The sequence below is a fragment of the Colossoma macropomum genome, unplaced genomic scaffold, assembly GCF_904425465.1.
Source record: "Colossoma macropomum unplaced genomic scaffold, Colossoma_macropomum, whole genome shotgun sequence".
Lineage (NCBI taxonomy): Eukaryota > Metazoa > Chordata > Actinopteri > Characiformes > Serrasalmidae > Colossoma > Colossoma macropomum.
In genome coordinates, this window is record NW_023494789.1 from 25,477,626 (window position 1) to 25,590,135 (window position 112,510).

At 38.6% G+C, this 112,510-nt stretch overlaps 5 protein-coding genes across 7 annotated transcripts; 2 read left to right on the top strand and 3 right to left on the bottom strand.

The window, feature by feature from the left end:
• The first annotated feature begins 43,255 nt into the window (after positions 1 to 43,255).
• LOC118807542 (tetraspanin-1) lies at positions 43,256 to 59,711 on the top strand. The gene is made up of 8 exons (XM_036569566.1): positions 43,256 to 43,289; positions 44,086 to 44,148; positions 49,505 to 49,711; positions 49,972 to 50,046; positions 56,344 to 56,442; positions 56,872 to 57,015; positions 58,521 to 58,604; positions 59,286 to 59,711. Exons 2-8 carry the CDS (start codon positions 44,092 to 44,094, stop codon positions 59,343 to 59,345), a joined length of 726 nt encoding a protein of 241 aa, XP_036425459.1. The 5' UTR covers positions 43,256 to 43,289; positions 44,086 to 44,091; the 3' UTR covers positions 59,346 to 59,711.
• A 2,980-nt stretch (positions 59,712 to 62,691) lies between these two features.
• pomgnt1 (protein O-linked mannose N-acetylglucosaminyltransferase 1 (beta 1,2-)) lies at positions 62,692 to 72,579 on the bottom strand. The gene is made up of 22 exons (XM_036570649.1): positions 72,452 to 72,579; positions 71,239 to 71,380; positions 70,809 to 70,911; positions 70,406 to 70,521; positions 70,077 to 70,142; positions 69,771 to 69,884; positions 69,527 to 69,644; positions 69,037 to 69,135; positions 68,696 to 68,823; positions 68,351 to 68,421; positions 68,196 to 68,271; positions 67,957 to 68,040; positions 67,792 to 67,833; positions 66,660 to 66,718; positions 66,342 to 66,414; positions 65,809 to 65,937; positions 65,485 to 65,610; positions 64,973 to 65,037; positions 64,823 to 64,867; positions 64,405 to 64,540; positions 64,188 to 64,297; positions 62,692 to 63,821 (listed from the first exon to the last, which is right to left on the bottom strand). The coding sequence occupies exons 2-22, from the start codon at positions 71,356 to 71,358 to the stop codon at positions 63,740 to 63,742; spliced, it is 1,962 nt and encodes a 653-aa protein (XP_036426542.1). The 5' UTR covers positions 71,359 to 71,380; positions 72,452 to 72,579; the 3' UTR covers positions 62,692 to 63,739.
• Positions 72,580 to 73,615: 1,036 nt separating this feature from the next.
• On the bottom strand, positions 73,616 to 78,545 carry prpf38a (pre-mRNA processing factor 38A). The gene is made up of 10 exons (XM_036570654.1): positions 78,105 to 78,545; positions 77,508 to 77,667; positions 76,819 to 76,940; positions 76,645 to 76,730; positions 76,420 to 76,530; positions 75,545 to 75,651; positions 74,249 to 74,275; positions 73,985 to 74,088; positions 73,794 to 73,842; positions 73,616 to 73,673 (listed from the first exon to the last, which is right to left on the bottom strand). Exons 1-10 carry the CDS (start codon positions 78,232 to 78,234, stop codon positions 73,628 to 73,630), a joined length of 942 nt encoding a protein of 313 aa, XP_036426547.1. The 5' UTR covers positions 78,235 to 78,545; the 3' UTR covers positions 73,616 to 73,627.
• Positions 78,546 to 80,236: 1,691 nt separating this feature from the next.
• Positions 80,237 to 90,567, top strand: orc1 (origin recognition complex, subunit 1). 3 transcript variants are annotated; one of them, XM_036570651.1, is made up of 20 exons: positions 80,237 to 80,394; positions 81,008 to 81,129; positions 81,262 to 81,335; positions 81,473 to 81,579; positions 81,725 to 81,852; positions 81,976 to 82,148; positions 82,431 to 82,809; positions 83,137 to 83,380; positions 84,699 to 84,755; positions 85,055 to 85,156; positions 85,269 to 85,512; positions 86,706 to 86,812; positions 87,218 to 87,319; positions 87,439 to 87,610; positions 87,723 to 87,830; positions 88,415 to 88,564; positions 88,683 to 88,802; positions 88,972 to 89,138; positions 89,242 to 89,329; positions 89,777 to 90,567. In XM_036570651.1, the coding sequence occupies exons 4-20, from the start codon at positions 81,482 to 81,484 to the stop codon at positions 89,969 to 89,971; spliced, it is 2,634 nt and encodes an 877-aa protein (XP_036426544.1). In that variant the 5' UTR covers positions 80,237 to 80,394; positions 81,008 to 81,129; positions 81,262 to 81,335; positions 81,473 to 81,481; the 3' UTR covers positions 89,972 to 90,567. The 3 variants fall into 3 exon arrangements, with proteins under 3 accessions (XP_036426544.1, XP_036426543.1, XP_036426545.1); XM_036570650.1 differs by having other exon boundaries at positions 80,245 to 80,447; XM_036570652.1 differs by having other exon boundaries at positions 80,245 to 80,447; positions 81,008 to 81,086.
• A 289-nt stretch (positions 90,568 to 90,856) lies between these two features.
• Positions 90,857 to 104,733, bottom strand: mpl (MPL proto-oncogene, thrombopoietin receptor). The gene is given in 13 exon segments (XM_036570655.1): positions 90,857 to 92,082; positions 92,084 to 92,212; positions 93,113 to 93,200; positions 93,305 to 93,386; positions 93,483 to 93,642; positions 95,647 to 95,789; positions 96,129 to 96,292; positions 96,386 to 96,497; positions 99,526 to 99,679; positions 99,774 to 99,922; positions 101,054 to 101,226; positions 103,122 to 103,242; positions 104,583 to 104,733. Coding segments are annotated over 13 exon segments (1,902 nt in total). The 5' UTR covers positions 104,713 to 104,733; the 3' UTR covers positions 90,857 to 91,785.
• Positions 104,734 to 112,510: the final 7,777 nt, after the last annotated feature.

Below are 112,510 nucleotides of genomic sequence, written 5' to 3' on the forward strand. Positions count from 1 at the left end.
AGTCTACATTTCTGGCATGACCAATAATACTCATAACTCATTTCAATAGAGCTGCACAGATTTTAATTAGGCTCAGCCTCTCTTGCTCTCTTTCTCTCTCTCTCTCTCTCTCTCTCTCTCTCTCTCTCTCTCTCTCTCTCTCTCTCTCTCTCTCTCTCTCTCTCTCTCTTCTATCTCTCCTTCTGCCTTGCCTGGCCAAGCACACTGTTGATTTCCCACGGGTGTGTCCAGTGTTCCTGCTTTTATTGTTATGGCCTATTAAATTCCATGATGGACGGGCCAAGTTGGGGATGGCATCTGTTCAGTGGGCCGTCCCAGGTGGATACTTGCGCCAACTGAGGAGGGCGCTTTCTGCGAAGCTGAATACATTTGCTGAAAAGGTCAGATCAATTTAGGAATCGTTTATAGTCTCCTTTTACTGTCCTGTTCAGGATGGCTGGCCTTTCCCCCCCCAATATTTTATCAGCCTTTGCTGGGACAGGGTGCGCTCTGTAGATCTGGGGTGAGATGTCTTGGTGTGGAGGTGTAGGGGTTGTCAAATGCGGATTGGATTTCCGTCATCGCCCCAGCGCAGCTAGGTTTGCAGGGTGCTCTCTGACAGTGTGCCCTAGAGTAGACTATGGGGACAGTTACTACACTGGATCCATTGTTTCATTTGTCTTTTGCATGAAAAGACGGCGTTCTACAGCATCCCTGCTCACTCACCCTCCTCTGGTTTCTCTCTGCCACTCTTTTCCCTCTCTAATGCAAGGATTAATTCATGAGTTGATGTGAGGTGAGCTGCACTAATGAATCTTCCAGCAAAATGGGCTCATCAGCTCTAATGCAATTAACCCAGAGGAGGGACGGAATGTTCTCTTTCTGACTTATAGTACAGTTTGTACACTGCACAGCATGGCCTTTATGCTCCACCTACAGCAAAAACAATGCTCACATCTCTAGCTTTTTTTTAAATCCTTTGTATGATTAATTTCCATCTTAGCCAGAGACAATGACAGCATGAATGGCTTCAGAAAGACAATTATGTGAATAGAATATCTGAAAATGAAGGATCAGTCCAATAATTAACGTCACCAAATGCCAGCCACCAACACTATTCAATACGGAAAATAAAGCCAGGTTAATCCGAGGCCTATTTAAGAAAAAAAAGCACAGTTGCAGGCAGCTGGCTCAGTAGATAAAGGAGTCGTATGGCAGCACCCTGGATTTTAATGCAGCTCCTTGTTAACCTCCCCACTGCTAGCTCCTGCTCTCATGAATTTCACATGATTAAACCTGGAGCGTGAAGGCAGCAAGATAGCGTTGGGGTGTTGAGAGTAGGGAGGGTTTGTGGGGTTTCGGAGGTGATGAATCAGACAGGACAGCGGGGCTCTGCACAGGTACAACGGCTTGCACTGTGCACAGGTGGAGATTTGTATCTCCACTGAGTTAAAGCACGGCAGGTGCCCCATTTTGTTGCTTAATTCCCTGCCTAATTTCCCGAGGATGCCCCCCCTTCTGTTTCAAGCGTTGTCTTATCTGCAGACAGCTGTAGAGCAAGTACAGCAACAACAACGATCCGCCTGCTTCTGTCTTAGTGTCCATGGGAAAATGAAGCCTTGCTTGAGGAATTATCCCGTAAGCCAGCCAAACTCAAGAGACAAAGGGATCTCAGCTATAACAGCTTTGATGTATGTCTTTTTCTACAGTATGATGTCACCCCCATCCATACCTGAGAGACACACACAATGGATACAATTGATCTGTTTATCATCTCAGCATAGTGCTCCCGTATTGATGCGCAGGCATTAGCGGGAAGCTAATTGCTTGTACTTTGCAGGCTCGATCCAATATCAAGCCCGTCGTCTAGACAGTTGCTGTGCAAAACAAACAGGAGAATTACTCGTCTCCAAGGCCAGCTGACCGTAATGTAATATACACAGCGAGGACGTGAGCGAGCAGGCCAAATCCATCTGGCTGCGCTGGGAGCTAGCCTAATGGGCCCATCCAATGTCAAAAGGAGCACATTAGCATGGCTGGTGTTACATAAACACCCTTAATGGATTATTAAGTCTCCAGTTGAGGGAGAGGCTGGTGAAACCCTGAACCATGAGGCACAGTCATCCTCAAGGGAAATGGGTCTTTCTCTGGATCTCTGGGTAGATATTTACTTCTACAGCTCTAGTGCCTGTACTACACCTGGGACTGTCATGGTACTTGAGCCAATAGACCTATGAGGACATGTGAAATTTTATAGTCATTATGAGCTCAAATAAGGACTCCAGGTCCAGGTTGCTTATGGGAAAAATTAATGTAAATTGTGAAAACTGCCCCTATTGCACCCTGTGGCAAACAAAATTGTTCCAAAAGTAATATGTTTTGTTCTTTGTGTTTCATTTTTATTTTGTACCCATATTTCACTGGTTCCTCTGAAATACAAGGTCACTGAAGCTGCACTACATAAGATAAAGAAAACCTGCTAAAATGTTGTGTGTGTGCGCTGCTTCACTTCACCCTGTAAAGCCTGATATAACAATTTGAGAGTCAGAGGCATTGGGATGGAGTTTTTCGAATGACTGCAAATGACTTTATGTATTGAGGTTACAAGCTCAGGCTAAAAAAGAAGGTTCGGCTTGACGTTAAGGTCTCAAATGCAAAATCAGCATGGCATGAAGATGATGATAGTGTAGCTTTAAGTAGTCAAAATACAAATGTCTCTACAAACATGCTGCAAGCTAACGTTTCAGCCCATTTATTTGATGTCACTAAGTTACATGACACTATTAAAACCAACACAAATGTATAACATCAGCTACTCAACAATCTGGCCAATTCCCACCAAACTACTTGAATACGACACTTGACAAAGCTTTTGTATTTTGGTGAGGTTGCCATTCTTATGATGTCAGTTAAATGCACAGTAGTGTTAGCTTGCATTTAGTATGTATGTAGCAAAAATTTTATTTTAACTATTTAGCAACCTCATATTTCAAATGATGCAGTGATAATCAAGGAAAATGTACACAGGACAAAAGGTTTAGGATTTGAAACTTGTCAGTCAACCACACAGCATTGTAGGAGTAATTTGTCAAAGCACCATTCATTTTTCACATAGAAAAAAACAGCTTATGGGGTTGTTAATGGCAAACTACATAATGATGACACAACCTCAGAGGTCTATAGTAGCAGATGGGCTGTCAGATAAGCACACTGAATATTAATGTTTAAAAAGACTTTCAGAGGTGCCACTGAGAAAGTGGTGAATAAGTATCATATGGCTCTCACATGGGGACTGCAATTTTCCTCATTCTCTCAAAATGATGTGGTGTTTTCCCCGATAAGTGGAAACCACTGATTCTCATTTGGGTTACAAGACGAGAACGAGCTCAGTAGCTGAGAGGCAGCAAAAGCTATAGAGCTGGGAGAAGTGGAGAATGTGAGAAGGAGGAGCGGTCTGACACTTTTCTGTGCTTTTACTGTGGTAGAACATTTAGGTGTGCCCTTGAGAAACTATGTGCTTTTGAATCCAGATATTTAATACAGGGCTCAAGAGTGTAGAACAGAACGGCTTGTAATTGTGTTCTAACAAAGAAAAACCATAAGGAGGCACATGAGTCACAAGTGTAGAATGCTAATTAGGGTTTAGTGAGCACCATTTAAAGCCCCAAAGAGGAATTGCTGAGCTTGAGGGGAGGCTGCATTTTTTTTGATACTACATGCTCAGCACTAAAATGTCTTGAGAGCAGTATACATTGTAGAGAATATATCTGATAGATAATTAATGTCCTGCAATGTCCTCTCTGCTGCCAGCTCAGTGTATTTGTAGAGCAGTAGCTGGTCAGATTCTGTTTGGGACCCCTACAGTTTTAAAAATTAAGGTTCCTAAATGCTTCTTGGCTTGGACGTGTGGTTCTACAAAAAAAACTTTAATTAGTAAATAACAATAGGGAACCGTCAGGGATTTTTAGGCCTTCACAGAAGGTCTGTTGGCTTCTATGGAAAAAAATATGTAATTATGTAATTTTATTTCATCATGCTTGTAAGTTCTGACTGGAGACAAATGGATTAATTCCTGAAATGCCCACTGGAAAATTATCCAATCAAGATTGTCTGTCTCTGTGGTATCTAGGTAGATACAATCAAGTGAGCTCTCCCATTGGTTAGGACTTCATGAGCTAAACTAAAGTCTCAGATTACCAACAAAGTTAGGAAGTGACAGTGGAATCAATAAATCATGTTTTGATTGTCAATGAATGCAACCACTTTTCTGGGAAAAAACTTTAAAAATCACCCTTCTGGATGTCCTGGATACATCTCTGACTGTGGGTCATAGCCTGACCAGTGTATTTAAGACATCTGTTAGAAGCAGTAGCTCTTTACTGAAAGAGTCGTTGTAAAAGTGTTTCAAGGTAAAATATATATTTTAATATGTCTGTTAAAAGCTTCAAATAAAATACTGAATGCCTTTTATAAGCTTCAGAAGTCAGTGTTTAATCTAGGCCAAAAAATGTTTATGTGAATTGCCGCATAGCAGAAATTAGCAGAAATGAGCTAGCAGAAATTAGCATTATCATTTAGGTGTTTTTTTCCTTGCTTTTGACCATGTTTTGACATTTAGTTCTTGACCTAAAGACTTAACTCTAATATTCAAGGTCTGCCACTGATATATCGTTGCTGTCGGAAGAAAACCTTGTATTCAGTTTTTGACATAATTTGAAAATGCCTGTTGCCCTTTACATTGTATGTAAATTTCATGATGAATGGACCAAAAGAAACGGCCCAAAATGACTTGGAAAAAAGTCTGGTTCCATTGACTTACATTAAAAGTAAAGTAGGTTTTTCCTTTTCCTGTAAAGTTATCATTTTGGAGATATGAGGTTTTGTTCCGACAACAGCAATATAACCTTTATAATGTGAAGTTTTTTAAAACATTCATTTGAAAGTTAGGTACCAAAGGTGGTTCTTCTGTGGAATTACTCCAACGAACTCATTTTGGCACCTTTATTTTTTAAAAATGATTAATGTCAAGCTTTTTTAGGAAAATGAAGCAATTGTTCAGAGTAATGTAACAATTTAGCGATTATTTATCAAACATCACAACCATTGCATTCAGAACATAACAAAATTAACCTCAAGTGTCTCTCCAGAATGCACAAACATCATAGTTTCCAACAGTAATGCAATTTTCAAATAGCTAAAGTAACAGAACTACTGATAGTATCTCCTGCATGTGGGATGGAATTCAGCATTTTCCTTAATGATCTGTGTCTACTCACATGAAGTCTCCATCCTCGCGAGGTTACACAAACATAGCTTTGTTTCCCAGGCACTGTCTGAACTGATCAGACCCCTCAGCCTGGCTTTGCCTCCTAGTCGCCCACCCAACCAGGCCCCCAAAACAAACCCCTTAACTTACACTGGCATCTCTGCCTCTGGGCCTGGGAAAACACAGCGGGCCCTCACATCAAACGGCCTGGCATACAAACACAGCGTGAGCAGCCCAGCATAGTAGACACACTCACACCGGAGGATTACAATCAAAACAGGCTATGGACTGTGAAAGAGCTGGAGCTGTGTAAGGGGCTTTGTGTGCTTTGGATGAAACCTTAAGTCCATTCTGTGGAGAGAATCTGAATCTCAATTCAACCGGATCTCTTATGTAAAGGATGCTCTACAGCTCATCTCCTGTGGATAATATTACAGGCCGGGAGAGGAAGAGGCAAGAAGTGAGATGGATATGACGGGAGTATTTTCATAACAAACAGAGAGAGAACTCATATAAGGCAATACAAGAGAGAAATAAAATGGCATAGGAAAGAGAGGACACACAAAGGAACCAATTTCAGGAAATGTTCGGAGGATATAGATGGCATAAGAGAGACTAGTCTATAAACAGCTCCAAGCACAGATTCATAATATGGTTTGCATAGTTATGTAACGTAGACTTGTTAGTATTTATTAGCACCTGAATACTAATCATGCGTACAGTGAACATATTGCACAGAGCAGTGCTCTATTCCACAGAGCAAGGGCTTGAGCTCAAAAAGGTCCAATAAAACATAAAACATGTCACAGGCATAAAAAGTGCATATTTCTGGAATGTTTACACAAGGAGGAAAAAATATACTTAACAGTATTGTTTTTACAGCACTGTGAAAAAGTCAGAGACCACCCTTCATCTATTTTTTCCACTCAAAATGGACATAAAGTACCAATTATTCATTTTTCTAGGGATATTTTTGAGGAAAATAATTTACTTGCATAAAGAAAATCAAGTTTCACTTTTACTTCAGATTTGAAAAAAAAACAGCTGTTTCTGTCCAGCCTTTCACTGTGTGAAGATAACTCAACACTATGGATCTGTAAGGATGCTGCCAAGAAGCTGCTACTGAGAAAAAGAAATAGACTAAAAGGAGGAAAAATGCTCTAGAACAGTGTTTCTCAGTCCTGGTCCTGGGGGCCCACTGCCCTGAACTTTTTAGTGTTTTCCCTGCTCCCAACACACCTGATCCAACTAATCAGCTCATTAACAGCCCATTGTTGAGTTAACCACTTAAATTCCCAGGCTTATGAAATACTAAGGCTTATTATTCAGTAACTACACAGATCACAGTGCAAACTAGCTGAGTTATTCTTAGGTTATAGAAGTGTATAATAAAACCTTGGGCATGCCAGCGGACCCTGGACATTTAAAGTGGTTACATTAAAGCAGAAAAACTCTAAAATGTGCAGGGCAGTAGGCCTCCAAGGCCAGTGTTAAGAAACATTGATCTAGAACACTGACACTAGACATCTAAGAACTTAGAACTGAGTCTAAATTTGTAATTGGGATCATTTGGCTTGTAAGAGGACGGCACAATGGCGCGGTGGGTAGTGCTGTCGCCTCACAGCAAGAAGGGCCTGGGTTCGATTCCCAGCTGGGCAACCTTTCTGTGTGGAGCATGTTCTCCCTGTGTCTGCATGGGTTTCCTCCCACAGTCCAAAGACATGCAGTCAGGCTAACTGGACTTGCTAAATTGCCCCTAGGTGTGAATGTGTATGTCTGTCTGTCTGCCTGCCCTGTGATGGACTGGCGACCTGTCCAGGGTGTATCCTGCCTTCCGCCCAATGACAGCTGGGATAGGCTCAAGCACTCCACTGTGACCCAGAAGGATAAGCGGTTTAGATGATATGAGTGTGTGTGTGTGGATTGTAAGAGGCAGAAAATGCCACCAACCTCTAAGACTGAATTGTGGAGGTGTGTACAAGAAGCATAATTTATGTCCCTGCATAATTTTAGAAAAACTGAAAGAATAGAAGCTGTTAAACAGGCAAACAGTGGACACACTAAATACTGAAGAATGTGATATTATATTAGTCGTTGAGGCTTCTGTGGAATTTCTGTTAAATGGAGCCTATTCCAGTGGTCATTAGGCAGAAGGCAGAATACAATCTGGACAGGTCACCAGCCCATCGCAGTGCAGACACACAGATCTATATATCCACACACGCAGTCACACCTAGGGGCAATTTAGCACATCTTTGGACTGTGAGAGGAAACCCAGGCACAGGGAGAACATGCAAACTCCACAGACAAAGGACCCTGGACACCCAGCCAGGGAACCGAACCCAGGCCCACCTTGCTGTGAAGCGACAGTGCTAACCACTGTGCCATTGTGCCACTGCAGGTGTTTCAAATGGTATAAAAGTAATAAAATAAAGAAAAAACATTTTTAACATTTTAACATATAAGCAATGATATATTGCAATAGCAAATGGCTACCAGGCCTGCATTTACAGGTTCTGATAATGGCCATCAAGACCTGGATATATTGTAGATGTCAACTATAGTACGATATGTAGCTGCTGAAACCACAGCTGTGTCATTTCGTGTCAATATGAGGCCTACAAGAACAATAGATACGGTCCAAGAACAATGTCAGGAGTCTTCTGTGGCTTGCCCAGGGTGCAGTGGAGAAACAAGCCCATTTATCTTTCCTGTAATCAAATTAAAGAAGGGGAGAGTGAAGCGAAGCCATGTGTGTGTCAGTCCTGCTTCATGTTGTGGTTGTCAGTTGCGGCAAGCATTTGTTGGAAAAAAAGGTTAATTGAACTATAATTCACTGCCAGGGATGGAGGCAGTGCAGAGGTGAGGGAGTGGAGGAAGAAAGGAAGAGATATGGAGGGGGAGGAATCTCGGTGGCATGACAAATGTGTGCTTGCAGGCTAACTGACAGGTAAAGTGTGAGTGAGAGATTGGCTGACACAGACGTTTGCAGGACAGCCTGAGGCGGAATCTAGCCGAGGTGGGAAAGATCCACATCCAACACTACACAATGGATGTCTCCCCCTGCATGAAACTTGCAGGTTCTCCTTTGTTTAGTTACGCACGTGTGATTCTTCTCTACTGACACAAAACGACATGTAAATCTCTCACACTGGGCATACGTCTGACCTCCAACAGGTTACCACATGCAGACTACATTATACGCTAGCCATGCATAAAGGCAAGCACACAAATCACACACAGGCTTGCTATGCAGCTATTTTGAAAAATGCAGACGCTGGAAGCCCTTAGCCACACATACGTTGTCAGGAACTATCAAGAATAGCTATTCTTGGCTGTGTGGAATCTACCACTGCATCATAAGTCATTGCTAGCTTGTACCAGGGACTGGCAGCTCATGCTAATATAAAGACTTATTGTGCTTCCTACTGAGTTTTGAGCAATTGAGTTCAGATGGGCATATTTCACCTGTAACACACATACACACACACATCCCTTTATGAGCATGACCACCTCCATCTGCTCAGTGAAACTCTTGTGGCAATCCGTCCACAGAATATCAGAATCCATCTTGCTAATTTCCTATCATACATATCAGTCATGAGCTTTTACAGCATGTAATTCATCATCCAACACAAAAAGGCATGTTTGTGGATCTCAAGGTTGTGTTAATGAGGATTTTAGGAAATAGTGATGGATGATATCTTGGCAGGTGAAATCATCTCAAATGTAGACAATGTATCTAATATTTCTTTCTATGAGATGTAAGAATATTATAAGACTATTCAACTCATTTTTGGGCATTTTGCTTACTTTAAAGAACTCATATTTCGCATATTTATTTGTTTCATCAGGTCCGTTTATAAAATTTGTATAGTGTATATACCAGAAACAGTCATAATTCAGTTTTACATAGACGATTTTCTAATCTCTTTTTATCCCTTACAACTCAGGTTGTTTTTGTAATTATGATTTGAAGACTGATATATTTAAATGACCTCTGTTTTGATTGGCTACCCTGCATTGTGCCTCTTTAAAAAAGTGGTCCATGCTGAAAAATCCCTTTTAACTTCAACATGAGTGGGCAGGTCTTGAGCCTTTTGATAAAAGTATCATCAATCACTGACAGGTGTCATCTGTCATGATTACCAATCAAGTTGGATGATTTAAATGTCAGAAAATGAGTGTTTTCCTTTTCTTCAGAGTGTCTTCTATTAATGCGTAGTCCATGTTCTTATCAGTATGCTGTATGGCTTCAGAATATTCTGTAACAACAAAAGGCTGTACTTTTTTTTTTCCTGTGGTCTTGCCTGTTTTAAACAGATAAAGCTGTGCTGCGGCCTTGCACGCACAACAGGCATCTCCTTTCAAAACACGAACGAGGGCTTAACCCCCTAAATGGCTAGGGCCCACCAATGGGCCCAAAGTTTTATTACACAATTCTATAACCTAAGAACAGCTTAGCCAGTTCGCAGGTCCCTGTAGTTACTGAATACTAAGCCTTAGTGCGTAATAAGCCTGAGATTTTAAGGGGTTAAATGATTTTGATCTTGTTGTGGTTACATCAAAGTTAATAAGCACAAAAAAAAGCAGCCCATTATTTCTATTAATGGCCTACTAATAATACGCAACAATAACAGACAGGAAACAATAACAGAAGCCTAGAAGCTAACGTCATATAGTAAGCTTTACCTAACAAAAATCAGTTTATCAGTGCTAAACATGCAATGTATTAAGTCCATAGTGAAAACTACAAATTTTCCAAGAATTATCAAACCATAGTAAAAACAAAGGTGGGTTACAACTCAACTCAGGCATGTCAATTATCTCTGGTTACTGCATATCCTGGCATGCTGAAACAGGTTGTTGAAGAAAAGGCTGCAGATATTGATTAAGAGCATCTGCACTTTTCTGAAAATTTGCTCACACGGTGGGCTGGCGGCACACAAAAGCTCTTCTTTTTTTTAGATTGGTAAAATGACTTTCACTTGCTCGCCACTGCGACCCCCATGATGCTATCATCAGCCGCCAGCGGTTACAGGGCGATGATAGTTTATTGCATATGATCTCACAACCCTAGAATGGTCAGAGCTAAACTGCTGTGGGCCGAATAGACAGATATATGTGAATGGGTTGGTGTTTGTGACATCACAAAAACAATGCATACAAAACGGGGTGTTCTTGCAGCTTCATTTCCATACATGCACCATGTGGACTAGAGAGTTAATATAAATTGAAACTTTAACAATGTTTATATACCACATCAAACTCAGTTATTCATAATATGGGCTTCTTAAGTTATTTTATCAAGCATGTTATCTTACTGTTTTAACGGTCATTTCACTTGATAAAAAAACAACTTTTATAAGTAAATTAAAAGAAATAGGCCGTTTTAAAATCTTACAACACTCTGTAATGAGAAGTATTAGATGTATTGACTAGATTTACAGTGCTTTTGCACAGGAATATTTTTGTGGTGTATTAGAAAAAACACACAGCAAACATTTGCATGATGGTGTTTTTGATACTCCATGTTGTTTGCCAGTGCTGGTCTTGTACTCTTGTGCACTGACTACAGGGTCACCCCCTCTTGTTCCCTTTGGTAAGGTCAAGGCTGTATACTTTTCTAAGGGACTCTCACCTTTCACCTAGACTTTTTTTCCCCAGGTAGCCCTACCACTGCACTCTTACACTCGGGGCTACCATTATGCAATTGCACGATGGCCTCTTTTGTTCCTTTGTCCTTAAGCTGAGATTGGGTTTTTGTCTCACTTTTAACCTTTTCTGTCCCCCCAGATTCAATTACTCTTCTCCCCCATAGAATCGCCCAGTAAATGGTAATGCTAAGTAAGCGTGTAGGGGGCACAGAATGTCACTGATGGTGAAAAGAAGAAAAGCTTGACACTGTTGTAAGTAATGACACAGAAACAGACAAATGGAAGACAATGACAAGGAAGAGCAATGACAAAGTGTTTGATTGGTGATTTTTTCCGGCTCATTCTACTGTATCCTGAGCTGGCGTGAGGGCTGCTTGTCCGTCTTTCTGTCAATCGTCTCCGAGAAAAGCTCATTCAGGCCCCCTCCACCAGCCAGCCATCTGTCAATCACCCACTTAAAGGGCACTCCGATCACTTCATAGTTTGCATAGAGCATTTGCATTACACTGCAATATCTGAATTTCAAATTGACCAAGAGATGAGCACAGCTGATAGAGTAAAGCTAGGCTGCTGTAAATGCTGTAGATCTATCGCCCTGGAATTATCCCAGGCCTTAGCCTTTCGCTTGACTGACAGCTTCATGATTGTTGTTTAAGCCCTTTTTCTTGGCAGTAGAGCCTCTAACATTTGGCGAGATTGGTTTTGCTGACTTAAGGATTTTAGTTTGGACTTGCGTTTTCCGGGAAAGTGAACCCACTAGTCTTACTGTGAGGTGTTTAAGTGCCAGAAATGTCTTTCCTGAGGTGTGCACATACACGCAAGAAGGTGCTTATGCTTGCTAGCACATGTGCACATATAGTATAAGTGCAGAACACCATCATAGATCATGAACGTGGCAAATTACCTTTGCTAATCAATCTAATCTTCATGCAGACTCTACTGTATAAGAAGGGTTGGGTGTGGGTTCAAGTGACTAGAAGGGACAGAGCTTGTAGGCTTTACTTTTTACAGCACCAGAAAAAAGGACTTTTCCAATATCTTTTGTTTTATAGTGTGATTAGATTTCAATTTTTAACACTGAAGTATTAGAAAAAAATGTTATGAGCAGCATCCAACTTTACTGAAACATTGAAATTACACTGTGCTTTTTTGTTTGTTTCTTTGTTTTTCTTGGACAAATTTGGTGGAGGGGTTTTTGCATTTTGTTGCCATATGGCAACTGTATTTGGCAATGTATAAATTGGGAGTACATTAAGAGCATGAAAATATATAAATAAAACATAACATCTGTTAAGGCATAATTTTTTATAAAATGCTTAAAGGTGTAGGGAAATAATTATACAATGTTTTGCAAATTGCATTGTGAAAAGTGAAAATAAGCACACATCCTCTACAGAGAACACACTTCTATACATTTGTGTTGGTTTATGTGCTTTATTTGCTGAATTTACCATATTATGAAAAAATAAATAAATAAAACATGGCCTGTGCAAAAGTTATGCCATACTTTATATTATATAATTTTTTCCCATTATGTTAAACTCAGCAAATAAATAGAAATTGTGCACCAAGATTTGCAGAAAATGCCATATTTAAGTTTGCTTATGTTAACAATAAAACATGCAATTTAATTATAACATCAACTTGAAATGTTAGATTTTCTGTGTAAAAGACAGTGTTCAGTCACATTGCTTTCATTTATTCTCACTGTATACATTTTAGACTACAGTTCCATTGTTGCATACTGTTGCCAAATGGCAACAATTACATTTTACTAAGCCATAACTTGTAAACTGCTTTCAATTGCGATAAAGAAATTGTAGTATCTCACAGATTGTGTACCACATTTTTCTTGAAGTTGTTGTGTGTAAATATTGAATGATACACACACTTTGACTGAATTGTTGGACACATTTGAGGCATGCCTCACCATGTGATTTGTGTAGGTGAAAAAAAAAGTACAGATTGCAACTGAAAAAAATGTAATAAGTAAATGTACACCCAAATATACATTAGGCATTCAGCTTCTCAAAGGAAATGAAATAAATGGGCTTTTATATTGTAGTCTGCTGAAAAAACAAAAAAGTAACTGTTGCCAAATGGTATATAGTAAAGGGTTAAAAATAAAAGTGCCAAAAACAGTTCTTTTGAGTGATGTCGTTTAATAACTACTTTTTGGTTCCCTGAAAAACTCTCCAAGTGATGGTTCTTTAAAGAGCCATCTTTGCAAATGAGATATGTAAGTTTAAAAAACATTTTGAAAATTTAGAGAACCCCCATATGATGTAAAGGTTATATTTTTAGAGTTGTTAATCTAAGCCAAGAACCATTTAGGAATCTTTTAAGAGTGTTGGTGTGTAAATGTCAAATGTGAATGGAATTAAAATATTGATAACAATATCATAAAACGACTTTAATCCTATTGGGATGGAAAAGGGGAAAAAGCAGTTTAAAAGGAGAATGATTGCAGCCTTTTTCTTGACCAGGATTATGTTTATCGCCTTGCATTCTCCCTCAAAACGAGCCCTATCTAGGTCTGTTCTTTTTCTTTGCAAATTCGGAGGCATGCTGCAGGATGAATTTCATGCTCAAAGCGATATTTACATTCATTTTAGTCATAGTCAAGGTGTTCGGTGGATCCTGTCCTTGGGGAAGGATACAATTTTCACTGAGGTTCAGACCTGTTAACCTTTGTATGTGCCGCAGTTCCTCCTGCAGGCCATTTAGACACAGCCGAGAGAAAATTGAGTAGTAACTCATCTGGGACCATCCACCCTTCAGTGTGTGAGGGAACAGGTTTGTCAAACAAAGTTGTACACATGCATTAGACTGCTCACAGAGTTCTCTGCTTAGGCTAGCTTAGTGGTTTGGATTGCTTGCAACACATTTGCCATTTGACCTTTGCGTGACACTTGTGAGGTCAAGAGAAATTCTATTTGCACGCTGGGGCGAATAAGGGGTAGTAAACAGGAATCCTGCAGGTACTACACCCTAAAACAGAGCAGATTGTGATGAAAATGGATGTGACGTGAAGGTTCACACTTTAGGCTGGTGTTTAGGGAGCCTTTTAGTGGCAGGTGAAACTGCAGTCTACAATAAAAAAAAGATTGCCCTAAAGAGGATATCTAAGAACACCCAAAATGGTCTTAACTAGAACTTTTTCTTTTAGCACTGCATCAAGTAACTAGTTATAGAGAGATACAGATGTTAACAGTTGGACAGTTACCCTTTAAAGGCAAACTATAAGTAATACTAGCAATAATGTGTTTAAACACAGTGAAATATATTGCTTAAATCTTAGAAATCTTTGAGTGCCTTTACATGCACATAATAATCTGATAACTGCATAAAATCCGAAAACTCAGAGTTTACAATATTCTGGCATTAATTTAATTTCTGCTTTGCAACCGGCCAATAAACTCACAGGAAAAGACGTGACATAAATGTAATATAAAACTCAAACATCATGCCGCATTTACTTTTTTAAAAAACCATTGCGCTACTTTACCTGAAACTAGTCGTTGGTTTTAGCATCACTCCAAAAGTGTTTTGCTGCCATCTTCTGGCAACACTGCTTGCTTATTTCTGGTACAGCAGTCTGTTTCACACATGCACAGACTGAGAAATCCGAAAGAAATCAGAGTAAGAGTACGCATGCACTGAGAAATCTGATTACTGAGCTAAAATCCAGCTCTCTTTGTTGGATTTCTTAATCGGATTTCTAGACCATACTCCAATCTAAGAAATCGGACTATGCTGTTTGCATGACCATTTGAAAAATCAGATAACTGCAGAAATCTGACTTTAGGATTATTGAGTGCATGTAAACTCACTCACTGTTATCATTGGTGATACCAAGGCATGAAGTAATTTGATGTTATTTTGCACTTGTAGCTTATTGACACTAGAAATTCTGTTAAAAAGTTTATATTCTTTCAAGCAATACTACATTTGTGTTTGGAAAGAAACCCATTCTTTACATTTGTTTCCATTAATTAAAACAAATAAAGTCAGAAGCAGGGCAATTTGTAATTATGTGAATAACAATATAATTAAACATGCAATTATATTTAAAAAGTATAGCAAAACAACAGTATAAGTGCAATAACTCTTGACTTCTAAGAATTAAATGACTATAAATATAAATGCCTGTCCCAGTATATAAAGACCTCAAACACATCCCACACTGAGACCTAGTTTGGTACCTTTAGTGAGGGGCACTCAAACTGTGCATGTGGTGACTAAATAGGCTGAAGAAAGGAGGACAGTGATTCAGAGGGAAAGCAGGGCTGAAGGCCTACCGTGGGGCAACACTGAGCGTTAGACAAATCTCATAAGAGCTGGTGATATGGAGCTGAGGCAATGTGCAATCAATTCCAGAGCGCTGGCCTGCGGCAGGCCGTTAAGGAGACGGATGGATTGATTTGGCTGTCAGTGGAGCCGCTGCTTCGGGGAGGCCCAGAGGTGCCCTGTGTCATCTGTTTACGTGGCCTCACCAGCCTTCAGAGTCAAGTTCACATTTAAATGCTCCCCAAATTAAACAGCATCTCCTCTCAACCCTTGTTGCATACAGCACGGATCTGGCTTTGTGTACGCTCCTAATCCCTCAGGCTTGCTTCATTGGGCTCCAAAACACGCGTTAGAGCCCATTTAGCATTGCCCAAGTTCAGCGGCATATTGACCTATCCATGCTCTGCCCACAAATGCATTTTTTCATAGGAAAAATCCCATTGTTGTTGTACCAGGCTTTTTGCCACATGGGACACTAACATTAGCTTGAGCTTGATTACACAACACAATATATATATCGCTGTTGTCAGAACAAAACCTTGTATCTCCAAAATGGTAACTTTACAGGAGATGGAAAAACATACCCTACTTTTAATGTAAGTCAGTGGAACCAGACTTTTTTTCTAAATAATTTTCGGTAATTTCTTTTGGTCCATTTGTCATAAAATTTACACACAATGTAAAGGACAGTGGGTACTTTCAAATAATGAAAACTGAAAAATGAACAATACAAGGTTTTGTTCCGACAGCAGCGATATATATAAAAACTATAAAATAAAGATCCTTTGAATAATTAGAATTCTCTAAATGTCTAAATGTACTGTGGTGTCTGCCGTGGTCCACACTGCTGTGGGGGGCTTAGGGGGTGTGGCCATGCAAAGTGGTTGTCAGAGTGCACCACATCCACAGTTAAAAAGGGCACTTATTTTTGCTGTTGTTGCTGATGTGCTGTTGTTGCTGGAGTAGTTGTGTTTATTAGAGTCATTGGGTGGGCTTTGTAATGTAACTATTTATTAGAAGTGTCTACCTTCTTCGTGTGTTGTATCCTCCCAAGCCAAACCCCTTCCTGTGTCTCGTCTTGGGATAGCTCTGGGCTGGACATTTCTTTCTGCTGGAAAAGTACCTGTACAATAAATAAGACAGCGTTTGCCAGTATGCACAATATTTACCACATCTTCTACAGTTATTAGTATAGATACTTGTAACACAAATTTCTACTACAGTCGTACAACAATTCTTCATTATGTTGAATAGAAATTTTGCTATGAATCAGTCAAACGGGCACGTTTTTGAGCAGGAACACTACATAAATCTTATTGATACACCAACACGGTACAGCGGATCAGAAACAGCACTGATACTGACCTTCTAAAATGGCTTGGGTATTGGCCAAATCGGACTGATCCACTATCCACTGTTTCTTAGATCAGAAACAGACTTCATGCAAAAATGTGAATGAATACACTTTATACATGCCGACATGTGGCCATGCAAAGTGCCAAACTCCCAGGTTAAAAAATTTCATCCATGCACATTTCATAATGCAAGCACAAGCTGTATTCTGAGAGTTGCAGTATTATGACAGTCAAGCCTGTCTTGTACCACCAGCATGTTTTCTACTGGTCAACTGTCATAGCAGACAAGCAGTTGGACACAGATGATTTGCTCACATCATCAATTCTGCATTCTGGTAGAAGAGGTAAAGCAACTCACACTCCTCTACTGTCCATTGGGCCTTAGACAAAGTCATTCTAAAATGGAAGAGTGTCACTCCATAACAAGATGCACGTGTTTTTAATAATGTAAATAAATGCTACACATACAAGCAATAATTATTAATGATCATATCACAGGCAAGTAAGAGACGGGTCAAAGTCATTGTAAGAAAGTCTGTCCACTCAACAGCCATCTTGGCAGTTATTTCCACTCAAACAGGCCAGACTCATTTTCTCTTTGAATTGTGAGAGACCTATAAACCCCAAACAAAAAGCTAAATTAATGTTTCAAAAACATTTTTGAAATAACAAAATCTAACAAAACCAGCAAAAAAACAGTTTGTACCAATTGGCTCAAATAATACACAAAAACTATTTTTTTCACTTGCTTATTTCCATGAGGAGAATTTTTCCTGCTTGCAGCGAGCTGACTGGCTCATCTTATTGAAGGGAGCACTTTCTCTATAAACCAACAACATATTGAGCATTGTAAGTTTTGCCAGTCATTTTCCAACCAGTGAACTGTCTCCTCCAGCTTTGTAATATTGTACCATCACTGAAGATGTGGATAACATTGCTCTTACAGGCAAATGCTCTTTAATTTAGACAAGCAGTAAGGGAAGCTGCCCAGCGCTGTGCTTTCCCAACATGGAACAAAGAAAAAGGGTAGCACAGGAGGACATGATACACAGGAGCGTAGACACTTTTACCACACTGTAAACCCACCCTTCTCGGTCACAATTGCACTATTAACTGCAAACCAAACCACACAGACGTAACATCAAAAACAATAGTTGTCTTTTTCACACTGGGAGTGTGGCGAATCCCCAGAGCCACTTTGCATGGCCACAGCCCCTAAGCTCCCCACAGCAGTGTGGCCCATGATAGGCACCACAGTATCTCTGGATACCTGGTGTAACAGGTGTTTATTTGCAAATGTGAAATGTGTGTACGTCATTGCACTATTCTATGTTGCTCTTGAAATGTAAAACGTCAAATTTATCAAAGATATATTGAATATATGTCACATGAGGTACACAGATTTTAAATATAATATCAGATCGGTACTTAGTATTGGCTGATATCCTGAACTCAGAATGGGTATCGGGAAAGAAAACATCGGATTGATGCATCCCTAATAACTACTCAACATACTACACTGTGGTGCTTTTACTATCTGTGAACACAGAGGACACTGGGAAAAAGTGATCTACAGTCTCTCTATGAGAGTGCTGCAAATCAATGCTATGTATTCTATTAGCTCAGGCTTTCTTTGAATGAAGCTCGTTACAAGGCTGTTTATTTTGGCAGTGAGCTAATTGAACAGTTAATGGACAGTCATGTCTGTTGAAGGTATGAGAATGTATTTGAGTGCAGATGTCAATGAGCATATCAAATGCTCAATAAGACCTTTTGATTCATGCATAATTCCCTCAGGTCAGAGTGCCAGCATTCATCTTTAAAATACTCCATCCCTACAAAGATTGGCAACAAATAGAGTGATCACTTATTCAGCTTGCAGGCACCTCAGTAGTAAGTGTTAAAGACTCTTTCAGGCTTCACCAGGCAGAACCACATACTCAAGGTCAAGTCTAATTTGATACAGAGGTCATTTTAAATATTCATAGTTGACCTCGGGAGTTTTATTATTTACTGCCATTCTCTCTAGGCCATTGGTCCTTGTTAGCCCCCCTCACTCAGTTGAAGGGAATGACAGCCGATACCAGTTTAGCCCCGGGCAGAAACGAGGATGCCTGGAAGATGTTTAAAATGTGCTGAATGAATTAAGATCATTTAGAGATTTGTCAAGTAAAAAAGGGTTTACCTTTTCTTCCACAGACTAATTTTCCTCTCAGCATCATTTGCATTTAAATTCACGGGTATTTCAATAGCAATTAAGATGTGGCCTAAAGAGCTTTTGATTTTACTGGTGCGTGTAACAGTGGGCAGTGCCTTTTACAGGACGTTTAACCACCTGGAGACATGTTCCTGGGCTTGGAGCGAGACGTGTAGCGCTCATTAGAAAGTTCCGGGGTTAGCAAATGTCTCTTTAAATGGCAGTAAATGGCACTAAATGACAGTAAACCCCAGCAGACCCTAACACAGCGCACATAAAGACTGTGAGATTCCTCAGGGAGAGTCTTGATGCACTGTATATACTGAACAGGCAACGGCACAGATCACACAAAGGTAAAGCTGCCGCTGCTCTGTCCACATAATGCTGCACATCATGAAGCAGAAACATGTAAATACATTATTCAGTACTTTCAATTCTACACATGCAAAATAGAGCCACATACAAGCATGCTCCAATCCTTCAAAAAAATCTCGAAGGGGATGAATTACTCATCTGCAGGCTGCTCTCACGGTTTTGGAGTAGTCATTATTTGAGATCTTACATCTACTATTAAGAAAAAGCTAAATATCAAATAGTAAGATAGATCTTGGTAAGACTAAATTTCAAGAATTACTACGTAACACTCTCTTTCAACCATGTGTGATTTTAAAGGGGTGGCCGAGATGGCTCAGTGGCCAGGGCTACCCCATAATTCTGATTGGTCACCCAAATACCATCCCAAAATTTCTGCCACGTCATTGGCTTCCATCTTGCTGTGGGGCGGAACAGCTGTCCAACACCCCACCCTCACTCACACTGCCACCCTGCTGAAACTCCCTGCCACCCCTTTGCCACCCCTGGCAAAATTTTCTAGCTCCGCTACTGCTTTCAACTCAAAAGAAGGATAAAACAATAGCAAAACATACTACATTACTGGTGAGAAGGCATTTTTGGAAATACAGACAGTGAAAGAAATGCTCCAATGTTTATTAACCTAATCTCTATCTGCAGCATCTGTAGCATATGGTCGATTACCTCAGACAATAACTCTGGTGCATTTCCCTGTACTTAGTAAAACAGCGCCTGCCCTTTGGCTTCTATTATAAGTCAACAGGTTTTCTGATATTTTCTAAGTACAGGGAAATGTGCCAAAATTACTGTTTGTGGTAATCAAACATATGTTGCAGATGCAGCACAGCTAGATTATGTTTAAAAACCCTGGTGAATTCTACATCTCCATACAATATAAATTACCTTTCCCTCTACTTAGTAAAACAACACCTGCCCATTGGCTTTAATTAAAACTGATCAGTTTTTCTATTCTTTTCTAAGTATAAGCTGATGTGCTAAAATCATTGTTTGTGGTAACTGCAGATGTGGAACATAGGGATTAGATTTAAAATCACTTACTGTACACTCTTGAAACAGATGTGTTAAAATATCTAGTGTCCTTACTAAGACACATCAATATGTTTACTTATTTTGTGTTAAAAATAACTTTTTGTGTTAAATGTAATTTAACTTTTCAACTCTTTGTGTTAAAAGTTAAGTTACTTTTAACACTAAATTTGTTAAAATATTTTTTTGCCCAGTTACAGGCAACATATAACACACAGCAGGTAACACAGTTAGGTGTGTTAAAAGTTCAGTTACTTTTAACACACCTAACTGTGTTACCTGCTGTGTAAACCAATTTTTATAGCAATCTGCTTAAGAAATACAGTAAATTACCATAAATTTACACTCTTAAAAGTATTGAGTGTAAAGAATTGATTTTTGAATTTATAGTAATCTACTGTACCCCGGGTGCATTCTGGGAAAAACAGGTACAGCTTCTTGTCAAAGTAGTTAAAAGTTTGGATTTTACAGTAATTAGGTGTTATTTACAATGCATGCTGAGAAAGTGTCCAGTACTGTGTGCAGTCTGGGGCAGGTTGTCTCTGAATATTGCAGTGATGGAGGTGGAGCTTCCCAGCATTCCATGCAGTTTTGCTAGTATTTGTTAATTTCTTCTTAGATTTTTTTTCCATGGTTCATTTCACAAGAGATTTTATTTTAACATGTTGTTCCTACCACAGATATACATTTGAATGTATTTGAAATGTTTTGGCATTTCCACCATGACAGTGTTTTGCGTTTCAGTTAATTAGTTCATATTTATGTGATAATTAGTAGATATTTGGTAACTGTCATCTTTGTAGGCCTAATGATTTGTATAAGTGCAGTAATTGCTGTAATGTACAGTTCAGTTCATAGTGTGATTGATAAACTTTTCTTTTTCACAGTTGCACCATGATCAACCTCTTAATCATGTAACAGTATGCATGACAGATAGATTTGCCCTGTTTCCTCAGTACTACATAATAGATAGTCCTCAGAGATCACATTAGAATTATATAGTGTGCAGGAGGAAAACTATACAAATACAGTAATTAACTGTCATTAGAAATATAGTTAACAAGTACTATAATTGTATAATACAGTATAAGTACTGTAAATACACAGGGAAAAATTGCTGTCAGTAATTTAGTGTAATTTTACACTCCTTTTTTTTACAGTGCTACAGTGCTTTTCTTTAACTCTGCACTTAAATATTGTACATGTCCTTTTACATTGAAAGTACAGAACCAAAGTTCTGATACAGTCTATGTCCTTTACATCTAAAGGGACTAGTCAAAAGCACTCAGAATGCACCCCTGTGTGAAGTCCTACAGGTTACACAATCCTGCAATGCAAACACTCTAATACATTTTACAAAATGATTCAAGAGCCTCTGTCTCTCATAAAACGCATACAAAATTATGAAAACGACAGGAGCTCACTGAGTCGTAATCTGACAAATTATGCAACCATTCACAGTGGCAGTGCATGCTGTGGGGGCAGATGAGTTACACAACACTCCATGCCATAACAAACAACATGGCAAAGGATACAGCCAAACTGTTCATCTCATCGGTGTGCGGCGCTTGCTGGATGTGACTCGCAGCTTACTGCCTGCTAAAGAGGTCACTGCACAAATCAAGGCTGCGCCCAATGCAGCGCATGCATTGTCAGGATACATCTTAATCTGGTTAGGAGCAGGCTTTAATGTGTGTGTGGTTGTGAGCTGACCTTCTACTCCCACCTCATGCCTCCGCACTGGCCTGCCATGTCCGTTTATAACCACACACACACACACATCTCAAATGATGTGTAGATGTATGTATGTGTGTGTATATGTGCCATTCCTTAGGGCCTCCACATCATTGCTCTGCATCAATGAATAGAAGAGTAAATTAGTATTCATTTTCTTATTGGTTGTCACTGGTCAGAAAACCAGTTAACACTGGTGAACCATGAGCTCGGCCTTTAGTTTGGGCCATAAATGTCAAAACTCTTAAAAAAAAAAAACACCTCTACTATAATGTTAATTTCAGCTAGCACTTTGTTAGTGCTAATCTAATAGCAATTAACATTAATCTTTTTTGACCATTAGATTAACCCCTTACATGACCAGGGCCCACCAAAGTTTTATTTCATCCTTCTATAACCTAAGTATAGCTCAACTAGTTTGCACTGAAGTCCCTGCAGTTAGTGAATAATAAGCCTTATGCGTAATAAGGATTTTAAGGGTTAAATGCAGACATTTGAATCCTGTAAAAGGTTTTCCATGTTTTATTTGAAGCTTTTAATGGCAGTTTTACAGTGACTCCTTCAGTATGTAGCCCTGGCACAGAGCTACTAAGGGTTAGTTGTGCAGCATAAGTTGCTGTGGTGATAAGTAAAAAGTGAACCCACAGTTGTGATGCAGAAAGCCAAGGGTGAAATCGAAGTTAGCTGGCTAAACAAAAATCCAAAAGTCTTTTTAAAATAAAAAACAAATGTTTGTATTTGTGTGTGTGTGTGTGTGTGTGTGTGTGTGTGAGAGAGAGAGAGAGAGGAGAGAGAGAGAAAGAAAGAGAAAGAGAGGCAGTGATGTCACAGTATCTCTCCAACCGTTGTTTACACGGTGGCTAATTGTCTTATCTATCTTCATAAGGTTTGCTGACACCTGTTGTTACTTTCATTCCAGCAGCTCTCTCTCTCTCTCTCTCTCTCTCTCTCTCTCTCTCCCTCTCTCTCATACACACTCTCTCCATCTCTCTCTCCCTCTGTGCCTCTATCACATGATCTTTGTCTCTCTCACTCCACCCCCTCTTTCTCTCTTTCTCACTCACTCACTCTCTCTCATGTTCTCTATCCCTCTCTCTCCCTCTGTGCCTCTCTTGCATGTTCTTTCTGTTTCTCTCCCCCTCTCCTTCACTCACTCTCCTTCTCCTTCTCACTGTTTCTCACTCTCTCCAAACCCTCTGTCTTTCTTTGTGCCTCTTTTGTCTATTCAATCAGCTTTCCTCACTCACTGTCTCTTTCGGTTTCTCCCCCTTCCCTCTAAACGTCACCCCTGTCCAACATTTTTCTCCCTCTCTCTCTCTCTCTCTCTCTCCTTTTTTTTTCTCTCTCACTTTAACCCACAATCCCCTCTTTCTTTTTTCTCCCTCTCTTTCTCTCTCCTCTCACTCACTCTCAATCACTCACTGTCCGCACTCTCTCTCTCTTTCTCTCTCTCTCATATCTCTTTCTCTCTCTCTCCCATATTCTCTCTCTCTCTCTCTCTCTCTCTCTCTCTCTCTCTCTCTCTCTCTCTCTCTCTCTCTCTTTCTTTCTCTCTGGCAGACAGTTCTCTCTCCCTGGCTCATTGTGCTGGTTCAGTGAGCATGTCTCTGACCCACATTTAGTGCCATCACGTTTGCTCCTCTCTTCCGTCACGCGCACACACACACATTGCGTAACGCTGCAGCGTCGCATTCATTCCACTGCTCCAATTTTACCCAGGCCTCAGAGGAAATGAACACATAAGTGCAGAATCACGCACGCAAGCGCATGTTTTGGTGTCTGTGCACATGTGCATGAACACATGACACTGGAAAGAACATGGAGACACATCTCTCTTACTTTTGGGAAAAAGAGGTTGCCTCTCGGAAGGTAATAAAGGCCTTAAGAGTGTGTGACCACACAGAACATAAATAGGCTGCAAATGGAAGTTGTATGTACTGTGCAAGTTTCAGACTCCACCTGCAGTCAACTGCAGTGCCACTTCGATGATGCGGTGAAAATCAGTGGAGCCTTATTACAACAGAAAAGTGGCGAGTGAAATGATCCTACACTGGCAGCTACATTTTCTCATAGAAGAAATTGCCTAATGCTTGAATAATGTAAAATGGATGTAAGAAGATAATTTTATTTTAAGATCTCTTTACAACATCGCTGAACTTGTTTGGGATTACTTGGATTGTGAGTAGCAGAAAATGCATCCGAATTCTAAGACAGAACTTTGGAGGTATGGAAAAATATCCCTGCAGATTTCTTTGAAAAACTGAAAGCAAGTCTGCTGAAAGGAATAGAAGTTGTAATGAAGGCAAAGCATCGGCACACTAAACACTGAAAACATTGATATTATGTTTAGTTGTTGAGTCTTCTGTGTAAATTTCTGTTAAATATTAGTTTTATGCATTTTTCTGATGCTTATTATTTATGATCTAATGCTTATTACTTATGATTATTACTTACTTATGAGCCGTTTTTTTCTGAAAATGAAATACGTGAGGTATCTGAGTTTTGCACAGTACTGTATATAAGTAAATATGTCTATTCTGAAGTGTATGTAAATATTCTTAGAACAATCTAACATGATAAATATTAAATATATTGCCTACACTGAAGATGCTTTCACTTGGCATGACATCATTAGTTGCCGTGTGAAAGCCTTTACAGTGATTTATTATGCATAAGTTGTAGGTACTGTCACTTTTCCAAACTCTACTTTTTGCATGGACCTCAGTGTCACTTTGAGAATGCAGTGGAAATCAGCTGAGCCCTAATGACAGCATTAAATCACTGCTCTTTTCAGATATGCCATACATGTGAGGTACCCAGCTATGTCCCATTGTGTGAGAGCTGCACTGCAAACCCATTGTGTGAAAAACTGCACTGACTGCAGTGGCTAGAGCCACTCTTTCCTCACTGTGATATGCAGCGCCCCTCTGTGGTCATGTGTGAAAAGAACAACAATAACAAACAGGTGTGCCATTGCTGCAGTCCTTTTGTTCTCATAGCTGTTCTGGTCAGCACATATAGTTTACGTGTGTTCTCTGTGACACATAAGACATCACATACGAGCTAACATTTTATTTTGTGCATGCATTTCTCAGATTTTAACAATAGCTGAATTTCATGTAGAACTTTTTTTCCAACAATGAACAATGAACAATGTTTTGTTGTCATAGCGGCAAAGTAGGTCTACAATGCTCTGATAAACTCTTATCACTATCAAAGTTGTCTAGCAGGCTAAACCAAAGGATGCTCCACAGTTCCTCATGTTGGCCCTGGGTCAGAGTTTGGGTGGCCCTGGTTTATACCCTCTCCATCCATCCATGCCTTATTATCAACACAATCAGATTCAGGGGGTGAAAGAGAACAACATGAATCTTATCCCAATGAAAGCCCATTAGGCTTGCTTGATTAAGAGTTGATTCTGGGGGAGCTCTCAATTTTACAGTCAGTGCACATGCAAATTTCCCTATGGTGAAGCGGTGGGTCTGCTTCAGCCGTGTGGTCCACCGCATTCATTAGAGAGAGAGAGAGAGAGAGAGAGAGAGAGGAGGGGGAGAGAGAGAGAGAGAGAGAGAGAGAGAGCAGGTGTAATGAGTCATTCATCCAGAGGAACTCTAGGGATGACACTGGGCATACAGTCTCCCTGCACTGTGTATTTATTTATCCAGTTTCTAAAGGTTAATGGCCATTTCCTTTCAAAAATCTGCAGTCTAGTGCTAAAATTTGCTATTCATAGGCAAGGGATTTGCTATTCATGGGCAAATAGGGATCCTAAAGGTAATTTTACTATATACAACATACACTGATAGATTTGACCCAGGTTCCCTGACCTGGGAGATTTATGGGCCTGAAAACACACAGATCACCAGTGCAGACTCTAAGCAGAACAGTTTTAGATTTTTGTTCAATATTTTCTGGGAAACTTTTTGGTAGGGGCGTTGTAGAGTCATAATGGTGAAAGCAGGCTCTCGAAAGTGGGAAATGTGAGAATCAGGTTTTCAGCGAACGTGAGGACATGTCGGTGACATAATGCAGTGCAAGCATGAAGGTGTTCTGACCTGAACGTCCCTGACATTTAGTTGGATTTCTTCTTATGAAATGTACCATGAAGGGAGCTGGACCTGCAAAGATCTAATTCCTCTTCTGTGATAAATCGTCATAAGTCATCTTTCTGCATACACACAGTTACACCATTTTCACCTCCCCAAAAAAAATCAGGACCTTTGAGATGTATTGTATGTCAGTGGTGTGCCAGTAAGAAAGCTACACTGCTGCTTTAAAGTGATAGTTTGGCCAAAAAACTAATTTAAACAATTCGCTCAGTATTCCACATGTACTCAATTACACTCTTGAGAAAGCTGGTTCTTTAAGGGTTCTTTAGTAAAGAAAGTGATAGTACAATGAACACTCAAAGAACCCTCTGCATGATCAAAGGGTTCTTTGCTTCATGAAAGGGTTCTTCAGATTGATGGAAATTGATGGATAGATTGGTGCATGAATGTGCTATAGACAGTTCTATATAGAACTTTTGTTTTATAGAGGAGTTCTATATAGCACCCATTGACACTGTAACAATTGAAGAACGCTTTTGACTGCTATATAGAACCATTTTCAAGAAGATTCCATATAGAACCATCTATAGCACATTCTCTATCAGTCTGAAGAACCCTTTCTTAATGTAAAGAACCCTTTCATGCAAATGGTTCTATTAGTGTTTACAGTTCTACGTAGAACCATTTTCTTCACTAAAGAACCCATTTTCTTTTTTAGCATGTTTAATATACACTCTAAAAAGACAGTTCTTCTTTGGTAAAGAGAGTGGTTCTACATAGAACCATGAACACTCAAAAAATCCTTTCATGATGCGAAGAACCATTTAATCAAGAAAGGGTTCTTTTGAGTGTTCTTCAGTATGATGGAGAATGTGTTGTAGATGGTGCTATATAGAACTTTGCTGAAAAGGGTTCTATATAACACTCAAAAGAAGTTCTACTATTATTACAATGTCAAGCTTGTTACAATAGAAGAACGCTTTTGGGTGGTATACAGAACTGCTTTCAAAAGGGTTCTATATAGAACCATCTACACATATCATACTAAAGAACACTCAAAAGAACCCTTTCATTATGCATTTTTGAGTGTTCATGGTTCTATATAGAACCATTTTCTTTTACTAAAGAACCCATAAGAGCTATCTTTTGAAGGTTTGCTTTTTTAGTTATTCACTGATGCTGTAAAGCTAATATACAGTACAGTTTATTTCATTTCCAGTCAAAACAGTCATTAAATACAAGTTATGAAGCAGAAAACATATAGTTAACAGACAATCACACAGAAGCCTCAACACAAAATATAGTAACATAGTTTTCAGTATTTAGTGTCCACACTTCGCCTGTATTGCAGCTTTCATTCATTTCAATAGACTTGCTGTCAGTTTTTTAAAGAAATCTGCAGGGATGTTTTTCCATACCTTTAAAGTTCAGTCTTAAAAGTTGGTTGTATTTTCACCTTTGCAAATGTTCTTTTTTGGCTACTTCCATTGCTCAGTAACAGCTACATATTCTCACAGTCAAATGACACATCACTATATATCAATCTCCTCTTACACAATAGTGAGAAATAAATAACTGTAAGATTTGATGGTTTATTTTCAGGTATGCCCTCTGGGCTGAGGAATGATATTTGGGCTGCCTGTCTTTCTGCATCCTCCCTGCATGCCGTGTTTGCATGAGTCACACACACCACAAATAAACCATTCATCTTTCTAATGAAGCGTGTGTTGTGCTAGCCTCTGATCCTCCGTCTCCCCCTCAGCACCTGCTCTGAGAGATGGCAGGACGTGTGAGGCGCTGAGTCAGCAAACAGGCCCATGAGTCCGAGCGGCCAGACCACAACAAAGCCAGAACAGCGAGGAACACTCATCTTTTGCAGTTACAGCTCGGCTGGACACGCTGAGACACCGTGCTGATTTCAGTCTGGCGACATAATTGTACTGATATTTGTCACACCAGTAAAAGCCTGCTGAAACTGAGTGTTCAAACACCAAATGTACACCTCTAAAATTAGTCATTTCTAACTCAAAGTGTAAATGAGTCAACAGAGAATTTCTTTTAAAACAACAACAATAACAAATTTTATTGATGTAGCACCTTTTCTGAAAGCTCAAAGCACTTACCAAACATTAGGTAAAACACAAAAAAGAGTACTATACATTTGAATAACCTCACAAGTAAACACACATAAAATAACATTAAAAATGACAGTAAATGGAAGTGAAATAATGCAATACAACAGAATAAAGCACCTTTACCCTAAATGTAACTAATTAATGTCTGTTGTTTGAAGTTTTTTAGTTTTGCAACAGAGCTAAAAGCAGCTAACAAGTATGAAAACAGGGCTGTTTATAAACAATTGGGGTCCCTAAATGACATCCTACTTGACATCCCAATCATATTCTTTAGAATGCAAGAATAGAACAAATGTGAATATATAATTAACGTTGATAAAGAAACAATGTACAAAAACCTCAGAACTCACTGTGCATTTAACAATGACATTAAATACATTTTTAAAAACATAAATACCCTGGACCCCCTTGTGGTTTTTAAGTGACTGCTTATCCCACTTATAGCTATGTTTATGCCGTACCAATTAGCACTGTGCAAACTGCTTAACTAAATTCATTCAAGTAATTTCAAACTGACTTGCTATAACTGTGTATTCAGAATATTTATTCAGAATATAGAATATAGAAGTATATGAAGTATCTGTGTTCAGTCCAAGTTACATTTTGTAAAGGCAGTGTTCAATAATGAGTTACCTTAGGAAAATACTTTTAGAATACTTACTCACTAAATTAAAAAATATAAACCATCTTTAAAAGAAACACCTTCAGTGCTTGTTTATTCACTATTGTAAAATCAGCTCATGGTGTGTAAAGATGTAGTCTAAAGAACTGAAAAAAACTCCTGCTAAAGCCTGAGTAGACTGATAAATTAATGTGAAAATCAATTAATAATCTCAGTGTTAATAAGCTCCTTGGAGGCATGATGGAACCGAACAGTCTCCTAAGTAGTGGACATGTTCACAAATGATAAGCTTGGCATTGGTGCTGTTAAAAAAAGAACAAAAGTACGACAAAATTCAGGAATCAAGATCACTTATATTTCTTTTTATTCCTAGTTGTAGCCACGCTGTGTGCTTTTGTGCATTTTTATAGATAGAGCATGTTTTTGAGCATTTCTTACTTTATCTTTTACTTTTAGATGTTTTGTTGTTTTAATTGGGATAACTACTTGAAGTGGTTTGAGGAAGCTGTGATGTTTTAGGTATGCAGTTTGAACAGTGCATTGCCCTCAGGGTCTGTGAAATATATCTGTAAAAAATAGAAAATATAATAATGTTTGTCGTTTTTAGATTATTTTTATTAATATGATCACCATGCGTGTTGTATTTGAACTCTACAAGTACTGTAGTAATACTCTCATGTCATTGATAAGTTTTGGCTGGAAACAAAATGGTTCAATTCTTGAAATGCCCAAGAGAAAATTCTCCAATCAGTTTTTTTTCCTGTGATATCTAGGTAGATATAGTGAAGAGAGCTCTCTCATTGGTTAGAACTTTAAGAGTTGGACTAACATGTCAGATCAACCATTAACATAATTAGAGATTCACAGTGGAATCAACCAATCATGTACAATTAGTGGGACAAATTTAGGTGAAAAAGTTCACTCTGTGCCTTATGGAATTCATAGATATGTCACTGACTGACAATAGGAATGTTAGCCTGACCAATTCTCAGTAAGATGTGAGAGTGACAGCTCTATGCCAGGCCTCTTTACTGAAGGAGTCACTGTAAAACTCCTACAAAGGCAAAATATATGTTAACATGTTTGTTACAAGCTTCAAATAAAACATAGAATGTATTTTACAAGTTTCAAATGTCTGTGTTTAATCTAGGATGGTCAACAAATGTCCATGTGAATCACTGGTAGCTTAACATACTACTAGACTACTAGAATCCCATAGTAGTGCTAGCAAAAACCAGCATTATAAAACCGGTGTTTTCCCCTTATTTTTCCTTATTATTGAGTAAGTTTTGGCGTTTATGGCCTGCATTGAAAGCCTAGTTCTAATAGTCATGGTTTGCCACTGAGTTTGCACGATGCTAATTTGTGCCTATAAGCTTCCATTAGCTTATTAGCTGCTTTAACCTTGCAGTTCCAGTGCAAAAGTAAAGGAGGAAACTTCAGACACCAACGTATGTCTTGGTGGATTAATTATTTCTGGGGTAAGAGGATAACTGTGTCAATTAGATTTTTGGCTGAACTAAAGCAAAATAGCATAAAAACAAAAGGCACTCTCTTCTTTTGTTATGGTTGCTTTCATCTAGTACAAAGTCTTGGACATTTTACATGAACACAGCTGATTAAATGAAAGCCACTGTTTTGCATTTTTCTAAAGAAGCGCAACAGAGCTTTGGGGCTACACCAAGGTCAGCTCCATACATCCGTGATGGGGGAAAAAAACACGAGGCAGCGAAACGGCAGCACTAATCTCAGCCAGAGCGGCCGTTTGTGATGGGGCCCATCGGCCCCTCTGTTGGCATATTTCGCCTTGACGAGTCTCATTTATTAAGCGCTGGGCTTTCGCATGCGCTGCGCTGGCTGGCAATCACCTTTCCAGCATCCCAATTAACTCCGTCTTAATTGATGTTAGATGTATTAAAGTTAATGAGGCGGCGGTCCATCTGTTGAGCGGGGAAGCGGAGAGGGTATTATCATTGAGAGGGCAACACACACACAATGCAGCAAGGACAGCGGTTTGGGGAGAAGGCCTGGCACCCAGCAGGGGAAAAGACAAAGAAGTGTTTGGCAAGCGCATCGTACACAGGAGCGCAGACACACACACCTGGCATCGCTCTGCTGTTCTTCTCCATTCAGCTCTCATGCATTTTTACGAGTTTCATATATCAGTGATATGGCTCTATATAAAAAAGGATGTATATGTGACACATGATTAATGAGGCTCAACCAGCTCAGTGTGTCCAATAAATAATAAATCTCCATTTTACAGGTACATACACACTGTGTGGCCACAGATTAAATTTTAATTTGAGATGATAGCGCCTGGAGCCGGCCAACGCTGGGAATGGCAATGGAGGATGTCAACAGCGCTTCTCTCTCACTCTCTATCTCTCTCTCTCTCTCTCTCTCTCTCTCTCTCTCGTTTGCTTTCTCTCACTCTTTCTTGTTCTGTCTCTCCTCACCCTCTCTGTTTCTCTCTCTTCTCTCACTCTCTCTTTCTCGCTCTTCCATTCATTCTCTTTCTCACTCTTGGCCTCTCCTTTCACTCCCTCTGTTCCCTCTCTCTCTTTCTCTAACCTCTCTCTCTTTCATGCTTTCTCATTTTCTCACTCTCATTCCTCTCTTTCTCTCTCCCTCTTTCTCTAACCTTCTTTCTCTTCCACTCTTTCTCACTCTCATTCTCTTTCCTCTCTCTTTCTCACACTTGTTGTCTCCTTTTGTTCAATCTTCCCCCTCTCCTTTTCTCTATTATTCTCACTGCCTCTCTTTCTCTCTTTTTGCCTTTTGCTCTCACTCATTCTCTTTGCCTCTCTCTTTTTTGTTTTGTCTCTCCCACTCTTGTTCTGTCTTTTTGCTCTCATGTTTTTTCTCTTTCTTCTCTCTGTCTATCACTCTCTTTCTTTTGATCTCTTGCACTCTCTCACATTTTTTCTCTCTGTCCCAGTCTCTTTCTTTCTTTCACTCTCTGTCTCAGCCTTGTTCTCTCTTTCCCTCTTTTACTGTATCTCCGTCACTCTCCTTTTCGCTTGCTCTCTGTCTCTCTCTCTCTCTGTCTCTCTCTTTCTTATTCTGTCCTTCCCCATTTCTTTCTCTTTCTTTTTTTCCCCCTCTCCCCCTTTCTCTCACTCAGATTCTTTCTAATTTTGTTTCTTTCGTTCTCTATCTGTCTCTCCCTTCTCTCTCTTTCTCACTCTCGTCCTCCCTTTTCTCTTCCTCTCTTTCTTCTCTTTTTTCTTCTCTCTCTTTCTCTCATTCTTTCTCTTTCTCTCTCACTCTTTCTACCCCCTTCTGTCTCCCTTCCTCCCTTGTTATGGTTGCTTATATCTGCTGTAGCTTATCAAATGGAGAGTTTCCATATGTTGTGGTTCCATATGTTGTTTCAGCACCACAATGTGCGTGTGTGTGTGTGTGTGTGTGTGTGTGTGCGCGCACTGAATGGAGAGGAATACCAGATCACTGTCAGGTGTGTGTGGGGGGGTGTGTGCGTGTGTTGGGAGGGAATCATACCCTTGGGATCTCTCTTTTTTCCTCTCTTCCTCAGAACTGGTTAACTGTTCAGATGATATCAGAAGGAGAAGCTCGTGAGTGGGGCTGTTGCTCCAGGCCATTCATAGATCTCCAATAGCACCAGCAGTGGCTCTCTCTGTAAAGCAAGAGACCAAACACACATCCACACTGCAGTGAAGAGAATGTGTAGTGATGGGGAAGAGAAAGCTGAAAGAGAAAGAGAGTGAGCTTTAATTTAATAAAGAGCGGAACAACAGCAGATATAAAATAACCCACACATTCCGCGTACGATATAACACATTGTTCTCATAACCTGGTCATTACAGCCTTATTTGGTCATTCATTTATATCAAGGCTCATTTCATTTGAAAAATATTTGCTGATAACCAAAGATCGACTGCTTAGAGCTCTCTTGGTGAAGCAGGCTGTCACGTGCTAAATAAGACCAAAAATGGCAAAAAGAAAACACTTTATTGTATTATTGGCAATACAAAACAATGTAACACTCAGACCTTCCCTCTTTCTTTACACACACTGTGCACATGATCTGTACATAACCTGTACATAGAGTACTGTGCAAAATCAGATATCACCCTTCATTTATTTAATTTGGAGGTCAATAAGGCTGTTACATTATTCATTGTTCTGTGAAGAATATATATAAGCTAATTCACTTGCATAAGGCAGGGAAACAGTTAAAGCAAAATAAGTGAGCTTCCAAAATTGGAGTTCAATTTATTTTAAATGATACAGAGAAAATGGGACTACAAACAACCGTGCGACACCTGGTAGACCACCAAAACTTTCACCATCAGATAAAAAGTACTTAAAGCTTTCATCTTTGAGAGAGAGGAGAAAATAAAACTCCACTCTTGTTTGAAATCTGAAAAAATCCACAGGTGTTTCTGTTCATCCTTCCACTGTGAGAAGAGAACTGACACCATGAGTCTGAAAGCATGTGTGGCAGTCAAACAAATATGCTGCTGGTGTTCCCGAAACAATGGACTTGACACCCTAGAGCTCAAACTATTGAATGTGTTTGGAATTACTTGGATCCTAAGAACCAGAAAACACTGTCAACTTCTAAATGTAAATGCATTTATAGTTATTTTTTGTTTCAGCTTTCATCCAGTTTGTCCTCCACTTTAGTCAAGGTCAAGTCCCACCTGTTAGTTAGCATGCCTTATATCACATGATGCTGCTAATCTTTTGGACTCCTGCTCACAGACAGCATTGCTGGGATCTGAACTCTCCCAGTGATAGATTGAATCCTAAGACACTTATGCTACTTGAAAGCATGAATGTTTTAATTAGGATCTGTTGTTTTAATGATACTGACTCTTATTTAATTTGATGCTTCTGTAAATTGACATCAACTGAATAGCTGTGGATAAAATAAACAAGGAACTTATAAATACGGAAATTATCTGTAATAAAAGCTCAGTGGCAACTGTGCTGTGCTGCAGCATAATGTATCCACTGAAAGCACAGGAACATGTGAACAAGCAGTCTTCAAAACATGTAGCAACAATTTTAGCACAGACGCTCAACTTATTCAAAAACTTCTGCCGATTTGCATTTAACCCTTTTCATGCCCAAATACCTAAAAGAGCGCAATGAAAAAATAGAACACTGTCAACAAACTGTTTGAGCAACGTCAATTTCATTGTCAGATTTGTGCTTAGTGAAGCTCTAAGCACCACTGTAATCAAGGAAGTGTACAAATTCCAGTATTTTTCAGGAATCAGGTGGCTTCGATTAGGGCTGCAGTAACATATAATCACCAAGTGCAAAACTGGTTGGACATAGTTAGTTGTGAACTATTGTCCCAGACATTTAGTCAGTTCTATGTTAGTAAACATATCATGTCTTGATAAAATGCAATTTTCATGTATATTTTTACAAACTCAGCTCTGCTTTCAAACATTTGTCAAACATTTGGTCAGTAGTGTATATACAGTCATATACAAAAATGTTGGTGCCCCTGGTCTTATTATTATTATTGTTTTAATTTATTTAAACAGGCGCAAGTTAGCCCATTGAGACCATGGTCTCATTTACAGAGGGGCCCTGTAAGACACACAATATTATACAAAATAGCATATAATATAGTAAACTGAAATAAAGCAACATTTCTATTAACATGAAGAATATGTTAAAAATATATAAAATATCTAGATCAAATAAAATATACGTACAGTAAGTACATATAAGTAAAAGAAGTACAGATCCTCTACAGAGAATACAAATAAATTAAATGCACAATTACTGTTTAGTTGCTGAATTTAACATGTCAGAAAAAATAAAACCTAAACTAAGGCCTGTGCAAAAGTTATGGAACATTTTATGGAAGGTTTTTCCAATATATTAAATGCCATTTTGAGATTTATTCCATGTACGAGATGTTATGTCCTTTTTAAGGACAAAATCAACAAAACATGTAGAGGTGTTTAAACTTTTTCCACACAACTGTAGTGCACATATATGGTAGGTGAGCCTCACAAAGTGGTCAGTGAGTGGAAGTACCAGGTAGGTGTGTCTAAAAAGTGGACAGTGAGTGTTATTATGTAACTCTCCCAAGTACAGGTTCCTGGGTCTTGGAACACTCCAAGAGAGCCCTATCTGCTCCTCTTTCTCATTCTCTTACAATATTGTCAAACCCATTTGCCCCTCTTCTCTGCTTTTACTGAACCAGGGACTTAATCAAGACAAAAAGGAGTGAGAAGAAGTCCAAAAGAAAAAAGGAAAAAGGATTGTGAATGCGATCAAATTTTACGGTTCAGCTCTCCCTCCCTCTGTCTGTCCACTGAAATAGCCAAACAATTTACAATCATCCCACACATTAACCTTTCTGGAGCTGCAGCGGGCCATCGCTCATAATGCATGAATGAGACGCTTCGCATCCCTGATGAAAAAAACCAAGAGAGGGGAATGGGCTTTGAGGAAAAAGGAAAAAAAGAAAAGGGAAAATAGAGGATTTAAGGCAGAAGAAGAGAAAGGTGGCCTATTGTAGAACGCGTGGCTGGCATATTTAACCTGCCCATCTGCATGAAATATGGCCGCCGGCCACGGCTGCGCTTCACTGCTCCCGAGGACGTAGTTAACATTTCCGCAGGTGAAAGGGGAGGCGTCGTTAAAGAAAGCCAAGCGCCAGGGATGCTCATCTCCAAGCCGCCCTCAGCCATTTACTGCATGAGAGCCTCCATATCAACATCAATCCCCTGCCAAGGACCAGGAGGCACCTCACAGGCTTACAGCTGGACCCTCTCCACCATAAAGAGGCACAACATCTCTCCCATGAAACAAGTTTACAAGAGCCGGCTGTGTTGCTTTGGGCACTAGATGGATAACTTATCATGCAACAACAAATTTCCTTTGCTTTTTTGATATATTACGTAAACATGGCTAAAGACCAAATACTGCATATATGGAAAATAAACTCCCAAAACAGAGCCCATTTTGAATGGCTCATGGTTGTGATGTCACAACAAATAAGATATTTACATATGACAACCTACCCAGCCTACAGTAGTTTGGCCTATGCATTCACAGTGAAGTGATAAGAAGTGCTGTTGCAAACAGCCTGTAGCACAATTACTGGAGCAGAAGATGTTGGGAAAACAGTTAAACATTCCTTTTCTGACTGTCAGGAAGCAAATGTATCATTGGAAGAGTTCCAAGGATCCACATACCCAAAAGAAGTGTCTGAATTATTTGTTACATAATTCTGAAGATTTCAATACAAACAGTTTTCTCCCGTATTTCAGATTCAGATTACAAGGCAGAAAAATCAAAAAAGAGTATAGACAATTTGCATGTATCAATCTTAAAAACACAGTAAAGAAAAGCGAAACTGCTTGTATATTTGAAACCAGAACTATGTTAGATTTTTTGTGAAAACTGAAAGAAGTAGCATTTCTGAGTCAGGAGGAAAAAACATGCTAAAATATGCTGTCCATGCACTGCTATAAGTCACCCTATAAAGGAAATGGCATAATTTTTCAGTTTTTCAGACTTTATCATACATGTTTACATATTAACACCACACATACAGGCTCAAAAAGAAGGTTTGGTTTAAGTGTTTAGGTCTCAAAAACAAAATCGACATTATACTGATGAAGATACGATGACAATCATAGATAATTCACTTACATTCTTGGAATACACGTCCTTACAAAGTTTGACTGAGTTCTTTTTAAACACTCTGTCACTGTCAGATTCATCCACTCATGTAGGTCTAAAGAACAACCAACATTACAAAATCTTCTTCCACATGTTGCATGCAATTATACATTTCCACCAGAGAGGAGAGAGGGCCAAATCCCCAAAACTTACATAGTGCAGTTTTAAGGGTTTAAGATAGGTTGAAAGATTTTCATATAAAAATGAATTACTGATAATTTTGGTACCAACAACCACGACGACATATAGAAGTTATAAGTGCACTTCAGGGAAAATAATATAATGCAAGATAAGAATATAGAAAATAGGCCCTTTAAGAACCTTGCCTTTTTGGCCATTGCTGATTATCAAGAAACATGCAAAACCGAGCTGTGAAAAAGTTTTTTTTTCTTTCTTTTATTTTTGCTAATTTGTCACATTCAGATGTTTCAGATCATCCAACTAATTTTAATATAACATAAAGTCAACATGAGTAAACATAAAATGCAGGTTTTAAATGATCATTTCATTTATTGGAGATAAAGATTTATTTAAAACCTATCTAACCACGTGAAAAAATAATTTGTCCCTCTAAACATAATAACTGGTTGTGCTACCCTTGGCAGTAACAACTGCAATGGGATTCGTGTCAGAACTTTGACTTGGCCACTCCAGAACCTTTTTTTTTTCTTTTGAGCCATTCAGAGGTGGACTTGCTTGTGTGTTTCAGATCACTGTCCTGGTGCATAACTCAACTGCACTTGAGCTTTAGGTCATGAACTGAGACATTCTCCTTCAGATTTTTTGATAGAAAGCAAAATTCATGGTTCCATCAATTATGACAAGTCATTCAGAACCTGCAGAAGCAAAGCAGCTCAGTCAGCAGTGCTTAGCGCCTTGTAACTCTCTCATGGATGCAATTTTTACCCAGTGTCTTTCTTATTGTGGAATCGTGAACATTAGACTTAAGTGAGGCAAGTGAGGCCTGCATTTCTTTAGATGCTTATCCGGGTTCTTTTGCAACCCCCTGGATGAGTTGTCGATGCACTCTTGGTGAAGTTTTGGTAGGCCTGCTACTCCAGTGAAGATTCACCACGGTTCCAAGTTTTCTTTATTTGTGGATAATGGCTCTCACTGTGTCCCAGAACCTTAACAATCGCTTCGTAACCCTTTCCACACTGGTAGATTTCAATGACTTTGCTTTACATCTGTATTCGAATCTTTAGAACGTGGTATCATGTGCTGCTTTTAGAGAATTTCTAGCCTGCTTCACATTTTTAAGTGATGTTTAGATTTGACAGTTCTGGCAGTAATCATGCCTCAGAGTTGCTAGTGAAATTGAGCCCAACAGTCAATTGAAATTGGTTGATTGGTTGATTTAGTCGCTAAGGGGGCAAGGACTTTTTCACATAGCTAGATTGGGCTGAACAGCATTTTTCCTTCAATAAACGAAATCATTTAAGAACAGCTTTTTGTGAACAAAAGTATTGGGACACACCTTTTAATCATTGAATTCTGGTGTTTCATTCAGTCCCATTGCCTCAGGTGTATAAAATCAAGCACCTAGCCATGCAGTCTGCCTTTACAAACATTTGGTAAAGAATAGGTCACTCTAAAGAGCTCAGTGAATTCGAGTGTGGTACTGTAATAGGATGTCACCGTTGCAAAAAGTCAGTTTGAGAAATTTCTTCCCTCCTAGTTCTTCCCCGACCAACTGTGAGTGGTATTATTGAAAACTGGTTGTTTATGAACCACAGCAACTCATGCACACAGTGGTAGATGGCATTAAGTTACAGAACAGTGTCGATGAGTGCTGACACGCAAAGTGCATAAAAGTCATCAACGCTCTGCTGACTCAACAACTGCAGAGTTCCAAACCTCCTCTGGCATGGTGGGGTGAGTTTGGTGTGGAAGAACTTGACTGGCCCGCACAGAGCCCTGACCTCAACCTCAATATCAGAGTCTGACTTCACAAATGCTCTTATGGATCAGTGGGCAAAAATTCCCACAGACACACTCCAAAATCTTGTAGAAAGCTTCCCAGAGGAGTGGAAGGTACCAATTCCACATTAATGCCAATGAATTTAAAATGGGATGTCATATAAGCTCCTGTAGGTGTAATGTGTAGGTGTCCTAATACTTTTGCCCATGTAGTATATATACACATCGTCACTGTCCAAAAAAAAAAAAAAATGTTCATTTTTGTTGATTTTTTTATATTAACTTACATTAAAAATTAAAAAGGTTTTTGTAAAGTTGTTATATTGTATATATCTTTGTGTTCCTAAAAAACATTTCAGTGGATTGTTAGTTCAAGAAACATTTTTGTAAGTCAGATAGGTGAGTGTGAAGAATCTTCTTAAGGTTTAATGCAAAGGTTCTATACCCATTAAAGATTTCTCTTACAGCAGTATGTCAAAGTAAGAAACATGCAGGGACCTTAATTTTGAGTCTACATTGTACATGGATGGGGAGCTTGAGAATATAATTGGCTGGGTTGTCACTGAATAGCTACGCTCAGCTATTCTGAAAGTGATGCTACTCACATCTGAAGTGATGCTATTCACATCTAACACTGTGGAACCTGACACATAAGAAAACATGCAAAGTGCAGAACGTTGCTCAGATGAGGACACATAATAACACCGGATCTGACTGTCAGGTTTTACTGGACTGTGAAATTATTGATGTGTGCAAAGAAGTGAAAGCAATTAGTTCTGTTTTACATAAAGACATATGAGGAATCATAAATAAAGGCTTTTAGCACCTCAGTTCATGCCTCTACACTAATGTGTGTGGCAATGAGCTGACCCCACTCCTGCTTCATGCCTTTACACTGGCCAGATAGGTTTCTTTATATAGTCATATGTAGAGTGCCCTGGTAAAATGACATGTTTTGTTGATATAAGCGAACATAAGTACACATCCTTTATAGAGAACACATTTCTGCACATGACATGAAATGTGGCCTGTGAAAACATGACACATTTAATGTTATGTTTTATTTTTTTCCAATTCAATAAACTCAGCAAATAAATAGAAATAATATTTTCAGATAAAAAACATATTTTATTTGTTCTCCATCAAGGATGTGTAACACTACATAAGCCCTTCATGACAACTGACATAAACCGACATAACACCTTTTTCAGGTGACATTAGTTTGACCTGAGAGGTGTATATTTTAGGTGAAATGACAGACTTTGAATGCCACAGTGACATAATGCTGATAATATGACATAGCTCGACAAGTTAGGCAAAAGTTAGCAATTTTGGTAACACTTTCTATGAATCTCACGTTTGTAAGCATCTATAAACATTCATATGGCATTACAAACATGATTATAAACATTTATAAAAATGAATTACACTTTATAGCCATGTTTATTATACATTATGAATTGTTAATACAATGCATTATAAGTAGTGTTGATAACATGTTATACTGTCAGTGCCAGTGAAGTCAGTCCCGGTCTGGAGAGCGTAAAGTAAAGACAAATACCAAGCTAACGGTGGTGTACATTGACTCTCCCATATTGGGTAAAACACTGATGGCAGCACTAGTGTAAAATCTGACATTTGAAGCTTGTAATGTGCTTTATTGTGTATGTTTTAGTGTTTTAGTAAATCCTTCAGTAAGTACTTCAACTTATAGCCTCACTCTTAACACTGGAGGAGGCTTTAGTGCAGTACGCTTCATTTTACTTAAAGCGGACAAATACGACTTATGAGCTCTTATAATTTGTTATGATCAGTACTTATAATGTATCATGTTAACAATTCATAATGCATAATAAGCATGGCTGTAACGTGTAATGCATTTTTATAAATATTTATAGCTATGTTTATAATGTCTTATGAATGCATTATAATATGTTATGAATGTGTTTATAGATGCTTACAAAGGTGACATTCATAGAAAGTGTTACCGCAATTTCTGTCACAGTCTTTATGATAGATGATGCATAATGTACTAAACATTTATAAATATATATTTATATAGGTTTAGGTCAGTTATCACAATGAGCTTATGTAAGTGTCATATAGCCTTATGAACACAGCCCTACAGTAAAGTATTTCCACAATTTGTGTAAACGATTCAGAACTACAGCAAGTCTTATTTCCTTCTGAAGTGAATAAATATTTGAACACAGTAATCTAGTTTACAGCACACTAATAGGCTCTGTTCTTTGCTTCTGCCTTTTCCTCAGAGACACTGAGATAATCACAATATCTCCAGCTACCATATATAGCAATTCCTAAGCATATGTTTATGCAAATGATTATTTCAGTATGTTGTCCTGTAGTACAGCGAGGTTTAATATAATGTGGTGAATATGCATCTCTGGAGAATTCAGAGGAAACTCTTTAAAAGTAGCTCTTTACTGCACACATTTACACACATATCTGGTAAAGTTTCATTAGGATGGTCCATTGATTGTGGTCATTTTCATAAATTGCCCTTGCTTACTTTTCTCTGTGTTGCAATGGCCATCCAGCCTGATGAACAACACACAGAACAAAGGAAAGATGCATGCTTTGCTACTAAAGCCCAGGATTCCCTCTCTCTCGCTCTAGCCCACTCGCTGTCTTCCATAAACTGTAGTCAATTAGGCACCACTCCTGTCCTGATTTATTGGCCTAGTCGCCTATGGCACAAAGGAGCAGCTCAAATTAATATGCATTTGCTTACAGCTGCCAGTGATGAATTAAGACTGGGGAAGACAATGGAGGTCGCAGGGGAGCCTGTGTGTTTAGGCATAGTCACTGCAGCTTTGGGGTGTTTCTATTGTCACAATTTCTCACTTAAATGGCACCACCATCCTGACACGTGGTCCTACATTACATGTTTACAAACAGTGTGATTATATCGGTCGCTGTCCGTGGGATGTGCATTACAGGGTTCATGCACCGGCAGTAAGGAATGCCTGATGTGCCTTTTCCCCTACAGCTACTGTTTTATGGCCTTAGATAATGTGCAATAATCAGCTGGATGGTGGGCCTGAATGATGATTTAAAGAACGCAGGTCCTTTAAAAGTGCATCTCTGTTTATGACATCATAACTTTGGATTTTCTCTCCCGTTTCTTTACAAGTTATTTCTTTCTGTGGCAGTAGATGCACAAGTGCATTGGTTTGCCTGCTTTGTTCTAACTGCTTTCTTCTCCATTAGAGCTTTGCTAGCCTATAAAGAGAGCTCTCTTTCTTTACTGTCCCAGGGAAGAGGAGCTTCATGAGGCAGGGCATAGGCCAGGGACCTGAGATCCATCACCGACACACCTGCCCTGGAGCAAGCAGGTAATGGTCAATCTAGTCAACCTCATTACGGCCAGCCATGTTTTACTAGCTTCATCAGCACTATAGAATCTCCACTGCTTGTTATCGGGATGATGAAAAATGACCGAGGAATAATTTTTTTTCGCTCTCATTCTAAGTGCGAGGACTATGCGTGGAGATTATTAACTGGTTTAATACCTGAAAAGCGCAAAACCAACGGATGACAGGTCCTCTTCTCATAGAGATTAAGGACTGGGGGTTTAATGATGGTGCTACTAAGATTGTCGTAACTCACAATAGGGCCATTAAAAGGATATTACAGAGAAGGCTGGGGCTTATATGTGTTTAACTTCAGCATGGTGGCACCAAGCAATCTATCTTTTTTCTAATTTTTTTTTTTTTCTTTTGCCTGCAGGGCCACCTCTCTGGACATGTGAGTCACGTCAAATAGTGACCATGATGACAAGAAGGGAGTGGGGTGGGTAATAGTGGGTTATCAGGACATAGATGAGAGGGAAAGAGATTGCACATGTTGGAATGCTGGTTGGAAATCATTGGAATGGAGTGGAAGAGTGAAGTGCAGAGAGAGGGAAGAATGAGGTTGGAGGTTAAGGTGTGACCGCGAGATGGTCTTTTTATGATCAGTCATAGGTAACAATGGGGAGCCATATATTTCCAAATGTTCCTTCTAGCAGAGGATGAAGAGCAATCATGGCAAATGGACTTCATAATGCACTGGAGTAATTAAGGCCACGCCGTAATGTTTAGTGTTTCTCTTGGAAAAATAGGCACAACTATTTCTCCTGTCACCCCAAAGTTATTTTTCAAACCCTGTTATTTTACAAAGGAACACTAGCTATTCATTTGCTCCGCCTGCTTGTCCCAGAACCGTAACTCCTAGAGTAGGTCAATGCTTAATTCTTGGAATCTCCCGCTGGCTGATATGATTATCTCTTTGTTTTCTGTTGGGCATTTCTCATGGAGAAAAGTGGACAAAGAAAGACGCTGTCCTCCTCCGAGAGAACATCAATCAGCTCCATGAACCATAGACACCACAATGGTGAATTAGTGAAGCCTAGCACCACTCGAGTGAGCTGAATCTGAGTGCTGCACCACTGCCCTCTACAGGTGGAAGAGGAAAATACCACAGAGCTGTGTACAAAAGAACAAAGGAGCCACACAGGAAAGAGCACAAAGGAACCTGAGGACCTGCTACTGTGTGAACATCAGGGAGTAAACAAATGTGACCTATTAACCATGAACACCATCTGTAGCCCAACTGTATTGAATAGAGGGATAACTACACTTTGATGTTGAGCAATATGAGGGATATTGCCAGATGATTGTCCAGATTATTACTTTCCTGTGTCCAGATTGTTACTTTCCATTCAACAGAGTAGTCATGTTTTCCATTCTATTATTTCAGTAGCAACACTTGGTGAGTGTAAGCGGTATTTAAATTGTGTTTCATCACGTGTGACCTGACAAGTCAAGTGCACTTAAAATCAGCCACTAATACACAGCCCACATATCACTTCATCCAGCATTATCCTAAGCTAACCACACCCATTTCACCTGTGTATGCATCTCTCTTTCTTTTCCTCTCTCTCTCTCCATTCTCTCATCATCCTCTCTAAAGCAGTGCGCACACATCCTCCAAAAAGAGGTGGGTTTTATTCTTTATTTTATTTGTTTTAAATTCTTTTGGATTAAAACTACATTTTGTAACATTTCACTGAAGGGCAGCGTTCATAAGGCTACACAACACCTATGTAAGCCTTTTATGACAACTGACAGAAACCTACACACTCAATAAACCAAAGTTCTTTGCATCATGAAAATGTTTCTATATAGCACCCAAAAGGGTTCTTGTATTGTTACAAGCTTGACATCGTCACAATAGAAGAATAATTTTGGGTGCTTTATAGACAAAAGTTTTCGATAGAACCATCTATAGTACATTCTCCATCAGTCTAATGAACCTTTCATGATGTACATAACCCTTTATTCATGCAAAGGGTTTTTTGAGTTATCATGGTTGTATATAGAAGCATTTTCTTTACTAAAGAGCCCTTGAATAACCATCTTTTTTAAGAGTGTATAAAGACATTTAAAAATGCCTTATTCCAATGTGTGTCAGTTGTTATAACACTTTTGAGGAGAAATGACATCAAAACTGATAAAAGCAGATGCTTGTTGGAACAAGCCTTTATTAATGTTTATGTAGGTTTATGTCAGTTGTCATAACAGGCTTACTGCTGCCAGACAGTGAGTGATTCAGGTTTTTTAGTAAATTCTACTAAAATTACTGCCTAAAGTTGTAAACATTGCTAATTAAATACATTTTGCTAATGTAAAATGTTTCTCTCTCTCTCTCTCTCTCTCTCTCTCTCTCTGAGTGTATATGTGTGGAAGAACAGAAAAGAGTCAGCACTGATTTATCTTTATTGCTTTCTTTATAGATTAAAATGGGCTGCTTCACATTCGTCAAAGTTATGATGGTTTTGTTCAACTTGTTAATCTTGGTAAGCATGTTGTGTTTTCTCATTACATGTATGCATATAAGCCTAAGAAGGGTGGGGGAGTGGCAGTGTTTAGAAGAGTAATTGCATTTCCGTATTTATTGCCAGAGATTTTTATGTGCTGCGTAAAGTACTAAGGAGATTCAGGCTGCCTCTGAATGTGCAGAAAGTAATTTACACCCCGATAATACAAACATATAACAAAGGAGTTTTCAAACTGTATGTCACAGTCCTACACTGAGGCGTACATCATCAACAAGGCAATCACACTTTCTTACACACTGCAATTTTCATCTCATTAACTTTAAAGCTTCTAATTTCGTCACCTTTGTTTGTGAGCTAATGTTCCTGCCTAATGATGCTGCTAGAATGGAGAGAGACTTCACCGTCGCTGGGTGGATCATTTATTTAATTATATATTTTTGCTGCAGTCATGACTGCTATTGTTGCGTTTTCTTTGCTGAGGGGATTTACAGTGTAGTAGAAGTTATGCTCTCCTAAGAGGATTTTAAATTGCATTTGAGCCAGTTCTAAGAATACTGACATGAAAACCAAATCAGTTTACCATTTGGTTTGGACTACACTGATGTGAACAGTTGTGAAGTTTAGGAAGCAGAGTCTTACACATCTTTCTATTGTTTTAATGTATTATTAATGGGCGTACAGTATAATATATTCATAAGCCATCCTAATTAGTATCAAGGCTTACCAGAAACCCTTACGGCTATGGGCTGTGTTGCATTTCTACGTATGCCATTCATGTGTGCTATATGATAACATGCTAGTCAGTCAAGGGCTGGTTAACAATTAATCACTCATTCTGATGTTTACCCTGCTGTGGCGTGTGAAGGCCAAAAGCAGTTTAGCGTCTCTCAGAGTGGGATTCAACAGGAAGCTTGGAGTTTTTAAATAGCGATTTTCACTCCAGCGAAAGTATTTTACAAAGGAAGATTGGTAAAACATTGGAAAGATAAAACATTACAGTTTCAATCAAAAAACAGCACAGTTGCATGCTAGTAGAAAGGCATATGCTAGCCTACAAAAATGTTTTGTAATATGGATATCCTTCATGAAAATTGAAATGTTTAACTAATAAATCACAAGATTACTATTCTGTGTCATTTCATGCTACACAATTTATCTAAAAGGATGTGCACACCTCTCTATCACACCAATATGAGCTTGTTGGACAATACATTCCAAAGCAATTGGCATTAATGTGGAATTGGTCCCCTTTTGTGGCTACTACAGCCTCCACTCTTCTGGGAGGGCTTTCCGCAAGATTTTGGAGTATGTCAGTTGGATTTTGTGTCCATTCAGTCAAAAAAGCATTTGTGAGGTCAGGCTCTGATGTCGAACAAGAGGCCTGGGTCTCAACTGACGTTCCAGTTCATCCCAAAAGTGTTCAGTGAGGTAAAGGTCAGGGCTCTGTGCAGGCCACTGGAGTTCCTCCATACCAAACACGTCAAACCATGTTTTTATGAACCTCACTTTAGCTTGGTTGTTTTACTGCAGTGAGTCACACTGAAGCAAGCTGAAGTTCCAAATCATGTCAGCATTTCTCTCAAGCTAACCTAAATGTCAAGTAAAATAAGTAAAAGGTGAAGAGCCTTGGGTAAAGCTAGCATAACACTGCGTAGCAGAGTGAACTAACAGGCAGCTTCTTAAACTTCTCTCTCTCTCTCTCTCTCTCTCTCTCTTTCTCTATCTCTGTCTCTGTCTCTCAACCAGAAAAAATGACTATTTGTGTGCTTCTTAAAGGAAAGTGAATCCCAGTTTCTCAACATATTTACAAGATGTTTAACAGTAAATTAGTCCTCTCTAATTCTCACTCAGTCCTTTTTCCAAAATGACGATATCGCCTTTTACACATCGACCTGATTACATCGCCCTGTCGCCTAGGCTTAGTTGGAATTTGTATTTTTGTCTGTTTTCTGTCCATTATTATACTCTTGCAGTTTAAATGAAAAAGTTAGTTAGATAGCTTTTAGGATAAGAGGCTAAATTACATTACATTTTTAGTTACCTAGCTAATTTATAGAAAAGCCTAATGGTTGGTTGTGTCATAGACACGTTATGGCTCATCATTTGGTTGAAGAAACTGATAACTTCCAACTAATAGCTTCCAAAAAATTAAGGTAATTTTGAAAAGCACCTTGGTCCAGTTCCCAGCCTAGAAGGCTCTCTTGGTCTTGTGCAATGGCAATCCATTCCCTAGCACTCGCCAGCTTTCTGTCCTCTGCAGTGCACTATTTCATTTCCTGAGTTTCTCCTGCCAAAGAACTGATTTACATGCAATCTCTACAGTGCATCTTCTCCTGACACGACACTCCCCACATGTGGCATTTCATTAAAGGATCGGGCCTACTCCACTGAAAAAAGGGGAATGCCAGGAGCAATTATGACAAACAGAAGGAAACGTTTGGAGGCAAGAAGTTGAGGGTGATATGCTTGTCATATCTGATTTTCTGAGAGCTGCTGCGATTATCAAAGACAGGTGGGAGAAAGTCATGTGGCAAACACTGAGAATATTCTGGAAGGTGTGTTTAAAAAAAAGGTGTAAGTGAAAAAAGGCAATATGCAGAGCTGATGGGATGGAGTCATTTGTGTTTTATCTGACAGGCGGTGGAGTCACAGAGGAACCACTCTGACAGCTGTGATTGCATTTGACATGGACTATCAGGTTTCAGAGACAGTTACACTGCCACATTTGAGCCAGCACACTGACATTACCCCTCTCATTAACCCTCCCGTCACTGAAACAGCATTAATTTGCTCAAAAGGAAGCTCTGCAGTTCAAAACTTTTGACATTTTAATATAGAGGCAAGAAACAAAAATACTGTGAAAAATGACAAACAAAAAAATAAAAAGAGCTATTAATGATATTTCATGAGAAGTGACTACAACAGCACTTAAATTGTAGGTTCATTATTTGGTTATTAATCTCAGGACTTATTATTAAACTAATGTGTATGTTACATAGGTAGGAGTAAGTAACTGAAGTGCGGGCCGACACATGAGTCCTTATGAGTATTTGAAAGGGTTACAGCAGTCTTCTTTTTATACTTTAAAGGGGGCAACGAAACATACAGACATACCTGATTTGAGGAAAACCTATATGCAACACAGACAAAAGTTAACTTATTTACTGCAGGGTACTTAAATATGGCTTCAATATGGTTTAACACATTGGAAAAAATAACCATAAACTACAAAATGTGCCATGACTTTAGCACAGGCCACATTTTATGTTTTCTTTCCCAGCATGATATTGAGAAAATAAACAGTAATTGTGCATTAAAATGTGCAGAACTGTGCTCTCTGTAGAGGATGTGGTAACTTATTTTCACCCTTTCACCCAAACCTTTGCATATGACTGTAGATACAATGTATTTCAATATACATTAAGCTCCAGACCCATATAGAGACCCTTTTTGTGCTTCCTATTGAGGCTTTTACGATTAATTAATGACCTACCACTGTGGCTGAACACATGCCTCGGGTACAGAATGCCAGTAATGTCAGCTCACTAAGGAGGATTCCTACAGTGCCCTCCAGAATTACTGGTACCCTTGGTGAAGATGAATATAAAAGCTTATGGGCAACATTACTAAGAGTGTCGATAATTCTGCACTGTAGGAAGAAATACTGATAGTTACTCTGTGATGTATTAACACAAGTATACAGGCATGAAGCTTGGTTTGCAGTTAGAAGAGCTTTAAGAACTTGTGTTACTGTTCTTTTTCGAGCATAGAGAAATTCACAGAGAAGAATTTCATATTTCTGGGAACAATTTGGAGTATTTCAATAAATTGTAATAACTGCAACAAATACCATTATAAATTACCGCTCTGAACAATGTTTTTTGCTTATGAGTATGAATTTACTTATACATTTTAAACTGTTGTGTATTTGTTATACTGTACGTCAGTAATGTACTGCACTGTCATAGGAGAAAAATCAGATTAATCAAATTTTCCAAATTTTGGTGTCTGAATTTTGCTTCTTTAGTTTAGCGCTAGAGCTATGAGGCTAAAGGAGCCAAAAAAAAAAAACTAGAAGCCAATAGTCACCCAAATTCTTTTTAAACCATGTCCAGGTCTTTTAAGGTCACACATACTAGTCACTGTGGTTTAGTGCACAGAATGACTTACTGTGAACTACAAAGATTAATGAAACTTCACCGTGTAACTAAATGCTGGGAGCAGCCATTTTAACCAGTTAAGATGGCTACCCCCAGGCCTTCATTTACACTGTGAAGTTTTCTTAAGCTTTAGATGCAGTTGTTATAGATCTAGATGTTGAATGGGTTTAGATGAGTGTTGTAGGTGTATTTACGGAACAGATTTGAGTGACTATTGACTTCTAATATTTGTTAGCAACTTTAGCTTAGTAGCTCCTGCGCTAAACTAAAGTAGCAAAATTTGGACACCAAACATGTCTTGGCTGATCAATTATGTCTGAGGTGGAAAACTGTAGGAATTAGATTTTTCTTTGAACCATTTTGTTGATGACCCTGTAGTCTACCTTGGTCACTTCCCAGATAGCAAACCATATATTGGTCCACTGGCTTGATAAGGTCTGCACCCCAATGACTGTATGCCACTACAAGCCCACCCCTGGACCACCCAGATTGCATACAAGGTCTAAAGTCAAATGCACACATGGCTTTTACTTTGGAAAATAAGCTCAGACAAATATTACAAACAACTGAGAGAAAAAAACATCATGACTAGGCCTAATGTAAAATGATTTTGTTAATGTTGTTGGTGACACTGACTGTGAATTTCTCTATGCTTGAACAAAAAAACTTCTCTAACCAAAAAGCAAGCATTATGCCTGTTTGCTTGTGTGCTAGAGTAAAATTATTTGCTAATCTAATTTACAAAGGATAACAAAAAACCAATGAAGGAAACAAGTAAATTGGACTGTGAGTGGAAAATGAGTGATTAAAAGTGGCATTTTGTCTAATATTGTGCTTAGCCACCAGTAGTCTGACTGGAAAATGCTGAGCAAAAAGCCAGTGTGCCACCAGCTTTGCTGTCAGTGGGCCAGCAGTAGCCCATTATCCTCTTGCTATCTGGATTGTCTTGTGTGGTCTTGTAAACATGTGTGTTTGTTGCAGCAAGGCCCTGGAGGAATGTTAGCTGCTGTTGTTTTTTTCCTGTAACCAACAAGATCAAGATTAAGAAGGATTGTCATCCCAACCGTATACAAGTATACAGTGGAGCCATACCCACTATATACTTGTATATATCTATTAAGTCTTTCTTGATCTTGTTGGGTACAGGAAAACACTAACAACAACACAGAACACAGTTGTCAGTGTTGTGTAAGGCTGTACCTGTGTTTTCGCAGGTGGGGGGTCTAGCGCTGGCGGCGGTGGGAATTTGGCTGAATGCTGGTGGAGATTCCCGCCTACAGATTTTGGGGATGTTTTCCTTGAACGTCTTGCACTTTGTCAATGTTGGCTACTTCTTCGTTGCCTTTGGAGGTGTAATGGCACTGCTAGGATTTCTGGGCTGCTGTGGAGCCAAAAAAGAGAGCAAATGTCTCCTGATAATGGTAATGAGCAATATTTTACATTATCAAGCACTGGAAATATGAATCAAATGAAATAAATCCATGATCTGCTAGTTTATACAGCCTCCTATAGTCACAAATATGATTTAAATTTAAATGAAATGTTATCAACATTTAAGTGACTATTTTACTTACACTAGCTTTTATAGTCTTATATGTTAGCATACATTGCCCTTTGACCTCAGATAGTCTTAAGAGCTTGATAATGAGCCATGCTTGTTATTTTTTCCCTATATGTACAGTTCTTTTCCATCATTCTGGTCATTTTCATCTCTGAACTGGCAACTGCAGTGGTTATCCTGGCCTATTCTTCATTAGTAAGTTTTGCTCTGAGGTCCTCGCTTCCCAGTACACTCTCTGCCTTCTTTGGTTCCTGCCTGTTTTATTTCCATGTACATTCCTACCATATTCTGGCCATCATTAAATATGGGGAGTTTGCAGCAGCTCCAGTACATTCTGCTTCTTAATGACTAGCCGATTGCCCCAGGCTTCATGCCATAGCTCTCACTCTCAGCAATTTATCCAGGTCCAGTACTGAAGTTCAAGCATTTTATATGCAAAACAGGCTATTTACATATATAGCTGTGCCCATTTAGTGAAATGTATAATAATTACAACAATTTCAAGTGAGTTATGGAAAGCGGTTTAAGAGAATAATGCATTTTAATAAAGACAATAAAACCTTTCTGGCTGAATTACCGAATTAATCTGTGTCATTATGGAACAATCTCAGCTAATGCATGTTAGGTGTCAAACACAGAGGTGGAATACACCTGAACACTCAGGTTTATTTATGCTCTGTTGTCATTAGGAATAGTCCATTTCCCCTCCAATGCTTGTCCAAGGCCTTGAGAAAGTTTGCCTATTTGCTGGTCTCTAGTGGAACTGTCCAGCTTTGTTGGAAATGGCCCTCTGGGTATTGCTGCACGCATGAAATCAGACTGTTCATGGAACGTCATTTACATGGCTATCTGGATGAAAGACTGCAGCTCATCAGCTATCTGATGCTGCAAAGGCTATTCAGCAGGCGAGTGGGAGGAACAAAGAAGGACATATGTTTGAATTATAGACACTCTAAGTTGTTAGGGGGAACATTAGGCATGCACAAGCACATTTAATGTGCTGTTTGTCACCATCGTTCACATGCAACCATCCATTTATTCATTATCATGACGAAAGAATAGTCGTTTTAATAATGCATATGCTCGTCTATAACCTGCCTTTTCTGCTGTGGTTTTGATAAGTATGGAACACATAGGCATAACAATAACACAGCAATGAGAATTTGAATAATATATGCATCTGCCTGAATAATCAGTAAAAGCATGAGATAAGTCATGACATGTTGTTTATATGGACTGCAGTTTAATGTTGTTGTTCTTTGCTACAGTCGAACTGTACAGAATGCAAATCAGAGTCCTGTTATCTGGAGACAGATCAGAAAAGTGCAGTGATTTATTTAAGAATGCTTTGTTTCTCATCTGGAAAGATTGTTTGTGGTATTAGACTGCCTTGTGAAAAAAATGTGTCATGCATAATGACATCAAATATTTGCATTCTTATAGTAAAATACTGAAACAGAATTCAGTGCTGTGAAAAAGTATTTGCCCCTTCCCAATTTCTTCTATTTTTGCATATTAGTTACACTTGAATGTTTCAGTTCACAAACTACTTTTAATATTAGACAAAGATAACACAAGGAAACACAAAATGCTTAGCTACTACATCAAACAGCTAACCAAATTCAATTGACTGTTGGGTTCAGTTTCACTAGTCATAGCCAGGCATGATTACTGCTAGACCTGTTGAATCTAAAGACCACTTAAATAAAACTTGTTTGGCAATGTGAAGCAGCCCAGAAAGTCTCAAAAAGCAACACATGATGCCATGTTCTAAAGATGCAAAACAAAGTCAATGAAATCTGCCAGTCTGGAAAGGGTTACAAAACCACTGCTAAGGCTCTGCGACTCCAGCGAACCACAGTAAGAGCCATTATCCACTTGGAACAATGATAAACCTGACCAGGAGTGGCTGGCTTACCAAAATTTCACCAAGATTGCATCAACAACCCATCCAGGAGGTCACAAAAGAACTTAAACATCTAAAGAACTGCAGGCCTCACTCGCTTCAGTTAAGGTCAAAGTACAAGATTCCACAACAAGAAAGACACTGGGCGAAAATGACATACATAGGAGTGTTTCAAGGCGCTAACCACTGCTGACCAAAAAGAACACAAAGCTTGTCTTGCATTTGCCAAGAAACATCTAGATGACCCTCAAGACTTTTGGAATATTTTTCTGTGGATTGATGAGTCAAAGGTAATATTTTATGGAAGATATGGGTCCTGTTATATCTGGCATAAAACTAACACCACATTCCACTATAAGAACATCATACCAACAGTCAAACGTGGTGGTGGTCGTGTGATGGTCTGGGGCTGCTTTGCTTCTGCAGGACCTGGATGACTTGTCATAACTGATGGATCCATTAATTCTGCTCTCTGTCAGAAAATTCTGAAGGAGAATATCTGCCCGTCAGTTCGTGACCTAAATGATCTGAAGCACACAAGCAAGTCCACTTCTGAAACGAACCGTTCATGCTCAAAAACCCTCCAGTGAAGCCGAATGAAAACAATTCTGCAAAGAAGAGTGGGCCAAAATTCCTCCACAGCAATGTCAAAGATTCATTGCAAGTTATTGAAAACGTTTGATTGCAGTTGTTACTACCAAAATAGCCAGTTATTAAGTTTAGGGGGGCAATTACTTTTTCTTACTATTTTAAAATGATCATTCCATTTATCTTAAATAAATGGAATGATCATTTAAAAGCTGCATTTTGTGTTTACTCGTGTTGTCTTCATCTTATTAAAATTATGGATGATCTGAAACAATTAAATGCGACAAATGAGCAAAAATAGAAGAAATCAGGTGAGGGGCAAATACTTTTTCACGGCACTGTAGATGGTACATTTTGTTGCACTATACTATGCATACTACATACAAACTATATATATATATATATATATATATATATATATATATATATATATATATATATATATATATTAGGGGTGCGGGAAAAACTCGATTCTTACATGCATCGCGATGCGGACGTGAACGATTCTGAATCGATTCACAAATGTCAAAAATCGATTTTCTGAATATTTAATTTATAATGTAATGTTGACGGAACGCAAAACGCGGAACTGGAAGTGGGGAAGTGCAGCGCCCGGACAGTCTCTGGCGGCACATAACAAAAACACAACTGGATGAGTGAGAAATCCGACCGGCTCCCTCTGCATTAAAGCCAGGTCAGGTCAGGAGTCACAACACAAATGATAAGAAGAGACATTTTGCCTTTCAACAAAGTCAAACCACCAACATTTAATGTCCAGTATGTCTCATTATGTGATAATGTCCTAGTATAGACTAAACAATATAAACGAGAGCGCAGATTTACTTTGCTCTGCTTTAAGCTTTAGCTATAGCCGCTTTCCTCCCATCTCCGCCAGAAAACTTTTCTTCAAAACTAGTAAAATGTAAACTCTTGTAAAATGTCTCAGCATCCGGCTGTTTTACGAGGCTGAAGTCGCTTCTCATTCGCATCTCGTTCTAATTTTCCCGTTCTACCTTAAATTCTGCCTTAGGCGCCGAATGTAACTGCTGCACCATTTAAGGTGGAACGGGAAAATTCGAAAGAGAAGCGAGTTCATTTTCGCAACTTTTTAGAGAAAGACAGTCTCTCGTTGCAGATTTAACCAACCGCCCTGCTTATAAATGTGAATAAGTCCTCCAAATGTTTGTCTTAATATCTGTTTTTTCGTTCGCTACTGGCGAGGCCAGACTTCGGGGCTATGTGACCTGCTGTCTGCTGTCTGTTCTCAGTCTTTGAGAACCAGGGCTTTCGCGCTATGCTGCACACTTCGGAGCCGAGATCCCACCCCCCCCCCAGAATACTATATGTATAGTATTCTATTACAGTATAGTATACATATTATATAATAGAATGCATAGTATTATATTATGCTGTACAATGTAATAGAATACATAGCTTTCTATTATTTTTACAGTACTGTGCAAATGTCAGAGATCACTCCTCACTTATTTAATTTCAAGTCAAAATAACGATTGAGTACAAGTTATTCATTTTTCAGCATCAGGATAAAAGCAGTTAATCATTTTTTAGGAGCGAGTCAAAGAAACATAAGTGACAAAGAAACAAAAAAAAGACAGTGACAAACTGGAGTTTGAAAAACATTTCAAAGATGTAGAGAACATCCACTCCTGCCCAGACCTCAACATCAATGAAAGTGTTTAAGATTACTCATGTTTGGGATCACTTGTGAAAATGTAACCAACTTCTAAGACTGAGCTTTGAAAAAAATCGAAAAAAATGGAATAATTATTAAATATATGTTTTCTGATTTTCTCCTGATGCTGAAAAATAAATAACATGTGCTTAATGGCTGTATTGACTGGAAATTAAATAAATGAATGGGTGGTCTCTGACATTTGCACAGTACTGTAGATACTATATCTATGCTGTACACGCTACAAAAAAATACATAGCGTGTTAGTATACTATACACACTACTCACTATATTGTACACACTAATAGAATATATAGAATAATATTGTATGTATTATTGTATGAAGCTTGTATTACATTTGCATTTACATTCACAGCATTTAGCAGGAGGTTTTATCCACAGTGACTTACAGAAGTGCTTTGTTGACCACTTAGAGAATATATCCTAGCTAGTGCAAATAGCTCATACATACTGCAAATAAAACATTGCTGCCTTTGTTTGAGTTATACGACTCAGTCCTGTCAGTGATCGTTAAGTTGTCCTTTGTGCTCATAGTTGTAGAAAATGCTTCTCTCAGCATGTTGGAGGTCCATGGTGGTTATGAGTTGCACCCAGCCCTGTTTAGTGCTAACTGATCTTAGCTCGGCATTTAGCAGGCTCACTTTCCCTACAGCACTTTGTCCTGCCGCAAAATGTGAGGGAATGGCATCAGACAGTGATGGATTAGCCTAGCTGGTGCATAATAACCCCACTGATCTGTGTCCCTCTCCCTTCTTCTTGGGGGGGGGGTCTTTTAATTGCAGCTTGTCTGCACGTCCCCCCAGGCATGCGGAGGTCCACTTGCAATGACCCAACCCCCCCACACACCCTCCTCCATCCATCCATCCATCTCTCCTTTTCACCAGCACTCCAGCTCTCCTGCAAATGACTCTGGATGTGATTGAAAGTCATCAGGGTTTATTAATCAAAACCCCAACAAATAAGAAGAGAGAGCAGAAGAGGGCAGAGTGAAAGAGTGGAGGACAGCACAGAAAGGAACATATATGCTTTTTTTTTCATTGTTGTTTTCGGCAGCACTCCAACCTCAGAGAGAGAGAGAGAGCACACAAAGCCATACATTAGTTATACACAAAGGGCACCACACTTTAGCAAAGGCAGTTGCCGCATCGCTGCATCCTTTTATATAGTTTGCTGCACGAAATGATAATTTGATGTAACATAATTGGTTGAAACCTCACCAGCCAAAAGCATCAATATATATGGAAATTCGTTTCTAAGATCAGGATTAACATAAAATAATCATCTTTAGAGCTGTCCTAACTTTGAGCATTTGTTTATTTCGAGCATTCATCATCAAACAAAACAAATAAAGACTCAAAGTAGGGAACGCGATCAGAGATGGCCCTGTGCACAGCTAGAGAAGCTAGTAAACATGAACTGTAACAGGTGCATAAGAGAAGAAAAACCAGCCTAGCTTTCTAGCATTGACTCATGTTTCATTCTATATTTTTGATGCATTCCAGTATTGTGCAAATTGGCTTTATTTATTTACATTCCAGTCAAAACAGCCTTTAAGTAGAAGTTATCAATTTTTTCAGGAGATATGTCTGAGGAGATTAGATGTAAGATACCCAAACTGCAGTTAATGCTCTTAAAAATTTAGAGGAGCAATTGTGCAAAACCTGGTAGACCACCCAACCTATTGCCATCAAATAAACAGCACCTAAAGCTTTTATCTTCAAGAGATACAAAAATATTAAGCTCCACTCTTGCTTCAAATCCGAAAAAATCCATAAGTGTTTCTGTCCATCCTTCCACTGTGAGAAGACAACTCAGAGTTACAGGTCTAAATGGATGTGTTGGTGTCAAGAAGTCGTTATTGAGGAAAATTGATCTTAGAAGCTGCTGGTGTTCTCAGAACAATGGACTGAACATCACTTAATGTGTTTGGGATTGCTTGGATTGTGAGAAGCAGAAAATGCAACCAACTTCTTAGACTGAACTTTGGAGGTGTGGATAAATATCCCCACAGATTTATTTGAAAAAATAAAAGCAAGTCTCCTGAAAGGAATGAAAGCTGTAATAAATATGAAGGGTGGACACACTAAATACAGAAAAATGTGTTATACTATTTAATTGTTGAGGCCTCTTCCTGCTTTTATCCTGCTGCTGGAAAATGAATAACTGTGTACTTAATGGCTGTTTTGACTGGAAATTAAATAAACGAAGGGTGGTCTCTGACTTTTGCATAGTACTTCAGGTACATGTTTCTGCCAACCACTAGCTTGATCTGTTTCCTCTCTAGTTTGAGAACGTCCTAAAGGCATGGTCCACACCTGTTCTGAAGGAGCAGTATGGAAAAGATAAAGTGGTCACAGACATGTGGGATGTGACCATGAAGAAGGTAAGCCAGAGCTAATCAAAGCACATCTTGCCCCACAGTGTGGCCACGTTTCCTGGACTGCCACCAAACAAACCAGTGCACACTCTGATCCATGCCTGGGGCAGCTCAGTATGTGGCTGACTAAAAATTCATCAGACATATTTCCGCACCAGAGCACTCTCATAACCCCCACAGGCCAACATAAGGTGGGAAAAAGTAAATGTGAGAACTGGATTGTTAAATAAACTGCCAAAGAGAAGTTGAGAAAGTAATGAAATTCTAACCAGTGCTTTGGAATCAATATTCATTCATGTAACCATGAAGGGACAGCCGCATTAACCCAGTAAAATATCTGCTTAATTTTTTTTCATGCAGAAACACATGCTGTGTGTGTACACTGAGTGTAATTACCATTAACTGTGCAGTTTCTCCTGTCGTACTGTACCATAGCTGCACTGCTGTGGCTTCACCAACTACACAGACTTCAACAATTCATATTATTATGAGGAAAATGGTGACATATATCCTCCCAGCTGCTGTGAAGATCCTGAAATCCTCTGTGATGCGGAGAACGCACTGCATAGTGACATAAAGGTAAGAAAGGACATTGTTAAAATGATGGTATTACATAAATCTGTATATATGCTGAGGGGGTTGGCCAAAGTAATAGTTATAGTAACTGTTATAATGATGTATGAAAGGGCCCATGTCATACATTTCATCTTTTTTCTTTGTTTTTAATAAATGATTATGATGTAGCATGTAAACATTCTCAGTGTTCTAAAACGTCCATTCACAGCCCACTGCATTCACTCTATACATGGAAATTAAACTGCAAATACATTCCATGAAATCCGGCACATTTACATACTTTAGCCTACAGCAGTTTAGCCCCGCCCATTCATGCTGAAGTAGGGTTTCAGCCATTACTGCAAGAGGCACAATGCATGACAACCTTTCAGAATCAGAGATAATTTACATAAAGCACTAGAAAAAAAGGTCCTGTTTCAGTGACATATATGAACATGAACAAGCGCACCTTCTTTGTCCAGTGCTGCAGTTTATTCAGTCCAACCAAACATTTCTGTAAACGACAGACTTGAAGGCAGCTCATCTGAACAGAGACTAGCTATGAGGCTAATATCAGATCAGAAAGCGAATAATTTCAGCTTTTTTGGTAAAAAAATAAAATTTTTAATTTTATTTATTTTTTCTGGTTTGAGTAGTGAAGCAACAACATGGCTTGTAAAAAAATGTTGATGACAAAAACAGTGTTTAAAAACAAATGAACTGTGAGGAATGTGTTTTTCTCAAAACCAATATGTCTCTTTTGTCTGTGGCGTGTGTCAAAAGTGGAAACGTTGAGTGCCATTACTGTGCCAAATAAATCAATGACTGAGAATAACCGTACTGCAAAATTCAGCTCTGAGGATAAATAAAATAAACCCAAAGCTTAGCATGAAAGGTCCACTTGACCAGTCATTCATTCCCAGATGGTGTTAAAGCTTAAATGCTCATTAAGAACTTTATTTGTAATTTATCTAATTTATTTTAACTTATTAAAGTCAGGATTTTTAAAGAATCCCCTAAAATCCAATGGCCATACAGTTCTAAAATCTTCATTAAATCATAAAGGTACTTTCAAAAGAACAGTTTATCAAAACATATTTCATGTGTCTTATTATATCTTATTCATTCTTTAGACTAATTCTTAATGGTTAATCAACTAAAGGTTCACTGTAAAAATAAATATTGCTGTTTTAACTCAAAAAAGTTACCAAACTGCCTTGAAATTTTGAGTTAACTGAACTTCTATTAGTAGGTTAACAGAACAAGAACCTGTGTCTTAAGTTCTGTTGACTTATTATTTGAAATTCAAAAAACTTAAAACGTTACTAATTTTTGAGTTGAATTACCTTGTCTGCATTCACTTAGGTTAGTTTGTTTATCTGGACCTTTGTAAGCAAGAAATGTGATGTAAGTGGACCTTCATAAGTTTCAGTTGAACACCACTGATGTAGGAACTGAGTCCTTTACCACTGAGAAGCTGTAAAACTGGTCTGAATTAAAATTTATAGAACCAGTATTTCTGTCCTTAGGGCTGTTATGAACATCTTACTTTGACCATAAAAAAGAAAGCCTACATTGTTGGAGGAGTAGCTGCAGGGGTCTGTGGAGTTGAGGTAAGTTTATATTACAATTAAAGTCTTCCAGGTCCTGTTTGAAGGCAATCATGTAAGCACTACTAGCACTACTGTTTTATATACAGTAATTTTACAAGGTTTCAGCATTTTTATATGAGTATACTCTTAAAAAGGATGGTTCTTCAAGTGTTCTTTAGTAAAGGGAATGGTTCTATTTAGAAACATGAGTTCTTTGTAGAACCATTTCATATTTAAATGGCTCTTTGCATGGTGAAATGGATAAAGGATGTGTTGTACATGGGTCTTTTTGAAAATGGTCCTACATAACATCCAAAAGGGTTCTTCTATTGTTGCAAGCTTGACATCGTAACAATAGAAGAACTCTTTTTGGCGCTATATAGCACCATTTTCAAAAAGGTTCTATATAGAACCGTGTACAACACATTCTCCACCAATGTGATGAACGATTTCACCATGCAAAGAGCCATTTAATCATGAAATTATTATATACAGAACTCGCTGCTCAAAATACAACCATTCCCTTTACTAAAGAACTCTTTTTAAAGATTTAATACTCTCATTTGTCAAGTTCCAAGCTAATGTTTTGCATGTCTTGAACAAAGGACTGCTGTCTTTTTGGTTACATTCTGATTTACATGAGATTAAGCAGGTCATAACCACAAAGATTAATGATTTCGTGCTTCTCTTTTTGTCTTTTAGCTGGCAGCGATGGCTGTGTCCATGTACCTGTACTGTTATCTGGACAAACAAGGCACTTAGGAGACCCATGCATGTTCTGACTTGTATGTTCTATGACAACTGTTGTTATATAACTGCTCATGAAAGTTCATGTACAGCCAATGAATATCATAAGCCAGAATCTTTCTATAGACATGCACCTAAATTAGAGACCAGAGATTTTACAGGTTTTAAAGAAAATGCTGAAAATCAACATGCATATATGTGTATGTAATATGCAAAACGGATTGAATGAGGAAATAAGTAGACAACATTGTCCTAAAAATTTAGTTGCACTTACTGCTAGTATAGCCAACAAAACATTGTGGAATTAATTACTTCATAAACTTTCAGAAGCTTTCTGAGAGCAGCAAATTATGTTTGCACCGACAACAATGTGCCACATTACATGACAGGTGAATCATTAAAGGGTCACTACTTAGAGTAAAGACTTATCAGCTGTCACATATTCATTGCCTCAGTCAATAAACATCCATGTTTGCTCATTATTATGTTGTCTGGGGCTTTTCAGATTGACTAACTTGGAGAAACTCTACTGGCCAGTAATTTTACAGCACAGCAGGAAGCGGTGTCATTTGAGACAAAACAGAGAATGAATGCTCTTACGCCTTGGTTAAGAGACACAGCTTGTCAATAGTGCACATAAAATTGGGGTTATTATCTTAAATGGACATCCAAAGACTGAACAGACGTTGCCACTCTGTAATTCACTCTTCTTAGGCTTGTATTGTATATGTGCGCAGTATAACAAATATTGACCCAGTAAAGGCTTTTGTTAGAGGATGGAGATTGGAATATAGAAAAAGAGAATGGGCTCCATTTGACTTAGTTTAGTACATTCAGTTTCTCTAATAATGAACAGCTATAAAGTTCAGAGCTTCTGAAAAAAAAGAAACTTCTAATGATAGAAACACTGATTTCATTATAATGTATTACACATGAATATACACTATATGTGTAAATGTTTGTAGACATCTGCTTATCCAACATTTCTTCTGAAATCAAGGAAATTTCTTGCCTTTTTGCTGCAATAACAATCTCTACTCTCTGGGAAGGCTTAACACTGGATATTGGAACATTGCTGTGAGTATGAATTTGATTGCATTCAGCCACAAGGGCATTAGTGAGGCCAGGAACTGATGTTGGATACGTTCTGCATTACAAACACCACAAACTCATTCTGAAGGTATTCAGTGGTGCTCCCTCACACAGGCCCCCTACTCCACAGCCCAATGCTGGGTATCTTTATACCTCTCTAGCTGATGCTTGGCATTAGGCATTGTGTTCTTAGGCTACCAGAGGGTCCCATCCTATTGTCAAAGCTGTAATCTCTATGGTGATTACACAAGCTGTATGTGTACAGTACAATGCCTGTGTCAGCAATGGTGCACCTTAAAGTAGCTGAATTGACAAATTAGAAGGGGTGTCTGGTTTGGATAAATAATCTGTTTGTTTCTCTGAATGTCCAAATGAGAAATGATAAGCTGAATGCATGCATAGAAGTCTACAATTAGTGAGTGGTTCAGAATGTTTGCAACCAGCACCCAACACCACTGGCTGTACCCCTCTCAGTGTATGAAAGTCCAACATGTTGTATAGGGCAAGCTGTGTATGCTGACCCCAGGTTAGGGGAAGGCAGAGCATGCTGGGAGTCTCTCAATATCCAGAGGAGGAGGTGGATCAACATGGGGATTCACAAGATATAATGTACAAGAAGGGGTTGAGACTTGAGACTAGTCCCAGACTGCAGGAGCATCAAACTGGATGAGATTCCACGGAAACAAGGCCCTGATATGCCACAGCACATACTGACAGAGGGTGCATACTGAAAGAGTTGATCAAATACTCTGCTTAAAAAACAAACTGGGCCCACTCACACTGCTAGTCATGACAGCAGGCTAGTGCCAAATAGCATCCTAAGCCCTGAAGTCCTCCTCAAGGTTTACACTTTGGTAACATCAACAACATGCAGACCTATACAGACTTGTGTGATGTGCAGGCTTTGCGTGTATCACATCTGGTACAAAGCCCAATCTCACATCCCTGTCCTGATTTCATTTCTTAAGGACACTAGCTGTGGATAGGGAAGGATTTTGGGAAAACAGTTTGTTAGATTAAGAGTAGAACTAAACTGAAGGGCGGTAGATCACCAGGGGCAAACTTGGGCACCTTTGATGTATTTTTCTGCCTTAATATATTCCTGAAAAGTCCTGTCAGATATGCAACTATCCACTCATCCTTTTGTCAGTTCATTTATCTGTGTCTCTGGAAATGTTGTATGCCACACTAGAAATATATAACGACACTGTTTTGGTCATCATTACAAAATCCCTCTTCCCACATCCCCTCCTCACCCATAAAAAAAACCCACCATGGCCAACTACATTTACATTGGAAACCGATAAGGGTACATATTTGCCTGGATTTCAATGCCCACACAATTTCTTATTCAGAGGAAATTTGCCTGAGGGCTTTGTGTGCTTAACTAACAGCAGTGAACAACCGAGATGACAAAAAATCACACAGATGTACTGTACAGACAGCATTATAGTGTAGAATACACTTAACACTTTGAATATCAGTATCATTATACAACAGTTAATGGCTTTTGAGGATAAAACTACAACACATGTCCACTGGAAGGCCTCCACCTAGTTAAAAGTCTGTTGGGGAGTGACTAGAGGATTGAGGGGTTAAATAAAATTAAATTAAAATAAAAATTAAATGTTAGTGAAATAAAAAATGTACATCTCTTTCAAAGTAATTAATCTCTGCTACTTTCCTTAATTTTGGTAGTTTATGTATTTTTCTGTTATGATTAGCTATCTATCTGGAAACAGTCAATAGTCATTCATAATCTACCTTGAACAAAAAGTTTTGCCAAAGTTTATGAAAAAAAAAAAGCTAGCAAAACTGACTGTCTTTTACAGTCTAAAATGAGTTCACCATGTTGAAAAGGCACACCGAACCCTTATGAAAATTTTATTTTATTAAAAAAAAAATCCACAAAGCAAAAATTAGAACTACACAAACAAATGTAAAAAAAAACAACCAGAAGCGTTCAAAGGACTTTGGTGGTTTGAGGAGTCTCCAAATCATACGGCAAAATTTCAGTCATTTTAAAAATACAAAAAAAAAAAACTACAAATATTACATAAATCCACTCAACTATTGCACATTTTTGCATACAAAAATATTTAGTGGTAGACAAAAGTACGAATGTAATGCTTGTGACTGTAACTTAGAGCAGACACTGAAATCTCATGAAACGATCTGGATATTATTGCAGGGCAAGTCACTTTTAAATGATGTCAGAAAAAGGCAGTCACATTAGCACAGGACAAGCCTATGATGTAGTATAGATTGCACTGATAAAACATTAGTCCTCTCCATTGCCTGTCAATATACAATATTCAGAGCTAAACAGACAAAGAGCTCCACTAATCAAACTATACCACATAACCTCAGGTATTCTCATCTGCTGGGATGGAGTGTTTGGGGTCAGATGGTTGTAAAGCACAGGACATAAATGAATGTAGTAATTTCCATTTCTATGCTTGGCCACTTTAAATTACTGATGGACTACATCTTTACACAGTCTTGAATTAAAAAATATCTCCTGAGGTAATGATGCATATTTTGACAAAAGCACCACATATTCTCTCAACCAGCCTTAGGAGGAACAAGTGATAAAGCTGCTCCTATTACAATCTAGTATCTAGTACCAATCACCTCTCAAATGAAAAATGTATGACAAATGATCATTTTTATTTAAAAAATATATGACTATAGAACTTCATATTATTTGTAAACAATGTTAGGCCTTTGTTTCTAAGTACATTGTTCTCAAAGAAAATGAACTCTCTAACAATAAACTGTCAAAATAAATAGTTTTAAGTTAAAATGTATGTACAGTAAAACCAGAAGCATTCAGTAGTGTTAAAAAATAGTAAAATACAGTCATTCCCTTTTCGACAAATGTTCCTTTCTTATCTGGATTTGGCTTTTTCTTTGTTCATAATTATTCTCTCGAGGTGGCTCAGCCATTTTTTATGGTACCAAATCAAAACTATGAAATGTTGACCAGCTCTTTTCTAACAGAATACATGATGCACACATGACTCTTCAAACACTGCACAGTTCCTAATACATACTGTAACTGTTTGCAGTAACTGGCCGAGCTTCACTCAGCTTTTCCATTCACCAAAAATCCTAACCTCACATAATGTAAGGCCTTATAGTCCATACGAGCAGCACAGATTCGTTACTGTAGTGAAGAAGGGGGAGCTGTATTAGCTACTCCAGCTTTCCTGTGTGGCCTTAAGGGAGGAGGTTCTCCCAGCACAGGGCCAATGCAGGTCCAGTGCGAGTGTGGCCTGCAATCAGAGGCGGTGTGGGAGCAGGCTGCAGCTGCTCTACATCTGCTCCACTGGGGCTCCCTCCTCTTTGGGTGGAGGCTCCAGATGAATAGGGGTAACATGAGTAGGTTTCCTAATGCTGTAAGAAACAATGAGTTTGTAAATTGCAAAACGAGTTACGGAGACAGCGTTTACGGTACAGGGTTGTGGCACAGATTTGATCTTTTTGTATAAAGGTGACATAGATTGGATTTTTCAGAGCAGTGTAAACATAAAAAAAAAATAAAAATAAAAAAAAATAAAAAATTTTTAATTCACCTACTTTCATATGTGGTCCTAGACTGGATATAAAAAAAAGTGTGCATGCAGGACATGTGTTCATACAAATGACATATGGGTTGCTTACAAACATGACTGAGAACTGTCAAAGCAGAGAAAAATTATTTTGAAATTAGAAATAAGGCTGTGAAAGTGAGAAAGTGAAAACCAGCAGATTATGACTCACGAGTAAGGTGAGATTGGAACAGCCACTACAAGGATATGGTTCTTCTTTCTGAAGAGCCTCCACAATCCTCTGTGATAGCCTCGCACATCTAGGTCCCACACATGCAGGCACTAAAGCGAACATACACAACAAACATTACCCTCCATTCTTTGGCAGAGGCAAATTCTACTGCTGGCTTGTCAGTGATTTTGGTTTAGTCAGCTTGAGTGAGATCTACCTTAGCCAGTTCAGTCCAGGTGCTGGTGTCAGACTCCTGCTCCATCTTGATAAACATGACGTAAGTCTTGCCCTCAGTGTCTGGGACAAATGAGTCTTCACAAGGGTTTTTGCTGTGGTCCAAAACCTCCGCCTCACTACAAATACAAAGAAAGAGAGACACATTTAATAATGAGAAATCTGTCATGTTCATGCTTCTCAGTAGTTTTAATCCCATAACCGGTGAATGAAAGGATAGATTTGTAGCCATTGGCACTGCACAACATCTCTCTACTTATAAGCACATTTTCCATTCTTCTAAGAGAATACTGTTGGGAAATGCAAAGTCCAGTATGGCCTACAACAGGATAGTTTAAAAAATAAATAAATAACTAAAATAAAGAAAGAAAAAACTAGTGATCAAATAAAGGTGTATTTACCGTAACAGATTCTGGATCTCTACCTCGTATGCATCCTTTTTCAAGCTGTTGACAGGAAACAGTCAATAAAAAAAAATAAATAAATAAACAGGTAAAAAAATACGGAGAAAAGTGTTTTGGTCAAACAACAGAGCTGATTCTCTTACATACCTGTCAACATTTTTTAACGGAACATTTGGGACGGTGTTAAACTTGTGCTTCTTAAAATACACTTCCTACACAAGAAAACACAGATTTTAAGGAAATATGTTAATCAACCATTTTCACGATCAAAGCAGGTTTGTGGTCATGTCTCTTCAAGCGTTTAAAAAATGTGACCCCATTATAAGGAATCCTCAGGCTAAACAATGTAAACATTGTGTTTAACTAGATCACTGTATGTCTGTTGCAGTCTGGTGACATGAACAAAACAGCTGCCGTCCATTTTATCATTTTCGTCATTTTCGACTCTTTCCCCTCCCAGTTCTTACCTAGTCTTAAGTAATTTAAGTAATCATTATCAATGCAGCAACTTATTAACTAACTAGAAAACATATTGATTTATTGCAGGCTATACATGAACATGGTCTGTGTTCCAGTTTATTTTTCAAAATAAGAAAGAAAAGAAAAATAGAAAACCTACTTGTAATTGTAACTGACCATAAAAATTCACACTCACTCACATGGAAGTAACCGTTCATGTTAAGGCCAATAATGCCAAAGTGATAGGAGCGTGAGACATCGGGAATGACGCACTCTCTCCCCTTCCTCTGTTCCGGCATTCGCATCCACATATCCCAGTCCCACAGCTACCAGGGAAGAATGACAGGAAATTATTATTTACATGTTTAAAAGCAAAAGGTAAGCAAAGATGAAAAGAGAATTTCTCAAGGAAGGTGCATTACACAGCATAATTCATTTTTCAATGTAGGAGCATGTGTAAAATTTTTATTAAAATTTAAGCAGAAAATATCAAATCAATAACAATCTAATTGTAGCTTCCTGACCTTCTCAGGAGTGGGCCACTTAGGCTCCAGCTCATCCTTGTATAGGCTCTTTTTGAGCACCCAACCGAGCCCAGGCATACTCTCCACTCTGTAGAGCAGTGAAGGGTCCTCTGCTGTGTGCTCATAGCCCTGAAAACACAAAACACAACCTCTGCTTTGGTATAGTATTAAAATGACTGGTATGGACCCTCTCACACCCACTTTAGAACATGTCTATATGTCTATAGCAATAATCAAGTGAACTCTAAACCTGACAGCACTCCTTGTTTTAGTCTCATCATAAGAAAAGCTTGCAAATATTAACTTTGTAGTAGGATGAAAAGATTTAATTAATATTTAAAACTATGTAAAACTTTTACAAGCTTTGCTTTTCAAAAATGCTACTGGTTTACTTATCATGAAATGGTCACACAATGTGAAGGACGGATGGTTTTCAAATGATGCCATCTTCTAATCAGGTTGATCTTTTTGCTAGTGCCTACATATGACTTATTCAATACGTTGTTCAGATGAAATATGACTGCAATACTCACTTGGTCATTCCAGGCTGAGATACAATAGAGGCTCTCGTCTTCATTCAGCAAATGAATGGTCTGACTGAGAAAGCTAAGGGTAAAAGGGGATACAGATAAATGCTAATTTATCTTTAAAATACCTGAAGAGTAAAGCTGCATTCTCAATAAAAAGGCTTGTTGCACTATTGGTTGTCTAAGATTTGTTTTTTTTTGAAGTACAAAAAAAATTAAAGTCCTAGCTCTGAGCTCATCTGCAATCCTTCCTGAGGGAGCTTACTGCCCTCTAGTGAGCACTACAATGTCCTGCAAACATAGCACTCCAAAAGTGCTTTTTACCTGAAGAAATCTATGGAAATATCCAGGTCCTCCTCCAAGACAATGGCAAAATTTGCATCCTAAAATGAAATAATGAGTGTTCAAAAACAGGCAAACATTTTGAAAGACATTTTTAATTCCCTCATCCCCTAATTAGTGTGTCATTCTGTAGTAAGCATCAGGCCCAAAGTGGGAACTAAGGGTCTAAGTAGATTTCTCTATGTGAAAAATGAATAGTGTTTTTGAAAATCGCCGCTAGTATGCCCTGTAGTAAACTAAACACTTCAAACCAGATATATTTTGTCCTACATACATTTTCCCCCAAAATATCACAGGTTCCTCTGAATAAAAAAGTCTAGCTACATACATGCTATAACCAAACTACCACGTTCTACATCTAAACAGTCTTCATATTCAGAGGATCCAGCTTCGATATGGGTATGACACTGACTACAAATGACGACACAACTTCCCCATCTCCATCACACACCCATGTCACCAGTCTGGGTAGGCATGGTCATCACCTGTCTCTTTTGACATGTATGAACCTGCCACTTTATCTTTTTGAGTTACTGGCCTTGCTTCCACTTTTGAAACATACTGGAGAACATCTAATACTGCAACAAGATCATATCACAGTCTGGCAGGCAGCTATATTATAAAATAAAGCAATATGCCATTCATATCTCACAAATCAGTAACAAAGTACAGCAGACAATACAATATTAAAATTTACAATCAATGTTCAAAAAACAATTTAATTTAATACTGATAATTCAATTCTTCTGGAAAGCTATCTAATTCATTAACAGTAGGCCATGGTTGCCATGGCTGTCAAACATTATTCCATATACAGAACAATGGTTTTTCATAACTTGGGTCATTAATACAGAATTAAATGTATGTGTGCAGTCGTGTTGAGTATATATATAGAATATTTTATAACAGCTCCAAATGTGGCTCAGCCAAACAAATTTAAGTGGATCCAGATCTGTTTTATAACTAGACAGTGTTCCCATCCAACAGGTAAAGTCATGGATAGCACATCACATAGAATCTAGCTCTACAGCACACCTCTGCATTGCTAAACAGTGGTCTTTCAGGGTACACCCTCAATACAGTTTTGTTCAGAGCTGGGGGAGACAGTACTCACCGGATGTAGATTGAAAGTTGCTGTCAGGCTGGCTTTGTAGTGCTACAAAAATAAAGAAAATCAACGTAAATTAATAAATTCTCATTTCTTATTTATTATGACAAACTATAGTAATCAGTTCCAACTGGTCATGCACAGAAGCAGTCACATGCACTGATAAATCACCTGTGACACACGGGCATTCTTAATGCTGATGGGTGTGTGCTGAACTCCTTTAAGACCAAACAGTTCCACCACATCCATAGGTTCCTATTACAGAATAGGAAAAAAATACAGACTACATAGAACAATCACTGAAAGATTTAAGGGAGACATGAATCCTTTATAATTTGACAGTAAAGGGAATGGTGCAGAGGGAGAAAATGACAAATATGTAGAGGACAAAAGGGATGATAAAAGGGTACCTCATAATATCCATCAATGAAAACAGTGATCATCTGTGGGTTCACACCATGGGAGGAGAGGAGAGAGCGCAGCATTCTGCAGACACAAAGAGTGCTCTTACATTATCACCTTTTTGTGCCACTGGTACAAGGAAATTAAACAGCATTGTACTTACCTGTAGAGATAGTTGGGTCTGTTTCCAGCAATAACAGCAACTGGGACATTGTACACATTATTGTTGGGTAGCTGGACAAGAGACAAATTACAAAGGCACAGTGAACCTGATGCCTCAGCACTGCTAAATTATTACCTAATACATAACACTTTAATGTTGGATACATGTATTTTCTAAGCAACACAACTTGTCAATCTCAATGTACTACTGTCTGCCTATGCACAAAGCACAATAACAAATAAAATAGCACATTACTATTTACTTTTATACCTACAATAACCAACCAGTCCTTAGGCTTCACATTAAATATATTCCGAAACACTAGACATTCTAGTAAGAGCTTACTGGTTCTGGGTTGAACTCTATGGGTGCCGGATCTTTGCAGCTGCAGATGCTGCCGTAGCCCTCCACTTTACTGCAGAAAAGCTTCCTCCTACGGTTCAGCTCTGTATCTGCCCAGTGGCACTCGGCCTCTGCACAAAGACATATACGTGCTGTCAAGACTACTGTGTTAAACCCTGAAATCTCATCAAACTGGCTTCAAAATTGGCCCAATTATCCTGTACTGTTGGCCAATCATTAGGTTGTTCAGGATAATCTGAAACTCAAACCTCATTAGCCCTCAAAACTAATACTACAGTTTCAAGATAAACAAATAAGGTCAAACAAATAAGGTGGGTCCATACCTTCAGCAGCAGTGAGCTGAACTTCAGTTTTCAGCAGAACAGGGTCTCCCCAGGTAGAAAGAGCAGGTGACTTTGAGTGCTTCTCCCCATAAACCTGGCCTAAGGACACATATCAATATATAATTTCTAAATTTCTATCAGTGATTAATCTATTAGTTATTAACTGATTAATCAAATGATTATGTCTGTCATTTTGTCCCATTTTGCCCCCAATACAGTGTTGTCATCATTCAATATATCATTAATTACAATTTCTAAATTTTTTGGTGGAACACCGAAACAGAAACCATTTTGACCTAAAATGCTTAATGTAGATTACTGCAGTCTATCAGAGTGACTGCATCTATCACATGATTGCAGAGCCTTTTAGAGCTCTTTTGTATAGTATGCAACATGTCAACAGGTTGTCTTTCTTTCATCACTATCACTGACAACTGAATGTGGCAGCCCCCCCCCAAAAAAACACTGGTTTAGCCCACAAAATGTTTACCTCCTTTCTTCACAACCAGAGCCCACATATCTCTCCAACTCAGAGTGGCTGCCACCTGGCTGCCCAGGCCCTTCAACAGGTTTTTAGCAGCATCCTTTAAATGGAAGGTTCCCTCATCCTGAGCAGTAACAGCACACATTAGTCAGCAAAAAAAAAAAATAAAGATCACAACAGAATAATATGTGAGTATAATAGTTTGTTAAATTAAATCGTGCTATTGTTAGAGACTATGATTTCTTTTAACCTTGATAGTGAAGATGAGGACTCTACCACGAGTGACCATGTTAAGGAAGAGGATCATAGCTTCATCCTCGTGGGGAGAGTAGGTATCAAACACTCTCTTTGCCATTACATGGCCCTGTCCAGGCAAGACAACACATTATAGCGTAATGTAATAATACGCATCACAACATCATACAGTAACCACAGCAGTTGTCAAAGATGCTATAGAAAAGCTCTGGAACTTTTAACTTTCAAACTAGCTTTGGCTTTAAACAAAGTACAGTACATGCTTTAATTAGGAGTTTTTACACAAATAAGTTTTACTTACAGTGGCCTGATTTAGCACTATGACGTGTATGCCTCTTCCCTGTTCCCGCACCTCATCCTCCAACACCTTTTGAAAAATAATGAAAACAGATTAAATCCATACATGATTTATCTTTCCACAGTATATTTGTTCAATAAAAACTCAGTAAAATTTGATTAAATAATATCTCTTTAAAGCATGCTCATTTGATATAGGACAGTTTTTCTCTTGAACGACGCAGTAGAATTTGGAGCTTAAATACTACGCCAAAAACAGTTTGTCTGTCAAAGGAAAAGGGTATGTCATAAAAAAAAATAAAAAAAAAGACTTAAAGACCAAGAATTGCTTACTGTGGTACCATCCACTGCCACATACACCTTGGAGCGACTAGAGTACACCTCAATGTCCAACACCTTGCGCCCACTGGCCGGTCTTCGTGGGGTCTCCATGTTGGCCAAGGCATCATCTGAAAAATTGTTCAATGATAGGAAATTGGGAAATATAATGGGAGCATGAATGAGAATCAAAACAACCATAACTGTGTCTACTACAATCTTGAATTCCAGAAAAACTATGTTCTAGATGACATAGAAAAGTCTTTAGGATAGTTTGGTTCCACACTAAGCAGGTTACTTAGCAGCACATGTTTATAGAACACAAAAGGCCTGACTTGTCTAACCATAGACAACTTTAAGTGACATGATGACCTATCAAAGAAATAACTGGCCAGTACTGAAGTCTGACTGTCTTTACCGTAGTCCCGTGTGGCATCTTCCTCACTTGCAGCTCTTCTTGTGTCAAGAATAAGTTTTATATTCACAAGTACTGTAACCAACAAGAATAACACTGCTCCTGCCTGAAGAAAGAAAATAATAATAATAATAATAATAATAATAACAAAGCATAAGCCCTGGAATCACAATACAAAAGCCTAAGCATTGCCAATATCATTTAAGGCAAAATACAGAGGATGTAACTTTAAAAACCACTAAACATACAGCCATATATAGCCAAATAATTATTACTAATACGTACATGTTTTTACATGTTTTATAGGTTGCACACTGGTCATTTGCACATGGTGTCAAAAGATTTTATTAGTTGTGCTTACTGCTGTTTGTGTTGTCAGACCTTCAAAGTTATCTAAGTTCAGTTACAGTAAGCCTGAAATGTGTGTGCTTGCCTGGCAGAGTCTGCGGATGGCCCTTTTGTTGGTGAGTTTGTATTTCCATGTAAGGTAGAAGCTGCGCTGCTGCCGAGGGATGAAGGGCTTCGCCCGTGGGTTGGGCGTCCAGGTGTCCATCCCTTACAGCTGCTGCCTGCTCCTGCACACAATCAGACAGTCAGCACTGCAGTCACTTAGACCAGAGTTTCTCAATCAGTGGGCTGCCACCTTAGACAGCCATGGGCCAATACTGAGAGGGAGTCAGTGGTGCATAGTGGGCCAGTAATGGCACTTACATAAAAATAAGCGGCTAAAATAATTAATAATAAAAAAAAGAAATATCAAAAAAAGTTGCTTCTAGAAACAAAACACACTCCCCCTGACATTGAACTGTCCACTCTCGAGTGACTACTAGTGTAAAAAATTGTGCTGTAGAAACATTTCACTTCATTTGCCACCACTTTGTTAATATTTTAGGTTTAATGATACACGCCATATTGAAGTAGGCACTCAAGCACAGCTGTCAAGCACAGCAATTTCCCAAAAATTAATCTAATTCTTTCAAATTATAAATAATCAGGACTTGAGGTGGAAAAGGTTGAGAACCCCTGATTTAGACCAGTGGTTCTCAACTGCAGCCCTGTGAACCCCCGTACAGTTAGGTTACAGTTTAAAGTATTCCCTGCTTTAACACACCTAACCCTGCTTAGCAAGAGCTTGATAATTACATAATGATGAACTGCTGAATCAGATACAGAAGGGCAGGCAATACATGAAACTGTGCAAAGCAGTGTGTCCTCAGGACTGAAGTTTAAAAGCACTGATTTAGGCCAGTGTTTCCCATATCCAGTGCCCAGTTTCATGTTTTTTCTGCTCTAAAACACCTGCTTCGCCTCCAAATGCCCCAACATTACCTTGAGTGAGTTAATTATTTTGGCGACACCAAATGAGTCGAGGAAAATTTGCCTTTCAAAAAGTGACAAAATGCTGAAGCACAAAAAGCTCACCTTCTGCTGTGACACAGTGAAAGAATATCTTACAGCACCAGCATTAAGAGCCACTCTGTGTGAAATGGTAAGCTACTCCACTGTGGGCTAACTTAGCTAGGTTAGCGAGCTAGCCAAACACAGTTCACCTTTCCTGTGGTAACTCAGGTGAACGTTATGTTGCTGATGCTCACTGTGTAGAAAATGAACTCACTCGTTATGCATAGTAGACTGAAATATTTTACCGGTACTGTTGTTTAAGTGTCGACGGCACTCATGTTCAGAGAGATATTTTCACATGATATCTCCGAAAGCTAACAGTCTTTAGCCGGCTGTTTGCATGGGAAGGCTGGACGTCCATGAGAGTGAAGGCACCAACTGTGCCATTACTCTATGGTTGCCGCAAGGGTTGGTTTTCACAATAAAAGTCTTTTACGCCTGATGGGTTTTTAAAAGTGATTTAAAGGTTTATTCTGCCGATTTTTCAACAGCTTTGCAGAATTCAAGCGTCATGTGTAAGCAAAGTCGGGGTTTTGGTCTTCAGTGATGCATTGTAGAGAAACTTACAATCTCAGGTTTCTTTGCAGTGGTGATAGTTCCGGTCCCTTTATCCAAACACAAATATAAGCAATTTACTTACTATCCAAAACGAGCAGTGAACCTACACGTGTTGTATTCGTTTTTAAACGTAATGTTCATAATGGTAAAACAGTAGCAAATCCAAAAAAAATGCCTTACAACACCCTGCATCTACTTCTCCACAATGAGTGGATTTGATACATTTTAAGCCAACAACTATTGTTAAACAATGTCACCAGGCACAGTATTTGTAACGGTCTAGTGTAATAGCTTTCTGTGTGGGAGCTTTTAGAGGCATAAATATCTTCAGATGTCTGGTGCCAATCACTACCACTGTGAACTATTCAACACATTTCAACACATTTCACATGGAAACCTTTAATGGGAAATAATTTGACAATATTTGAAGAGTTAGTAATTAATAAGGAGCCCTTGGTTACTCTCATGCATTACATCACAGTGTGGAGTATGTGGGATTCAGTAGTGATGTGCACCATTTTAAGCCAATTTATTAATAAACACCTTTAACACAACACTTGCTGCTCCAGTGAAGAAACCAACATGTACTATTACAGTAACACAATAGTTTATTTGAGTAAAACAGTTTCATTATTGACACAGACGTGTGGATGAACCTATTATTACAACAAATCTCTGCAGGATTGCTGGGATATACTTTAATAATAAACTGTCTGAAATTGTTATAGTGGAAAAACGTAATCACTCAAAATTATCTGTATTAAAGGGCATATAGCTTCAAAAACATCTGTGGCTTCAATCTGGTCAGGACAAGAGTGACAACTTGAATCTTTTTTGTTTTGTTTTTTTACAAAAAGGGAAAATCACTCATTTCCTCTTCGACTCCTTTTGTGGCTCTTCTTTGATCGACTGTAGAAAAGAGAAAAATAATCAATATCAGGACTCCATATATGAACAAAAACATTTTCCAAATTGGTTGGACTTCGAGTGCTATGTGTACTGAGTCATTCCTTAGTAGTGTTCAATTACCTTTCTGGAGACTTTGAGTGGCTGCGATGCCTGTGGCTTCTGTGGTGACCTGGAATAACACCATGCAGATGTGTTAACATAATGATGAAATAATAGCAACATTATTATTAATTCTTACATTGAAATCATCCCTTCTATTTACTGAACTGAAATTCAGTAAAAACAGAGCAGAAATACGAGCTGATCTGTACCTGGAGATTTGGAGCGATGCCTCCTGTCTCTGGACCTGCTGCGGTGTCTACGGGGACTCTTGCTGCGGTGGCGATCCCGGTCCCGCTCACGTCTTGGGGATGGGCTGCAGGAGCAAACAAAGAGAGCTCAAGACCAACATAATGACAAACGTGTGCTGCGACTTGATTTTATAGAGTTAATATCTTTATTATGTGATATAAAGAATGTGAAACATGCATGCAGCAAGTATAAATGAGAAGAATGGAGTTGCTGTACATGTGTACCTTCGTCTCTTGGGTGATCTGCTTCGTCTGTATGAAGGTAAGAAGAAAATGAAGTTAAATCGGTTATTCAGACGTTAACTGTCTTAAACTCAATAGCCCTTATTCATCAAAGTTGCATATGTTAAAATCTGATAGTTTGATTTCACCAACAGTTTTATTATTCACCAATTTCATCTTTGGCGTATCTGTTTGATCAAACTCTTGTTTGGTAAGAGGGTATTTAAATTGATTTGATAAATGCTTGATTTTAATTTGACTAACCAAAAATATCAATATCTTCTATAATACCATGTAAGAATAACAAAAAAAAGAAAATAATAATAAAAATAATACTAATAATTTGTGCACATGGCAGTTCAGTACAAAAATGAATGTACTTATTTGACAAGCACAATGGTAAAAACAAATCCCACTGTTCCATGTTCCATTTAAAGATAAATTACACTGTGATGTACGGACACATACTGTTTATCAAAATAAAATTTATCACAATAATAATAAAAGGTTATATTGCCTGATCCTACTACACAATCACACCATTCTACCGTCTTAAAAAAAGAAGACATTGTTTATTTCACATTTTATTCTTTTGAGTCGTCAACGTTTTAACACTATCACTATCAAATCTGCACATTTATGGAGCTTTAATGAAAAAGGGCCAAGACACTTTTATGCAGTATATGTTTTACTTCATCATGCTCAACAGTACAGATAGCTGGTTCACTTTTCATATAGTGTAGGAACAATCACTTGTAGCTAAAGAACATACACCTCTCAAAGGCATGAACATCTACTTGTCTAACATATTAAGGCATTGAGTGTATAGTATGATAAAATCAGAGAAATAAACATTTGACACAGTGCATCACATTTTAAAACTATATTGTTAATACGCCCTCTGTCTTTTCCAAGGGTCTATATAAACACCAGCCATCTAAGTGCATTTTATCAGCATAAAATGGGTGAAGAGGGCAGAGAGGTTATGCAAACTCACACTCAAATGACTAGGGTTTCTTTCTGAAGCTGCTTATAAATTCTAAATGATGCAATTTTTGGCTTTTGTTGTTAAGTGGACTGACAACACGCATTAAAAAGGTCCTATTTGAGAACTTTTAATTATCTACGCCAAACCAATCGGTTTAGTGTTTAAGGATATCCCTTTAGATTCAATACATTTACATACAACAGTAAAAATAGAAGTGAGTCTTGACCTTACAATCAAAACTTGTTTCGAAATGGAAAATCAGTTTAGTAAACAATTAACAAGAACTCTCAAAGGTCTTACTGCACACTGACCTTCTAGGTGAGCGGCTGCGTCTGTAGCGTGGAGAGGGAGACCTGCGAGGGCGGTCCATATCTCTGTAACTGCGTCTGTGTGGCTCCGGTGTCTGTACTCGCTCCGGCTACAGATGCAAAAATGATGGAGAACTTACAAACATGTTTCTAAAGATTTGTTTCAATCATCTCCATTGAAAACTTCCTAATGCAGTGGTTCCTGGTCCTTCATACATTAGTATTTCCTCTGTTCTAGTCTGCCCAGTTCAATTCAGTAGAGTCTTGTTAATTAGCTCTTAAACTGGGTCGAGTCTGTTAAAGCATCGAAAACACTACAGTGTGCAGGGCAGTGGTACTCCTGGACCAGGAGTGAGAAGCACTGCCCTAATGGGTTTAACTTGACAAATGGGACCCGTATATGTGGTTTGGTTAGTTGGTGTCTCTCCGAATCATAAACAGGGAAGAGGACTGAGCAGATTTAGTTAGATTTAGTTTTGTTGAGAACATTCAAGTGGAATTATTTAAAGCAAGCTGAATTAGAGCTGCGCAATATCTTGTTTGCTAAGTGTTATTGCAATATTGATCTTGCATTACGGATATTGCGAAAATCTGTGATACATAAATGAACATTTTTTTAAATCACATTTTTTATTGTGTTCTGAGGATCTCATATATTTCAGATGAGTTTCTGTTGGTGTTTTGATGAATCAAGGCACTGACATGATCCAAGAAATGCAATTATATATGCAGCCTGCTCTTTGTAGTCGTCACATCAAGGCATCTGCAGTGTGCATTTTGCAATTGCAATATCTAGCAACATAATCACAATACAATATTTTGTCCACATCATATATGGTCCATATTATGCAGCCCTAACTTGAATATTACAACAATACCTTCTCCTCCTCTTCGTCTTCTTCTTCACTGGACTCCACCTCATCCAGGTCTTCTTCAAGGGCACTGATACGAGGATCTAACTGCTCAGCTTCCTCCAGAACTTGCCTCTTCTATTAAGATCACACTCAGCATCAGTACCACTGAGATCACACCTTTAAACCCACATATAATCAGTCCCATGCAGCACATGCTTAAACCCACGTAATAAATTCAGATAAACACACCTGAAGCCTTGGGAGAATGACGTCACACACTCGCTCTGCATGAAGCAGCTCATCGATGAACTCATCCACATGCATTAGCTCAAATTCTGAGGAAACAAAATAATTTGAGATTTAGCAAATTTCACATGGTTGCTAAATCATGAACCAGCTTCATTCAATATACATGGGGCTTACCTCCATTTCTATTCTGGATTTTGATTTTTCTGTAGTCATTATACAAGGGCTCCAAATACTTATAGCAGTCCACAGATGTGCCTGTCAGACGCATATACGTTGCTCCAAGCAAGCGGACATATCTGGACAAAAAAAAAAAAACACAAATGTGAATGACTTATAGGCATATGCACCCACATAATCCAACAAGCAGAGCATCTCAGCACTGCCCGTCCTGCTGAGACAATTTCTGCTTCCATTTTGAAATACGTTATTGGACATTCACTTTGAATTTATTAACTCTAACAGATATTAGAAACTTAAGTACATCTGGCCATTTTGCTTGGGTCATCCTATATCAGACACATTTAGGAATTTTCATAATGAAAGGTCAGTAGCGTGTAATCTGTAAAACAGCTAAATAAAAGCTATGGAAAGAATAACTAAACTGAAACAGAACACAGGCATGAACGACGCCACAATAAATTTGCATCTGGATCTGCTTTGTACTCTTCCAGCTGGGCAGCACATGTCATATGGTGCAATCTGACCTACTGTCTCAAAACACTGTAGCCATTATAATTCCCGGAGGGGGGAAACATGGATTTGGATTATGTGCAAGGTTCTTGGGCCCAGCTACAAGAAAATCATAACAAATTAGCAAATACATAGGCAGCAATGTCAGATCATAAATTAATAAAACCACATACTTGAAATCTTCATTTTTGATGAATTCTACAATGATGTCCTTCTCAGGCTGAATCTGGAGCATCTTCAGAGTCAAACATAAGAAAGGTGTGGGCTTGATGTTTCCACCATACACTCCACCAACAAACTTGAGCTCCATTGCTTTGTCCACAACAAGCTCAGCTTGAAGAAGATAAAAAAAAATAAGCATCACGAGGGGAAAGAGAAGTGTGAAGTGTCAAAAACAAATGTATTTATGTTTAAATACATATACCAAAAAATAAACTATCGTTCTCGAAAAAGTGTACAATGACATATTGGGCAAACAGGTCACTTTAAAACATTTACAGAGTTGAACTTCGGGTTCAGGTTAATTAACTATAATGTCTCTGACTCCAGTTACTTTTAGGTTTGCTAAAGATTACTCTGAAAGCCACCAGTTAGCTGTATATTAATTAATCAAGAATTCGTTGCTAGTTAATGATCTAAATCACTGAATGACTAAGTTAATTAATAAAACAGTGAACTGGGACAAACGTCCCGTTCAGCTAACTTAGATAGCAGCTAGCATAACACCAGACCAGCTAGCGTCGTTAGCCAGCATAGCACATCCTTCATACCTGTAAGTCCAAAACACTCTTCTTTCCAGTATTTAGACTCGTAGATTCGAGTTCGTATAATTTTCTCCACAAGATATTGGGGATTTGTTCCGTGTATACTCTTCGCATCTTTTACTGTTCTGTTCGCCATCGCCCCAAAATAGAGATGAATGAAACGCGTCCAGGGCGGAAAACAGCTGCAGCACTTCCTCTCGAGCTCTATGGTACGCTGAGTGCTGGGGTGAATTGCTGCCCCCTACAGAGCGGAGTGCAAGAGAACCGCTCTGTGGAAGTCTATGGTGAAGAGCGCAGTGTGTCAGAGAGGGGGTTCAGTCCCGAAGTGGCATCTGGTAGCAGGAAGTGGCAACTCCGCCGTCCGGAAATGGCACGTACTGGCATGTGCCACTTAGCGAATGGCACCTGCCACCGATAACTGGTAACGAGTGGCACATGCCACTCGTGCCACTTGCCAGTGGCACTCGCCAGTGGCACCTGCCACACAGAAACGGCGTGTGCCTCTCAAAACAGGCACATACCAACAGCTCCTGTGAGTAAAGCAAAGACTCTGGACAGCGGCTACTCGGCTCGGCTAACTAGCGGCACATCATAGCTCCACCATCGGCCATCAGAACCTGGGAATGTTGACCTAAAGACTCTGTGCAGATAGTCTGTCATTTTGGGCTTTTGTTGTGGCACGGAGAGCTGAAGAAAGCAGCTCGTGTTACAGATGTACTCAAACTAATTACTGAATTCATTGTGGTGTTATTCATGCTAAATCTAAAGTATATATAGACTATTTATCAGCGTATTTATTAAACAGGACAAGAGGAACGCAGTGTTCTTGTTTTTATTTATTATTTTTTCAGAAGTGGCACTAGCCATTTACTGCTGGCCAGCATTTTGCTGGGTGGTGGGGGAGATAATTATATTTACATGTTAACAAGTGCTAAGTTTTGAAAATAGCGCCTCATGCTGTTCATAAGGGAGTCAGTAGTGTAAACTATCACAAAACGTGACAAAAAATGGACTGATTGCCCCCTTGACCTATATTCATCCATACTGTCGAGAGCTCTCAACGTTACATCAGTTAAAGTGGGGATAACTTAATGATTTAAATACACAGGGGTTTATACTGAACTGTAACAGGGGTGGTACCCTCAAGATACGTCTTGAATACCATTTATTTGGGGAGCGTAATCTATTTCAACTACGTTGACTGAACATACTTTTTTTTAATTGTTTTTTGATTTTATTGTTCTATTTTAGATTATGCAAATGAACAAATATATAACCTTTACCTGGGAAAAGCATATTTAACACAATTGGTTAAATTTACATTGTACCTTAAAAAAATGTACCAGTACAGTTCCTTTTATTTTACATTGCACGTGCTTTAAGATTACTCACATAATTCAAACTTTAAATACCCCATATACCATGAGAACAACACTGTACAATATTGGCAAATGTGGCGAGGTAGCTTTGTAACTGTAAATGTTATGCAATAGCTCAGCAACTCCGAAATTAGTAACAGGAACACATTCACAAGAATTACTGAATATAATTATTGACCAATATTGCTTACGTTTGAGATCAGACTTTGAACTGGTGCATTTACCTGTGTGATGCAGGCTAATCAATAACTATTTTCAAACCTTGGAACTTTGTCCACTGTGTGATAAGCAGCTAGTACTGCTACTGATTGCCACTCCTGAGCGGCACATGCCAGTGCCTTTACCCTCAGTAAATGGCTAGTGCCACTCCTGAAAAAATAATACATAAAAACAAGAACACTGCGTTCCTCTTGTCCTGTTTAATAAATACGCTGATAAATAGTCTATATATACTTTAGATTTAGCATGAATAACACCACAATGAATTCAGCAATTAGTTTGAGTACATCTGTAACACGAGCTGCTTTCTTCAGCTCTCCGTGCCACAACAAAAGCCCAAAATGACAGACTATCTGCACAGAGTCTTTAGGTCAACATTCCTCCATGACTTTTCCCAGGTTCTGATGGCCGATGGTGGAGCTATGATGTGCCGCTAGTTAGCCGAGCCGAGTAGCCGCTGTCCAGAGTCTTTGCTTTACTCACAGGAGCTGTTGGTATGTGCCTGTTTTGAGAGGCACACGCCGTTTCTGTGTGGCAGGTGCCACTGGCAAGTGGCACGAGTGGCATGTGCCACTCGTTACCAGTTATCGGTGGGAGGTGCCATTCGCTAAGTGGCACATGCCAGTACGTGCCATTTCCGGACGGCGGAGTTGCCACTTCCTGCTGCCAGATGCCACTTCGGGACTGAACCCCTGCAGGTGTGTCAGTAAAAAACACAACTGGTGATTGTGAACTCGTACACTGACCAGGGGTAAATACTGAGCTTTAACATGATCACAAATTCATGACCATTCAGCTAGAAACGGTGTAAATAGAAAAGTAACTTTTCAATTTTGAATTTCATGAAAAAAAAACCTTTGAACAGAACAATTGGTGTATGTTTAGATTAGTGTTTGTATTTATTTATTTACTTATTTATTTATGAGAATGTGGTACATATAAACATGTAGGGAGCTGAGTTAGCCCTGAACTTAAAGTCTGGGTTAATCATACTGCAACTGACAGATATATGCACGAATTTGTGAGTATTTTACAAAGCAGAATTTCAACGGGTCTTTCCTTTAGATTAAATTGTGTACAAATACCAGAAACTATTCATTGACTTCTATCTATCTATCTATCTATCTGTCAGCAAACAGATAGAGTAAACACATTTCAAGTAATATTCTCGTGACAGCAGTTGAACGTCCTGTTGAAAAAACAAAGAAAGAGCAGTAGCGGTCGTTTGTTGTTAAATTTGCGTTGGTGACTGTGAAACTGTGTTTAAAGTATAAGATAGTTGATCCCAAAATATATGTGTTTTACCCACAGACGAAAAACAAACAACACGTCTTTATGTGAATACACGAGAGTGACTGAGCTTCAAACTGCGATACATCAACGTCATCGGGTCAGTGGGCGTGGACGAACCCCATTGGTCCAATGATATATCAGTATGCAAATCTTTTTTTTCTTTCGCGGGAAAAACTCGTGTCGTGTCCTAAGGCACCGGTGGGGTTTGGGCAGATTGACGAAGGCAGCTCACAGTTTCGTTAGTTTTGTAGCTTTTTTTATTGTGTTTCCAGCGAGTCGGGATATCAGTACAAGCTACATGCGAACTATTTAGGAGGTTTAATACACTTCAGAGGATCACTTGAAGGTAAGTGTGAGATGGAGGTCACTCCGTTGTCTTCAGCGGTATGGGCAGCAAGTAATACACGGCTAAGCTAGTTAACGCTAGCTTAAAACGGGTCTTTAATGGTCTTTAATAGCAGTTTTGGGCTTCATTTTCGGCAGTTCAGCAAAATGAGTGGCTACTACACCAAGCTACGTGTGCGAAGGACTTACAGATGGGAAGGCAAGCCGACAAGTGAGGACAGAAAACTGAAGAGAATGTATTATGGGTATGTCGTTTATTTTTGTGACAGTAATTGTTAGCCAAAGTAGCTAGGTTAGCTGGCTCGACAGCCAGCCAGCAGACCTGATTTAAACAGTTTTTTAAACTTTACGAAGTTATATTAACGTTTCCCCCACACTTAAACTCCGCAGGTCTTTGTCTATAGCCGTAGACAGAAGGCCAGGCAAGGCAGTGGTGTCTGTAGGCCAGTACATACTGATCGAGGGAGAAGATGATGACAACCCCTTTGTTGCACAGCTTCTGAAGCTGTTTTGTGACGGTAACCAACTTTTGCTCCTGTCTCTCTGTTTTTACCTTTCACTTTCACTCTGATCGCTTTAGTTGCAATGTAAAGTTCAGTCAATTACCTATGTCATGCTTAATAACATCTTATTCTTTCTAGATTCCGGTAATAAGAAAAAAGCAGTGGTGCAGTGGTTTGTACGTATGTGTGAAATACCTCAGAACAAAAGAAAGGTCCTGGGCCGGACACCTCACCCTCAAGAAATCTTTTACTACCAGGATCGCTCCTGTGACAATGAGGTGGATGCTGAGACAATTCTAGGAACAGTTCAGGTATGTGTATATAAAGTTGAACAAGTGGTATATCATGTGACCGCTCCGTTAGCCTATAGCTCATGTTGCAACAGAAAAATAAACTGAGTGATCGTTAAACTGAGTGATCAGCACCATGTTACTTATAAAAATGGTCTCCTGCTGTCTGATGTCAGGCCTGTACTGAGCTATTTACAGTACAGTGCATCTGTGAGAATTGATCTGTAGGTGATGAGCTTCACCCCCTTTTTGTTCTGTGCTATTTGTCTTTGAGTAGTGTTTGTTTTTCCTGTTCACATCTAGGTTAAACATATTCCTTTTGAGGCTCCTTTCCCAGATCATGAGAACAAGGACACTCTGTTTGTCAAACTTTTATGGGACACAAAAGCTTTTCGAGAAATGGATGCTGAGCTGTTTCAGCCTGCTCAGAGCCCCAAATCTCCACCACCTTCCCAGCATGCACCCCGAGCTCGTGCTCTCCCCACCCCAGACCCCACTGTAATGAAGAGGGCCATGACTGGCGTCCACACCCGCAGCAGCATGAGCACGGGCAAGATGGGCTCCAGTGAGGCAGAGTCAGCCCACTCTGCTTCCAAACTCTCCGCCGCCAAAGTGCTGAATATGAAGAGGAGAAGTAGAGTCTCCTCGAATCCAAACATTCGCAAGAAGTTGGACCTTTGCAGTGAGTGCCATTCGATTTTTCTTAGACCCAGTGGTTTTAAATGTGTTTGTGAGATGTGTGTAAATATGTGTGTGTGGGTTTGTAAACTTCTTGCATTTTTTTCTCCTCTTTTTGAGTGCTGTTGCAAATAAGAATTCAAACGTAAATTACAACATTACATTGTTTTATGTAGGTGCGTTTTGAGCATATACTGGCCTTACAAAGATAAAATGAAAAAAAAATTATACAATACCATTTTTCTAGGGTCTCCAGCATAGTACACTGGGTGATTAGACATTTATATGCAGCCTAAAGGAATTGAAGTGCTCTCTGTTTTGCTTTCACCAGGTCCAAGTAAGAATTTGACTAGAGATGATGTTCTTGGTGAGATACTGGATGAAGACCAGGGCACAGAGGAAGACTTGGCCACGAAACTGGGCAGTTCTCCACCCCGTCATATTTCGATCACTATTAGGTTGACCCCACTTCAAAAGCCTTCAAAATCTTCCACTGATGAGGAGCATCTTTCTGTCCAGGCTCTGGATAGCCCTGCTAAACCCACCCCAACTGCACTGGCCAACACCTCCAGCAGGTTAGCCTTTGAGTGCTGTGTATAACCACAGAGAGTGCATTTATACACCCTTTCCTAGGTTTTTGGATTTTCTGTTTGTTAGAAGGTTATACTTGAATAGACCAGTGATAAATTGGGGACAAGCTGACTGGTGTAAAGGAAAAGCCTTTGCCACAAAATGTACACCAAAAGTGTAGTTTTAAGCTTGCCGTTGCCCTCTCAGGGACGTTCTTGGGGTCCAGCCCCTGGACGATGATGTGTTTGAGGTAGAACCTGCACTTGCCAGCAAAGGCAGGACCCCTCGTAAGAGAGAGGCCACACCAAGGAGAACCAGCCTTAGGGCGCAGAAGTAAGATTTTCACCCCCATTTGATGGTGATTTAAGCAGAGGGACAGTGTGGCCATTGCACACGTGGTGATGGAGTTTAGGGCACGTTTTGCTAATTTCCAAAAGCTGCTTTTGGAACACACATGGGTTGCTTTGCCTAAAATGGTTAAACTTTCACTTATTTAAGTTTCTTATAACTACTTTCAGCTTAACTGTTGGCTCCAGTATGAATGAGTATGTTTACATGCACAATATTTAATAACTGCAGAAAATCACATTTTGGCATAAACCTGTTTAAAAGCACTTTAGTGATCTGATAATAAGAACTTCTGGTGTATTAGAGTAGCACAGTCAGGTTTCTTTCTAAATCCACAATGTGCACCTCTTCTGTGGCAACTCTTCAGTAAACTCTCCAAAGAAGCACAGCATGTGATGCAGAATTTAAACATCTTGCCACAGTTTTATTTTTAAGGAGTCCCTTTACTAATAAATATTCATTCAGGAGTTCTTGTGCTTGTAAATTATACATAATGTGTTTTGTCACCATTTCGTTGTTGCAAAGTGTTTGTTTACTTTTCCCTGGTATCTCAATCTGGTTCTGTGTTTAACCTGCTCAGATGTAGAAAACAATAGAAAACAGATTAGGGGTGTCCTGAGAAACTAGTTCTCTGAGCTAATCTATTTTGAATTTCAGTAACACTTTTACTCTGTTTTAAGAGATCTCCGAGTATGGTGTTTACATGATCACTTGAATAATAGGATTACTGCCAAAATTGGATAATGATCATATAATTGGTGTGCAAGTAAACATGCTCATTGTTTCCATCCATCTGCGGGATTTAGTTTTGGGTCCACAAACTCGATTAAAAAAATAAATAAATAAATTTAAAAAAGGAAAAAAACTGCTTCTGCCTCAAGAGGAAGAAGAACACTGAGTGTCTTTAAAAGGACTTGGCATTTTAATCAGGTGATGATGAAATCAGTCATGCTATCATATCTTTGTATTGTCTAGAACACCATCCAGGAGGAGACAGTCTACTACAGTCAAGGAGCCGGCTCTTACTGTGCTGTAAGTGTCCAGAAATCTTATCTGTGCTGTTTTAGATGAATATTCATACAGGTTATAAAGTTAGGTTCACTTGAGCAATAAATCTGTTTTTTCTCCTTGCCTAAAGTCTGTTGCGTTTTCCCACAATGTCCACAATGTGAAGACTGGATCATAGATCCAGTGTAAATGGAAATGTTCTGTTGATTCCGTAATAAATACAAATTTTGCCATTAACTCTGGCCCTTCATGCTATTCTCTGTCTTATGAAACTCTGATTAGGCTTAGTAATTCTTCAGTTAGTGGTGTTGTTCTGCCCTCAGGGCTGAAGAAGAGCATGAAGACTCTCCTATACAGACTACTGCTACTCCCCGCTCAAAGAGGAAGTCAGCCCAGCTTGTGTCCTCCCACATCAGAAAGCAGCTGTATGTTTTCAGATTGATTGTTGTGGGTTTACCATCTACTCAAGTATTCTTGTTTGTTTCACAAAGGTAATCAACACCCTTTAAATAAAAGTGTTTCGTTATTATATTGTAGGGATCTGCTGAGTAGCCGTGATGAGCTGCAGTCGGATGGTGAAGATGCTGATGATGATGACTGCTTCGTTCCTACTAAGATTGACCTAGAGAGCAGCAGTGATGAGGAAGAGGACGTGAAAATGGACAGTGAAGACGAGCTGATTGTGAAGAAGAGCAGGCGCACAGCAGGCTCGAAAACAACACGTGCAGCTGTAAACAGCCGAGCATCTGCAAGAACCCCACGCAAAACTCCCAGCAAGAAGGTACAGAGTGCTATAGCAGCAAATGTGGTGGCATGGTTTACTGGCATCAGTTGAGCAGCTTTTGGCAAAGGAGCACTTGTGCTCCTGATCAGATATAAACTAAATATGACCTTTTTTTTTTTTTTACTGCCTCTTTCCTTTATTCCCTTCTGTCACATAGTAGGGATGTTCAATTCTGCAATTAGATAACATTGTTCAAGTTCTTAGTGATTAGCAGAACAACATTAGTAACAAACATTTTCAGTCATTCAAAATTGATGTTCTTTCTAGCAGTTTCTTTGATTTCATCTGTGTTCTTGTGTCTTATCAAGACAAAGTTTGTGTCTTAGCAGTTCTTATCAATTTGGCCTGCAAGCATGTTTGCTGGACAGCCATTTCTTACTGTAATATGTCAGTTTTGAATGTATTGAAGTTTTCTTAATTAGAAGGTAGACCAAGACAATTAAATGGTTGGTAATATCGCTAACTTTTGGAATTGATAAAAAACTGTTCATGCTACTGAATAATGAGCTGTTTTGGTTCATACTGGTGAGCTGAGCCAAATTAGCCCTTGCAACAAAAAAACAGAATATGTGACTTTTCTATGAAAATCATATAAGCATGGTGTGGCATTGTTTGATGCCCTGTATTTAAAATAAAATGGTCACTAAAAGGTAAACGAAGCATGATTTGGGTTTTAATATAAAATGTTGTATAAAATAAAATAGGGTGGAATGGTCAATTTTTTTTTTTTTCGTTCAAGGGGCTCAACTGAGCAGGCTCACTAAAGAGTCGGAATGCCTATTACTGGTTGTGTGAGTGTGCAGGCTGCTCTGCGTTGTATTCTAATATCTTACAGCCTACACACTGTAAAGTTTGTAACACACTTGTAATGTAGAGCTCTAGAAGATATATTTTCCCATGGTTTTAACTTCTCAGTGCTCCTTTTGGGAGATTGGGAGTCTCACAGTAATCCAGCAGTTCTTAAGAACTTGACAGGACTTGACAGGTATGCATATTTGCTGTTTAGCAGGTTAGTTTTGCTTCTTGTGACCTGCACAATGAGCTAAGTAGGCAAATTTTATCATCATACCCTGTCAAAATTTCAGTGGCACACATAGTTAACAATAATGGCATATTTGTATTCACAATGTGTGAATTCAATAAATGTAATTAATAATTAATTTTTTTTTTTTAATTAAATAAATTGTCAGACTGCTCCTACTACTCCTCGGACGCCTCGTCATGCAACCCCCAGCATTCCCACCAGAAGTTTGCCGGCCAGGACGCCTGGGAATGTGCTAGAGGAGGCCAGGGCAAGGTGAGGGAGTCATGAAACCAAAGACCAAGGTGTCGGAACTCATTCAGACATTTTTTCCTTTTGTATTATTGGTCAGCTGACTTCCAGTGGTCACATCATAAAATTGTAAGCTGAAAGTTCAGCCTCTCAAGTGCATGTTCCTTACCTCATCTGTTAGACATTCTTGGTTTATGTTATCTAGCTATCTGAGAAATTTAGCAACACAAATGAAATCCCAACCATGGATATAAATTGTTTATAGGTTGCACTCCTCCCACTAAATCACTACCAGTTTGAGAGATTATCCTCAAGGTGGTGCTAAAAGAGAAAATCTAGCCAAATCCCTCTCCAGTCGGTTCTACAATACTTTCAACAGATACAAACAATAAGCAGTACGTTTTTTTGCTTTTGTTCTTCAACTGATAGGTTGCATGTGTCATCAGTTCCTGAGTCGCTACCATGTCGAGAACAGGAGTTCCAAGACATCTACAGTTTTGTGGAGAGTAAGATCATGGATGGCACTGGAGGGTGAGTCTAGTTCTAATAACTGAAATGATGCCCCCCCCCCCCAACGAACCTAACTAACGTCAGCTCGTTTGAGTAGCAAGGGTTTCACTGATGTTCTGTGTTGGAATTTTTTTTTGCAGGTGTATGTATATCTCAGGTGTTCCTGGCACAGGGAAGACTGCCACAGTGCACGAGGTGATCAGGTCTCTCCAGCAGGCGGCGGAGCAGGATGAGATCCCTCATTTTCGGTTCCTAGAGATTAATGGCATGAAGATGACCGACCCACACCAGGCTTACGTCCAGATACTGCAGGTGTGCAGCTGTGGGCATGTCCTTTTATTTTTTGCCCATCATGCCTCTTGTCTCTTTGTAGTCTTGTCATGTTCCTGCTTTGGTTAAACCTGTCTTTGATGCTATTTTGTAGAAACTTACTAATCAGAAAGCAACAGCAGATCATGCTGCAGCCCTGCTGGAGAAACGATTCAGTATGCCCGCACCAAAGAAAGAGACCACAGTGCTGTTGGTGGATGAGGTGGGTTCCTGTAATGGTTACTGTCAATATTAAGGCTTGTTGTTATCATTGTCAGGGTGGACTCAGTATGTTCTTATTAATATGAAGTTGCTGCAGCTCCAACCCTGCAGGTGAATAAAGACTAAGCCGAATAAACCCGAATGACCACAAAAGAAATGAACAGATATGTGGACAGTTTAGGTGCAGTCTCTAGAAAATGATTTGAGAAGAAGATTGAAAATTTGCTTGATTGATTGGACTGAATCTGTATCAATGGTATATTGCTGGAGTTCAGCACATTCCAGTGTTTTTTGTGTGTGTATATATATGTGTGTGTGTGTGTGTGGGCCACAAATTCTTAATTTTGACCACATAATTCATTGAACGGTGGCCTGTGTGACAAGTGAAACTTTTATCTGTCTACCCCTGCTTGGTGGTTCTCATTTATGTCAGTAGTGTGATCGCACCTCCATATGTGTGTATCAAATTTTGTGTCAAGCTTTGTGGTTTTTCTCTGAAAAAATTCTGATTTGTCACTTTAGGTGTCTGCATGTAGCTGAAGATACACACTAACCATATTTATTGTCTGTATCTACCTTTTCCAGCTGGACCTTTTATGGACCAGGAAACAGAACGTCATGTATAATTTGTTTGACTGGCCAACAAGACGCCATGCTCGGCTGGTGGTGCTGACCATCGCTAACACGATGGACTTGCCTGAGAGGATCATGATGAACCGTGTGGCAAGTCGCCTGGTACGTCTCTCGGGTTCTGAGTTTTAACCAGAGTGAAATTAATTAATTATTAATTATTAAGTTATCCACACAATGTTTTGTTGTTAATGAGCAGTACTCGGCGTATGTGTATTTCCAGGGGCTGACACGCATGTCCTTCCAGCCATACACTTTTAAGCAGTTGCAGCAGATTATCACATCTCGGCTCAATAGAGTAAAGGCTTTTGAGGAAGACGCTCTTCAGCTAGTCTCAAGAAAGGTATGGGCAGTCAGCCACAGAGCATTGCACAACAGGGATTTAGAAAACTTGTTTCATAAAGCCACATTTTTAACAGCAGAGATGAATAAATGTTATCGTTCTGCTTCAGGAACAGGATGTGTCTGCTTCTCAGTTTTGTTGATTACTGGGCTTTACCTTTCAACCCCAGGTGGCAGCCCTGTCAGGTGATGCCCGGCGCTGTTTAGATATTTGCAGGCGGGCCACAGAGATCTGTGAGCACTCCAGTCAACAGGGTGGCACCAAATTGGTTGGGATGAGTCATGTGATGGAAGCTTTGGATGAGATGTTCTCCTCTTCCTATATCACGGCTATCAGGTGTGAGCATGTCCTTGTGGGTGCAGGTGCATACAGTCTTTACCTTTTCTTTCTTGTTTTCTTTTGCTATTCTTTGCCCTGATGTTAAGTCTTTTTATTATAGGTGTGCCTCTCTACAGGAGCAGCTCTTCTTAAGGGCAGTGATTGCAGAGTTTCGCAGATTGGGTCTAGAAGAAGCCACATTCCAGCAGGTGAGCATAGATAAATGGTACTTATTGTTTACCCTACAGTCACTCACTTGTGCCTTGTTTGAGCTGGCTTAATTTTGCCTGGAGAGGAACAAGTAGAGATCTGTGATTTTAATCCAGTATGAATTTCAATACAGTACAAATTTGCATTGTAGGTTTTCCAAGTAAAGCAGCAATGATTCCAGAGTTATTGAATTAAATTGTGTGTTTTCCTGAAACTGTAGACCTGTTCCAATCCACCTCACAGTAATATAATAACAAAACCTGGTAGTAAACACCCCACCACCAAATTGGTCAGATCTTTCATCACATATCTTGTGGATTACGTTGCACAATGTATCCTCATGAAATATCTTAAGTAATGCTTTACAATGACCGTTGTTCTCTCTCTGCCCCTATAGAGTGACAGTTTGTCCAATCTCTTCCTCTCCCATTTCTTTTTACCGCTAGGTGTTTGTACAGCACCAGGCTCTGTGTCGTATGGAGGGACTGCAGCCAGTAAGCGTGTCTGAGGGTCTGGCTGTGTGTCAGAGACTAGGAGCCTGCCGTCTGCTTCTTCTGGAACCCAGCCGTCTGGACTTGCTGCTTCGCGTCCGCTTAAATGTCAGCCAGGATGATGTGCTGTACGCACTGAAGGCTGACTGAGGCCCAGATGCGGAACTGCCCAAGTCCCTGCTCAGAAGTCTGAAGATTGCATTATAAGAAAACCTGACTGGTGCCTTCACTAGAGCATCCACTTATTTGCTTTTCCCCAGATAAGTTTTTAAAAGCAGCCGTGACTGGGATCGGGTCCTGTTTCTGTTTTGTAAACTTTGAGTTTTAGCCTTGCTAATCTCTTTCAACATGAAGTGACCAGGGGTAGATAGATTGTCTTTTAATGCAAATGAACCACAAAAATTTACAAGAAATCAGCACAAAGTAATGCGCTTCTTTGTCTCAGTGGCTCCGATGAGCACTTAAGGGTACATCTGGAATATTCTGAATGACAGTATATGTACCTTGAATCAAGTTTCTCATTTGTTAATTCTCAAATTCTGGGCACAAAATACACAGATCAGTGAGCATTTTAGTTATTGGAGAGCGAGCCTCCCCCTTTTCTGTATTCACCACGTAATGTCTTAGTGGTTTTAAGGCCTGTCTGAATATTTGTGTGAATTTGGTCATATTCTTATGGACCAAATGTCCAATTATTTTATGATCTTTGTTAATTATAGAAACTTAAATAAAGCTATTGAAAATCACTTTCAATGTATGTTTTTTTTTTTCCTGATTCAGAATCTATTATTGCTGCACTCAGTGTCAAAATATTAGTCTACTTTGTCATTTCAGATTTGTGCAGCCAACTGCTCTCCAAAACGGCACCACTTCCACTGTATATGTACCCTTTTCACACTCACGCATACATATACATATATGCACACACGTAACTGAGTAAAATCTAACAACGTCAGTTGTATGTTACAAATTATTCAAGAACGAGAGCAATAATAGTTATGCTAAAATCAAAGTTTAATCAAAATGTGAGGTATGGTTTATACACATTAAAAAAATGAGATTCTGAAAATAATACAAACGCTGGTATACAGACAATCTGCTTACAAAATACTGCTAAATGCAGAATGCATTTATTTTCTTTACTACAGAAGGCTTTGTTCTCTATAGCAATGTGTTTTATATCAACCACATATTTACAAGCTCCTTTTATTGATTGCACTCAGGATAAATAAAATGCTTCGCAAATGCAGCAAACTCGTTTTCACAAAACACTGAAAATGTAAAAATGCTTTGATATTTTAACTTTTACTGGGCTGCCTTAAATGTTTTTAATGTTTTAAATTGTAATACATTTCAAATAAGGTAAAATGACCAGATATAACACACTGTTTGTTGTAATTACTGTTAATTAAGTCAAACTCAATTTATGGCAGCCAGGCTACTTACATTATTACTTACATTGCTTTTTACAGTGCATCAATACATAAGACAAATATAATAGGGATATGTTTGAAAGATGAGTGATTATTGTGTCTTCCTTATTTCTCAGGAAGTATTGTAGATCTTATCTGTTGTGAAATATATTTTTCACTTCAGTTTTGAGGTTGCATACTCATTTGGTTTTGTTGAAACTGCCTATTGTGGCAGAGTTTTTGGTAAGCTTCTGCAAGCGGCATGACTTACAATTTGAAGACGATGAATTCCCAAACATTATTCGCAATGTACAGTTCTTCTTGACCTCAGATGTGGTCAACAGTCAACCAGCAAGATCGAGAACACAGAAGTGCGTATTTACACTCTGCCCAGAGATGGACAGGAACTCTGACGGTTAACCTTGACCTGGGTTTGACTGCCTTCCACTCTAGTTTCATGTTTCTGAATCTGGTGGGCTTTAACTTTGTATAGGTTGTGCCCTTGCTTTAACAGTGCCTGCTGCAATATTAATCTAGCATAGTCCTCACTCTTCACTCTGTCTTAGCTGTTGTATCTGTGTTTTCTAAGTTGGTGTAGTGATGCGCTGGAATTCGAGCTCCAACATCCCCAGCCTGCACATACGAGTGGTTGAAGATATTGGTGGTGGATGTTGAGAAGGTGGTATAATAGACTGAGAAGAGTTTTTCCCCAACCTGGCCTGATGAAGAATTCACCTTGTAGACATAGTCATTACCAGTCAGGCATGGGAGAACGGTGTTTAAGGTCACATACTCCCGGTTCACCTCCAGCCCATCCACAGCACACTCTCCATTACCATCCCAAGCCAAAGGAGCCGTATTGTGGGAAATGAGGGCAGTTAGCTGGTTTCTTCATGACATGAGCGTCTCCTTCAGACATGATCTCCACCACTGAAGCAGGGATGTCTTCATCACACAGCTTGGTGCTGAAGTTGGGCTCCTAGATTAGTGACAGAGCGTCATTGAGGGACTACAGTAATCAGAGAAAATGCATATCGTTGCTGTCATACACTGATATCAGGCTTGTAACAATAGAGGAACCCTTTTTGGTGCTATATAGAACCCTTTTCAAAAAGGTTCTTCATCCACATTTCCAAAAAATGTTGGGACGCTGTGCAAAATGTATATAAAAACAGATTGCAGTGATGTGCAAAACATTTAAACCCTATATTTAGTTAAAAATGGTACTGAAAAGGACAACATATCAAATGTTGAAACTAAGAAATGTTATTGTTGTTTGAAAAATATATGCCCATTTTGAAGTTGATGCCAGCAGCACGTTTCAAAAAAGTTGAGACAGGGGCATGTTTACCACTGTGTTTCATCACCTCTTCAAATGTTAAGGAACTGAGGAGACCACTTGCTGTAGTTTTGAAAGTGGAAGGGGGGTTGTATATAGAGCCATATACAACACATTCACCATCAAACAGAAGAACCATTTTACAGTGCAAAGAACCATTTAATCATCAAATGATTCTTTGAGTGTTTATGGCTCTATATGGAACCATTGTCTTTACTAAAGAACATTGAAGAATCATTTTTTTAAGAGCTTATTGAAACCTTGTTTTTTCGAAAATGGTAATTTTACAGTAGATGGAAAAAAAGGTTCTTAATTTTAATGTATGTTAACATAACCATGTATGTATGTTAATATTTTGCTCCAAGTAATTTTGGTGCAATTCTATTGGTCCATTTGTTATGAAAAACATGTAAAAGACAGAAAATGGAATTATAAGGTTGATAGGTTTGATATGATAGAGTCAACATGAATATCTAGTTTATTTCCACTTAAATAAGCCACAAATATAGTTTACTGCTAGTATTCCAAGATGTGATTTACCCAGTGTTGTCCGTTGATATCTTTCAGGAAGCTCTCCAGCATCTCATTAAGGTTTGGGACTGGTGGCCATAGAAACCGCTTCAGCTTACTGATGGAAAAAAATTCACAACAATGACATTAATCACAGTAAATTGCTGTTAGCCTTTGTATAACACTGGAATATCATATGGTTTATGTGTTCATCAAGCTCACCTGACATATCTGGAGAAGAAAGGGAACATCATGACGGAAATGATGAGCAAGCTGAATGGGACACATGCAATAAACAGCCATCCTGTGTGGGTGTGGAAATGCTGGTAAACATTGTACTCTACTGCTTTTTGGTATTTTTGTATGTTTTTCTGGATTGTGCATGAGAAAGCTTGAGTACCTGTGTTTGAAGGCAATTGTACTGTTAGACATCTGGACCAAGCGCTCCAGTGCCCACTGTACAGTGATCCATTAGGCATGGCTTTGACTTGGATGGAATACTGACTGCCTACTTGCACATCCAGACAAATGCTGGTCTTTGGACTTGGCACTGTGAAGAGCTGTAATAATAATGCATCGTACATAAATAAAGGGTTTTCTTTGTCATAGACATGGATGTGGGAATGGAATGAAGCGCTATTTTTCTGTGCTTTTCATTTCTGTCCCTGCTTCTTTTTTATTATAATTCATTCAGGTATCTGTCATATATTTTGTCACTGTCATTTTGTTGTAACTCAATCAATCAATCAATCAATCAATCAACCAACCTTTTTAAAACTCAGACTACATTGAGCATGACCCTCATTTACAATGTAGCTGAGCACTGTACAAGCAAATGTATAGCAATATAATAGTAAAACTATGGCAAAGAAAATAAATAAGACCTATATATATATATATATATATATATATATTTTAAATAAAACAGTACATAAGACAAATTAAAAATAGCTTTAACTTTAAGACAAAAAAGATTAACAAATCAAAACATTCAAAAATCTCTATTAGGTACATCTAAATAAATAAATAAATATCAACAAAAATAATTAATCAACAAATAAAACAACATCAAAAAAACTAATAGAAACCTGAAACTAAATCAACTGAAACAGTTGCAGGCTGAGTGGAGGTGGTTAGAGATTAAAAGTTGCTCAAAATGCTCAAGTTACATCAACGAGTGGAGTTTTAGATATTCCTGTAAAAAGTTCCAGCTTGCTGGTGCACTGTGGCTCAAAGTGGATTTCCCCCAGTTCAGTAAAAGTTCTTGGTATTTTAAGAGTGATCCAGTCACTAGAACGAGTTTGATCATTTTCATTGATTACAGAGAGCATTGATGTGATGTAACTGTTGTATCTTAAAAATAGTGACTTCTTTGGAGCGGTTAACATGTTTAACTTGAATGTATGTAAAAAGGAATTCCACTAGCTATTAAATGTCACTTGCTTAATACCTAAAATAGTTTTTAGAATGCATTTATGGCAGAGCGTTACATCCATGGTGTTGTAAGGCAATGTAGCACCTAAAAATTTTTTCATTTAAAGACCCTGTATCTTACATTTTTCATGCATTTTAGTTTTCCCTTGGGGTATACTTATAATATTTCTGTGGTTGAATTGTCATAATTAATTTTTTTACAAGACCATTTTCCAACTTCTCTTTTTACCTTTAGAAATACGTAGGCTATTTTTTACTGTCCGTTGGAACCGATTTAAGATAAGTGAGCTCTGTACTGATTGGCTGTCCTGTATTGTGCCTCACTCAAAAAACAGTTTAGGCTCAAACACCCCTTAGAACAGGGGTCACCAGTCTTATCCACAAAGGGCCTGTGTGGCTGCAGGTTTTCATTCCAGCCATTCATGAGCACATCTCATATAACCAATCAATAGTTTGAAGACTGAGAGCAACTGATTAAACAAGTGGAATGAGGTGACCTCCTGCTTGACTGGAATGAAAACCTGCAGCCACATGAGCCCGTTGTGGAAAAGATTGGTGACCCCTGCCTTAGATCTTCAATATGGCAAAGCCAACCTGCTGTAGGCTGTATAGGTGGATATATGTACATGAGTTGGGTTTCATGACATCACAGAAACAATTCATTCAAAAAAGGCTGTTTTTGCAGCATTGTTTCCTTGTATGGACTGTATAGACAGGGTAGTGAATTTTACATTTTGAGACTTTCATAATGATTAAATATTACATCATCCTTTATTTCAAACAAGCAAAGAAAAGTTGGTTTTCCAATGATATAGTTTCTTTTAAAAAAAAGCATCAAAACACTGACTGTCTTAATTCTAAGTCAGAGTGCAGAAATCTCGAAAAAGTGCTGGAATTTCTCTTAAATGTAGCAATATTTCATTGTGAGTAGTTCTTAACCTTTGTATTGGTCCGTTCAGCATGAACTGTTCACAAAACTGTATAGCTCAGCTGGCATACTTTCAAATGATGTAAAACAAAGAGAGAAAAACTTTCTTTTTTGCTGTAAAAAAAAATATATATATATATATATATATATATATATATATTTTTTATTTTTTTTTTACAGCATCATTGTGCTCATTCCTCACCTTCCACTCACTCTCTCCTTGGAGCTGGTAGCGGATCTGATAGATCAGGTGCTGGGATATGAGCGGAAGAGGGGAATTCCATCTCAGGCAATGCCTTTCTCCATCACTCTCCTCCTTCAGTCCCTCTGGAGCTTCTGTTTTAACTAACAGCAGAAAGAAAAGACATCATTGGACTTCAGTAAGAACGTTATTATAAAGTTGCATGAGATACACAAACATGCACTACTTCTTTCACATGAGGTTGTGCTATGCAGGCTACAATGCAACTGTATTTAAGCACTGAGATAGTTTTAATACTGTACTATGCTATGCGACAGCACAGTGAAAGAGAATTATGAAAGAGTCGTGTAGCTGTTTTGCTCGTTTGATTTAGGTTGATTTGATAATAAAACACTAAGACTGGATGTTGCAAACATAACATTCATGTAACATTGTATGACAAAAATATGACAAACTGTGCATCCATTAATGCTTCCACTTACTGCTGTTGTTCATCATGAACATGTCCATGTAAAAGGTTCTGCTAAAAGGCTTCAACCCAACTCTGAGGTAAACCTCAAACATGGTGGATTCACCTCCATGGAGAACACACTGCGTATCAGAAGCATTAGACCTGTCGCAGATCATCCAGCTTCCCCAAGTACTTCTGAAAAGGAGAAATGCTCAAGAAATGCTTTCATTGGCTATGAATAACAAAGACTAAATACACATTGCAGAGGAGGAGAATATCCAGCACTACCTGTTCGTTTGTCTGTAATGCAGACTGTAATTGCCATCACCATATAGTTCTTTGTTCCATCTACACTGGACTTGATGAAGGTCAGGAGTGTGGCATTGTAATTCAATGTCATCTGCAAAACAAACAGGAAACCTCAATTTTGAGATGATGTTTGAGATGGAATAATGGTGTGTAGTAGGGGTGCGGGAAAAACTCGATTCTTAGATGCATCGCGATGCGGACGTGAACGATTCTGAATCGATTCATAAATGTCAAAAATCGATTTTCTAAATATTTAATTTATAACGTAACGTTGACGGAACGCAAAAGGCGGAACTTGGAAGTGGGTAAGTGCAGCGCCCGGACAGTCTGCGGCAGAACATAACAAAAACACAACTGGATGAGTGAGAAATCTGACCGGCTCCCTCTGCATTAAAGCCAGGTTAGGTCAGGAGTCACAACTCAAATGATAAGAAGAGCCATTTTGTCCTTTAACATAAATCAAACCAACTCGGGAGCCACAACATTTACTGTCCAGTATGTTTCAGTGTGTGCTGATGTCCTAGTATAGACTAAACAACATAAACGAAAACGCAGATTTACTTCGCTCTGCTTTAAGCTTTTGCTATAGCCGCTTTCCTTCCATCTCCGCCAGAAAACCTTTCTTCAAAACTAGAAGAGTTTCTTGTAAAATGTCTCAGCATCCGGCTGTTTTACGAGGCTGAAGTCGCTTCTCATTCGCCAGCTTCTCGTTCTAATTTTCCCGTTCCACCTTAAATTCTGCCTTAGGCGCCGAATGTAACTGCTGCACCATTTAAGGTGGAACGGGAAAATTCGAAAGAGAAGCGACTTCATTTTCGCAACTTTTTAGAGAAAGACAGTCTCTCAGCAGATTTAACCAACCGCGCTGCTTATAAATGCGAATACGTCCTCCAAATGTTCGTCTTAATATCTGTTTTTTCGTTCGCTACTGGCGAGGCCAGACTTCGGGGCTATGTGACCTGCTGTCTGCTGTCTGTTCGCAGTCAGCCGAGATTCAACGTCCAGTCTCGAAAATACCCCTCTCTACAACGAGACCAAAACCGAAGTTATAAGATCACTAAAGAAAACGGGAAGGATGGCTGTAACGCGCTGCGTGGACACCCGATACCACTGGATCTTATTTCACCCTAACAGCGCATTTTATCGCAGATGAGTGGCAGCAGCGTCTCTGAATGAGAGCCTTCTAGTTCACTTGCCACATCACCTCCATTTGATTTATTAATAAAAGATATTTTAGATATTTAAAGCAAAGTATTTGTAATGATCCATAATGCATTTACTTTATGGATCATTACAAATACTTTGCTTTAAAACTACCAAGTTTTTAGACAGTAGGAAGATAGAAATCCTGCATAGAGAAAAAAAGATGCATCGAGATGCATCGATAATCGTTTTATAATCGCATCGCAGCCCTCTGAATCGTAATCGAATCGAATCGTGAGGTGCCTAAAGATTCCCACCCCTAGTGTGTAGAATAAGTGCTGTATTTTGATATTGCTAATTACACACACCATTACCAAAGACAACAGGCAGAGCTAAATGAGAAGGAAAAGGACCATAGTACCATTTAGCATAACTGGCATGTGTATTCTTTTGAATGACTAGCCCAAGAGTTCATATGCCTCTTATACACTAAAATAACAAAAGCCTGTATTTGAAGAGAAATTGCCCAGCTAATGTCATTGACTGCTTTCAATTACTGACAGCAATATAAGCTGCTCTAAGAAGAGTAAAACACACCTAGCAACATTTCATTTTATGTCACAGCTAATCCCTTAAATGACCAGAAGTAGCCAGCAGGCCAGTGTGGTCTTCTAGCCTAAAACTAGAGTTGAATATGCGATCTGTGATGTTATGCAGTACTCTAGCACAGCACTGCATCCCTCAGCTTCATAGATTTGACAGAATATAGAATTTTGTTTCATTGTTATGTTTGTTTTATTGTTAAACTTGGCCTAGATTATGCATTTACATCATCCAACCATTAGGTATCCCTGTGGTGTTAACCAATCCTGACTTCCTTTACATCCTGACCATGTAAGCATATTTTTGGGACCAGGATTCAAGCCCCTTTCACACCAGCAGACAATTTGGCGCAATTGGCTAAACTTTAAAGATTTTGACCCACCTTGATGATTACAGCGAACTTGTGGCCATTTTTGAGATTACTAGGGTCTTGTGACTAGTTTAAGCCTAAACATGCATCTCATAAGCTTATTTTTTAGAAAAAACAGTTTTGTTTCAGGTTTGTTCAGTCAGCTGCCATGGCTTTCTGCAGAGTCTGCTGCCATTGCCATTGACTTAAACAGGCATGTGCCATCTTTGTATACCCTATGAGATCTTAATCTATAGGCCAATAAACATAACCAAGCCAGCGTTTGTCTAACTCTTACCCCATTCATCAAACAACACTGTAAAGGAAACAGTGATTCTGTCTTATTCAGTGCAAAATGGACGCCAGAGATCATTTCAGCGAAAGAAAAGAAGCCAAACTGAGGAAAGCTTGTCGTCCTCCTCATCTGACAAGTTATTTGTGCTGTTTGAGTAATTCCTTCCCTTCATTCTAGTTATGATTTAAACACACTTACTACTGTTTACCTTCCTTTAAAACAGCCTGTCTTCAAAAATCCACACCAAAGCAGAAGTTTTCAATAGTTCCTCCAACTTTCAAGTTACATTGTCAGAAGGGGTTTTCCTAGTCTTTCAACTGGAAGAGCTCACTCTAGTGACTACTGTGGCTCCAAAGTAGGATGTAAATGCAGTTATGTACTAATGTATTCCATGTAATTACTGAATAATGTGCCTAATAATGTAATGTGTCTGGAAATATAAGGGGTTAATTCATTATAGAAAACATGAATTTGGTCATGATTATGATTATGATTTCTTAAAAAAAAGGAAAATTTGAAATCAGAATTCACAGTAGTTGTTAACTGTTGACACACTGCACTTTTTGTAGATTAATATTATGTAGTATTCATATAATCTTAGTTTAATTTTGGTGAAACCTACACCACAAACATCTCTTACACTTGCTGAATAAAAGCTCCTGGGTCTGATTCTGATATTGCAATGTTTCATCCCTGAGTGCTTCATAGAGTCACACTTTGCTTTCTCACCTGCCGGCTGAGGAACCATGACTGTAACTGAGGATGACCAGTCACTCCAGTGACCTTTTATACTGGAGCTGTTTGGCTTGAGCCTCATCTGCACTGTGTATGTGTCTCCTGGGACCAAGGAGAGCAGCTTGTGTTCACATCTGTTGGTCTTGACCTAAAGAGAGGTAACATTGTCAGCACACTTAAAACATATGCAATGTTTCCAGGGAAATTTTGCTATTTTGAATAAGAATTTGTTTGTAACTCACCAGTATAACTGTGTCCTGTAAGGCAGAGCAGTATCGTATCTCATACTGCAGATGATTTTCAAATTCTTTTGGCGCTTTCCACTTAACCAGCAGTTGTCCAGCCTCTCCAGTAAGGTGAACAGATACATTTAGTGGAGGATCCAGCAGAACTGGAGAGAAGAGATGTGAAAATGGTACTACTTTGGATTAATCTCTGAAACACTGGGCTTATTATTCAGTTATTAATCTTAAGGTTTATTTTCCAGTAACTAACATGATTTGACACCCCAAAGAAGGCTTACTTGTTCTTGGGTTACATGGGTTACTTGTTCTTTTTTAGAAGTTTTGAGTAGACATTTATTCATTCTTCTATTATTAGACTACTATAAAATATTCAGTAACTTCTATTAAATTAACAAATAAAGTTGTATGCAGTACCGGTACTGTTCTAAGGTCAGGGACCATCCCTTATTTCTTTAATTTCCTGTCAAAAATGGATATTAAATTCTTTTTCCAGCAGAAGACATATATTTTAACAGATAATCACACAGATGCCTCAGCAACAAAATATAATATTATTTTTTCAGTATTTAGTGTGTCCACTCTTTGCCTTTATTACAGCTTTCTTTCTTTTCAGTAGACTTGCTTGTTGGTTGTATTATCTGCTTCTCACAATCCAAGTAAACTCAAACACATTCAGTGATGTTGATGTCTGGACTCTGGGGTGGTCAGTCAATTGTTCTGTGAACGAGCAGCTTCTTTGTTTGATTTTGTTGTTTAATTTCAATGTTTTTTCTCTTTTACCTATTTCTGTTTTTCAGCAACACCTTTGTGACAGCTACACATCCTTTCATACACATAGTGTTGAGTTGTCTTCTCACAGTGGAAGGATGGACAGAAACACCATTGAATTTTTTTCAGATCTGAAGCAAGAATGGAGCTTTTCTTCTCTCTCAAAGATGAGCTTTAGGTACTGTTTATCTGATGGTGACAGTGTGAGTGGTCTTGCACAGTTGTCAGTTGTCGATGGACTGGCGACCTGTCCAGGATGTATCCTGCCTTCTGCCCAATGACCGCTGGGATAGGCTCCAGCAGCCCCCCCGCGGCCCAGGATAAGCTGTTTAGAAAATGTGTGTGTGTGTGCGTGTTTTTGAACACTAGTTTTATGCAAGTGTATTATCATATATCTAGTCTCCTCAGGATAACCTGTACTTAATGGCTATTTTAACTAGGAATGTATTCCATAGAGGATGATCTCTGACTTTTTGTATAGTCTGGTTTAAAGACTTAATTGCACTTACGCTGTTTCTCTACATCAACAGTGCGGCTGTAGGCAGTTGTGTTGGTGTGTGTGTCCACCACTCTGAGCTGTGTTGATGTGAACAAGAAGACATCGCTGGCCGGGAAGAAGCAAACAAGGAGGATTCTCCCGTCTTTACTCTCCTGCTCACTCACATTGCATCTGCTCTCTTCACTGCAACAAAGCAACATATTTCCTCACCTAACGTGTTTCATTATAGCACAATATATTGCACCAAGGACAAGATCAACACTTGCAATGCAGTTTCCAGTAAGTAGTCTGTAATCTGTAATAAAGGTGAAAGATTGACTAGTTTGGATTACACATCCAGCGTGGAATATCTTGTACACATCGAATTCCAAATAAATTAAATTTCTGAAATTTAATTTCTAAAATGCATATAGTTTTTTAATTAATACACTTGCTGAGATACATCTTTAAGATAACATCTGGATGTCAGGCAAAAGCAACCGAACACCAAATCTCTCAGACCTTCTACACCATATACCTCATTGGCCATTTTTTAGAAACACCTCCCATACAGGTACACTTGTAATTACTAATTACTGCAATTACACCAGTGCGCAAGAAACTATGATGCGTCATGCATAATGAAACAGTCTTCATCCTTGATTAAGATTAACATTATAAAAACATATCATTAGGCAATACAGATTACACAGGGGACTATAAATCTTTAATTTTTTATTTAAAAATTTATTTCAAAAACACCTCCGAAGTAGAACACAGAGAGAACTACTAACATTTGTGTTACAAAAAAACATGCAGACATGCTAACACTAATAGCTTAGTAGTCCAGAGAGGTCACTGTCAAGTTAATAGAAAAAGCAATTCACACTGAACTTTAAAGTCCTATGGGCATTTTGTGCAAATGACCCCAAAATAATTCCCAGGTCCCTGTCCGTCACAGGCTGGATACACAAACATACACATTCACACACATACACATATATGAGATGCGGTATTGCATCAAGCAATCAGGAGTGTCTATTACCATTTTTAACATGCTCAGCCTTAAATGTGGACATTTACGCTTGTAACAGTCATTCAGGTCATATATATTTTTTTTTATGTTGTAATTTTACAGTTCCATATTCAGTAAAGACTTAAACTTACAGCCTACCTTGATACAGAAGTTACTATTTTTAGACTTCAGTAGCCAAGTCTTTGCTGAGCTCAGTGTTAAGTCATGTATCACCCAAGAGTTTAACCCTTTCAGACCCAAATCTTATCCAAGGAAACAAAAAATAGCACTGTACTCTATATGTATTCTAAAGGCAAACATGAGTCACAATGAATTAGATTTTTTATAGGTCACCTGGTCAGCCCCTCCATGCTTGTGTTTTGAAAAAAACAGTTCTTAAATGTAGCATGGCACAGGACAACACCAGCCTGTTAGAGCAACATTGAGTTTGCTACAGATAAAAACAAATATAAAATGGTAAGAAAACTGTGTACGGCCACCATGGCCAGGGGTCCAAGACAGCACAACTGGCCTTGCTGTCTTTGGGTGGGCAGGATAGCCCTACCCCTACCCCCATCACCCCAAGGCATCTGTTAGCTAACGTAAAAAAAAATGACTGTTAGCACTCTCCTCCAAGCGCGACCAGCTGTCCAATGACGTTGTGTTAGTGGCAGTTCAAAAACATGCTGTGGCTGGCTTGACATTACTCAAAGGAAGCCTGTGCTAACCTTCATCCTTCTAGTACTAGTGGTATTGCATGACTGGGGGAGACCTAACTAGTGGGTGGAATTGGATGTGACCAAATTTGGGGAGAAAAAGCCCCCCAAAAAACCCCAAAAATACTGCAAAGTTTTAAATGCTGTTATGTATCACTACACATTAAATGATGTCATCTTTGTATCTGAAAATAAAATGCCCTTTGGCCTTTACATCTAAAGGACTAAAATATAACGCGGATGCATCATCACTTTCAATTATACAATCATTTTATATTCCCCATGGCTGACAGTAGCTCTAATATATTTCATTATTCAGTTTTATTAAGGGTTTCCAGAGCAGGGGTCTTGTTGCATATGATACTCACTCGTCTGTTCTGTAGAAGAATTCATATGTCTTTCCCTCAAGTGCCTCCCAGAAGCAGGTTAAGTCCTCTAGATTTCTAGTGAAACACTTTGGATTCTCCTCATCAGCCAGCAGGGCCACATCTAAAAAAATAAAGATTTTCACATAAAAAGAAACAACATTAGTTAGGATAAATGTTACATTTAAGAATCTTTAAGTTCAGTTTTTATTCAGCTGTAATCCAGCAAAACTTTAATTTCAGCAAAACTTTATTGATTCACTGAAATGTTAATCTTATTCACTCCTAGAAAATGCAAGAGTTACAAAGCATTACTTGGATTGCTGCTACAGGAGGACCACTTTTGGGTCCTTAAAGAACTGTTGGAAATATCATTATTTCAAGAAGCTCTGACTTAGAACAGAACTCACAATCCAGCATGTACATTCTTAAAAATAAAAGTTCTTAAATGGTGCTTAACTTGGACTCACTGTCTTTGTAATAGAAACTCTACACACTGTGGAAGGTTCTCCACACTCACACATCTTATTTATTTTAAAAGAGCCTTTAAAAAGTTCTTTAAGGACCCAAAAGTGGTCCTCCTGTAGCAGCAATCCAACTAACGCTTTGTAACTCTTGCATAAAAACATATCAATCCAGTATTACTGTGTGATGCCATTTTTGGTTTTACTGTTATGAGAAAAAGTGACCTGACTGATGGTAATACGTCCGTTATGGTGTGGAATTGTGCCAGTGGCACCTTTCATGACAACAGAACCTAAAAAAGATCCCACTCTGTTTATCATTTGGCTATATTTTAATGTTGCTGAATCAAAACCTTGATATTCCTCTTGAATTTTTAAATTTTCTACTTTAGCACCATTTGAAAATGGCAGTGTCCATTTATGTTGCATAAACATTTCAAGTGGAAGCAATCGAATTGGTTCAAAATTACTCGGAATAAAATCTCATTAACATGCATCGTCTCAAGTTTTCGTCTCATCATTTCTGAGACTGAAGTTTTAATAACAGCAAAATTTGCAAATGTTTGCATGAACAGCATTTAAAACGCATTAATACATTTATATTAAACACACTGAGTTGCACTTTAGTCCGTTATGAAGGAGGTCAGTACACAAAAGTGCAGGACCATTGTAAAGTCAGCCAACAGACTTATTTTCAACCAACTGAAAATGTGTGGATTGTAACTTAAAATGGTCTATTATAGGTAAGGCCACCTGGTTATTATGCAGGTAATATTCACCTAAAAAAAAACACATATCGAGGTACTTCACACAACCAGCATTAACTGTCAGTTTTTTTATTGGTTGTACGATCTTATGTAATACACATTACATAATATGTACTGGAAGATATTTCACAGTTGGATAAAACAACTGTTCATAACCGTTGCTGTGAAAATCCAAATAAATCTTCCAATGGCTCCTCAAACTGAAAAATCAAACGGCTCTTTTTCCACCCTACCTTGTTTTGACAGGTGAGGGCCACAATCGACTTGCACAATCAGACAGAAGAGCAATATTGACCAGGTGAGCTTTGGATCCATCATGTGAACAGGCATCGCTTTAACCCATGACTCTTCAGAACTGCCCATATGTCTTTGTATGTGTGGGTGTTTGTGTCACACAAACTAATGAGTGATTTCACTTTGGGTGACGAGGGGGGGGATGTGAACGCAGTGGGTGGCTCTATCTGATAGGGCTTCAGCACAGTAGGAAGTGTGTGTTCAGTGGATTTAGTCTGGCACCCATTTTGGGCCTCTGACTTGTTGTCACCACACACACACAAATTCACATGTGCACACAGTTTCAGCACATCTTCACAGTGCTGATAGTGAAAGAATGGTTAGGTGTTGTGGAGACATATATATATATATATATGCAGAGTGTATTCAGGCACTGATAAGAGTTCCTGTGGAGCAAATTAGCCCCCATTTATTCAGCATGTTTTTTGTTCGGTAACACAGTCTATATTTCAGTGGAAATATGAATGAATTACAAAAAGCAAACTGGATTTTTGGTAGTTGTATAGTATGAATAAGGACATTCATTTTCTACTTTACTTGTGGGGGCCACAAATCATAATATTGGTATATTAAAATGAAATAACTGTCATTATGTCAAAATAAGAACAGTATAAATCGATAAACATTTAGATAACACCAGTAGTAGCAGGTACCAAGTCTAAGACATTGCACATTCTGTAGCATTGCAGCTCATTATGCTGAGAAGTAATTGTTAGAGAGCTAATATAGTATTACTTGATTACTTTTTAGTGAATTAGTAAGTACTTAAGCATTAGTTAAGGGGTCGTTAAACATGTAGTTACCAGTGGTTCAAAATTTGTCACCAAATTATTATGCTTTAGTTGAATAGTAGTTTATTACAGAAGGATTGCTATGGTAATAATTGATTACTTTCTGCAAAGTTAATAAATACATAAATATTAACTATGGAAGTAGTTGGTGGAGAACTGATATGTTAACACCTGATTACTTTTTATTTAAGCAGTAGGTAAAGAATCATTAAGCATGTAAGAAAAACATTGTATTTTAGTATAGTGAATTAATTAATCTAATAAATTAAAAACTACTATAGTAATTCTAGTTAATGATTACTAAAGCATTAAGGAACCATATTTTAAAATGTTACTGACAAACCATTTCAATACACAGACAAAAGCCAAACTACAGTTAAACTACACCTATCCCAACATCTGAACCAGCACAAGACAAAACAAAGAAAATCGACTGTATATGTGCAATATAAGAGAGTGTTTAAATGTGTATACAAGAGATTGTGGGTGTGGGAAGGAAATTGAGCATCCTCTGCGTGACAGGTCCAGTGCCTGTGGCTCACTGAAGGAGGAAATTCTCTGACAGATCGCTGAGTTGCAGCAGGCAAGAGGCTCTACCTCAAGCCCTCTACTGTGCGAGAAGAGCAAGAAGAAAAAGAAAGAGAGAGCGAGCAAGAAAGAGCATAAGAGTGACAGAGAAAGAGAGAGAGAGAGACAGAGAGAGAGAGAGAGAGAGAGAGAGAGGGAGAAAGTACTCTCTGAACTTGAACTAACCCACCCAGTCCATCTGACATCACATATCTGGAAGTCGACATTGTGTAAATGCTTTATTTATAAAATGAAAACATTTACAGTTCTGTCCTTTAATTTTACATGTAATATATGCTGACATGCAAAAATAAGGTGTTTTCCAAAGGAGGCACCACGATATAAGGTACTCTATATGTACATACAAGCAAAGTCATCCAAAGTGAAATATATACATGTGGTAGTGAAATGACTATGGTACACTTTGTGAGTTTATTTCTTTTTCATTATCTCAACTGCTTTGTAGAATGTCTGGCATCTGTCCATTGGAAGGAACTTTACTGGTCCAGAGTGACTTTGAGCAATGAAATTGGGCGGGAGGCGGTTGGCAGTAGCAAAGTGCTTTGCTGTGTTGAGCCTCCCTCGGACTGTGGAACCTCCTGGAGTCTGGGGGGGCGGGTAGTCAGGCTTCCTCTGCAGTTGCATCTATTCCAGCATGGGTGAAGTTCTCAAAGAGAGCCATGTTGACGTAGGCCTGTAGGGGAATGCACAAAGGTGTAAAAGAGGATTCAGCAACAAAGTCATTTCCATTACTTCACATAGTCAGGCAAGACATATTTGGTATCACACTGTCTGACATACAGTTATCTACAGAAATGGACAAAATGACATTCCATTGCAGCAGCAACCACTTCTGAACCAGAATTTTGTCTGTAAATTTCTCCATTTTCTATGGTCATACAATGTCAGAAACACATAAACAAGTTTATTTGAGATTAATTGATAGTTCAACAAGTTTGAGGAAGGTGTGTGATGAAGTAGGTAAGCAGATGACGCAGTGCTATTTGTTTTTTTGTTTTTTTTCCATTCCTTGTTCGCCGCATTAGACCTCATAGCTCCAGTGCAAATCTAATGAAATAAAAAATCTAAAAAAGAGGAAAAGAAACAACTGCAAATTGTGTTTAAGGGTTGGCTAATTAACAGATAAATGGCAGTAAACTATGAAGTATGTGATAAAAAAGATTGAAGGGACTGAAAGATTAATCGACCACATGTCCAGATTCCTGGTTCTTACCTTCCTGGCCTTCTGCATCCTGTTTGAGCTGGACTGATGTTTGAGAAAATGGTGCTCACTCATAAGGCCTATCTCTCCAGAACTGTCTCATCAGCTCATATCTAAACAAAGAAAGTGTTCTTTTAAATGTACCTCCTAACTGCAGCCAGTGTTGTCTAAACAGCCTTCACTTCTAATGGACGACACAGCAAAGACATTCAAAAAGGCTGAGAAACAGTAAGACAGTTAAGTCTGTTTTAAAAGCAAGTGATAATTTGATACATACTATCAAATGTGATGTTTACTGCACTGGATGTGCAGCAAGTAGACTTTTTTTTGCTATCTAACACTATTACCTACTGTGCAAAATAAATTTAATGACATACTAATAGCTATTTACCTCAGAATTGCATATTTTTGAATACTGTAGAGCTGAAGGACACATAGTGTCACTGATTTGAAGCACTGCTCTTATTAAGCATCAAAAGTTATATGACTGTTAATGGTGCCTTTTTGTGGAGAATTTGTAGCCTGCAAAATGTGAGTCAAGATTCCCTAGACAGCTTTTTCTGTTTGGGCTTGCAGTCAAGCTACAAACACAAACAAATATGTATATTTTTATTCTTAATATAGACATCTCAAAACAAACTAATAAAAATATATTTCACTGGTTAAAAAAAGTCATTCAGTGTGGTTTGATTTGAAATGTGCCATTCTAGAGAAACTCACAGAGTCAGAATTGTTCTCAATTGTCATCAACCAATCATTGGTCATAGGAACCAGACATCCAAAAAGTTTAACCCCTTAAATGGTCAGGGTCTGCCGGCGAGCCCAAAGTTTATTACACACTTCTATAACCTAAGAATAGCTCAACCAGTTTGCCCTGAAGTCCCTGTAGTTACTGAATAATAAGACTTAGCATGTAATAAGCCTGGGATTTTAAGGGGTTAATACCTCTAAAAGCTACATCAGAGAATTATCTCATAAAATGGTTACGAATACAAAGACATTGTTTTAGAATAGTTTTGCAATAAGGATTTGGCTTAAAGTATTTTTTAAAATCCATTTATGGAGGAGAGGTACATGCAAGGCACTGTAAGGAAAAAGAGTCCCTAAAAAAAAAACACAATCAACATTGCACATAATAACTCACGTGTGAAGACGTGTAGGTTCACTGGTTGTTTTGGATAGCAAATAAAATGGCTATATTTGGTGTGTAGTCATTGTGACCCTTGGTTCCTATCACCACCACTGTAAAGAAATCTGAGTAAACCATTTCACCTCAAATCACTCTGAATGACTTTGTTTACATCTCAACGGTCGAATTATGGAGACATTAACTGTTGGAATTTTCTCTAATACGAGACACACATCAATCAGTAATGTGTTTATCACTGTTGGAGATTTTTTAAGAGATCTTTTTTAAATTTAGAGCTGAGGATTTGTTACATGTTTGGTATCAGTTTTCTGAAGTGAATTTCTACTAAACTGAATAATGACAGGTGTTTGTGAGAAAACATTAATATTATCTAATAGAGCTACACAGTTGTGCATGTGGCCTGCAGGCTCCATGCTTTCAAAGCTATTATACACTAAGCCCAGGAGAAAACACCATTTTTCTTTGTTTTCAAACTTTTCAGTACACCAAGTTCCTCAGCTGTTAAAAATAGGATTTTTTTTGACATGGTCGTTGTGGTATAGTGGCAGCGGCTGCTTTGGAGTTTCCTGCCTTGTTATCAGTTCCTCCCTTCTTATTTATCAGTTGCCCATTGGCCACTGCGAGAAGGACACATGCAGGGCGATTGCAGAATGATTTGTTGTTTTGGACTGAAATTACAGTGCGTGTTAACTGATACAGCACTGTTGACAATATGCTTAAGAATTGAGAAAATAACTACAGCAGGAGAATCGTAATGCTATATATTAATAACTTCAAATTTCACTCTCTTGTATTTCAGCATCTAATTATATTATGGGCGTTCCTATAGGTTTTCACACACACAAAAAAAAAAAACATTTGCTTTTTTCTTTTTGTCATTTTACAATACCAACCAACTGCAGAGTAGGGGCGAACAGTTTCTGTATAATTATACCCACACCATCATACTTTACAAAATGGTGCATCAAGGGTTCTTCAGTAAAGAAAATGGTTCTATAGAGAACCACGAACTCTCAAAGAGCCCTTTGCATGATAAAAGTGTTCCTTGCATCATGAAAGCATTCTTCAGATTGATGGAAAATGTGCATTAATGTGCTATAGACAGTTTTATGTAGAATCTTTTTGAAAAGGGTTCTATATAGCACCCAAAAAGTTTCTTCTATTGTTACAAGCTTGCTTTTTTTTTATCAGTCTAAAGAACCCTTTCATGATGCAAAGCATGCAAAGGGTTCTTTGAGTGTTCATTGTTCTATATAGAACCATTTTGTTTACTAAAGAACCCTTGATGCACCATCTTTTTAATGAGTGTAGAATGTGATACTTACTCATCACTCTTTGTAGTGTACACACTGTATTTGAGTGTCTCAATAGCCACACATCACTTTGCAGGTACGAAGAAATATCCCTGCAGATTTCTCCCAAATGAATGAAAGCTCAAAGACACACTAAATACTGAAAAAAAAAATATTTTATTTCGGCATTTAGACTTCTTAGTATTCTTTTGTTAAATATGTTTTCTGCTTTTTACCTGATGCTGAAAAATGAAGAACTTGTACTTCATGGCTGTTTTGACTGGAAATTCAATAAATGAAGGGTGGTCTCTGACTTTGGCACAGTCCTGTTTATAGTGTCTGTCACAGTATGAATTTTCATAGCTATGCTAATGACACCCAGCTATACATTTCCATTCCTTCTGATGATCAAGACTCTGTAGACAGACTGACCAGCTGTGTGTCAGATATTTTTCAGTGGATGTTGCAAAATTAAATCACAAAAAAAACAAGAATACTGACCGTAACTCAGAGAAAGCTGCTTTATGAGAAACTTGGTTCTTTAGCTTTATATACCAAAACTGAAGTACCAAATCTGGGTGTGATCTTAGACTCTGAGCTCCGTTTTATCCTGTATGTAAACACAGTCACTAAAGTAGCTTTTTTATCATTTTATAAATATTGTATTATTATATTAAATTATATTTCTATCTCAGAGCAATGCAGAGAAACTTGTTCATGGATTTGTTACAAGCAGAGTTGATTACTGTAATGCTTTTCTTACTGGACTTCCTAAGAAAACAATACATCCTTTACAACTCATACAAAATGCGGCAGCACGCATCCTAACAAAGACTAAAACAGAGAGCTCACATCACCCACGTTTTAAAAGAACTGCAATGGCTATCTGTATCATTCAGAGATTTTAAAGTTCTGCTACTAGTTTTTAAGGCTCTAAATGACCTGCTTACATCACAGAGTGTCTGTCTGTTCATGCTCCAGCACGTAATCTTAGTTCTGCAGATACTGGCGTTCTACAAACACCCTCTAAAAAACATAAAACATGGAGAGACTCTTTCAGTTATTATGCTTCTAAACTGTGAAACTCAGTTCCACCATTTATTAGATAGTCAAGTTCAGTGCTCACTTTTAAGAAGCATCTAAAAAGTATCTCTTTAACTAAGCATTTAATTAACACTGCGTCTCGTAGTATTTATCTTTTAATCTGATCTGTGTCATTTTCTCATATGATTCTAATATAATACGTATAATTTCTTGTATTACTGTTAAGCTTTATTACCTGCCTGTAAAGCACTGTGAGCTGCCACTGGCATGAAAAGTGCTATGTAAATAAAAATTATTATTAAATTATTATTATTATTCATCTCAGCCAAAGTCATTACTTAATCTGTATCTGGTCTTGCTCTGATATTCCACTAAACATCCATTTTCAGATCTTTTTGGAGAACACCTAATTCATCTCCTACAATCTAAAATATGGTACATGGAATGATTCAATATGATTTGATCTAACAAACCCTGATCATATCAACTCTTTCTTTAACCAATCACTTAGTGTAGTACGTGACATAGAAACTTTGAACTATTTAATAACCAGAACTGCCGACATTTTTTCTTTTTACCTAACTGTGCATTTTTTGTGCATGTAAATAATTAAAGTAAATATTTAAAGTAACGTTGTAGTTGTGAGTAAGTGTGAGTGTGTATATGTGTGTGTTACAGAGTGCGTTGTGAGCAACACCACAACTGAAGTGCGAAAAGAAGGTGTAAGGTGGCAGACTGGTGATACACACTGTGTATAACACATGAATGTGGTTGATAAAATATTAAGATTAAATATTGCTTGACTAGATTATGTCTACTACAGAAAAAAATGTGTTTCAGATTTTTTTTTTGTTTACTGGGCTGGGTCTGTCTCCAGAACACAGCTTTTAATCAGAAAGAGAGATTTCCATACGGAGCATATTCAATAGCAATGTATAGGTAACGTGCAGACCAAAAAAAAAAAACAAAAAGCATAAAAAACTAAAAATATTATGAGAATACATATGACATGGTGTCTCCACCCTCATTAAAAGCCAAAAGACTTTTCACTAAATCTATCCAATATGGCTCTGTAACACACATGGGTATATCAAGTCGAGTCAAGTCAGGCTTTATTGTCATTCCAGCTATACACAAGTACACAGTGAAACGAAACAACATTCCTCCAGGACCATGGTGCAGCACAGGAACACAAGTGCAAAACAATACAATATGCCCAGTGCAGACAATATAGTACAATAAATAAATTCAAAAGACTTACAATAAATACAAAACAGAACACAGGCAGTACACAGTACTGAGAGTATGTGGAGGTGTGCAAAGGAGGATGTAACATACTATGATATATTAGCAGCTTAGCAGATAGCCTAGCATATATGAGCATAGCAGTCACTGAGGTAGCAACCAGAGCAGCAATATGCAGTATATAGTATTTGGTTGATACAGTAATTCTAGCAGCTAACATTGTTAAAGTGAAATAAAATGTGCAAAAATGCAAGTATTCAGATTTACAGTCATGTCAAACGAAGTGTTTCAGTGAAATGCAGTAACTATATTTATACAGTGTTCCATAATTTGAAACTGCAAGAGGTGGGGAGTGAGTCCCGTATTGTTATGTATGTGTGTGTGTGGGTCCGTGTGGGTGTTTTGTATATGTGTGCGTGGGTCTGTGTGGGTGTTTTGTATATGTGTGTGTGGGTCTGTGTGAGTGTTTTGTATATGTGTTAGGGGGTGCGTGTGGGTGTTTTGTATATGTGTGTGTGGGTCCATGTGAGTTGAGGAATCTGATGGCTTGTGGAAA

Excerpts from the sequence above, each read along its gene's own strand:
- LOC118807542 (XM_036569566.1), top strand. The coding sequence starts at position 44,092 with ATGGGCTGCTTCACATTCGTCAAAGTTATGATGGTTTTGTTCAACTTG. Across the intron at positions 49,712-49,971 it reads GCAAATGTCTCCTGATAATG|TTCTTTTCCATCATTCTGGT; the intron begins GTAATGAGCAAT and ends CTATATGTACAG. Across the intron at positions 57,016-58,520 it reads CACTGCATAGTGACATAAAG|GGCTGTTATGAACATCTTAC; the intron begins GTAAGAAAGGAC and ends TTCTGTCCTTAG.
- pomgnt1 (XM_036570649.1), bottom strand. The coding sequence starts at position 71,358 with ATGGACACCTGGACGCCCAACCCACGGGCGAAGCCCTTCATCCCTCGG. Across the intron at positions 68,041-68,195 it reads TCATTGATGGATATTATGAG|GAACCTATGGATGTGGTGGA; the intron begins GTACCCTTTTAT and ends ATTCTGTAATAG. Across the intron at positions 65,938-66,341 it reads TCTCAGCCTGGAATGACCAA|GGCTATGAGCACACAGCAGA; the intron begins GTGAGTATTGCA and ends TTGTGTTTTCAG.
- prpf38a (XM_036570654.1), bottom strand. The coding sequence starts at position 78,234 with ATGGCGAACAGAACAGTAAAAGATGCGAAGAGTATACACGGAACAAAT. Across the intron at positions 77,668-78,104 it reads AGAGTGTTTTGGACTTACAG|CTGAGCTTGTTGTGGACAAA; the intron begins GTATGAAGGATG and ends ATCTTCTTCAAG. Across the intron at positions 74,089-74,248 it reads AGATCACCCAAGAGACGAAG|CCCATCCCCAAGACGTGAGC; the intron begins GTACACATGTAC and ends TTGCTCCTGCAG.
- orc1 (XM_036570651.1), top strand. The coding sequence starts at position 81,482 with ATGAGTGGCTACTACACCAAGCTACGTGTGCGAAGGACTTACAGATGG. Across the intron at positions 81,580-81,724 it reads CTGAAGAGAATGTATTATGG|GTCTTTGTCTATAGCCGTAG; the intron begins GTATGTCGTTTA and ends TAAACTCCGCAG. Across the intron at positions 87,831-88,414 it reads CAGTGCTGTTGGTGGATGAG|CTGGACCTTTTATGGACCAG; the intron begins GTGGGTTCCTGT and ends TACCTTTTCCAG.